The sequence below is a fragment of the Lepus europaeus genome, chromosome X (genome assembly GCF_033115175.1).
Source record: "Lepus europaeus isolate LE1 chromosome X, mLepTim1.pri, whole genome shotgun sequence".
In the NCBI taxonomy this organism is placed as follows: domain Eukaryota; kingdom Metazoa; phylum Chordata; class Mammalia; order Lagomorpha; family Leporidae; genus Lepus; species Lepus europaeus.
In genome coordinates this window covers 4,281,185-4,425,363 of record NC_084850.1, presented here as the reverse complement: position 1 = coordinate 4,425,363, position 144,179 = coordinate 4,281,185, and the positions used below count along the sequence as shown (strand labels likewise).

The 144,179-nt window shown below is 43.3% G+C and overlaps 2 protein-coding genes and 1 long non-coding RNA gene across 12 annotated transcripts; 2 read left to right on the top strand and 1 right to left on the bottom strand.

The window, feature by feature from the left end:
* Nucleotides 1-24,255: 24,255 nt before the first annotated feature.
* LOC133753694 (heat shock transcription factor, X-linked member 3-like) lies at nt 24,256-25,680 on the top strand. The gene is made up of 2 exons (XM_062184381.1): nt 24,256-24,744; nt 25,105-25,680. The coding sequence occupies exons 1-2, from the start codon at nt 24,256-24,258 to the stop codon at nt 25,678-25,680; spliced, it is 1,065 nt and encodes a 354-aa protein (XP_062040365.1).
* A 2,109-nt stretch (nt 25,681-27,789) lies between these two features.
* On the bottom strand, nt 27,790-34,153 carry EOLA2 (endothelium and lymphocyte associated ASCH domain 2). Of its 5 annotated transcripts, XM_062183224.1 has the most exons (4): nt 33,984-34,153; nt 32,843-32,913; nt 29,041-29,322; nt 27,790-28,324 (listed from the first exon to the last, which is right to left on the bottom strand). In XM_062183224.1, exons 3-4 carry the CDS (start codon nt 29,291-29,293, stop codon nt 28,029-28,031), a joined length of 549 nt encoding a protein of 182 aa, XP_062039208.1. In that variant the 5' UTR covers nt 29,294-29,322; nt 32,843-32,913; nt 33,984-34,153; the 3' UTR covers nt 27,790-28,028. The 5 variants fall into 5 exon arrangements, with proteins under 5 accessions (XP_062039208.1, XP_062039207.1, XP_062039210.1 ...); XM_062183223.1 differs by lacking the exon at nt 32,843-32,913; XM_062183226.1 differs by lacking the exon at nt 32,843-32,913 and having other exon boundaries at nt 34,012-34,153.
* Nucleotides 34,154-35,081: 928 nt separating this feature from the next.
* On the top strand, nt 35,082-101,872 carry LOC133752928 (uncharacterized). Of its 6 annotated transcripts, none has more exons than XR_009864997.1 (6): nt 35,181-35,399; nt 36,641-36,727; nt 37,322-37,409; nt 57,370-57,488; nt 63,777-63,917; nt 101,730-101,872. It is a non-coding gene; the product is annotated as an uncharacterized LOC133752928 (long non-coding RNA). The 6 variants fall into 6 exon arrangements; XR_009865000.1 differs by lacking the exons at nt 63,777-63,917; nt 101,730-101,872 and adding exons at nt 42,092-42,236; nt 58,154-60,328; XR_009864999.1 differs by lacking the exons at nt 35,181-35,399; nt 63,777-63,917; nt 101,730-101,872 and adding exons at nt 35,082-35,120; nt 58,154-60,328.
* Nucleotides 101,873-144,179: the final 42,307 nt, after the last annotated feature.

Below are 144,179 nucleotides of genomic sequence, written 5' to 3'. Positions count from 1 at the left end.
TCTACATATCATGGTTTGGTAGTGGCATACCCGTGAGTGCATATGTTCCATTATGTAGATGATGTGATGTCAACTGTGACTATCTAGCAGATTTGGAAGCAGCTATACCCATTGTACTGAGCCATTAAAGGCATGAAAGGTCATTGGCTGGGCAGTTAATGAGTCCAAAATGCAGGGACCAGGATTCTCTGTAGGAGTTGTCTGGTAGGGTAGGAGAAAGTTCATTTCTCAGGCTGTTAGAGTCAAACTTCAGTCCTTTTCCACCCCAATGACCATCAAGCAGTTGAAGGACTTTGTATAATTGCTGGGATACAGCAGCGAGTATTTATGCTTCTTCTGGCACACATTCTGAGGTACTTACACTGCTTGAAAAAAAGGCATGGGGCAGGTATGGGGAGAGCAGAAGGCAAGTATGCTTCAAAGGAGCCAAGCACAATGTACAGAACCTATAGACCTCCAGTGTGTTTTATCCGATCTCCCACCCCCAGCCCCCACCTTGTGAGCTTGACGTACATGCCACTGCAGAAGGGTTTGGTTGGGTCCTTTGGCGGTTTTGGATACAACCCCAAAAGCAAAATCTATACAAGCAAATCCAGTAAGTTGGATTTTACAAAAAAACATTTCTCAGTGCTTACATTCGGGTGCAGTAGGTTAAGCCACTGCTTTGTGACATGGCATCCCATCAGAGTCCTGGTTTGAGTCCTGGCTACTCTGATTCCAAACCAGAAAGGCAGCAGACAGTGGCCCAAATAATCTGGACCTTGCCAGCCACGTTGGGACCCAGATAGAGTTCCTGGCTCCTCATTCATCTTGGCATAGTCCTGACCAGTGCAGCCATTTGGCAAAGGAACCAGAGGATGGAAAATATTCTCTCTCTCTCTCTCTCTCTCTCTCTCTCTCTCTCTCTCTCCTATTTATTGTAGGAGTTTGTAAAGGATTGATGACAATTCTTTCATAAACATTTGGTGTATTTCAATAGTGAAGCCATTTGGACTTGAAAGTTTATTTTGGGGGGACAATTTAATCTGCAAGTTCAGTTTCATTAATGGTGGTAGGGTGATCTGGATGACGTATTTCTTCTGGTCTGAGCCTCAGTAGTTAATGTATTTCAGGGACTGATCCAGTTTATGTAAGTACTTCGAATTTATTGAACACAGCAGACATGGAGAGGGAGGTGATGGGCAAAGAACCACAAGCCCCCAGCATCACAATGGAGAGGAAGAGAAGGCTGCCTCAACCCAGGTACAGGTGCAAAAGGAAGATGAAACGCCCCCCTTATGCTCTGCCTCTTCTTCTCCTCGACTTTCTACAAAGACTCTTGCTTGGCCCTCACCTGACACAAACCTCCACTCATCCCAAACCTTTTCAGCGAAGTCCCTGCTCCCACCTCCCTCCATTCCCTATTTCATCAAATAAAGGCCGTTCTGTGATCTGTCTGCTGTCCTTCCAGAACCCTAAGAGACACAAGAAGTTAGATGGACCCCTGCAAGGAAGTTTGAGTAAAACAGCCCCTCCAAAAATCACCACCTCTTCCATGCAGTGGAAGAATGGGAGAGGGACAATGCCATTGGGTCCTTATCACTGACAGAATGAGAAATCCATAAAAGTGAGCCAGACCTGAGAAATTGTAGGGACCAATACAGATAGATCCTGCCTACTCCTTAGCCACCTCCCCTGCTTACAACAACTTACGAAACTCTAGTACAACAACAGTCAGGAAATTGACATTGGTACAGTCAGAAGACAGAACGGTTCCACCAGCACAAAGGTTCCTCATATTGTCCTGTTATAGGTATAGCCCATTTACTCTCACACCCACCTCCTCTTCAAACCAAAGCAATCTCTGATCTGGTTTACATTTGTATATTTGCTAAAAAATAAAGCTCTATACAGGGCTGGCGCTGTGGTGTGGCAGGTAAAGCTGTTGCCTGCATTGCTGACACCCCACATGGATGCCAGTTTGAGTCCCAGCTGCTCCACTTCCGATCCAGCTCTCTGCTTTGGATGGGAAATCAGGAGAAGATGTCTCAAGTCCTTGGGCCCCTGCACTCGCCTGGGAGACCCCGGAAGAAACTCCTGGCTCCTGGGTTTGGATCAGCGCAGCTCCAGCCTTTGTGGCCAACTGGGGAGTGAACTAGCAGAAGATTCTCTCTCTCTCTCTCTCTCTCTCTCTCTCTCTCTCTCTAGCTCTCCTTCCCTCTGTGTGTAACTCTGCCTTTCAAATAAATAAATAAATCTTTAAAAAATATAGCTGTAAGAACACTTGTGTACAGGATTCTTTGTGAGTACGAATTGCCTATTCTCTAGGATCAATGCTCTGGAGTGTGATTGCTGGGTTGTATGGCAGTTACAGGTATAGATTCTTAAGTTAATCGAGTTTACTACAAGAACATATCAGATGGAACAGAAATTGAGTAGCATATACAGAGTCTCCAAGTACTGAGTCTCTCTCCTGCAAAAACTCCCCATACTGTTAACATCTTGCATTATTGTGCTACACTTGTTGCACTGAATGAGCCGATAACAATACTGATCCATTGTTTTTAACTGAAACCCACACTTTACATTAAGAATCCACCCCCTCTTTGGTCTTGCGTGGTTCTATAGGTTTTATCACATGCATAATATTATGTATTCTCCAGTACATTATCACACGGCATGTTTTCCCTGCTCTTCATGTTTTCCCTGTGCTTCCCTCACCCATCCCTTCCTTGCCGTCCTCACAACTCTGGCAGCCACAGATCCTTTTACTGTCTCAACAGTTTTGAGATTTCAGGGTGTCTTCTAGTTGGAACCACACAGGTTGTAGCCCTTGCAACCCCTGGCTATATCTGGCCTGATATGGGCCCCTCCTCTGCCTTTTGTTTCTTGTCCGGGAGGGAACCTCTAGCTCTGAGACATTGTCTCAGGACATCCGAGGGATGTGGGCTCTGTCAGAAGAAACTGAGGATTGTAAGTGAGCACAGAGAGGAGCGTCCACACCAATGCAGCCGAAGCAAGATAGATTCTGGCTCACTCTCCAGTAAGATTCAGGGGCCTCGGGTGGTGCTTGCAATGTGAAGCCTCAGGCTCTCCTCAGTTCCTCTCACAGAAGCTCCAGAAACCGGTGGTGAACAGCTTGTCCTTGTGCTCTCAGGTCACAGAACACACAAGGCTCAGGCAGTGCCAAGAATCAAGGTAAGGTGCAGCACCCGAAAGTGGACACGGGAACATACCCACCCCGGAGAGGGAGGGCCCCCATGGCTCTGGGCCCTAACAACCCAGCTGTCATCCCTGAAGACTTTCACACTGCTGGCAGGCTGGCTGCACCCTGGAAAGATGTGTCTCACTGTTCCTCCTTTCACCTCTCAGGGGACAGTCCCACCAGCATGACCAGAGCCCCGTGAGGTGCTTTTTCGCCACCCTGGGAGAAGGCTGGTCAGTGAACTTCTGGCACAGCCCCCAAGGGTGCAATTCTCAGCTGCAATCACTCACACCCCCCTCTCTCCCCCAGGCCTGTGGGTCCCCATCACCCAGATGCTGCCCTTCTTCATGCCAGCTGCCCACAGGAAAGCCATGATGTCCCATGCTCAGAAGAGCCCACTCTCCAAGCTTGAGGGAGGCCTTCAGGCCAGAGAAGCTGCTCGGTTGCCCAAGGATGGGGAAGGGGAGGTCACTGCTGCCGGCCCCTCCTCCTCCTCTCCTCTGAGACCGGGTACCCATAGGAGGAACCAGTGTCTGGGGTACTGAGTCCACCGCAGGGTTCTCAGAGAGGCTCCTCAGCAATTGTAACTTCATCCTTTCCATGCAGCTGATCCGACTGCTGCTCCAGCAACCAGAAAGAAGAGGGCCCAAGCACTTGGCAGGCCTTGGCAAGTACAGAGTCCTTGCTACAATGTGCACTGGATGTGAAGATGGCTGACGTGGAGCAACTCTGCTCCTCATTATTGCAGGAAGGGGCCAGTCACCGTGGAAGAAATGCTGAACCACGTCACCATGTGCATTGGGTGTGAAGACGGCTGACTTGGTGCAACTCTGCGCCTCATTATTACATGAAGAAGCCGGTCAGCGTGGAAGAAATGCTGGACCACGTTACCAAAAATTATGAAGCCTATTTCCCTGGGATCTTCTGCAAAGATTTTGAGTGCATCCATCTCGTCTTTGGCATTGAGATAAACCAGCTGACCCCACTGGCCATTTTTTGTGTTCATGTCCCTGCATTGGGTCTCACCTGCCATGATCAGCTGGCTGATGAACTGACCCTGCTCAAAACCTGTCTCCTCATAGTCATTCTAGGCACAGTGTTGAGACAAGGCAAGTACATCCCAGAGGAGGAGGCGTAGGAACACTGAGTGCAGTGGAGTTGTGTGCTTGGAGGCAGCACTTTATCCATGGGGAGCCCAAGAAACTCATCACCAAAGATTGGGTGCAGGCAAACAAGGTACCTGGAATACCGGCAGGTGGCCCACACTGATCCTGCTCCGTTTGAGTTTCTGTGGGGTCCAAGGGCCCACGCTGAAACCAGTGAGATAAGAGTCCAGCAGTATTTGGCCAAATTCAGCAGCACTGGTCCCAGATTCCACCCATCAGTGAATACAAAGGCTGGGAGAGTTGAGGAAGAGAGCATCCAAGAAGCGAATGCAGCGAGGCCACTGGCAGCAGGGCTGGCAGGGTTGAGCCAGGGCCAGGGCCAGGACCAGTAGCTTCAGCTGACCCCTGTGGAGGCAGACCTGTTCTTTACTCTGTCCTGGAGGAGAGCATTGAGAATTCAGAGGAGGGGAGGGCCAGAGTGGATTTGTGGGAACACTGAGTATCACGGTTTTGTTCTCCATTTCTGTGCCAGTTACTGCAAAAGTACTCACTTTTCTCCTCTTGTGATGTTAAAGGTGGTTTTTTCCCCTACTCAGAAGAGTTTTAAATAGCCTCTGCATCAGTGTCGACTCAGGTCTATAGTCACTCACTTATTGCTGAACATGGAGTTCAGGAATGAAAGTTTTGCCAGGGTCTGTTACAAAGGGTGCTTACATACATTGTAAGTGTTTCACTCCTGGTGCCCAGGATGGCCAAATACGTGAGGCAACTGATGCTCCCTGGACAAAGGAAACCATACAGCACTAGCAAGATGTCACTCCTGTCTAACACCTTGGATGACAAAAGAGGTCCTCACTGACTGAGAGGGCCCAGGAAACTTTCCAGCCCATTTCAGATGATCTACAACCATCACTCCAGGGGAGCCTTGGGTCACACTAGTAGATGCAGGTAGTGCAATTGAGTTTCTGTAGACACTAAAGCCACCTACTCTGGCCTCACCAATGCTTTCAAACCCCTCTCCAACCACAACCTCATAGTCTTGGGGTTGAAAGTGAGCCGAGCGCAGGACAATTTACCTTCCCCCTGGCCTGCAAATCTGAGTCTCACCGTGAAACACACTCATTTCTCTATCTTCCTGAATGTCCTACTGAACTTCTGGGCACAATCCTATGGAGCAAATTCAGAGCCACTATCTCCATGGAAGGGGACTAGGTCCAGAACATACGTTAGTAAGCTACCCATCAGTCAATGCTTCTCCGTGCCTAGAGCCCAGCGCCTGCCAACGTTCCCCTGATTATATTAGAAGTCAAGTAGACTCATCTCTATGAGACTTTTCCATGCCAAGTCTATCCCAAAGCCGTACACTCTGTTGACTCAACTTGGTCAGTTATAGACCTGATACTCTGGTGCCCTGCATTTAAAGGAAGTATTTTTCATTCTTTTTGTTAATTTCCTTGCACCTATAGCTCTAATGTCTCTTTGCCTCTGCCCTTGAACGGAAAAATCAAGGTGCTCGGAAAGTCACACAATACACAAGCCTGGGCTCCCTTAGGGCTCCAGAGATAGCCCTCACATATTTGGAAATGCCTGAGCAAGAGAGGTGAGAGAACTTTCAGAGAAAATGTACCCACTTACAATATGTAGATGATCTGTTGCATGTCAACTCCTCTTGAAAGATTCCAGCTACAATACTATCAGGATTTACAATTCTCAGCTAGTACAACACCCTAGTCATTAAAGAGAAGGACCGAGGCAGCTATTGGCCTACTTGTGCCTCCAACTGAGTTCATAATAGGGCTAGTGGCCCCTTGGAGGATACCAAACTACCAAAAAGTGATCATCTGAAATTGAACCAAGTCTTTACATATTCTACCAACAGGTAATGGTCAAACCCTGAACACCTTGGAAGTATGGCTCAACTCCACGGCCACTGTACTTTTTTTAGACAGTTGCCTTGACCTAGCAGAATTTCTTGCTGAAGAGGGATGGGTCTGCGCAGTTACTGACATCTCTTGTTCTACCTGAGTGCATACTCTAGGAAGCTGAGAGGAATATCAAGAAAATTTTTCAATAGGCAAGATGGCTTTCTGATTTTGGACAACCAATGACGTGGGCCACCCTACCTGGAAAACTGCTGAAGAGACCATCCCTAGTTGTACTTAGTTCCTATCTGTCACAGAATTAGCTGTTCCTAATTCTTGGCTTCTATCTTTTCGTTCTTTTGGTAAATTTTGTTGTTTCTAGGCTTCATCAGCGCCACATCAAGGTAATGCTGGCCAAGAGCTTTCCACAGTTCTTCCTTCAGGAGAGCCAAGTCCTATCATACCTTTAGAACAGACAGAAACTCAAATGAGCTGAAGCCCAATTTTCCTTTGGGGGCTGCTCTAACGCGACTTAAGGTAACGGGTATGAACGTTAACAAATTTTGGTAATTTTCCCGGAAGACTTTAGCTAAGGATTCCTTTAAGTTCTGATTGTGTCTTTCAGCCTTTCTGGATGACTGGGGGCTCTGGGCAGCATGCAATCTCCAACTTACAACCCAGCCACCACCTTTACAATAGAAAAGGTGATCCATTATCACTTTGCACAGTCTGAGACAGACACGATCTTGGGACAATTCCTTTTATCAGGCTTTTAATGATTCCTACAAGCTCTGCCGTTATGCAGGGTAAGAAATCTACTCACCCAGTGAAGGAGTCAAATATTTGGAGGCATTTCAACACCCCGCACTAGGGCTGTAGGCATGACTGTGAAGTAGACCTGCCAATCTTCTCCAGACAGGGTATGCTGCATCTGCACAGCTTTGGTTTGCAAAGTTATGGGACGTGGGGCCTGGACCATCTTTTTAAGTCATTAAGTACATTGTTCTGTTTTTTTGTCAACCCATTCCTTCACCACTTGGGTTTTAATTACCTTAAGTAGGCAGTTATACATTGCCTCAACTATGATGGGTGCAATCATGGGCATGCTTACCCACCCAGCTGACTCTGGGGTGTCCACACATTTTCCCTTTTGTCTACTATCAACCCCTGAGACAGTGGTCCTCTAAACACGATCTCATTGGACACCCTGTGAGTCTGCCTGGGAATACATGGTCTGCAACATATAAAGGGGAAGGGAAGGTATCAGAAGTCACTGCAGTCTCCTCTCTCATGGTAGTCTGCTTTGGGATCGCATCACACAGTGCTTCCCTCTTGTTACTACAGCAGCCTGCTTTTGATGTCCTCTGCAGTGTGCAATGGCTGCTGCTTCTTTTTACAGCCTAAGAGCAGCCTGTAAACGTCTTTACCATGTTTAGTTTCTTCACTGTTGGCATTTAGGAGCACCTTTTCTTCTCAGATCTTCCTGTGAGCATGGGCCACCATGGAGGCATTCTCAGAGTCAGGAGAGACTGTTAACATCTTTCCTATCCCCTGTTCCAGAGCCCTAGTCAGGGATAACATTTCCACCTCTGGTGAAGGTGTCACTGGAGAGAGGCTGGTGGCTTCAACGGTACCATGTAAAGGTAAAATTGCATGTCCTGCTCTCTGTCGACCATTAGCTATTAAAGTGCTACTGTCGACAAACTTGTTTGTTCAGAGTCAGCAGAGGTTCACTTCTGAGAGCTTTCCTGCTTGGTACACCAGCTCTATCACTTCAGAGCAGTTATGCTCTAGGGTGTGCTGAGACATAGGCGGCAGCACAGCAGACTTCAGAGTCCGACATGTTTCAGAGTGATGTAGGAGAATCCAGCCGGAAGGCCTGATACCCAGCATTGCACCTCAGATAAACCTACTTCCGTCACTTGTTTTTCCTTGTAACAAGTTATAGAGGGGATTGGCTATTAGACCAAAACTTGGTATCCAAATCCATCAAAAAGCAAGCCATTCCCAAGAATCCAATCCCTGTCCTTGTTTCCTGGTCTTGGGCGGCACCAAGTCACAGAATGCTGATTTGTGGTCTTGGAGCAGGCTCCATGGTTCCTGCCATGTTATAAATAAGAGACACTACACGATTTCTTTAGAAATGTGTGCCTTTTCTTTTGGTACCGTGTACTCTCACTCTCTGCCAGATAATTCCAGGATTTAATGGTGATGTTATTACAAGCGTCCTCTAAGGGTTAGTGATAAGAATAGCATCCACCTACTATATGGCTGTTTCCTTCTTTAGTTATAGCTGTGTGAAGTCTCTTTGGAAAATTCCCCCAAAAATTATAAATTTAAATTTTTGTGGTAGAACATTCCAACAGCACTGTAATTCCTGGTGTGTCTGTGAATCATCCCACTCAAAGGTAAACCACTTTCGGGACTCTTGGTATAATGGAATGCAAAACATTACAGTTTGTAAGTCTAGCTCGGAACAATACTTATCATCCCCAGGTAGAGTGGCCAACAGAGCATATGATTGGCTACCAAAGGATGAATGTCTTGAATGGCATCTTTCATGGCACTCAAGTTCTGTAGAAACCTATATTCCTTAGGCCTGGGCATCTTAATAGGAAGTTTAGGATGTTACAAGGAGCCAATCCTCCTCAATCCTCGACTGTGGCCATGCTTAGATGGGTGAGATTCCTGTTGCTGCTTTGGGTGCTTAACTCTTGGCTAGTGACCAGACTGTTGCAGTATCTTCTCTACAGGTTGGACGTTGACAGTCCAACTCTCCTGACATTGGGCTCTTACTTCTCGTTCATCCTAAGCTAAAATACCTTCACAAATGATTTCAGGATCCTTAGATGCCTCATGGAGAAACGTCAGGACAGCTCTGGCCGCTGCGGCCATCTGGGGAGTGAACCAGCAGATGGAAGACCTCTCTCTGTCTTTACCTCTCTCTGCAAGTCTGTCTTTCAAATAAATAAAATAAATCTGAAAAAAAAAAGAAACATCCCTAGCTTTACAGCTACCGCTGTGCCAGGCAGTGCTGGTCATGCCACCAGGAGAGGGTGGATAGGGTTCTGGACAAGTCATCCCATAGACACAGGACTTTCCTTACAGATCTGAAGAGATCCTATTTCAAGCTAGGTTTCTTCCCTATGAAGGGGCTTCCAGGAGGACTGACATTTACCTCTCATTCAATTTGTCTCTTCACGATGCGACATACACAGAACTAGAGCATATGGGCACAGAAAACTGTACATCTCCCGCAAATGAGGACAGTACCCCACTGAGGAGTTTGCCAAAGCCCAGCAAGTACACCTATGTACTTGAGGGATGAAGGGTTTTGCCAGCTGGGCAGGAGTACGAAACGGGCAATGTCCACAAACCATTAGGGAACAAGGAAGCATAAAATCCCCAACAGAACACCAGCAAGCAATGCAGAGACAAAACAAGTCATCACAAATAAAGCGTGAAGTCCCCAGCGACTTCTACCTGTCCCCTGTAGAGATCTCTCATGCTCAGTGATATCACACCTGTGAACCAGGTAAGGACAGAGTTGAGCAGCCCAGGAATCCAGCTCAGAGATCCCTCAGTGCACAACTCCTTTATCCTCAGCCTCCCAGGGCAGACCCTGAGACGTATGTTCTGGCATCCCAGAAAAGCCTGTTCTTACCTAGTCCCTGATTCTTCCCTGATAGCTCACGTCCTGTCCTAGCATTCAGTTTTCTCTCACACATTTATGAGAGTGGGAATTCTAAACTACTCCCTTCTTGCTTCTGCCAGGCCCTGGACAGGAAGGGATTCGGGTGGCCATTTCACATCCTGGTCCCTGACTCAGCAACTCAGGACAGCCAGGCACCAAGGGAAACATTCCAGGCCAACAGGATGGACCATCCATTCCCTGAGAGTGAACGTCCACTGGCAATGTTGCCCTCTGGGTTTCCATCACCCGAATTCAAGGCTAGGGACCGTCCCATCTGGGCTCATCACACTTGCTCAAAGACCCAAGAGCTCCATCTGCTTAGGGTGTGGCTGAATAATCAGCGTCAAGCAGGAGTTGCTTAAAGGAAGCTTATTTTCATGTGTCTCTTATTTCACTAAGAGAAACAGTGGGAAAGTAGAATTTCACAAAGAATCTATCTGGAGGGGTCGGCGTAATGGCATGGGCGGTAAAGCCACCATGTATGAATCCCGCATCACATGTGGGCTCTGCCTTGTGTCCTTGCTGCTCCACTTCTGATGCAGCTCTGAGATAATGGCCTGAGAATAGCAGCAGCAGATGACCAAGTGTATGGGCCCTGCACACACGTGGGAGACCCAGATGAAGATGCTGGTCCTGGCTTTGTCCTAGCTAACTCTGGCCATCGCATCCATCTGGGGATCCATCCATCCATCTGAGCCAGTGGATGGAATATTCTCTCTCTCTCACCAATGAATATAACCTCCCCCTCTCCTCCCCCTCCCCCCACCCTCCCCCTCCCCCTCCCCCTCCCTCTCCCTCTCTAGCCTGAACTTGGAACTAAATACATAAACATTAAAAAAAGAATCTGCCTCAGGGCCTGGCATTGAGGGGGAGCTGGTTAAATGGCCACTTGTGATGCCAACATCCCATTTGACACCACTTCAAGTTCCAGACGTACAATTTGTGATCCAGCTTCCTGCTCACTCAACAGGGAAAGCAGTAGGAGATGGCCCATGTGCTTGGTCCCTTGCTACCCTTGTGGGAGCCTGAGGTGGAAATCCAGGGTTCTGTTTCAGCTGGCCTGTTGTGGCCATTTGGGGAATGAACCAGAAGATGAAGAGTTAAATTTACAGGAATAAGTGCCTACATCAAAAAAAAAAAAAAAAAAGGAGAATTATCAAATAAGTGATAAAGAAATGGAAATCTCAGGGGCCCAGAAAAACAAGAATAAACCAATCCCAAGTTAGTAGAAGGTATGAAATAATACAAATTAGAAAAGAAATAAAAAATACAGAAATCAAAATCCCTTTACAAAAGATCAGTGAAATGAAGAGCTGGTTTTTGAAAACATAAACACAATTGATAAACCAGTGACCCAACTAACCAAAAAAACGATAAGACCCACATTAATAAGAGATCAAAAATCATGTTACAACAGACACCACAGAAATACAAAGGATAATTAGGAATTACTGCAAACAGTCATATGCCAAGAAATTGGAAAATCTAGATGCAATGGATAGGTTTTGGGACATAACTAATTTACCAATACTGAAGCACAAAGGCATAGAAACTCTGAATAGACCAATAACCAAGACGGAGATTGAATCAGTAATAATGGGTCTCCCAAGAAAGCAAGCCTAGGACTGCATGGTTCCACTGACAAATTCCACCAAACGGTTAAAGAAGAACTAATACCAATTGCTCTTCAACTATTCAACATTGAAAGGGAGGGAACCCTTCTAAACCCATTCTACAAGGGCAGCCTTACTAGAATCTGCAAACCAAGGAAAGATAGAACAAAAAAGAGAACTACAGACCAATATAAACGCCGAACATTTACACAAAAATTCACATTTTCCACCCAAGTTTCCTGAAAACACACTGCAAGGACTTCAAACATCTCACACTTCAATGAACCAAGAATGGAAGAAAATATTTGCAAATCATGTATCTGAGAAGGCATAAATGTCCAGGATATTTGAAGCACACTTATGACTGAACAACACAACGTTGAATATCCTCTTTAAAAGCTGGTAAAGATATTACTCAAAGAAGATACACAAGCGGTCAATAAGCATGTGGGGAACCACAGGCCGGCCGCTCGTGACAACCATTCCCTGCGGCTGGAGGTCACGTAGCCTGGCTCACTTAAACCGAAACAACGGACTGAAGTACATCCTGTTTTTCATGCAGGACTCAAACTGAAACAATAGTTTGAGGAACCACATCCTGTTTTTCATGCCCATTTTTAGTAATCGGGCTGTGGACTATATAAGAGGGATGCCTGGGGAGAAAGGGGGAGGAAGGAGAGAAGCAACCAAGAAAAGCTGAAAAGCGCATGAAACGTGGTGGATTCTGCTTACTATACGGATCTCGGTCTTGTCGGGGACCCACTGATTTCCGACATAAGCACACTAAAAGATGCTCTGCATTGCTAATCATTAGGCAAATGCAAATCAAAACCATGATAATCATTAGGCAAATGCAAATCAAAACCATGATGAGATACCATGTCACATCCATTTGGATGGCTGCTATGAAAAACAGAGTGGCGTGTTGGAGAGCAGTTGGAGAAATTGGAGACCTGGTGTACTGTTAGCATATAAAACGGTACATTTGCCATGGAAGACAATATGGCAGATCAATCCTCAAAACACTTAAAAATAGAATTATGGTATGATCCAGAGTTCCATGTCGGGATACGTAGCCAAAAGAAGGAGAAGCAGTTTCAAAGAGATGACTGTATACTCACATTCATAGCACTATTATTCACAACAGCCAAAAGGTGAAAGCAAACCAAGGGCCTGTCCATGGGTGAATGGACACACCAATGTCTAATATCCGTAAAGTTGAATATTATTCAGCCAAAAGAAGGAATAAATTGCCTACCCACACTAGAGCATGGAAGAGGCCTGAGGACTTTATGCCAGGTGAAAAGGCCAGTCACTGAAGGACAAACACAGTATGAGTCCAACTATATGAGGTGCCCAGAGGGGTCACCTCCTTATAGACAGAGAGCAGAATGATGATTTTCAGGGGCTTGGTGAGGAACAGGTAGGGAGTGGGTGTTCAATGGGGACAACATTTCAGTTTGGGACGACAAAAACAATTCTGGAGGTGAGTAGAGGTGATACTGGTACACCAGTGTGAATATACTTCATACCACTGAACTGGACTTAGAAACGATCAGCAAGTTTTTGTTACGTATGTTTGACCAAATTAAAATTCCGGAAAAATGATACTTTTGGGGGAAAAAGATAATGTACAATTTGATGACTCTTTGGAGACCCATTGTATACAAACGTGTGTATGAACACCGACATTAACATAAATACAATTACATACAACCTATAGCTAGCGTTGTCTCCCATTACCTCACCGTGGGAAACCCAGAGAAGCAGGGGAAGACTGACTTCTCAGCAGTTTCACGTCTGACAAGCCACGGAGACAGGGCTTTGGTATAAGAAAGTTTACTTGCGTACTAGGGGCAGTCTCAGACCCTGACTTTTGTCAATATGGGGGCTAAGCAGGAGCCTCCCCCAGGAAATGTGGGCACGGTGCATTTGGCCACCTCTTGCTGTTTTCCCCCAGCTGGCCTGCCTAGGTGTGAGGCCCACATGTCATATTTTGGTCTCTCTGGAAGTTGAGATCCATCGCCTCAAGCCAGCTGAGGGCTAGAGTGCAGGCCCTGGTGGGACCATGCGGATCCTGATCGAGCAAAGAGGGGACGGAACCCCATAGCACAGTGGGGACATCACAGAGTCTGGCTCATCCTTCTGTCAGATCTGGGATTCCCAGAGCGTAGCTTGCAGTCTGCAGCCTGAGGGTCCCCACAATTCATCTTACAGGAGCTCCAAGAATGCACTGGTGAAAGCCTTGATGTAAGGCAGTGTCTTCAGGTCACAGAGAAGTCAAGGCCCAGCGAGTACCAAGAGTCAAGGTGAGGCACATCCCTTGAAGGTGGACCCAGGACAGAGGCGACCCCAAAGCACCCAACCCCAACTACCCAGCTGTCAACCTGAGCGACTTGGGCTCTGCTGTCTGGATGGCTGCACCCTCGGGAAGCCGTGTCTCTCACTTCCTCCTTCCACTTCTCAGGGCACAGTCCCGCCAGCAGGACAGAAGGCCTGTGAGGACCCTGCTCACCACCCAAAGAGAAGGCCTTTAAGTGGCCCTTCATTCATACCTTCCTTCTCTTTCCCAGACTTCTGGTCCCCATCGTCCAGCTGCTGCCCACCCTCGCGGCAGCTGCCGCTGGGAGAGAGAAGATGCAGCATGGTCAGAGCAGTCGGCTTTATAGGCTTGAGGGAGACCTCAAGGGCGAGGGTTCCTGTAGCTGGGAAACACTAGTCCACCGCCTCTTCCTTCCCTACACTGGCCTCCCACCCCCAAAGGGAGTTGCCTGCTGCTGTGGCTCTGATTCCTCCCCAGAGTTTTCCCTAGAGCTCGCATCTCGCTGGCATTGCGTTCACTGAAGGCAATGGATTCCATGAGGGCAAGATGCACCCTTGTGGGAGACCCAGAAGAAACTCCTGGTTCCTGGCTTTGGATAGGCTCAGCTCCAGCCCTGGCGGCCATCTGGGGAGCGATCCAGTGGATGGCAGACCTTTCTCTCCATCTCTCCCCTTCTCTGTAACTCTGTGTTTCAAGTAAATAAAATAACTCCCCACAACTCCACCAAAAAAAAAAAAATGCTGCAGAGACTGGACAGATTCCTTCTGAAAATGGCTTGGGTGGAGGGTGACGTGATCTATCTCAAGAGGTTGTGAGAGGACTAAGGTCGCTAGTTCAAAGCAGGCCCTGAGACCCAGGAAACACTCCAGAGAGCTTGCCCATTGGGATTCTTCTCGGAGTATCCAGTTATGCAACAATGTGGAGTGGGGGATGGAAGGACTGGATAGTTGTGTCAGCTTCCCCACTGCTGAGTAAGATGCACAGGGGCCGGCACTGTGGCGCAGCGGGTTAAAGCCCTGGCCTGAGGCGCCAGAATCCCATATAGGCGCCATTTCTAGACCCTGCTGCTCCTCTTCTGATCCAGCTTTCTGCTATGGCCTGGGAAAGCAGTAGAAGACGGTCCAAGTCCTTGGGCCCCTGCACCCATGTGGGAGACCTGGAAGAGGCTCCTGGCTCCTGGCTTTGGATTGGCGTAGCTCCGGCCATTGTGGCCATCTGGGGAGTGAACCAGTGGATGGAAGACCTCTCTCTGTCTCTCTCTCTCTCTGCCTCTCCTCTCTCTGTGTAACTGACTTTAGAGTATATATATATATGTGTGTGTGTGTGTGTGTGTATATATATATATATATATATATATATATATATATATATGAGAGAGAGAGAGAGATGCAGAAACCACTGAATCGGCTTCGGTAGTTCACTAAGAGAACTCACTGACTCACAATGTAGTCACATTCCTGGAGGGGTTATACAGCGAAAGGACACCGACCACACTCAGCAAAGGGAAAGGGAGCACTGGGAGAAATCCACGAATACAGCACACAAGTTTCAGAATCATCTCCCAGGAGGGGCACACAGGATGCACCTAATTCCCCCAGCAACCGGTGGATGGTTGCCAATAGTGGAGTTCCCGAAAGCCTCATGGCCCAGCATTCTTACTAGGGGCGGGACATGTAGGCAGGTCTGCATGGCAGGGATCAAAATTCCAGACTTCAGGAGGAAAGCAGGTGTTCAGCATATCATTTGCTATAACAGTCGAGGTATCATACGCTACTCTTGTCAGCTCTAAGAATGGTAGCTTCCACTCCTGAGCCCAAGTCCTAAGGAACCAGCCAAGGGCCCGACTGACGGCAGGCTCGCCTAACGCAAGCAGCAAGTCTGCTATGCAAATGCACTTCTGCATGGTGTACCCCTTTGACCAAGGAGTCATTACAGAAAAAGGCACGACAGGAGGACCTGGCTCAGCAGGGTGAAATGGGGCTGCAGCACTGGGCTCACTTATGCCCTTCAGGGGTGCTGGACTCCAGCAGTTAGTTACCACGCACCTCATTCGGCAAGAAGGGCTATCTTAGAAAATCCAATGGCTTTGTTCTTAAGGAACTCAAGATGAACCTCTCTTGACTTTGCCAGGGACATGATTCCAGGTAAAACACAACTCTGGCCAGTGAAAAAGAGCTGACCTGAAAACCTTCTAGGACATTATGCAGGTGCATAATGTCAGGGTACCCACAGCATGCACAACCCCCAAGGGTATACATGGCCTCCCCCTATAAACTCAGAGTGAACAGTAGTTTGAGCATCCCAAGAGGACATAGGAAAGTCAGGCAGCACAGGTTAACAGCACCCAACTGTGTCCTCCACCCCCACCCTGCCCTGGGTCACTCCAGGGTTTCCAGCACAGCCCAAGTCACACGCTTCAGCCCCTGGTTTCTGAGGAGCGGTCTAGCCTGAAGGCAGCCACTAGCAAACAGTTTGACTGTCCACACACAGTGTGGATGACACGTGGAGGTGCTTTGTGGGAACTGACAAGGGCTGGGCCACCCCATCTTTCTCCTAGTCAGTGCAGTTGGATATGGTCTTGGGCACAATCAGTTTGGATCCAGAGCACAGGCAGCCACTTGCAAAGGCAGCACAGGGAGTTTTCTCCAGCAAGAGGGAGAGCTTCTTGGAAGTGATCAGAAACACCAAGACCACAGGTATCCGCTCCTGGGTACTTCCCCTGGTGCCCAGGTGTGTTTCCCAGCACCCTTATAAAATCAGCACGGGCCGGCGCCACGGCTCACTAGGCTAATCCTCTGCCTTGCGGCGCCGGCACACCGGGTTCTAGTCCCGGTCGGGGCGCCGGATTCTGTCCCGGTTGCCCCTCTTCCAGGCCGGCTCTCTGCTCTGGCCTGGGAGCACAGTGGAGGATGGCCCAAGTGCTTGGGCCCTGCACCCCATGGGAGACCAGGATAAGCACCTGGCTCCTGCCTTCAGATCAGCGCAGTGCGCCGGCCACAGCACACCGGTCACAGCGGCCATTGGAGGGTGAACCAACGGCAAAGGAAGACCTTTCTCTCTGTCTCTCTCTCTCACTGTCCACTCTGCCTGTCAATAAATAAATAAATAAATAAAATCAGCACGACCATGCAGTAATGACAACTTCACGGTGCTCCAAACATACCTCACTCGCCCACGGACCTTCCATGTGGCAGAGGGGCAAAAACGTTTTTCCCACAAAACTCTGCCATACAACTAAACCAGAGAGACGTAGTGTACTTAGGGCAAAATCCTGCATTTTCAAAAATCTCCAAAGCAGGTGTACATAATCCGTTTCACACTGTCCATTTGTGTAGGGAGCAATGTAGAAAAGGCCAAGTCCTTTCTGGGTCCTGTGGCAGTTGCGAGGCGTGCTGTCTGGCAGGTGGGGTAGGAGGAAGCAGAGGAAGTAGGGGAAGGCTCAGCCCCTGGTGCAAATGGCAACTGGTGTGGACAGTCCGACTGAAGTCCCGGGCAGTGGGACGTCCCAGAGAGGACAGCCTGGACTGAGCTATTCCGAGTGGGTGGAGCTGCCCAGTCCCCGTGGCTTGTGCTCAGACGCCATGCAGCTGTCTGCACCCAGCATGTGTCAGCCGTTCGGCTCCTGTGAACCAGATATAGCGTCTGCGGGCTCCTCCGTTTCAGTTGGTCCCTGCAGACAAGCTCTTCATCAGAGCCATCTGCCAGAGATGTAGAGGGTCCAAGGCAGCACCCACATCTTGACAGCTTGAGACCCCAGAGAGGGACACCGTAAATGTGCAACAGTCCCTGAGACACACCTGCTTTCCAATACAGCTCGGCCGTGTCTGAAACAGACCAGGGCAGGTCGTTTCGGGTTTTCACTTCGGGTTTTCGCTTAGAGTGCAGTCCAGCCTATAGCTATGTGTGAATCCCTGATCCCAAAAAACATCAGCAGGTACTCTGCAGCAGCAGGAAAGCTGAGAAAATGCAAGGGCAGACAGCAGCAGCAGTCCGCATCCATGTGACATGCCCAGCTGGTGCATTCTCCTAAGCCCCTTTGGCCTTGTCAGGCTTAGAGTCTAAATAGATGCCCTCGAAAACAAGCACACCAGGTCCAACACCCACAGCCTCGAGTTTATGAGAGCTCATTATAAACTGTAGAGGGTTCCAAGGATTGGGGACTGCTCAAGAAACAAGGTATCACCAGCTAAGGCAGCAACTCACAGGTAGCTTCACTGGGTAGCACTCGGACCAGGAGACCACCCAGAGGCTCACGGATCAGGGGCCCACCGTCAGAAGGGGAGGAAGACGAGGGAACTGCTTGGAGATGAGAACCAGGCTCTTGGGTCTAGGTAATGTTGCCCAGTAGCAGAGTGGAGCGACTTGGAGGTCTCATAAAACTCCATAGATCTATTGTCAGCAGATGTGCAGTGAACCACAGGTGGGTATAAAAAGAGGCAGGCTCTATGACTGACAACCTGCTTGTCTGCACTGGTTTGAAACAGCTGGGTGAGTGAAAAATTCAACTTTGATGCTGTGGGCTCTTGGATCAGCAGGTCTCAGTGTGGTGAGGAAAAGCAGGAGAGAAAAGCCAGTGGTGCTGCAGGAATACTAAGGTGCTACAAGACAACAGCAATGTTCACACTTGACCTTAGCCAAAAGGCTGAGAAGCAGTAGCAGCAATGTTCAAATCCAAGTGGGAAAGCAAGATTTTCCTGCAACCTAGGGGCCAATAGGCCACCTTTGGCAGAGAGAGGTGGCGGAGGGGGTGGGGGCAGGGGGAAGGCTCTTACATCGGCTAGTTCACGTCCCAAATGGATGGCCACAAAGGCTGGAGCTGGGCTGATCTGAAGGCAGGGAGCCAGGAGCTTCTTCAGGGTCTCCACATGGGTGCAGAGGCCCGAGCACTTGGGCCTTTTTCTGCTGCTTTCCCAGGCACATTAGCAGGGCGCTGGATCAGATGTGGAGCAGCCAAGACTCAAATCAGCATGAATATGGCATGCCAGCTTACTTGCTACACCACAGTGCCAGCCCCGAGACTAATTTTAACACCGCACTTATCTTAGATACTGTAGGAAATAAAGCCAATGGAGGTCCCGAGCATTCTGAGGTCCTTGTCTACAGCAGGGACGGTGGCTGGCGATTAAGCAAAGTGTGCATGTGCCTCCTCTGGAAAGATACATTTCCCCAGTGGCTTCTGTTCAATAAGCTTTATGGGAGAGCAGTGGCTGATTTTGTTTGTAAAGATTTATTGATTTACTTACTTGAAACACACGAGAGAGAGAGAGAAAGAAAGAGAGACAAAGAGAAAGAGAGAGAGAGAGAGAGAGAGAGAGAGAGAGACTCCATTTGCTGGTTCTGCTCCAAATGCCTACAATAGCCAGGGCTAGGCCAGGTTGATGCCAGGAGCCTGGAACTCCATCCTAGTCTCCCACACAGGTGACAGGGGCCCACATACTAGCGCCATCTCCTGCTGCCTTCCCAGGCACATTACCAGGAAGCTGGATCAGCAGCAGAATAGCTGGGACACTCTGATATAGGATACCAGCGTTACGAGCAGTAGCTTCACCGGTACCGCAGTGCTGGTTCCCAGAGGCCACTCTTTTGGACCAGCCTCTGGCACTAGATCCCAGTGGACCAGACTAAACCAGAATAGAGTCACCTCTGCTAAGTGTCAAGTAATAAGAAAAGAACTTTGAAATGGGACAGTTCAAAAAATTGCAGGAGACTGCAGTCACCCCAATCCTGCTGGTGTAACCCTATAGGGAAAGTACTTAGAAACAACTAATCTGTGTTTTGTTCGGTTGCTGCTCTCTTCAGCCTTTTCCTGTCTATAACACCAGTATGGCTGGCTCAGCTCATTGGAATACCCACTGTATTTGACAGGAAGTGTTCTCCGATACTAGAATAGAAAATAAGACAATTAGGTCTTCAAGGCAAATGTGTTTTAACTTGGTCGTGGGACACCTCTGACCCACACTTAGCCCCTGAACACGAGCTTCCACGTTTCCGCTTTGCCTTGCACAGCCACACAATGAGACACCACCAGATGAGGAAGACCTCTCTCTTGCTGCTGCCCCTGCAGCATGCAGGGAGCTTCCCAGCGGGCAGGCAGGCAGGCAGGCAGAAGGTGCCTCAGACTCGCCTAGGGAGAGGCCGTGGGCCCCAGATCCCACTGTGGGGACCTGTTGGAGCTCCTCTGATTCCTCACTGTGGAACCTGGGCTCATCACTCAGCCCTTCGACGGCGTCAGTTGGCTCCTGTGCAAGGTAAGCAGCTCATTCACAACACCCACCCGAGGGACCACCCAGCTGAGGAACTGACACAGCCCCACACGGCATGTGGATCTCTAAGTCTAGAGCACCCCCTCGCTGCTCCTATCGTCCCTGTGATAATGCAGAGAGCCCTTTCCAAGGATGTGAAACCTCACCAGCTCCTGGTGAAACACCTTTCTGCATTCCACAATGGATGTAATGGGGACCACACATTCAGCGTGGTCTCAGCTGTCCACAGGGACCTCCTAGGCCCGAGAGGTGACAGCTCAGAATGTCCTGACTTCCCAGGAACCCATGCACATCTTGACTGGCTGTGGAGGGCTGTGCCAAGCCGACCCCAGGGAAGCAGCCTCGCAGGGTGACCTGGAACGTGAGGAGCCCGGTGTACCCGGCTCAGTGAGTGGCTTCTCGGACAGCCGGACCACGAACACTGTCACAGGCAGGGGAGTTGCCAGAAAGTTCAGAGGAGAGCACCAGGGACCGAGGGGTGCCCAGCAAGTGAAGGGGCTGAAGGGCGGCCAGTATGGCAGACACCTGAGACTGTGAGAACAAGGAGCACAGTGGTCACCACTGCTGGAAGGGGAATGCCCTGGACGTCAGGAGGAGTTGGCGCCGGCACAACTGCAGAGATCTGAGCCATGGTTTAGAAAGACCCCGAAGGCATGGGGTGAACCAACCACAGGGACGCAGGCCAGGGCCTAGGGGAGACCAGCGAGCAGGAAGCTCCTGCTAGTGAGGGAGTGCCCACGGAGCTGGTCCCACGTCAGACAACAGTGAGTCGTGCCCCATGGCCGGCCCCAGGCCTTGGCGGCACACAGCTGGGTGCTCGGCGCTGATCTGGATCACCGTGTGACCTTGCAGAAGCTGTAGCACGTCAGGACTGAACTCACTTTCCTCTGAGGTCACTGGTCCTCCTAACTGGCTCGGCTGTGCGCTGGTCAGGTCATCTGCTGATTTCATTCATCAGGTAGCAACACAGATGGGCCATCTCTGAGATCATGGTGGCAGAGGAGAGAAAACAAACCGTTTCTCGCAAAGGGCTTCTGCATGGCAGGTGCCTGTACTGACGGTCTCAGAGGCTGCCAGAGGTCCCAGAGTTGAACATGTGAGACTGACAAGGTTTAGCCCAGGGAAGCTGGCTTTCCCATGATGCCTTTCTAGGACTAGAGGGAGTTAGCGACGTGTATATTTCCTCTTCAGGGGAAAAGAGGCACCTGGTGTCTTGGACTCTTAACTCCAGTGGACATTCTGGGATCCCTAAAGCAAAGCAGGGTATTGGCTACAGAAGCCACACTGGATAAGTGCTTCTAAATTGAACTGAAGAAATACTGGCTCTTTGCCAAATGATGGGGATGTAGCTGCTGCAGTCACTTCTGGGACTACCGTTCCCTTCTCACCCAGCAGCTAAATCCCTTTATATCAGTAACCAGCAGACTTCATATGCTAGCAAAGGCCACAAGGCAATTTCCTTCCACCTTAAGAATTCCTTTGGGGGTCAGCGTTGTGGTGCAGCAGGTTAAGCCACCTGCAACACCTGCACCCCATGTAGTGCCAGTTTGCGTCCTGGCTGCTCTGCTTCTGATCCAGCTTCCTGCTAATGTGCAGCCTGGGAGGCAGAAGGTCCTTGCCACTCACACGGGAGACCCAGATTGAGTTCCAGGTTCCTGGCTTCGGCCTGACCCAATCCTGGCTGCTCTGGGCATTTGGGGAGTGAACCAGTAGATGGAGGAGCTCTCTTTCTCCCTCTCTCTCAGTAACTGCCTTTCACACGTAAATACATACATCTTACAAACAAACCAGAGAATGAACTTCTTTAACAAAAACAACTCTGGTATGTCAGTAGAGGATCCCGGTTCTTTAACTGAAAATTCTAGGGGCTTTCTTCGGAGAGCCACCAACAGCCTCCACTTCAGTCCTTGGCCTCTTAAGTGCATGTGCCTACAGGGTAAACTGGGTCCTTGAAGAAATACTTTGTAAACCTCTTAAAATCACGATGGGGGTGTGCATTTGGCATAGTGGTTAACCTGCCACTTGGGACACCCACAGCCCATAGCAGAATGCCAGAGTGCGAGTCCTGGCTCCACTCCTAATTCCAGCTTTGAGCTGCTGAGCAGGCAGCATGTGATTGTTGGGAGTCACTGTGCTGGTTTCCCTGTGTAGGCCTTTGTTTAGACTAACCTTCAGCTGTGTTCCTGTAAGGAGGAGTCACTAGAAAAGTCCATGTGTACAGCTCACTGATATGGTTAGCGCTTGGCCATCTGGCTTCAGTGCTCTCTTTCTTGTACTTGATAAGCACGTCTGGTAGCTGTAAGACCTCGCTGTAACTCCCTTTGTCAAATTGATACTGATTCCTGTGAAATTATTCCTTTAAACTATGTTCTAAGATGACCCCTGCTTACCCTCGACTGTTACAATCCTTGCCTTGTATTATATAAGCTGCCTCCTTCTCCAAGAAAGTGAGACCTTGATCAGAATACTGTCTTGGTCTCCCTTCTCGTGTCTGGTTTGTCTCTCCATTCAGGTCTGCCCTCCTCATGTCCTAGTTGATTACCCCGCGGGCCAGGGCAGTGATGGTTCAAGTATTTGGGTCCCTGCCACACACAGAGAGACTTAAATTGGGTTTCCCAGCTCCTACCTTTGGCCTGGCCCATCCCTGGCAATTGTAGGCACTTGGGGGAGCGAATAAGTGGAGGAGAGCTTGCTCTATCTCTTTTCTGCGTCTCACATCTACCCCATGGAAATGAATGAACGAACGCTCAAAGGTATTTTTACAAAAAACCATGATGACCGTGGAGTGAATCTGAATGTAAACACGGGGGCAGCATTAAGGGTTAGAAAGCCTCTAGACTGAAAGGCATCTAGGGAGACTCTTTCCAACCCTTTGCTCTCCCCTTTTAGAGACAAAGGTTGACACTCAGAAAAGCAAAAGGATGCTCCTTAGTGGGAGGAGGACCCGGGATCCTATCAGCCCTGGGGGGAAAGCCTTTCCGCTGGACCACTGCTATTTCCCTACAGAGTGGATATTCAGGACACAGGTGCCTACAATGCCTAGCTGTCGCCTGTCACCGAAACCCCTGTCTTATCCTATCATCTTTGGTGGAAAATGACTCTTGTTTTCTCCTCCACATCCACACAGTGTTTCTGATTTCAACACATATACATAACCCCTGTCTTATCCTATCATCTTTGGTGGAAAATGACTCTTGTTTTCTCCTCCACATCCACACACAGTGTTTCTGATTTCAACACATATACATGTGTTGTGTCGATTACTGCAGTCACGACTAGCTAATCAAGTAGGAATTTCTCCTCAGACAGTGCCTGAGTAAAACAGCCTCAAAGGGGGGCATGTCTTGGGCGATGAGAATGGCATCTATGAGAAGAAATGGGAACCAAAGGTTATCTTGCTGCGATCTGTAGAAGGGCGAGATTTGAGGGCAAGAGGAGCTCAACATGTGACTCCAAAGCACCGCTGAGGATGTGGCCATCGAATCACACAACAGTGCTTTGAGTGACACTGCAAGAGCAGTTAGGGCCACCAGGAGTGCTCCCACTGCACCCAGGCAGAGCCCTCCTCTGGGGACAACTTGAATGAGCGGCAATAGAACACACTCATGTAGGCCCATCCAAGCAGATGCAACCATCAGGAGTCGTTGGAAGATACCAAAGCAGAAAGCCGGGGGGTGGGGTGGGAGGGGAGGCTGAGGGAGGTTCAGCCAACCCACCTGGCAGGGACCACCATTTTCTGCGAGGGGCCCATCTGACCCAGGCAGTCTTGCTGATACCAAAATGAGAACTGAAGACTGGCCCTGAGAGGGGTCAGCAACAGGCCTCCCCTAGCTTTAGGAGTGTGAGCAGTGATGGTATCACAGTCTTTCTACTTACTCAGGGCCAGAACATATGAATTGATGTACCTGTCACTAGAGAGGAGACTTTGATGGCAACCAGAAAGATAAGTTTCTACATTTTGAGAGAACAGAGAAGTCAAGGGCCCGGTCACTTATCCCCTCCCCCACCCTCTGCGGCCTGGCTGTGCACCACCCTTGTGACATCACATGGCAAAGAGGAGGGTTTCAGCCACTGGTTGGCCCGCCACTCAGATTCTAGAATTTCGTGGAAAGATTATACTGGATAGCCTTTCTGAGACGAAAGCATTTTTGACTTGCTGGGAGAGTGATACCGGTCTTGGGTACAGTGTCCCCAATGCTGGTGTAGCTCCATGGCTAGTCATAGTAGTACAGAAAACTGTGAGGCCATGCTGGGACCCCCTGCCAGTGGAGAGGCAGCTATTGAGGTCCTGTCCAATTCTTCACCTGTTCCCAATGTGGATTCAGGGAAGGCTTTGGTTCAGCTCAGTGAAGAGGCAGTGAGCGAGGCTACTACTCGCAGGCTCCAGGTTCCAGGCTCCCAAGATCAAGTGGCAGTCAACATGCAAGGCACCGATATCCTTTGCGGGCTCTCCTTCCCCAGAAAGCTTTGGATGATAGTGGAGGATCCTGCATTTGAGTCTGTGTGCTGGAACGAAGATGGAGACACTGTGATCATCGAGAATGACCTCTTCCAGAGGGAAGTCCTTCTTCGGGAAGACGGAGACAGGATTTTTGAAACAGACAGCATAAAGACCTTCATCCGTCAGCTTAACCTCTATGGATTCAGTAAAATACGCTCCAAGAACTCTGCTCTCTCTCCAGGGAACAAGCAAATGATGGTAAAGTAGAAGGCTTTTCTGTTTCCTATTTCTCTGTTACCCAAACATCTTTGTGGAGCACCAAGATCAAGGATCTACCACACGTGTTTAATTTCCAAGAATTGCTTTTTTAGACGTGAGATGTTATTTACAGAAAGGTAAACGTATACACATGAGAGTACAGACTCTGACAGGACACCACCATCTGCTCAGAGAGGGTCTGCAGGTCGGGGCAAAGATTCTCAGAGGCCAGTGAACGTCATCGGACATACCCCTGCCTTACCCTATGAACCGTTTATCTTTAGTGAGCTGACGTTGTAGGGCACGTCCCAGAAACAAACTTCATTCCAGAAGGACTAAAATCTCCCATTTTTGTTTCAGATATATCGCAACGTCAATTTTCAGAGAGACAAGCCTGCCCTTCTCGCAAACATTCAAAGAAAAGGAGACCAGAGACGCTTCGGTCGGCAGTCCACCTGCGGAACGAGCCAGAAGAAAAGGAAGCTGGTAGCTACCAGACGATCCCCACGGACGCAGCCCAACAAGGAAGATGAGGAAGCTGAGAGGAGGGCCCAGAGGGAAGCTGCCAGTGCTCACCGCCCCATCAGCGGCCAGTCACTCATGTTCTCTGGCATCTGGTCTATGAGTAACATCACTGTGAGACCCCTGAGAATCTATGCCCCTGAGGAGCCGGGTGGCCCAAGTGGGGAGGGCACCTCTTCCAATGTCATGTTTGCACCTCCGGGTACAGCTGGAATGCAAGGTGCCGGGGAAGCAATCAGCAGCCCCGTAGCCTATCCCGATTATGATTCCATGATATCTTTGTACACCACCTGCTACTCCATCCTGTTAGCTGCCCTCTTCACCATGACTTCCAATCAGCCCCTGGAGCAGGAGGGTTCCTCCAATTCCAGGTGTGTCATCTGTGAACGGGTCAGGGAAAATCCACCTCCATAAACTCGCAGGGCACTGATAATTGATAAAGATCACCATTTCCTAACAACAAGCCTGTCTTGGTCTTCTTAGAATCACAAGTCTGTGTTCTTCCCAACTGTCCATACCGCATTAAACCGTTTTTCATGACCATAGTCAACCACCTGAGGCAGAATAACTTTATGCAGAGGTTTGCTTTGCTCACAGAGTTGGAGGTTCAAAGCCCAGGAATGAGTGGCCCCACCAATTGGGCCTCTGGTAGGAGTGGGGCGGGGGGCTGACGGCAGGTGGTATCACAGCGGGAGCTCATGCAGGAGCAAGAGCTCACATTGCACAGCAGGGAGCCAGAGAGACTGGAGTCCACCAGTCCCTTTGAAGGGCACATATCCAGGACCTCAGGACCTCTCCCAGGCTCCACTTTAGAGGTCCACCACTGGGGCTGCCGCTGTGGTGTGGCAGGTTAAGCTGCCACCGTCCTATATCGGCGCAGGTTTGAGTTTTGGCTGCTCCACTTCCGATCCGGCTCTCTGCTGATGCACCTGGGGAAGCAGTGGAAGACGGTCCAAATGCTTGGGCCCCTGAACCCATGTAGGAGACTCAGGTGAAGCTCCTGGTTCCTGGCTTCAGCCTGGCCTAGTCCTGGCCGTGGCAGGCATTTGGAGAGTGAACCAATGGATGGAAGGTGCATCTCTCTCTCCTCTCCCCCTACTCTAACTCCTTCAAATAAATAAATCTTTAAAAATATTAAAAAAGATACACCTCTGCCCATTTCTGCCACCCTTGGGAACCACAGTTCCAACACATGAAACTTTAGGGGACAAGTCACATCGAAACTGTGGACCAGTATATATATATATGTGTGTGTGTGTGTGTGTGTGTATTACATATGTATTTATATATATATTATATATATATATATCATTTCACTGACATAAACCTAAGGAAGCAGAAAATTCTGTCCAGGACATGCTTTGCTCCCTGCTGCCTTCTTTCTATTGATACAACATTTTCACATACTTAGCCAAGGATCTTGCCAGGAAGTGCTGAGGGGAAGCCCAAGGAGATCCAGTACCCTGGGACTTGCCTGCTGGTCAAGAGACAGAATAGTCTGGCTCCTGGCCTTCGGGGTATCACCTTAGACTATTCGGGGACCTTGAAATGAGATTCTTTCCTCAAGGCTCCCTGAATATTTCCAAGAAGTTTCAGATCGGCAGCTGAGCATACCTACCCAGCATCCAGGGCCCCACAAAGGGGCCCAGCTAAAGTCAGGGCCCACACCTGCCACTCCATTCAGTGACTGGGGAGGAGGGGCACAATCCTCACAGAGAACCCCCACTTAGAAATGGTGCTAAGAAATTTCTCTCTGGCCGGCGCCATGGCTTAACAGGCTAATCCTCCGCCTTGCGGCGCCGGCACGCCGGGTTCTAGTCCTGGTCGGGGCGCCGGATTCTATCCCGGTTGCCCGTCTTCCAGGCCAGCTCTCTGCTATGGCCCGGGAAGGCAGTGGAGGATGGCCCAAGTCCTTGGGCCCTGCACCCCCGCATGGGAGACCAGGAGAAGCACCTGGCTCCTGGCTTCGGATCAGCGCTATGCGCCGGCCGCAGTGGCCATTGGAGGGTGAACCAACGGCAAAAAGGAAGACCTTTCTCTCTGTCTCTCTCTCTCTATCCACTCTGCCTGTCCAAAAAAAAAAAAAAAAAAAAAAAGAAATTTCTCTCTCTCTTTCTCTCTCTCTCTCTCTCTCACACACACACACACACACACACAGGCTTGCTATAAAATGAACACCGCTCCATCACTTTTCAAAGTCGACCTCCCTCTATCAGGCCTGTATCTAAGGTCCTCTGCTTGACTAGGAAGCAGCTGTGTGACACGTACCACACATACTTCATGAATGCCGGATACTATGGCAACGGAGCGAGAGTGCTCTGAAAGGACAGACAGCTGCTCTGTGTCCGACTCCTCTTCACCCTGGATATCATGACTGGCCGGTCACTGCCAGGCAAACGTGCAGTGCCGGCCCCAGAGACCCCACGACATCCCCTGGATGCTGCTCAGACATCTGGTGAGTTTTATCTGGAACGAAGAGAAGGGAAAAACACATGATAGAGCTCCAAACACTAAACAGTTACCTTCAACGCGTTTATTCGTATGATTCAGAAAGTAGCAGGACCAAAATTAGCACCATGCCAAGGCATTTCCTTTTTCCTAAACGTCAGAGTGCTCGAGACATGGTCAATGAGCTCGGTGCATCACGTAAGGAAGAGTTCACCCCTCCTTCCCTTCATCCAAGCAAAGAAATCCACGTATGTGAACCTCCCTCGGTGTGTAGCAGCAGTCTTTGTGGCAATGGTAACTCCAGCTTGACCTGATTAATATAGATCTAGCTGCACATGATGGTGAGCTGAGGTGTCAGCTACGTTCCCCGCAGGGATGCATACTCTGCAGACCTCACGTTCCAGAGGGATCAGGTGCTCTGGGAGGTCTACCTGGAACACATCCTTTCCGCCTTGACAGGGCACAGGCTCCAGTAACCACCTGGGGTTTGAAATCACAGTCAGGTACTTCTGCTTCAGGTCGGTCAGAACGGCTTGACTTTCCAGTTCCACAATCTCCACGGGAGCCAAGTTTTCAGGGCACTGCCACGTTTCCCCAATGTCAATGAGCCCTGTGCACAAAGAGAAAAACACGCAATTGACTCCCTTCCAGGAGCCAGGGCCTGCTTGTGTAACATGGTTATTGGAAGCGACGAGCGCTGCAGCCTAAGATGATGTCACCACAAAGACACAAAGTGAGCTGAGACCTTCTTATTGAGCATGGATGACACACCCAACTCTGTCCGGGGAGTCCTGGCCGAGGCAGTCAGAAGGCTCCAGAAACGAAGAGGAGATGACTCGGTCTTCAGTGAAGGCACACAAGGAAAGCGTGCGTCCCAGCAACACCTCTGAGGCGCGGGACAGGGAGCCGACCCAGTAGCGGGACCCACCTGCTGACAGGGAGCCGGCAGGCAACAAGATGCCCAAGGAGGTCACTGGGGGACAGATGTCAATGTGAGACCTCAAGCATTGAGAAGTTAGTTAGAGGAATCGCCCATGATGCTGAGCGCAGTGGGGGCGGGACAGGCACATGACGCCAGGCAAGGAGCCTGCCTCTGGAGGTTGCCGGAGACGCTCTGTGCTAGGCTGCCTCCCGTGGCCTCTGCTACAGCACAAGCTCACACAGGCACAGGTGCCACACGCAGACACGGACCTAAGCCCGCCCGTCAGACCCCAAGGAGGAACCGAGGCCCCCGACTGCCCCTCTGAAGGCATGCTGCGTAAGGAATCTGCACAAACACACCCACTGGTTCCCAGGCAAACAGCTCCCGAGTAGCCGCTCACTTACCGGCTATCACTCCTCGCCCAAACTTTTCCCCTTCCAGAAGCAAGGCCTGAATCTGGGTGGGAGTCATCCCAAGCCTTTCCACCAGCAGCTCCTGCCAGGTGACGTCTTCCCAGTCCCGGCGAGCAATGTGGACGGCGATGGTATGGTTCTGGTGGCTGCTAAGCAGGGGACGCCAGCGCGTCTCCACAGTCTTGACTCCATTTAAGACAAAACCCGCATAAGGCTGCCGGAAGGAGAGGCAGCCAAACTTCATCTCCTGCCAGCTCCTCGGGCCTCGGCGGCCTGTGGAAACACAGAGGAATATCACACACTGGCCCTCCACGTTCACGGCCAGTGAGTCTCACCGCTCCTCAACGTCTCCCCGGTGCCCCGAAAGCCCACTGATCTCAACGGCTCGCTGCCTTCTACCAGGCACCACGTAGTCTCTGAGGGCCGGCACCACGGCTGGCGCCACAGAAGAGCCTCGGATGATGCAGCTCCACCAGATGGGGCCCCTGAGGAGCTCATGGGACAGGACAGGACAGCTAGAAAAAGACACAGGCGGGACAGCATCTGCCCAATGCTATGACCGAGGTCAGAGAGTCCTAGGGGACCACAGAGGAGGGAAGGCACCCTTGCTCACGTGAGAGTTGGGGCTGCACAGCCAACAGGCGCAGTTCTAGCCTCTTTCTGCAGAGGGACCACCCTGGGTTCTGCTTCTCTTCCTGCTCCCCACTGCACCCTCACCGATGCTTTCAGCTCCCAGGGCCTGCTGCCCCAACACATGGTAGGCCTGCTTCTGCTCAGCTCCCTCCCCACGGCTGCTGAGTGCAAATCCTTGGTAGCCAGCCCTGGACACCCCGGGATGCCAGACGGCCCCCACTAGGTGTGCCTCCTGACCCCTCCAACGCTCCCTCAAGTCCCTGCCCCCTCCCCATCTCAGAAAGAGTTCAGGAGAGGGAAAACAAAGGGCCCCAGTGTGCACACCCCTTCTACGGCTAGGTCCTGAGCCTGGGATCACCGAATGTAATGCTCACCTGACACAGCAGGGGCCGTGCTGCAGTGAGGACCCTCGTGGATGAGCAGTGACAGGCACAACACACGGGCCCTGACCTCACACACCCCCGTCTCGGCCCTTGCCTCTTCTGTGTGTCCCTCGGGAGAGCGGCGCCTGTCTCCCCCGCCCCCTCCCCCCCATAGAAGACAGCACCGCGCTGGGAGCAGCACAGCCCCTAGGTCCAGAGAGCCGTAGGCTGGAAGCCCAAACCTCAGCTCGGTCACGGTATCTTTTGCAGCCTCAGTTTCCACGTGGCTGGAAGGACAGGAGGCAAGGCACTGAAGGCACCCAGCCAGCACCTGGCCCCTGACCAGCCACACAAGGTGGCTACTCATCATCATCACTGCCATCTTCTTCTGCACTGGGCCGGAGGCCCCATCCCTGGCTCTGCACTCCACCCACGAGCCACCACCCTCCACTCTGGTTCCTGCCTCCCCGTCCTTTCTCTGAGGACACGCTCTTACCCATATGTGTGTCCTGTGGTTCTAAGAAAATAGACCCACCCTCAGGACACAAGGCCCTGTCGGGACGGAAGCTGCCTGGCATTCACACCCTTCCCCACAGGCTGCCCTGCCGGCCTCTCTGCCCCGTCATCCGCCTTCCTCCTGCTCCTCTGGGTGAGCTGCCCCAGACCCCGCCCCTCTGGCTCACTGCAGGCCTGGGTCCTGCCACTGCTCTCAACCTGCATCACTGCTTCCCACTCCCACGCGCGCACGCTTGTTTTCAGAGGACGATGCCTGCACACTCATCGATACAAGTCGACAGACGCCCCTGAGGCCACGTGTGCCTCCTGGTCCAACAGCCTTTCTCTAAACCACTGCACAGTGGAGACCTCTGAGTAGTGGTGGTCCACAGGCTCCCTCTGACTCCTGTCCCTCCTCTCCACCAGTAAGTGTGTCCGCACAGGCGCCAACGACTGGTCTCCGTTGGTTCTGCAGTCCCAACATGGCTTACTGTGCCACTTACCAGGCTCCCAGGCTTCCTGCTGGCTTGCTCTGCCTCCCTGGGCGCAGGACACACCTTTTCAGTCTCAGCCTTATGTGGCCAGGCCAGCACAGACTTGGGGCCCCACCCACCACCACCCCAAATCCACCACCTTCTACCTCTGTAAAAGAGGCGTCACCACCTACCAAGGGCTCCTGCCCCAAACCTAACAGCTCTCCAGCCTCCCTTTCCTTCCAGTACCCACTACCCACTACCCATGTCACGTGGCACTACCTCCAAAACCTACCCTGGATCCCATCCCTCTCCATCGACTCTCCATGCTCACAATCTCACTGCGTACCTCCACCACCGGGGCGGCCTTCTTGGTGTCCTGGCCTGTTGGCCCACTGCCTTGGCACTTTCCCACTGTACTCTACTGTCCAGGACCCAGGGAGAGGCCAGGGCACTGGGGCATTCAGATTCTGTCACTCCTCCGCTGGAACCTACAAAGGGCTTCGTGCACCAACTGGTACAGACGCTACCATTCCTCCCGGGGGCCCACGAGCTCCCTCGTGGTCTGGTTCCCTGCCCTGGCTTCCTGCACCCCTCTCCCCTTTATTCGCCACATGCCTCAGGTCCACCCCAGGGACATGGCAACTCTGCTCCTACCCTAGGGCCTGTATAGGTCATGATGGGTTCGCCTGCATCCCAGAAAACGCGTGGGTTGACGTGCCAACCCTGAGCACCTCAGAACGTGACCGCATACAGAAAGACAGGGTCTTTGCCGAGGCAGTCAAGCAAGAACGACATCATTCGCACGGACCCACACCCAATGCAATCGGTATCCCCAGAAACGGGCAACTGGAAGAGAAACACACACACAGGGAAGACGCCATGATGAGGTGAAGGCAGGGCCCAGGGAGATGCTTCTGTCAGCCGAGCAATGCCAGCGAGTGTCAGTCAAGCGCCAGTGGCTAAGAGACAGGGATAGGGCAGGTTCTCACCGCCCGCGGAAGAAGCAGACCCAGCCAACCCCTTGCTCTCGGGCTTCTGGTGCCCAGAACTGTGGCACAGCTCCCGCTGCTGCAAAGCCAGCCTGTTTTGTCCCGCCCCCTTGGCAAATCAACGCACAGGTTTGAGACGTTCCTTCCACATCACCTCAGGGCAGGGCACGGTTTATCCATTTAGCCACACATCAAGCACGTCCTCTGTGCATCTCCATTTCCCTTAGTTTTCACTGCCTGCGTCGTGTTATCCCCCTGCTTCCTCTCTCAGAATTCACCTGACTACTCCTCTACTGATGGAGACTGACTGACAAGCTGCGTCCCGTTTTCTGCCACAGGAAATGACATCACCCCTAACGTTCACTGAAGACCCGTTTCAGAGGTTGCCCGGGTGCAGGCACCCACATCTAGGACGCTACTACATGCCGGCAAACGGCCTTCCACAAAGCCTCAGCAGTGTGCACGCCAGCACCCAAGGGTGGCTCACACACAAGGGCTCCTCACACACTTGTCGGGCCTCAGCAACAGCACGCTGCCGGTAGGTGACAAAGGCTCACCCCGTTCCTTGATTCTGGATTACCTCCGAGGAGAGCTGAATGCAACCCAGGGGGCCTGGCCGTTTCTGCTACTTCTACTGAGATCCGTCACTAGAATGAGGATCTGTCCAGTTTCTCCCTCCCGGTTTTCTAACCAACCCCTTTCTCGGGATCGTCACAAAAATCGTAGCAATCAGACACGAACTGTGTGGGGGGAATCCTCGGTGAGAAGTGCCGCAACCTGAAAGGCACGAAGGGCGCGGAGGAGGTCCCCTTGCGCGGCCTGGTGCTGCAGACGGTACCTGCTTTGGCCCGAGGAGGGAGCACCCTTCTGCCTGCCTGCCTGCCTGCCTGCCTGCCTCGGCTTCTGCACCTGCAGAGAGAAAAGGAGAGGAGGGAAAAGGTCGTCAGAAGACAGAATGCAGGCTAGCAGCACACGCAGGCCTTGTACCCAGCACACACCGCAGACCAACCACAGGTAGCACAGGTAGCACGGCGGACTCGGGGACGACACCCGCCCCTGCGCATGGCACTCCTGGGCTGGTTCGGCTAACATGGCGAGGGAGAGCCCGCGTGGCTCAAGGACCACATGAAGCGCCAGCAGGCAGGCAGGCAGAAACCCGTTTTGGTGAGGGGGCCGCCGTTCTTAGGTCGAGCAAGCAGGACCTAAGAGAAGAAAAATGACACTGGTCCCCACAGAGTCACCGGGCAGAGGTCTGGGGGCCCAGGCCCCTCAGTCTAATTCCTGGGTAGGGCGGGCGGGGCACGGGGCCCCACAGGACCCACCGAGCTGGGCCCCTCACGGCCTCTGGGTCAAGGTGGGGCCTGGGTGTGTGGAGCAGTGCTCTGGCTCGCCACACCCAGAGGCACATCCCTGGGACACACGCGGAGAAGTAGCCAGGGTGCGAGATGCTGGCTGGAGAAGGAGACAGGCTCGGTGCCTTCGGGACGTCCCTCACGGGTGTCCGGCCCACAGGTACCATTCGCCCAAGTGCAGCCACCCAAGCCCTGGCGCATCACGTGCAGGCTCCCTCCGGCCGCTTCCGGGCTCACTGCCACCGGATCTACGGGGTCCTCCGAGTCCAAGGCCAGCTGGGCCGACTCCGGCCTTTGGCCACGCGCCAGGACAGCTCTATCTCCGCTGGGCTCGGCAAGGCCGCCAGCCCCAGGACCACTGGCTCCCGGGCCCGGCCGAGGAGACGACGCGGGCCACAGGGAGAGCAGAGAGCGCCCGGCCACAGTCCGGACGCCGCGGGGACCCTGGCGGACTACAGCGTGAGCCACTTCCACGGTCTCCGCCGGGCCCGCACCGGCCCTTTAAGGGGACGCACCTCCGCCCTTACGGACACGTCACGTACACGTCACGCACTACGCAACCCACGTACGTGCGTACTGGCACGCACTCAGCCGCTCAACCAGGCAGTTCCGTAGCCACGCACTTACGTGATCACGCACTGACGCACGCACTCACTGGGCACTAGGCGATGGGCCCTTTCGGGTCGTGAGGCGAGCACCCGGAGGTCGGGCGACGACGCGGGAGGGCTTGGCCTGACCCTAGGCCCAGAGAGGGGACGCGACTCGCACCAAGGGCCCCGGGGCAGGAAGCGGAAGGGGCGGGAAGAGGTCCGCCAGCGAGCCTGCTGGGGGTGGGGCTTAGCAGCGGAGGCGGAGCTGCCGGAGGGGGCCGTGCGCAGGTGCTGGGGTGGAGCTGGGGCTGGAGGGGGGCGGTGCTGTGGCCAGAGCAGGGCTCCGGTGCGGGAACCTGCTGCAGGAGGAGGTGTGGAGGCCACAGCCCAGGACCCCACTGGAGCAGGGCAGCGCTGGGAAGGAGCGGGCGGGGGCGAGGGGTGGGATGAGAGGCTGGCGAGAGCTTGGGGGCGGAGGTGTGGAGGGGCGGGGCGGGACTTGGGAAGGGGCGGGGCTGTGAGAACTGCGGGGGCGGAGTCGGAGGCGGGGCTAGGACTTGGGCCAGGCGGGCCGTGACTGGTCGCGGGCAGTGTCGAAGGCGGGTCTTAGGAGGGGAGGGGAGGGGCCTGGCTGGAGAACGTGCTGGTGAGGCATCAGGGGCGGGACTGTGGGAGGAGCAAGGGCGGAGCTACAGGAGATTCCGAGGAAGGGATTGGCAGAAGAGAAGGGCAGGAAAGGGGCAGGGCCCTGACAAGCATGATGGAGAGGGGTGGGGGCTTGGCTGTTGGAGGGGAAGGACGGACTAGTGAGACCGTGTGGGCGAGGGGTAGCGGGTAGGGCTGCGGGAGGAAAGGGAGGGTTGTGCAGAACTTCCGGGGAAGGAGTTGGGGCGGGGCCCCGAGAAGGTTCTGGGTCAGGGGCGGGGCTGAGGCGTGGGGGCGTGGCGGGAAACGTGCAAGGGCCTATCCGCGGGGCGGGACCATGCGGGACTTCCGGGGGCGCTCTTGGGGCGGAGTTGAGAGCGGGAGGGGCGGGGCTGAGACGTGTATGGGCGGTGCCGGGGTGGGGCTACGAGAGCCTGTGGGGGGAGGGATGGGGCGGAACTTGCGATGCCTGGGCGGGAATGAAGGGCAGGCTGCGGGTGGGGAAGCCGGAGCTGTGACTAGGTCCTGGGTAGGAGGCTGGGGCTAGGCTGGGGCTGGGGTGGGAGAGGGGAGAGGGGAGAGGGAGCAGGGCTCTGAGGAAGTGCTGGAGGAGTGGCTGTGGCCCTGGCTGCTGCTGATGTGAGCAGAGGTTTCTGAGAGTGCTGGCGGAGGAGGAGCTGAGCTAGAGCTGAAAGAGGTGGAGCTGTCGCCAGAGGACCTTGGCTAGGCTGTGGGGAAGAGCTCGCTCGCCAAGGAGCAGGAGTTGCAGCAGGCCAGAGGGGTAGGCAGCGCCTCACTGAGGAAGTAGGTCGGTGGCTCTGGGAGCAGAGGTGGAAGAGGGGCTTAGGCGGAGCCTTGGCGAAGAGTTGAGGGAGCTGCTGGGTGTGCAAGAGCCCTGTAAAGAGGAGCAGGGGCAGAGCTGCAGGAAGCCTCGGGGAGAAGCTGGGTGTACAAGAGGCGGAGCAGCTGCACGGGACTGTTGGAGGAGACTTGCAGGGGGCAGCGGGGCTGCGGGATGGAGCCCAGCAAGTGGGGAGCCAGCTGGGCAGGGACCGCCCAGCGTAGTACCCTGGAGGAGGAGCTGGGGCTGAAGTGCCCCGTGGAGGGAGGCATCCTTCACCCCCTGGAGGAGCAGGGGCCCAGCTGGGCAGCTGTGAGAAAGCTGGAGGCGGGGCAAGGAGGCTTGTGCACTCTGCCCCTAGGCAGGAGTCAACAGTGGCAGCCCGCGGGTCCTCAGGACAGAAGCCAGCTCTCACAGCTCTCAGTGTGTGTGCCAGAGGGTGTAGGCTGCGGCCAGAGGGGCAGGCAGCCTTGCCTGAGGTCTGTGAAGCTCTAGGCTGAGCTGTGCCCTCTCTCCCCGGGTGGGGGGTGGGGGTGCTGAGCATCCCTGCGGGGATCTCCTCTGTCTTAGCCCCTCTGGGGGCGGGTGGAGAGATCTGACTTTTTCCGGCCTGTGTTGCAAGTGAGGAGAAAAGTTTGCACCTTCGGTGGCCTCCCTCATTTACCTAGCCCTGGACGTTGGGTTGAGAGCCAAGGTCTCCATCCCTACCTCTGAAAGAGCTGTAGGGAGAATGCTGCACCTGCTGCTGCTCCCTGAGTTCAGGCCTGAGTGTCCCTACCTGTGCTGTTCGACCTGACACCCGACTGGCCTGGGGGCCCTGTGTCCTCCCTGCCTCCAGTCAGCCCTCCACACTCCGTCAGTTTCGCTTCTGAGTCACAAATCTGTCCCCCATCAGTCCCCTACTGAAACTCAGCCAAGCCTTCTGTTTCAGTCCAGGCACCCCAGGGAGTGGGCCCAAGGCCTTTGCACCCTTAGGGCCTAAGGCTTGTGGGGCTCACGCCATGCTGTGTGGCTGCTGGTCCTGGCCCAGCTGGCTCCACCGGGACTCCTTGCTTGGTTCTGCCGCCTCTTGTGCTGGCAATCCCAGTTCTGCTTCCAGACACAACTTTAAAGTCACCTTGGTTCAACCCCAAGCATTAGGTGTTTTTCCCTCTGAGTTCTGCTAGCGTTTTGACTCTTGTTCCTCCCTGCCTCCCTCCCTCCTTTAGGCTCTTGGAAGCCAGGCCTGTAATTGCTCTGAAGGGCCTGTTCCTGCCACTGTGCCTCGCAGGCAAAGCCGGTCCTGGCTCTTTTCCGTAAGTGTGCCTGGGACCATGGTAGCTGCTTGGTAGATGGGGAATCAACAAAACACTGCGCTCTCTCTTCTAGGGAGAGGCACCTGCTCTTCTGGAGGGAAGCTTGAGCAACAAGAATGCTGCAGGGGAGGGGAGGGCCACAGGGTACCTTCTTCCTGGAAGGTAGGCCTCAGGGCTGCAAGGGTCCTGAGAGGTCTCCAACCCCGATTGCCGGCCGTGCATGTCCACAGCCTTGGTTATTTGCCTTTCAGATCCCTCCTTCTCTCCAGCCCTTCTTTCCCCCTCCCCTCTCCTTCCCCTTCCCCCCTCCCCCGGGGCACTCCTTTCATCCTCTCTTTGCAGGGCTGCTTTGGATGTAATGTCCACACAGGTGCTCTGAATTGTAAGTAACCCTGAAGGTCCTGGAATGCCCCACTGTTGCTCCCTCTGCAGGCTGTGAAACCCATCCCCTGCCCCCTGGCTGGCCGGCCGGCGGCTGGCAGCCACAGACTCCTTGCACCTGGAAGGAGTGTTGCTTGGGGGTCACGTGTCCAGCACTCTGCCCTTTAGCTAGGGGGCCCTTCCTGACTCTCTTCCTTCATTCGTCGTTCACAGTTTAGCCTTCATTCGGTGCCTGGACTCATACAGTCTCTTGTGACACACAGGAAGCTGGGATGCCCGTGCAGCTGTGTGAAGACAGCAGGTTAGTCTTCTGCCCTGCCACTCCCCTTTTGTCCCCAGATCGGGAATCCAGCCAGTCGCCCAGACCCCCTCCTTCCCTCTCTCCTGGGCAGCTCGGGTGTGGTGCGGCCCTCTGGACACGGCCCACGGCATGTGGCACCACCCTGAGAATTGCAGTGACTTCCACTTCGGTCTCAGCACCACTCGAGTGGATGGGAAGGAGCTGCCCCCCATTAACTGTGGACCCAGGTGGGCCACTTGGGCTCCATGGGGTAGGTGTGGTGGCTGGCACACAGACTGCGAGGGGTGGGGCCCGAACCTTCTGAGTTCCTGTGAGCTTCTGGCGCCTGCCCTGCTCCCACTTGCATTCACCTTGTGGGCCAGTAGCTCAGTGCCGCTTTCAGGCTGGGGCCAGAACACGTTCCGGTCCACGTTTCCGTGGCTCCGAGCTCTTCGGTCGGCTTGCATTTTCTTCCTTCCTCCCGTACTTCCTCCCAGGTACTTCAGCCTTTGTGACCCACGTGCCAGGCCCTGTAAAGCTGGAGGGAGGGTTCCGAGCCCTGGGCCGCGGCCACATGAGCACGTGGTGCGGCTTTTTCTGTTCACCTGGTTGAGCTCAGGGGGCTAGAGGACAGGTTGCCAGCCTGTGCCCCTGGTTACGAGGCCTGAGTTGTCCTGGTCCCGTGCTCTGTGAGAAGGCCCGTTCGGCTGACTGCGATGCCCACACCTGCACTGTGGCAACCGTGCAAAGGATGGAAAAGTGTATGGGGATCAGGCACAGAGAGCTGTCTGAAGGCCATTTCCCAGAGGCCTGCATGCTTGTCGTTTGGTGTGTGTTCCCCAGTTCTTTGCCCATGCCTTTCTGACTGTCCTTTCAAGCTCGTGCTGTGTTACTGTGATGGTAAGTGCCAGTCCTTTGGGTATACCGTAAGTGTCCCGAAAGTTTCCTCGGAAAATTAATCCACTATCTCCTGGCTCTGCAGCTCACTGTGGAGTCTAGTGGATTCCAGCCTCTCCACTTGAGCCCCACACACAAATCCTCGTACTTTGAACCCAGGGGTATTTTTTGTCCTGCAGTGTGAGTGTGGGGCGTCTACCTGAAGCCACCCTTCCGGTGGGGTTGATTGGCCTCTGGTATCACTGCAAGCTAGGCACCGTCCGGCAGCCCTCGGACTGTTTGGGTATTCTCGTTTCCCCAGTGCTTAGTCACCCAGGACTAAGGCCGTAGGTCCCTTTGTGAAAGGTTGGGGGATCCTTTCATCTCCTGCTTGCCGAGGCGCTGTGGCATCCTTCCACCTGGGGCCCCAGCCACCACTCTGGTCACTGTGCTCTAGCTCTAGAAACTGGCACGGTGACAGACACTGGGCCGTGGATCCTGACTTGTTGGTTGTGGTGCCTGCCCTTAGCCTGCTGCGCACTCACCCTTGCTCTCTTTGTCCGTTTTGAGCTGTATCTGTGTGGGCTACACATTCACTGAAGGCCCTGCCCCCATCACTCTCGGGGGCATTCTCGGCCATGTGATCATCCTAGCCCCCTGCTTCTGGCCGCTTGGTCCTGCTTAGTGCTAACCCCTGAGCTCTGCTGCTGCTCCTGCTGCCAGGGAGGTGGAGGGGACAACCCATCAGGCCCTGTTCTCGGTGAGCCTCGCTCTGTGAAAGGCTCTCCTGTGATTGGACCTGGCCTGTGGAAGAGAGAGGAAAGAGCAGGAGCAGGAGGGAGGAGAGGGCAGGCAGGAGCAGCAGTGGCCCTTTCACAGGCCTTGTTCTCAGTGACCAAATCCTGTGACAGGCTCTCCTGAGGTCAGCCCCGATGGGCAGAGGAGCCCCTCCTCCCCCAGGCCCCAAGCTGCCCCATGGTGCCAGTGCCCTCTCTCCAGTCCATGCCTGTTGATGGCCTTGGAGCTCTCCGGAACAGAATTCTCCAGGGGTGGTTTTGCCTGCTCTTCCCTGTCCAGTCCCCCACAGGCCCACTTCTCTCAGGCTTCGAAGCCCTTCCGTTACCATCTGCCATGGTCATGGAAGCCTTTTAGGATCACTCAGCGAGGACCACGGCCGTTTCCAGGCTTCCAGGTCCCATGCCTACATGGAGAGTGCCCCCTCCCAGCATTAGGGGCCCTGCGGCCCACTAAGATCTGTTGCCCAGCGGGTAGCCTCCTGTCCTTCATGTTGTACCTCATCAGGTACCCCCGAGTCTCATCCTGCAGAGACACCGTGACACTGCTGGCTGCTGCAGGTGCGTGCTGCTCTCGTAGCTTCTCTGGGATGACCCTTCCTCTGTCACCAGGAGCTTCCCCTTCACAAACTGGCCATGCCAGCAAATTGTTCCAGCACCGAAGGCGTGGCTGCCGCCTCGTGCCTGGGGCTGTGTATACACCCCCTTTCCCCTGGGGTGGGCTCCACGTTACCAGATGAGCAGGTGCAGTCGGAGGATCCTGTACCAACGCCCATCTTTCCACCGGCTTTCCTGGACCCTCTGCAGCCAGCTGTCCCAGACTGGGCCCTTCAGGAGGCAGAGTGGGAGAGGACATGAGCGGACCCCAAGGCTTGCTGGGACTATCACGAGAGGGACAGGAAGGAAGCAGGCTTGGGAAGCAGGTTGGACCTGCCCTGGCATTCTCGACTGGCCCAACAGGGAGATGTGGAGCAAGGATTGTCCACTAGAGGGGCCTGCCTGGGGCACAGAGCCACAGGTCCTCTTAGTGCCTGGCACACGATAGGCCACGCAGCCCACGCTGGCTCACTAGATGAAGTAACGTCCAGAACGGAGGCCCCGGGGGGGACGTGTGCTGAGCAGCACGGGGAGGGACCCAGCGGCTGCCCTTGCAGAGGCAGAACTGTGTTCAGCCCTGCAGCCGGCTGCCTGGGTTGTGAAGGGATGTGCTTCCAGGGCACTTGCTATCAGGGCAGCTCGTCATCTGTCAGCAGTAGTGTAGGCAGCGCCTGATGGGAGAGGGCAGATCTGAGTACTAAGGTGGCACAAAGCAAAGCGAATGGAAGTTGGCAGACACCACTGCCGCAAGAGCCCCTCAGAGGCGCACGCTCCCTGCTCTGGTACTCGGGGGGCTGCTGGGGAGCACCTTCTGGGCAGGCCTCTGGACCATGGAGCAGGAGGAGGTGAGTCAGTGTGAAGAGGAGACTGCTAGCTGTGTGTGGGGTTGGGGAAGGCTTCACATAGGAGGGACCTTCCAGCTGTGTTGTGGTCAAAGGGCTTGTGTTTGGTGGGAAATGGGTGGGGGGCGGCGGGGGTGGGCAGCCTGAGAGGGTTAGAATGATTCTGAGATCTGAGAGAAAGTTCCTGGCCGGAGCAGAGCCCTTAGTGATACGAGATCACGGGAGAGGAGGCCAGGAAACTGGGTTGGGTCAGACTCCCCGGGAGTCTGGGCCACACCTCCCCTGGGTTCACGGTGAGCATTTGGAAAGGTAGGCTGTGGGTCCTCTTCCCAAGAAAAACCTCACTGATGGCCCATTTGTCTGGCCAGTGGCTTGACAAACCCTTATGTGCCTGTCTCGGGCCAGGAGTGTGCATGCCTTGGGGGCACCAGATGAGAAGATGCAGGTGTGTGTGGCTCAGGAGCAGCCTCCACCAAGTAACACTTGTCCCACTGAACTATGGCTCTTTGCCTTGAGACTCACCCGGAGGTCACTCGTTCTAGCTTGCAGTGAGGTTTCCGATTCTTGTTCCTGACTGAACAGTGGTGTTCGGAAAGATGGTATTAGGTCTCTGAGGTCTGAGGATTATTGTGGAGAGGGCATGGGAGAAGGGTGGTTTTTTTTTTTTTTTTTTTTTTTTTTGACAGGCAGAGTGGATAGTGAGAGAGTGAGACAGAGAGAAAAGTCTTCCTTTGCCGTTGGTTCACCCTCCAATGGCCGCTGCGGCCAGCGCACTGCGCTGATCCGATGGCAGGAGCCAGGTGCTTATCCTGGTCTCCCATGGGGTGCAGGACCCAAGTACTTGGGCCATCCTCCACTGTACTCCCTGGCCACAGCAAAGAGCTGGCCTGGAAGAGGGGCAACCGGGATAGAATCCGGTGCCCCGACTGGGACTAGAACCCGGTGTGCCGGCGCCGCTAGGCGGAGGATTAGCCTATTGAGCCGCGGCGCTGGCCGGGAGAAGGGTGTTGGGACCAGATCCCTCCAGGCCCCCACCTGAATGTCCACTTTTGCCCTATGTGCCATCCTCATCTGGGACACTGGAGAACAGTGGCTGATAATGACCCAGAGAAAGAAGGTGCAGTGTGGTTGGCCCATGTGCTCTCCTGAATATTTGAGCTATGGCAGCATCCAGGGAGAGGTACAGTTTTCAGTGTAGGCTTCTTGCCCACTGCTTTTGAACATGCTGTCTTTACTGGAGAGTGGGTAATGAAGACAAGACGATGAGAGAGCTCAGCTTTGGCAACTTGTTGTATTGAACTGGAATGTTCACAAATTATGTTTGAAGAAAGCTTTAACAAAGAGCCCCCACTTTTTATAAAGTATTTGTTCTAATGCCAGCCAATTCTTCATTGTGCCATATGGTTGCCAACTCCTTCAAGTTTATTTTCTTTTCATCTTTTTAAATTAAATTTTTTATGAATACCAAGAGAACAGATTTCAAGTAGTTCATGGATACAATTATAAGAATACAATGATACTTCCCTCCCTCCCTCTTCCTTCCTTCTTTTTTTCTTTCCTAATTTTTGTGATAACATTTCTGATTTATGATCAGAGGCTTAATGTTCTGCTAATTGAAGAGTTCAACATGCAAAAAGTAGAAAGACCACTGTTCAGAAGCAAGGTATGTTGTTGATAAGCAGAGGAATGATCAAGGAGCAGTTTCCATGGCGGAAAATCCCATGCAGTGCTTGAAGACTGTGAGTGTAAAATAAGATACTAAAACTAATAGTCAACACATTGTGAAATATTTTTTCCCTTTCTTTCTCTAAACATTCCTGCCTTCTCTGTATTTCTGACTTTTCCAAGGCATTATTTCACAGGATATTGGACACGTGATGATGGATATTAAAACAAATATAGATTCCTTATGTGTGTTACCATGAAAATGTAACAACATGGCCAGGGCTGCGGCTCACTTGGCTAATCCCCTGCCTGTGGCGCCAGCACCCTGGGTTCTAGACCTGGTTGGGGCGCCGGATTCTGTCCCGGTTGCTCCTTTTCCAGTCCAGCTCTCTGCTGTGACCGCGGAAAGCAGTGGAGGATGGCCCAAGTGCTTGGGCCCTGCACCCGCATGGGATACCAGGAGGAAGCACCTGGTTCCTGGCTTTGGATCGGCACAGCGTTCCAGGCTTAGCGGCCATTTGGGGAGTGAACCAACGGAAAAGGAAGACCTTTCTCCCTGTCTCTCTCTCTCACTGTCTAACTCTGCCTGTCAAAAAAAAAGACAATGTAACAACGCACTTTGCATTACATGGGAGCCTAATCTTTGTATTCGGTACATCTGCGTGGTTCATACACTGGACCAACATGGAGAGGGGATCGCTGGGTGGCTATTACCATGAGGGTGTTAGCTTTGGATTCTAGTGGAGCCTGTTTCAGTGTCAGTTCTTCCTCTTCCCGTGTGGCTTTGGTAGTTCTTCATTTCTCTGTGTCTTCATATCTTATAAACCAAGTGATAGAAATGCCACTCGCCTTATAGGTCTGTTGCCAGCACACACCCTTGCACTTTGTATTCTCTCCTTCTGGAACTCAGTTTCTCAATCTTTGCTTCTACTTTGTAGGTTTCAGATTATTCCAGTAATTTGGACTAAAGGTTTTTCTTGTATCCTAGGTTTGGAAATTTCAGGCATTTCCAACAATGTCCAAGGGACTGTGATGTGATCTTGGCTAAGTCCTGTGTGCTTTTTAGAAAATCTCAGTTGTGTTACTTAGAAAATAAGGTAATTATTCTTAGAACATGGTTGTCAAACCTTTGAGCCCATGCAGTGTCTTTGGCTGGGAAGTTCAGCATACCACACAGATCAGAGGAAGGCTGCTGCTCAGCTGAAGCAAGACCTGATTCCATCCCCCTCCTGTTTCCAGCTCAATATTGGACCATTCCTCACAGAACTCATAATGTACTGTCACAGATTACAGTTCGAAAACTGGTGGCCAGTGTCCATGATTCTCAAAAATCAGTGCACATTCAGATCTCTCAGTGATCATGTCAAATGCAGCTTCTGAATCAGAAGTTCTGAAGTGGGTCTGAGAGCCTACATTTCTAAGCAGGTCCCGGGAAATGCAAAGGTCTTCGGCAGCATGTTGACACCCAAGGGTCTGATTAGAGCACATTTTACCTCTCATATCCTTTTTTAAAACTTTTATTTAATTAATATAAATTTCCAAAGTACAGCTTATGGATTACAATGGCTTCCCCCTCCATAACTTCCCTCCCACCCACAACCCTCCCCTTTCCCACTCCCTCTCCCCTTCCATTCACATCAAGATTCATTTTCAATTCTCTTTATATACAGAAGATCAGTTTAGTATATATTAAGTAAAGATTTCAACAGTTTGCCCCCACATAGCAATACAAAGTGAAAAAATACTGTTGGAGTACTAGTTATAGCATTAAATAACAGTGTACAGAACATTAAAGACAGAGATCCTACATGATATTTTTTAAAAATTAATTAATTTTCTATGCCATTTACAATTTAACACCAGGTTTTTTTTTTCATTTTCCATTATCTTTATATACAGAAGATCGATTCCGTGTATACTAAGTAAAGATTTCATCAGTTTGCACCCACACAGAAACACAAAGTGTAAAAATACTGTTTTAGTACTAGGTATAGCATCACTTCACATTAGACAACACATTAAGGACAGATCCCACATGAGATGTAAGTACACAGTGACTCCTGTTGTTGTCTTAACAATTTGACACTCTTGTTTATGGCGTCAGTAATCTCCCTAGGCTCTAGTCATGAGTTGCCAAGGCTATGGAAGCCTTTAGGGTTCGCCGACTTTGATCTTATTCAGACAGGGTCATAGTCAAAGTGGAAGTTCTCTCCTCCCTTCAGAGAAAGGTACCTCCTTCTTTGATGGCCCCGTTCTTTCCACTGGGATCTCACTCACAGAGATCTTTCATTTAGGTCTTTTATTTTTCCCCAGGGTGTCTTGGTTTTCCATGCCTACAATACTCTCATGGGCTCTTCCGCCAGATCTGAATGCCTTAAGGGCTAATTCTGAGGCCAGAGTGCTATTTAGGACATCAGCCATTCTATGAGTCTGCTGTGTATCCCGCTTCCCATGTTGGATCGTTCTCTCCCCTTTTGATTCTATCAGTTAGTATTAGCAGACACTAGTCTTGTTTGTGTGATCCCTTTGACTCTTAGACCTATCAGAGTCATCAATTGTGAACTGAGATTGATCACTTGGACTAGTGAGATGGCATTGGTGCATGCCACCTTGATGGGATTTTATTGGAATCCCCTGGCACATTTCTAACTCCACCATTTGAGGCAAGTCCGATTGAGCATGCCCCAAATTGTACATCTCCTCTCTCTCCCTTTCCCACTCTTATATTTAACAGGGATCACTTTTCAGTTAAAATTTAAACACCTAAGAATAATTGTGTGTTAATTACAGAGTTCAACCACTAGTACTAGAACAACAACAACAACAACAATACTAAAAAGGATAAAGTATACATTGTACATCAACAGTCAGGACAAGAGCTGATCAGGTTATTGTTTCTTATAGTGTCCATTTCACTTCAATAGGTTTCCCCTTTCATGCTCAGTTAGTTGTCACAGATCAGGGAGAACAAATGATATTTGTCTCTTTGGGACTGACTGAATTCACTCAGCATGATGTTTTCCAGATTCCTCCATCTTGTTGCAAATGACTGGGTTTCATTGTTTTTGACTGCTGTATAGTATTCTATAGAGTACATGTCCCATCATTTCTTTATCCAGTCTACTGTTGATGGGCATTTGGGTTGGTTCCAGGTCTTAGCTATTGTGAATTGAGCTGCAATAAACATTAATGTGCAGATGGCTTTTTTTGTTTGCCAAATTAATTTCCTTTGGGTAAATTCCAATGAGTGGGATGGCTGGGTTGAATGGTAGGGTTATATTCGGGTTTCTGAGGAATCTCCAGACTGACTTCCATAGTGGCTTAACCAGTTTGCATTCCCACCAACAGTGGGTTAGTGTCCCTTTTTCCCCACATCCTCTCCAGCATCTGTTGTTGGTAGATTTCTGAATGTGAGCCATTCTCACCGGGGTGAGGTGAAATCTCATTGTGGTTTTGATTTGCATTTCTCTGATTGCTAGTGATCTTGAACATTTTTTCATGTGTCTGTTGGCCATTTTTATTTCCTCTTGAAAAATGTCTATTGAGGTCCTTGGCCCATCTCTTAAGTGGGTTGTTTGTTTCGTTGTTGTGGAGTTTCTTGATTTCTTTGTAGATTCTGGTTATCAACCCTTTATCTGTTGCATAGTTTGATTTTGAGTCCTTCACTTACAGATATTCAGCTTTTAGCATCCATTGGAAAATTGTGTAGAATGAATGTGTTTATTAAGGGAAAAAATCCTAAATTATACAGTCGTGGAAACTGGCCTTCTGGGATATGAAGAAGATATCAAGTACAGTTTATTTCCCAATTTTGAGCATATGAAGTATCTGTACAATATTTTTTTTTAAAATTGCAGTTACAGAGAAAGAGCTCTTCCATCTTCTGGTTCATTCCCCAGATTGCCACAATGTCCAGCACTGGGACAGGCTGAAGCCAGGAGCCAGGAGCTTCATTCAGGTCTGCCACATGGGAGGCAGGGGCCTTTATTCTGGGACTATCTTCCACTGCTTTTCCCAGGCACATTAACAGGGAGCTGGATCAGACATGGAGCAGCTGGGACTCAAGCCAGTGCCCATATAGGATACTGGCATTACAGCCAGTGGCTTTAGCTGCTACCCCACAGTATTGGCCCCATGTAAAGTATTTTGTAAAGAGCACACTTTGAGTTAAAAACTGTTGAATTTTCCTTGCAATTTGGGGAGAGTTGCACTTTGCTTGTAAAAAGAAAATCTAAATCTTAGAAGAGATCTAATTATGTAAGCTAATTAACTCCTCACAAAGGAAAGTCCTGGCAGATATGAAGGGCTAGAATGGTGGTAGTCAGTGTACTTTCTTCATCACTACAGTTGTATAGCATCAGGAATGAAGCCTCCATACTTTGTCTTTAATGCTAAGGTGAATACCTGAGTTCAGTGTTGATAAAGCATTCTGTTTTCTGCACTTTTTGCTGAGACTTCTCCTTTAAGTACTGAGTAGACCAGCTACTACTTTAAAAGATTATAGGGCTTTCGTAGCCAAGTGTTTTCAGTTTAGTAATGCCATGGCTAAATGGGGGTCCACTTTAGCAAGTGTGGCCAGTGTGTTTGGATTTAGTGTCATTTGGCTTATGTGGAATATAATAGAATAGCAGAATGCTCAGTCTGGCTTTGCCATAGACCCCTGTTCATAAGGATGAAATCTGTCTCCATGGAAGCGGAAGTGACATACACATCATCTATGGGAACACCAAGGATGTATGCAGAACTTTGCCCACATGTAGAAGCTGATAGTCTCATGACCAATACATCAATATCACTGGATCATTAACAGCAGTCATTCTTTGATTAATGCATCCTTTCACTTTCTGGCATTTAAGTACCTCCTCTCTGTCAGGCATTCGGTTTAGAAAAATGAAGAAAAGAAGTAACCTGCTCCCAGGCCACAGACAGGAAGTATGGGAGGGAGGGGCCTTAAGCATAGTGGAGCTGGTATTGTGGTATAGCAGATAAAGCTGCCGTCTGCAGTGCCAGCATCCCATATGGGCGCCATTTCATGTCCCAGCTGCTCCACTTCTGATCCAGCTCCCTGCTAATGCCCTGGGAAAGCAGCAGCAGATGGCTCAAGTACTTGGGCCCCTGCCACCCAGGTGGGAGACCTGAAGGAAGTCCCTGGCTCTTGGCTTCACCTGGCCCAACCCTGACTATTGTGGGCATTTGGGGAGTAAATCAGAGGATATAGGATGTCTCTCCATCTCTCTGTAACTCCAACATTCTGATAAATAAATCTTTTTTTTTTTTAAGCCATAGCACAAGAGATCTCGGGGAAGGAAAAAACTGCTGTCTCAGGACGATGAGGCTGGATTTGTGGACCCCAGCATAGGGGGAGGCCCAACAGCATATACTCAGTACTTCCCCCAAAATACGTAGTTCACTACAGGTACCTCTGGAGGGCTTGTTGGTCAGCCTTCCCTGTACAGTCTTACAAATCCCAAGAATCTGCTTAGTCACCACCCGGCTCCCCACAAACTACCCCTGGTACAAACTCAGCAGTGAGAAGCATGAGGGTACTTCGAAATTTTCATGGAATTAAAAATTACTTATGAGTTAAAAAATTGAAATCCACATAGTGTTTTCATAATATGCATGTACCATGACCCTTTTGAAGACTACTGATAGAGGGACTGCAGATCAGGTCTTTAAGGAAAAGAAGTCCTGCAAGAATATCCTGTTCTGCTATTTCCTAATCCCTTTAAAAGCTGGGGCCTTTGGTCACATGACACAGCCAGATTTCTAATGTGTCTTCTGCACTGTGATCCCTGCCATCCCAGTAGCGTAACCACATTTCCAACAGCACAACTTTGCCCAAGTGTTGCCCTAACTGCCTCTGCTTAGCATTCAAGTGCCTAAACCTCTTTGGCCTCAGTTTGCTCATCTGTCAAATAGAGACAATAAAAACCATCCTCAACTCATGTGATAACTGTTAGGACTAAATGGGTCCAAGTTCAGCCACTATTCTGGAAGTTTCTTAAAGTTGTATTTATAACATGGTCTGTATCGAAGCAGCCTTTCCCTCCCTCTTTGGTATAGTCATCTCCTCCACTCCAACAGCCTGGATGTTTCCTAGTTCCTGGCACTCCACATTGCTGTCTCATGGTGGATTCACCTTTTCAGTTCCTGCATCCTCATGAAGCATCCCTCAACAGTCTAACCTGGCTTCAAGGACTGGTCTTTGAACATTACAGCTTTCTGAAACCTGTCTAGTACTCTTTAAACAAAAAGAAAATATTTATTTATTTAAACAATGACAGACAACACTGAGTGTGCACTTCCATCTGCTGGTTCGCTCCCAAAACAGCTACAGTAGTGGGGGCTGAGCCAAGTTGGATCGAGAAGCCAGACACTTGTTCTAGGTCTCCCATATGCGAATCAGGAACTCAAGTTCTTGAACCATCATCTGTTGCTTCCCAAGCATATTAATAGGGACCTGGATCAGAATCAGAGTTGCTGAAACTAGAATCAGCACTCCAGTATGGAATGGATAGGTCCCAAGTAGCAGTTTGAAGCTGCTGTAGTACACACTCACGAACTATCTAGTACTCCTGTGCAAGGTTATCTTGAGTGTTTCTTCTTTGTGTATATTTGTGTACCCTGTTGCCCTGGATTGACTGGAGTCTTTCTGAGGTAAAGGACCTTACGTGATTCACTCTCATACTGTCCCCAGAGTGTGCCTCTGTCAGAGGAGATATTGACTGATAGCAGTAAATTGTTAAATTTGAGTCATTCGACATTCATGAAATGTGTACCATAAAACATACTGTACCATGCTGGACTTGTCAGATGAATGATACAGCCCCTGCCCTGGAGTTAGTTACATGCTGATTTGAGAGGAAATACATATTAGTAACTCTGGTTTGGGGCAGGACCAGATGCCATCCACAGAATTATCTGGGAAATGCTACAAGGGTTTAGGAGAGGTGGGGATGTATCTCATTGGGAGACTAGGAAGGCTCAGGAGGAGACTGAGCTGTGTGCTAAAAAAAATGAACTTGATTTTGTAGGTAGTGGTACAGGAGTCCAACCCAAATAAGTCAGTGCAACCCCAAGAAGTCATCTGTTAGCTTAGAAGACAAGAGATAAGTAGCAATAAGAATAGCTTGAGTTGGGGCTTGTGCTGTGGCATAGAGTTATGCCTGCACCTGCAGTGTCAGCATCCCACATGTGCCCCGGTTCAACTCCTGGCTGCTCCACTTTTTTTTTTTTTTAGCAAATTACATTTGATATTTTTTTAAGATTTATTTATCTGAAAGAGTTACAGAGAGGCAGAGAGAGAGAGAGAGAGAGAGAGAGAGAGAGAGAGAGAGAGAAGAGAGAGAGAGAGAGAGAAAGAAAGAAAAGTCTTCCATCCACAGGTTCACTCTCCAAATGGTGGCAGCAGCCAGAGCTGGACTGATCCAAAGCCAGGAGCTTCTTTCAGGTCTTGCACACGGATGCAGAGGCCCAAGCACTTGGGCCATCTTCTACTACTTTCCCAGGCCATACCAGAGAGCTGGATAGGAAGAGCAGCAGCCAGGCAGGACTCAAACCAGTGCCCATATGGGATGCTGGCACTGCAGGCTGTGGCTTTTACCTGCTACACCACGGCACCAGCCCTACTGCTCCAGTTCTGATTCAGCTCCCTGCTAATGCTCCTGGGAAAGAGTGGAAGATGGCTGAAGTACTTGGGCTCCTACACACATGCAGGAGACCCAGAAGTGGCTCTTGGCTTCAGATTAGCCCAGCTCCAGCCATTTTGGGAATGGACCAGCAGATGGAAGATCTGTCTCTTCCTCTCTCTAACTCTGACTTACAAATAAATAAATAAATCTTTAAGATATAGCTCAAGCAAAGGAAGGGGGAGTGGGTAATGCTTTCCAAATCTCATCTTGTGGCCTCTGACTCAGTGAGATAGGTGCTGTTATGTCCACTTGACCAATGAAGAAACTGAGAGCACAGAGGTCCAGGGGTTTAGCTAAGCTCTGGAGAGTGAATTATAATTTAAACTAAGGATTGGCCCACCCAGAGTCTGTGTGTCCACCAAGCATGTTGAGGACAAGCATGTGCATTCGGAGCCTCATGTAAAGAATCTCAACCTGTTGCTTTGAGTTAATGCTCATGAAATATGGACTGGTCCTGGGCCCTGGGTATATTCTTGGTCAATTCACTTTGCTATATATCTTGTTTCCCATCTGTTAAGCGAAGAACTCCACCACAGTGACCGCTTCAGCATCTTCCAGCTCCAGTACAATGTGATCCAGAGACCTTTGAATTGTTGCTTGCCCGTGAGCAAGTCAACATCGCCCTTCAGATTGTAGGAAGGACTGGTGCACTTTAATCAAAAGAGTGCACATTTCACAAAATAGATTCTATGATGACACCTGAAATGGTCAACTCAATTTATTCAATTGTGAGAGTAGAAGCCAAATTGGCCAGGATATTGCAGGCCTCCTGTGCTGAAAAACTGCTCAAAGGCACCATCCTTAACTACTCATCCCTGATAATTGTAGTTTGCTGCCAATTCCTTCCATATTCATCTTCCTACAAGGGTTGCAACAGGGGTTGGTGGTGAGGTGATTGGGATACAAGTATCATCTGCAAACATAGCAAATACTCTTTTCCTCTGATTTAGATATTTTGATGTTTGCTCATGTCTACTTTTTTCCCCCTTCAGAGCAAAACTATCAGAGTATTTCCTGTTTATAAGATGACTGTTAAGACCACTACTTTTTACTGATTATATGATGAGGAAAGAATCAATGAGAGCAGATGTTTCTGAGCACTCCAGCTGTGTGCAGAGACATAGTTGGACCTGGCTGCTGTGTTGTCTCTTCGGAGAGAAAGCAAAGCTAACATTACCATCAAGCAAAGCTTCTCTTTGTGGGTGGTCTGAGGAGCCCAACTTTAAAACTAGTTCCTCCTGTGCACCAAATGTCCATGGAACATCATGCTGTAACTCCCACTGTGGCTATGGAAAGAATGAAGACAGCTCTACTGTAGTTTGTGTCCTTATATTCTATTCCAGCTTATTAAGAATGACCATTTAGGCTGTCTTTCTTACTCAGGGTCACTTACTGCTCACTCAAAGGAATTTTGTATTGTCGTTATCTGGAATTTATCCTGATTCCTTTCTCATTGCTTATGGTTATGTACTCTACTCCATTCTGCCTCATTATCTGTATACATAGCCTTTTCTCGAGTTTAGTTTCTATAAGTTTCTGGACTAGATATAGATGTACAGGGAGGCAAATGAAGTTCAAGACTAAGCTACAGATTTCTCTAACTTGCACAGGCCTGGAAGGAGGCCTAGCATTATGGTCCTACAGATGTATGGTTTATGATATCTGCAGAAGATATTTTAAATTCATTTGGTTCAGGACACCTCTCTTTCTACTCTGCTTTCTCCACTCTTCCCCTTGTGTTGTGTAACAGTACAATGGCCATAGGCATATTGAGAATTCAACTAAGAGAACTAAGTTGGGATATGTTTAGTTTGGTTAAGAGAGTTACATCTCAGGGGTTCAAAACCAATTTCATGTTTTCAAGTTGTTGCTATCTTGTGTGAGAATAGCTTCTGCCTATATGCCAGTTTATCTAGTGACAGGACAAGAAGTGTGGGACTAGGTACATTGTGTTGTCACTGTGGCTTATAGAGGTTGGTGCCAGTTATGTTGGCAGTGGAAGACAGTCAAGGTTCATAATGTATGGAGCTGGAAGCTAGTTTGTGGAAAAATCTTCTGATGGCAATCAGACGTGTAATATTGTAAGTAGAAAAGTCTCTTCATTGAACAGTAAAAGTTCTCTCCTGTTAGGAATTCACTTAGTGCACAGTGTATGCCTCTGTAAACACAACATGCATTTTTTGCACTTTTGGTTGCAGGTTGTGTGAAATGGCATTTTTCAGAGTTCTGAGGTTGTGGAATATATACCTGGAGTAGGTCTAGAAACAGTGTGCAGAAAGGAGTTAATGGAATATGCTTGAGAGTGCTGTCCTTAGAAAAACATGCTTAAGAGCTTGGCCCTCTGCTGACATCTGGGAACTGTATGTCTCTAGTCAACAGTACGCCCAGATTGTACAAATGATAAGGTTTATACTGAACACCCTGTTTTCCTTCTGAGAGTCTGAAATTGACACATGCTAGGCACATGATGCCTATGTGACTGACCCCTACTATAAACTGTGGGCAATAAGTCTGGGCTCCCGTGGGCAGAACCATCCCACAAATGTCAGTACATTTTCATTGCTGAGGTAAAATTGTGCTTTGTGTGGACCCTCATGGGAGGGAGAGCACATTAGGGAAGCCTGCACATAAATTTCTCCAGATTCTGCTTTTCTCTTGTGATCAGGATATGTTGTTGTGATAATTCTTAGCTGTGAGTCAAGCTATATGCTGAGTCCTGCAAGTTTATAACTATAATGAACAACAAAAAAAATGAAGTAACGTATTACAGGGGTATATCAGGACCTTAGCAAAGATGTACTGCTATCAGTGTTACTTTTTTTTATTATTTTATTTTATTTTTATTTTTTTTGACAGGCAGAGTGGACAGTGAGAGAGAGAGAGAGAGACAGAGAGAAAGGTCTTCCTTTTGCCGTTGGTTCACCCTCCAATGGCCGCCGCGGCTGCTGCGCTGCGGCCGGCACACCGTGCTGATCCGATGGCAGGAGCCAGGTGTTTATCCTGGTCTCCCATGGAGTGCAGGGCCCAAGCACTTGGGCCATCCTCCACTGCCCTCCCTGGCCACAGCAGAGAGCTGGCCTGGAAGAGGGGCAACCGGGACAGAATCCGGCGCCCCAACCGGGACTAGAACCCGGTGTGCCAGCGCCGCAAGGTGGAGGATTAGCCTAGTGAGCTGCGGCACCTGCCAATCAGTGTTACTTTTTATTAAGTTTGAGATGTTTGTAACATTTGCCAAGTGTGTATTCTTTTGTATTTATTTTCTCATTTTAAATAAATATTTACCTTTGTTCTCAATTTTATATTGGTAATTTTGTATTCTTATATTTGAAAAGGGCCCCAAATGTTACAGACTTCGGGCCTACACAACCTCTCTGCCTTGGGTCCAAGACTTGCTAGTTCTTACTGGTTTTATTATTATCTCTTCATGTTTCACAGGTATGGAAACTAAAACTTAGAGGAAATCAAGCTTACTTGGAAAGAAACAGGACAGGAACTAGTTCTCCCAACACCCATTGAATGCTCTTTCCCCTGCATTTCATAAAATGTTCTGGTGATTTTTCTGTAAATGTTAGTCATGAGGTATTGTCCACTGGATGACATTCAGGAGATTGGAGTTCTAGTACCGTCCCTTTCAGCAGATGAGTAATCTTAAACTCGTTCTTTACCCTTCTGGGATGGGTTATACTTTTTCTAAAACAAAGAGGTTAGACTAGATGCTCTTTAGAGACCTTTCTGTCTTTGATGTTCTCTGAGATTTTCATTCCAGAGGTACTAAAATTTATTTTATTTATTTGAAAGTCAGAGTTAGAGAGAAGGAGAGACAGAGAGAGAGAGAGAGGTCTTCCATCCACTCTCCAATTGGCCGCAATGGACAGAGCTGCACTGATCTGAAACCAGGAGACAGGAGCTTCCTCTGGGTCCCCACACGGGTGTGGGGGTCCAAGGACTTGGTCCATCTTCTACTGCTTTCCCAGGCCATGCAGAGAGCTGGATTGGAAGAAGAGTAGCCGTGACTAGAACCGGTGCCCATATGGGATTCTGGCGCTTCAGGCCAGGGTTTTAACCTGCTGTGCCACAGCGCTGGCCCCCTAGAATTACACTATCATAGTTGAATTCAATCATCATCTTTGTCTTGGATTTACCTTATCTCTAAAATGGAAGTAAAATACAAATATCTTATGGGCATTGTGAAGCCCCTGGCTGCATTCTGTCTAATCAGGAACATTTCTGTGTATAGTTCTCACAACTGTACTAAAATGAGAACCTGAACGTCAAATATAAATTTTAAAATGAAAAGAAAATGAGTTATACATATACTAGTTTTCAAACATTTTTAATGGAAGTATAATTTTCAGACAGAGAAAAAAATTACACAAATGCTAAGTGAACTGGTTAATGAATATTTTCAAAGTTGACACTGCAATGTAACCAGCACTTAAATTAAGAAGTAGAATACTGCTAGGAACCCCTTATGATCTTCTCCAAGTCATTACTTCCAAATATAACCTCTATCTTGATGCAATATCTATGATTGCATGGAATCCTATTTTATGCACTTTTGTTATTGTCTAAAGTTTTATAGTTAATGTTGTTTCTGAGATTAATCTGAATTGTTGTGTGAGAAGTACTTCTTTTTTCCTCATTTGCATAAAATATTGCATTTTATTTAAATACCATGATTTATCCATTTTACTATTCATGAACATCTCCAGGTTTTTGCTATGATAAAGCTGTTATGAACATTCTTGTATTTGTTTTCTTTGGTGAATATCATGTATTTTTATTGTGTATGTGTTTTTATGTCTAGAGGTATAATTGATAACTTATAAGATACACATATGTTTAAGTTTAGTAGATATACCTGCTATGATTTGAACAAGACTTGGCCTCTAGAGTCATGCAGATATTTAAACCCCCAAATCATATGTTAATGTTACTAGGAGGATAGAAACTTAATCCAATTATGTTATTTAGCAGTTGGGAGGTTATTAGGCCATTGGAGGCAAGCCCTCATATGGTAGTTCTTGAAAGTATTGGTTCTAAAAACCTACTTGGACCTAGCTACTCTCTCTGCCTCCTGATTCACCAGGTGATACTTCATCTGCACATACTCTCTCTTGTCCTATAATGTTCTGTGCCACCTCAGGATTCTTCAAACAAGAACACTATCAACAGATGTATATCAGTGGGGCTGATTGATCTTAGACTGTGAACCTCCAAAACTGTGAGCTGAAATAAATCTTTCATAAGTAGTTTGTCTCAGGTATTTTGTTGAGGTAATAAAAAGCTGATTAGGATAATTGCCAAATTGTTTTCAAAAGGGATTGTATCAATTTACACTACCACTAGCAGTGTATGACTTCCATTTGCTTTCTGTGATTCAGATATGCCATTTACGTGAGTGGGCAAAATAATCTGATTTTGGTTATTTATTTCATAGATCAAACTTTTGTGGTATGCAATTTTATGACTTTAGACTGGTGTATAGAGCCATGTATGCATCAGCACAGTCAAATTACAAATAGTTTCATCACCACCCCAAATTCCCATTGCCACCTGTTTATATTTAGTTCCACCCTCATTCCCAAATCCTGGAAGGCTGTGATTTGATTTCCATCCCATAGTTTTGCTCTTTCTAGATTGTCAAATAAACAGAATCATATGATTTATAGTCATTTGGATCTAGCATTTTTTCTTGGCAAAAGGCCTTTGAGAATCATCCATGTTGTGTATATCAGTAGTCCATTCCTTTTTGTTGCTGTGTAGTATTCCATTGTCTGATGCATAATATTTTGTTTATCAATTCCTCAGTTGAGATGTGTTTGATTTGTTTCCACTATTTTCTGTTTTAAATAATAATTATTATAAATAATTATTTACAGGATTTTGTGGGAATATAGGTTTTTATTTCTCTTAAGTAAATATGCAGGTGTGGGATTGCTGTGTTGCATGCCAAATTGGTAGATTATAGGTTCTTTAAAAAAACTTGATGAACATTTGAAGGGTGACTATACCATTTTGCATTCCCACTACTAGGATGTGACAGTTCCAGTTGGTCCACATTCTTTTTTAAAAAGTTTTATTTTATTTATTTGAAAGAATTTGGAGCCAGCGCTGTGGCGCAGCGGGTTAACACCCTGGCCTGAAGTGCCGGCATCCTATATGGGCACTGGTTCTAGTTATTATTTGAAAGAGTTACAGAGAGAGGGATCTTCTGTATGTTGGTTCACTCCCCGAAAGGGCTGCGATGGCCAGGGCTGGGCCAGGCCAAAGACAGGAGCCAGGAGTTTCATCCAGGTCTCACACATGGGTATGTGGTAGAGGCCTTTGTCTTTTAATTAAGCTTGTTTATAACTGACATGATTAAAGTTATAGTAGAAGCATTCCCAAGGTCAGAAGAAGAAAAAGGGAGGAATCTGTCCTGGGAATGAAATATGGTTGTCTGCTTGCCTATGAATGCTTCAGTTGTTATTACTATCTGCTTTTATGTAACTATTTCAGATTCTGCTTGCTAGTACAGAGAAATGGTGTTAACCCTTGCCAGAGAACCTTGGGCTTAGTATGTGTGTGAAAAAAATCATTAGTATCTATGTATGCATGCACAGTATTGTATCAATTCCCGCGGCTACCAAGTAACATTAGAATATCCAATCAAATGTATGTGTGTAGCCATATAAAGGAGACAAAGAGGCTAAAGCCATATATAAGAAAATGCACCTCTTTGTTCTGGGATCAGGCTTTTGGATAAAAAAATTCTACCTGGGTCTTATGTTTCCATAAATAATGAAAGACTACTTCCTGTTTAAAGGCCTTGGTGTCTTGTCTCTGCACACGAATCCTGCTACAGGTACATTAGTCCAAGGACATGAGCCATCTTCCTCTGTCTTCCCAGGCACATTAAAAGTGGAACTGGATCCAAAGTGAAGCAGCCAGAACTTGAACTGGCACTCAATGGGATGCTGGCATTGCAAGCTGCAGCTTAACACTACAACTCCAGCCCCCAAAAGTTTTTTTTTTTTTATTAAGTATAAAATTCTAGTTTGAGAGTTATTCTTAGTTTTCTGATTAATGTAATTTCAGAACTCAGTAATTATTTTGAAGAAGAAACTGGCAGAATATCAGACTCAGTTCTTTCCTCCCTCACTTCTCATTGGGATTCTGGCTGCTCAGGTCTCTAATATCCCCAAGGGACTACCCAAAGTTCTGCTGGCTTCTCTTGTCTAAGTAAAATCCCTTAGTCACATCCCACCAGATGGCCAGAATCAACCAATGTAAAGTGTCATCATTGCTCTCTCCTAAAGTGTGGCTGCTTCACTATTGCTCTAGTGCTGTCAAATGGGTGTTTTAAATTTCCCCTGGGTTTTCTTGTTATTCTCAGTGGGAATATTAGTTTGCTACCTGCTTCTCCACCATGCTTATAAACACTGTACACTCATTGTTTACAAATTCAGTATCTTTTTCATGAACTTTGAAAATTGCTGGAAAAAGATATTTTATGGGAATTCCTTTTCAGATCAACTTAACCACTGCTGTTCAAGAAAACTCTCAAAGATGAAAAAATATGCTCATGACTGAGGAAAACCATTACATTATTGGATCATTTCTCTGACTTCTGCTTTTGGGTGAAAAAAGGTAAGGAATTATATAAATTAGTGCTAGATTGATTAGGATTGGTATTAGTTTCTCATAGACACAACAAAGATAGACATTAGTCATAACCTGTGTACTTTCAGAACTGAGTAAATGCATTACTACCCACTGGCTGTTATAAAGCCCACAGTAGTGTTGCCATTCAAAGTTATGGGGGTCCAGCATTATGGTGTAATAGGCTAAGTATCTGCCTGTGGTGCCAGCATCCCATATGAGCACTGCTCCTCTTCTGATCCAGCTCTCTGCTATAGCCTGGGAAAGCAGTAGAGGATGGCCCAAGTCCTTGGGCCCCTGCACTAGCATGGAGATCCAGAGGAAGCTCCTGGCTCCTGGCATTTGATCAGCACTGTTGCAGTCATTTAGGGAATGAACCAGTAGATGGAAGGCCTTTCTGTCTGCCCCTCTGTCTGTAACTCTTTCTCAAATAAATAAAATCTTGAAAAAATTATAAAAGTTATGCAATTTAATTGTTCTAGTAAAACACAAATAATTGTCATTTTTTCAAAGACTGAGGCACAGACACTGGCCATAAATCATAGGAGCAATGTCCCTTTTTGGAAGTAGAGAGCTCCATGCTGAGGAATCTACCAGGCTAGAAGTCCCTTGAGTAAAATTGACTTTACTAATTCTCATGCTTTCTACCACAGAGCCAAGGATACCCTGGACTGTATATTCCAGAAGCTGTACAGAAAGTTTTCAAGGAAAGATTATATTGTGTCCTCAAGTTCTGTGTCCTGGAGCTTTTTCAGAATGGATTATGCTATGGGATAACAGAACTATTGTCAGCCTTGTATTTCCATCAAAGGGACTGCTTACATCTTAGCTGTACTTCTCACCTACTGCATGACCTTGGGCTATTCTTTGTGCATTAATGTCTTCATCGCTGAAACCATCCTAACAACATTGACTTCATAATGCAGTTATGAAGATCAGCTGGTAAATTTCATAGTATAGCATACCAGTGAGGGATTGGTGCACTCATTATTTCATCTTCGTAATGCTCCTGGGCTCCCAGGAATATCAGGGTCTAATTCCACATTTCATCCGATTATGCATTAATATTCTTTTCAGTATTCTTACAGGTGACTTGTTAGCTTCTTAATGAAGAGCTCTTTCATTCATGAGAGAGCTTTCTCTTGTCCTTGTCTGCCAACCCCATACCCCAGGCTTTGAGAGATCTAAAACTTCTGAGCTCCTCTGGCAAAGTTCTGAGTTCCTGTGGCAAAGGAATAAGTATAATGAAGACTTCAGAAGCCTGTAGCTATGCTGGAGGTTTCACTTTGCCTAGCTTCTGATCTAGAAAACTTGCAGCCTTCTTTTGAGATGTCTAGTTAGCTATGAGAATGGGCTTGATTTAATCGAGCCCTCCATATATAATCACAGAGAAGTTCCAACAAGACACCGAGTGACAGTCCATTCCCTCAGAGTTCCCTTTGGGTCTTTTAAAGGATGATTTGTCCACTTGAAAAGTCAGTCATTTATGATTCTGGGTAATAGGTGAAGCACCTAGTAACCTATGCAGATGCTCAACAGGATGAAGACGAAGTACATGAGAAGCAGGAAGGGCTGTTTAGCACTTTTCACGCTGGCTAATGACTCTATTGACCTTTATAGTGCAAAAATAGTCATATGATTTTAGTAAGTTATTTAGTCATGTTATTTGAGATTGTATGATATATGTAGATTTTTTCAAACTAGTTATTTTCACCTTAGATTACAAAGTAATGTTTTTTTTTAATATTAGATCTGCAGAAAAGTACCATAATACCCTCGCTTTCTGCAAACAGCTATAACAAGTGATCTCTAGAGGACTTTTCTGACTTTTAGATCTTTAATTCATAGACTCTGCCTCAGACAGTTGGGATTGCTACTAACAAAGTAACATAAATAGGGTGGCTTATTATCTTAGTTCGCTGTCTGTTTCTGTAACAGAATATGATATGCTGGGTAATTACAAAGAAATGAAATGTATTTGGGTCATAATTATGGAGACACAGATCTTAAGGGCATAGCACTGGCATCTGGTATGCTGTGTCATAACATGGTGGAAGGTGAAAAAGCAAGAGCAAGTCAGCAAGACAGAGCAAAGTAAGCTTAATGTACTTTTCTAACAACCCACTCTTGTGACAGTGAACCCATTCCTGTGAGAATGGTAATAGATATATTCACATGGATGGAGTTCTCATGACCTAAACACTTCCCACTGGGCCCCTGCTTTCAATACCTTTACACTGGGAAATTGAGTTTTGAGCACATGATCTTTTTCCCAACACATGCAAACAACAGCACTTACAAATCAACAAAAATTTATTCCTTACAGTTCTGGCGCACATGATCTTTTTCCAACACATGCAAACAACAGCACTTACAAATCAACAAAAATTTATTCCTTACAGTTCTGGAGACGAAAAGGTCAAGGTACCAGAATGGTTGGATTCTGGTGAGGTGTTTTTTGAGGTTTACAGACTACTGTATTCTTTTTGTGCCCTCACATTGCACAAAGAGAGTAAGCAGTCTCTCTGGCCACCTCTTAGGAGGGTATGAGTCCAGAAGCTCTACCTTTGTCATCTAATTATTTCTCGATGTTCCCTGCCTCCTAATGCTATCACATTGGGAATCAGGATTTCAATATATGAATTTGGGGAGAACACAGATACCAAATCCGCAATAGATTTCTCCATGTGATGCTTTTAGAATGGCTTTGACCCTTCCCCAGTCCACATGGGATGGGCTTTGTGTTCGGTCTAGAGAAGAGTGGTAGCCTGCATCATCTGTCACCTTCCTTTTGCTCTGGATCTCTGGTGACTTGTAGAATTCCTATATACAGGTATAGTTTAATGTTAAGATTCTTCACAGACTCCTGCTCCAAGAAATTCTGTATCTTAGAGACAGTTGCAATAAAGGAATTCTATCAAAAAGAATTTGCGGAATTGTGATTGCAAACAAAATAGCCTTGCGGGACAAAATGTACTTCTGACAAGGGAGCCTTATGCTTGTTTTCCAGTCTCTCCTCCCAATGCTTCATTTCTTTTTTTTTTTTCTTTTTTCTTTTTTTTTTGACAGGCAGAGTGGATAATGAGAGAGAGAGAGACAGAGAGAAAGGTCTTCCTTTGCCATTGGTTCACCTTCCAATGGCTGCCGCGGCTGGCGCGCTGCAGCCGGTGCACCGCGCTGATCCGATGGAAGGAGCCAGGTGCTTATCCTGGTCTCCCATGGAGTGCAGGGCCCAAGCACTTGGGCCATCCTCCACTGCCCTCCCTGGCGACAGCAGAGAGCTGGCCTGGAAGAGGGGCAACCGGGACAGAATCCGGCGCCCCAACCAGGACAAGAACCCGGTGTGCTGGCGCCGCAAGGTGCAGGATTAGCCTAGTGAGCCGTGGCGCCGGCCCTCAATGCTTCATTTCTAATTTATCTGCAAAAAGAAACATTTCAACAGAGAACCAAATAGAAATCATGATATACTATCTTCTCAAAGTCCTGAACTCCCATCCCTACCTCAGAAAGAACCATTCAGTTTCAACAAGCTAAAGCTGGTCCTCAAAGCCATTCCTTCCCAGCAGCAATTCTGTTTGGGTGTTGGATCTATACTATCCCAAGCATTATGATCTCCAAAGGTAAGTTCAGTAGCATAAATGGTTTTCAGCCTGAAACAATTTTATTTCTCTGTTTTATCAAGTAATGTGATAGTATATCATATTTTTGTCAATAACATTTAGAACTTTCACTAGCTTAAGATGTTAGAGTTATGGTTGCTTTGCTTTATCTGTGATATATATGAATCCTTTATTATGGGAAGAGCAAAGTTCTTTATATACACTGTGTATATAATATCCTATAATAGCCTCATAATATTCTGGGAGACTTGAAAGAAAGTAGGAGCACCATTAGTTCCTGATGCAGAAAAAAACACATTTGCCAAGACAAGATTCTCAATGTCATTTTTGGGACATTCCAAGGTATTTCAAAGATTTCAAATTGCCTTATTATTTCTCTAAAATTTTCAAAGCCAACCTTATTTTAATTTTAATTATTTTGAAAATTTTCAACATTTTGGAACTAGGGTTAAGCAAATTTTACAAAACAACACAAAAAATGTTTTGAGTAGAACCGATAAAATGCCAAAACTCCATAAATATTTGGGAAATGCTGGCTTAGCAGTACCAGGAGAAGCACTAAGATCAGATGCCAACAGGTATAATATTTTGACTTGTCCTCCATGGTTCTGTATTTCCAAAGGTGATGTCATGTGTGATAGCACATTTGAGGACAGTTGTCTTCTGGATGGATATTTTAAGCACTTCAGAATGATCCTGATGACTCCTTTGGGTGACCTGATATTTTATTCACTACCAAAGAAGTTAAAAAAAATTGTTGTAGGAAGAATTTTCAAAAAGTTCATGGGAACATGTATTATGAAGTAACAATGCAAGGATTAAAATTTTTGCACCAAAATAAACATTTTAACTTCTATTTTCCCATTAATTGTTTGAAGTACCTTTGGTGTTTTTGAAAGGAAGACAGAGGGAGAGAAATAGAGACCGTTAGCTAGTTCACTCCCCAAATGCCTGCAACAGCCAGGGATGGGACAAGCCAAAGCCATGAGCCAGAAACTCAATTTAGGTTTCCTCTGTAGGTGGCCAGGAACCAACCACATGAGCCATCACCTGCTGCTTTCCAGGTTATGCATTAGTGGGAAACTGGTACCAGATACAGAGCAGGGACTTGAACCCTGGCACTGTGATATGGGATATAGATGTCCCAAGTCTGTCCCATAAAGTACCCTTATTCTTGAACAGTAAAAAAAATTAGTTTGGCTGAGGAACATGCTCATAATGGTAGAATTATGTCAAGTATGTTTGAAAAGGTAGATTGGGGAACACTTTTTGAGGACCTTGAATATTATAAAAGGTGTTTCAACCTTTTTTTTTTTTTTTTGACAGAGTGGATAGTGAGGGAGAGAGACAGAGAGAAAGGTCTTCCTTTTTGCCGTTGTTTCACCCTCCAATGGCCGCTGCGGCCGGCGCACCGCGCTGATCCGAAGCCAGGAGCCAGGTGCTTCTCCTGGTCTCCCATGCGGGTGCAGGGCCCAAGGACTTGGGCCATCCTCCACTGCCTTCCCGGGCCATAGCAGAGAGCTGGCCTGGAAGAGGGGCAACTGGGATAGAATCTGGCATCCCAACTGGGACTAGAACCCGGTGTGCCAGTGCCGCAAGGCGGAGGATTAGCCTATTGAGCCATGGCGCCGGCTCAACCTTTTTCAATAGTTGATATGGAGACATTGAAAGTTTTGGGGCAAGAATTAAGATGAAAAGCTTGAAGTGGCCGGAGTTATTCTCTAAGAATATTAATATGGCTAAAATGTGTAGGTTTATGGCAAATGAAGACAGATTAGCCGTAATGTTGAAACAGTTTATGAAGTCTATATGAAAGGTGCTCTGCTCTGATCTCAGAATCAGCCCTAACACATTTGCATCCAGCTGAGAAGGCCATGAAAGCATTTCAGGCATGGAAAGCCAAGACACTGTGGCAAAAAATGATCTGCATGAAGGATCTCTGTGGGTGAGATCCCAGTGGAAAGAAGAGGCCGTCAAAGGAGGATGTACTTTTCTCTGAAGGGAGGAGAGAACTTCCACTTTGATTATGGCCTTATCTAAAAAAGATCGGGGTTGGTGAACTCAAGAGGCTTCCATAGCCTTGGCAGCTCATGTGAAGAGCCTCGGTGATTACTGCCGTCATAAATAAGAGTGTGAATTGTTAAATCAACAACAGGAGTCACTGTGCACTTACTCCCCATGTAGAATCTCTGTCCTTAATGAGTTGTACTATGTGAACTAAAGGTAAAACTTGTTCTCAAACAGTATTTTATACTTTGTGTGTCTGTGTGGGTGCAAACTGTTGAAATCTTTACTTATTATAGAGTTGGTCTTCTGTATATAAAGATAATGAAAATGAATCTTAATGAATAATGGGATAGGAGAGGCAGTGGGAAGGGCAGGAGTTGGGGTGGGAGGGCAGGTATGGGGGGAAGAACTGCCGTATTCTCAAAGCTGTACCTATGAAATTTGTATTCATTAAATATAAGCCTCTTTTTTTTTTAAAAAAAAAAAAGGTGTTGTGAAGATTGTCCCACTCTATAGTGAACAGTCTGTTGCACAAGTGTTTTTAAAGTCAGTGAGGAGTTACTTCTTGAATCCTACAACCTTGCTAGTTATGCTGGCTGGGATCTCTCCTGAGACAACTAAAATAAATCCTTTGCCTTGCTTTCCAAAGGTAGTTTTTCAGAATGAGCTTCTCGAGATGCTCTTACATCATCAAGTCTGTGGGGGTCCATCAAGTTCTGAATGTGGAATGACTGTCTCCAGTTTGTCACATTGAAAGAAAGAACATCATTTCAAACAGAGCAAGACTGAGGTATTTAGCCCACACATGTTTTCAACTCTGCTAAGTGTAAGCTTGCACAGTGGAGTCTCATTCCACTCAGTTGTTAGAGAAAATGGAAGGCTTTTCCTGTGCTCTGTTAGAAAGCCACAATTTGGCACATATTTGAAGAGGAAAAGATTTGAGCTATTCCATTTTTACCTGCGTTTTTTCTGTCTGTAAAAGCTTTTTTCCTAAGAACATTATACAGAGCATTGGGACATCCAGAAAATATTTAAATAATTAGTTTTCTTTAGTGAGAAAACTTGACTTTTCAAACTTTTCATTATACAAGTATGAACCTTTAACAAAGGAGATTTCTCCCATTATATACTTCATATGATAGACTAATTCCATTATCTCCCCACTAAGAGAAATGATGCTGAAAATTGTGTAATAATTGAAAGTTATGAGATTGTCATAGAATCCACAGGAACTTTAAGTCCCTTGAACCTTTGCCCTCAGAATTAAATTGTGATTCCTTTACATGGGATGGCGTGGGATGTGTTCTTTAGTGTGAAACAAAGGAAAACTATTTCATTAAAGGTAAGTTTATATATTGATGCCATTTTTACATCATTAATGTCATATCCAAACACAGTTCTTTAGTCTTCACCATTCCAGTTATTGTGATATAGCGCGTGTGCTTGTGTGTCTGTGTGTAATTTCAAAGAGCTGTTTGAACCAGGTTTCATCTTTGACCTGCTTTCTTCACCGCTCGTGCCTACCGCATACCGCTAGGTGGCGTCCTTACCCGTGAGGCTACCAAATCCAGCAATGAGCATTTAAAGGAGCCAAGCTGTGGACTGGGCACTGAAATGCCGTTTCATTCTTGCCTACCTTATGAAGTTTCATAAATGTTCATTGAATACTTATTCTAGGCAAGGAACTGGGATAAGCACAGAAACAAGATCTGAGCTAAACCACAGGCCCTGCCCTCCAGGAGCTTACAGTTTAGTGTAACATTGCAGAGTGCATAATAGGTAGAGGAGAGGGCCATGGCAGTTAAGAGAATGCTTCAGATGGGAGATTCTGCATGACTGGGGTCTCTGAAGGTTTCTGGATCCAGGACTCTGGTTTGTGGGTCTCTTGACACAATATGAGGGGCTACCTGGCATGTAATGAATGGAGAGACCAGTATTGTTGAGTTATTTCACTGATAGTACCCAGATAATCAGTAGCTGAGGGGAAGCTGAGGTGGCCTTGAATGCTGCCTCCCATCCCAGGAACTCACTGGACTCTCTCATAGTCTCAGAGACAAAGGACCAAATGTGGCTGCACCACTCGAACAGCAAGGAGTGGAGATATTTATAACTCTGTCTTTCATTTGTTTATATTTGTTATTTTTTTGGAAAATAAAAACAATGGTAAGCCATACCCATGAAAGTAACTGTCACCTATGTCCCTACCAACAAGAATTAATCATTCTTAATCTCTTGTTAAATTGGTTTCCAGATTTTTCTGTTTATGCTTTTAAAACAATTGCTCAGACAACACATTAATACATTATCCTTTTTCTCATTTGTTTTAATCTATGCTCAGTCCCACTCTTACAGGACCAATTATTGAATTCAGTTATGAGCTGCAAACATGCTCTCACATAAGCATCTCACAGCATAACAGCAGTGGAGAAAACTATTATGTTTTTCTAGCTTTTCTCTGTCCTTGCTCCTCAAATGCAAACTCATTTTTTTCTGCAATTTAAGAGTATATTGTTGAAAATATGTAAAAATGCAGAAAGATGAAAATAAGTGAATCACTTAGAGCCCTACTGTTTGAAGAGAACCATAGTTATGCTCATTTTGATGTATCTCCATCCAGTCTTTTATCTACATAGCTTTTTAAAATTAGCTTTTTGTTTTAATATTTCATTATCTGCCTGTTTACTTAATTTTAGCTATCTTTATATGTTATTGTACCTCATCAGTATTAACCGTGGCCTAGAATTCCATCCTATGGCCAAAGATAAATGAGGGATCTTCAAAAAGTCCATAGAAAATGTGTATTATGAAGCCGGCGCCGTGGCTTAACAGGCTAATCCTCCGCCTTGTGGCGCCGGCACACCGGGTTCTAGTCCCGGTCGGGGCACCGATTCTGTCCCGGTTGCCCCTCTTCCAGGCCAGCTCTCTGCTGTGGCCAGGGAGTGCAGTGGAGGATGGCCCAAGTGCTTGGGCCCTGCACCCCATGGGAGACCAGGAGAAGCACCTGGCTCCTGCCATCGGATCAGCGCGGTGCGCCGGCTGCAGCACGCCTACCGCGGCGGCCATTGGAGGCATTGGAGGGTGAACCAACGGCAAAAGCAAGACCTTTCTCTCTGTCTCTCTCTCACTGTCCACTCTGCCTGTCAAAAATTTAAAAAAAAAAAGAAAATGTGTATTATGAAAAAAAATTATGGTGGATTTCAGTAGTTTTTACACTAAAATAAACTTATTTATTGATTCGATATTACCAGAAACTTTTTTTGTAATACATTATACTTTATAATTGGAATTGCTAGACATTAAGTTGGCTTCTCTTTTGCTATTACCCTGTGAATTTTTTTCTAAATATTAATTTTATTTACTTGAAAAGCAGGGTTAGGGAGAGAGAAGAGAGTGAGCATACTTCATCCACTGGTTCACTCCTCAAATGGCCGCAATGGCCAGAGCTTGGCCAAACCAAGGCCAAGAGCCAGGAGCTTTATACAGATCTCCCCCACCTGGGTGCAAGGGCCCACTCCTTTGCTGCCTTCCTAGGTGCATTAGCATAGACCTGGATAGGTAGTGAAGCAGCTGGCACTGGAACTGGCCCCTGCGTGGGATACCAGCATCATAGGTAGCAGCTTTACCTGCTAGGTCACAATGCCAGCCCAACAATGTATATTCTTAAACGTAAATCTTTACATGGATGTTTGGTTGTTCAGATAAATTTCTGGTGCTAGAGCTTTTTAGTTGAAGAGTATAAACATTAAAAGACACTCTTTATTGTGTTTTTCCTTAGCATATTAATATAGCATGTAGAAAACACAGCTATATTAAACAGCATAAAAGCTACCCATATTCTTCCCACTCAAAGGTTACTAATAATATGGTTATATTTCATATAACCATACAGTTTTCTTTTCTACATACTCTTTCATAAGCTTTTTACTTTATGTATTCTGAGCATACTTTTAAGTTCATTATCACACCTTCAGTGGTTGCATAGCATTTCATTGTATTAAAATACCACAGTTTATTTGACCAATCTGCTACTGTTGGATATTTAGGTTCCATTATTTTATTTTTAAAAGAATCTATCTACTTGAAAAGTAGAGTGATAGGGACGGAGGGAGGGAGAGCAAGAGAACGAGCAAGCGAGTGAGCGAGCTTCCATTTGCTGGTTCACTCTCCAAATGGAATCAATGGCTGAGGGTGGGCCAGGTGAAAACCAGGAACCAGGAACTCTATTGGTCTCCCATGTGGGTTGCATGGGCCCAAGTACTGGGGCTATTTAGGTAATTGTTTTTTCCTACTTTAAACAATGCATAGGTGAATATCCTATGGCTAAGACTTTGCAGAAGTTCTTGTATTGTTTCCTTTGAATAAATTCCTAGATGTATAATTAATGACCCCTTATGTATGCACGTTTAAGGTTTTTGATGGCTATCCCTAAGTGGTCCTTATCCTAATTCTTTTAGAGGCACAGTATGGGAATGCCTTTTTTAAATCCCGAATCCTTGATACCACTGAATATTTTGCTTATTTGACTATACAGAATTGATACCACATTTTAAAATGTACATTTATCTAATTATTAGTAAAACTGAACAATTTTCTTTTCACTTTTTCAAATTTTCTGGTTTTATGTATGTTTTTATTTCTTACTGATAGATTTTAAAGTAAATTTTACATAATTTCTTGTCATCCCTGCAGGTTTTCTTCTTCAACTACTTCTTATAGTGAATTCTCCTAATATCACATACCTCCTTGCTCATAGAGTCTTGTTGGATTTGGTTTGCTGACATTTCATTTAGGAATTTGCATCTGTGCTTGTGACGTTAATTCTCAGTTTTCTTTCCATGTGTGTTTGTGTGTGTGTTCATCAGTTTTTGTGGTCACCAAGATCTTAGTTTCACAAAATGAATGGGACTTTTCCTTTATACTGGGGTCTACCTGTAGAGCTTGAAAAATAGCTGTTCCTTAAAAATTAGAAATACCTTGCTCATAAAACTGCCTAGGCACTGTAACATTCACTAAAGGAGCTATCAAGCCACAGGAAGACCTGGAGGAAGTATATATGCTATTAGTTAGTGAAAGAAGACAGTCTGAAAAGACTAGATACTGCATGATTCAAATTATATAACATTCTGGAGGCTGGCGCCGTGGCTCAACAGGCTAATCCTCCACCTTGCGGCGCCGGCACACCAGGTTCTAGTCCCAGTCGGGGCTCCGGATTCTGTCCCGGTTGCCCCTCTTCCAGGCCAGCTCTCTGCTGTGGCCAGGGAGTGCAGTGGAGGATGGCCCAAGTACTTGGGCTCTGCACCCCATGGGAGATCAGGATAAGCACCTGGATCCTGCCATCGGATCAGTGCGGTGTGCTGGCCACAGCGCGCCAGCCGCGGCGGCCATTGGAGGGTGAACCAACGGCAAAAGGAAGATCTTTCTCTCTGTGTCTCTCTCTCACTTTCCACTCTGCCTGTCTAAAAAAAAAAATATAACATTCTGGAGAAGGCAAAACTATAGAAACAATAAAATGATGAGTGTTTGCTAAGAATTCAGAGAGAAGAGGGCAAAAAATCCTTTGTGCGTTACTTATTCATCAAAATAATTTCATATTATATTTCAATGGTGGATATTTGAGATTAGAATTTGTCAAAATTTGTATTTACCTAGTGATTCATGACATAGAACTTATTTTTATGTGCTTATTGGCCATTCATGTATCTTCTTTGCCTGCTTATTTCTGATATTACCATGCATGGAAATATCATGAATTCAACTAATATTTTTGTGCATTCTATTTCCAGTGCTTCCAACAGTGACCTTTATCCTGAGATTGTCTCAGTATTCCATCTGCTTACTAGATTGTAATGTCCTCATTATGTCTTGGAATCAGTGTATCCAAAATTAATCTCATCAGATTCCTTCCCAAGCTATTCTTCCTCTGTGCTCTCTACTTCTGTTAATTATATTACTATTATTCTTGTAATCACCCAAACTTTAAACTTGGTATTTTATCTGGTTATAACAGAAGGAGAATAAGAAAGAGTAATTTTTTTCTGAGTTTTTTAAAGATTTATTTATGTGTTAGAAAGAGAGAGAGAGAGAGAGATCTTCCATCTGTTGGTGCATCCCTCAAATGGCTGCAATGGCTGGGGCTGGGCCAGAACAGGGACAGGAGCCTAGAGCTACATCTGGTTCTTCCACGTGGGTAGCAGGAACCCAAGCATGTGGGCCATCCTCCATTGCCTTCCCAGGCACATTAGCAGGGAAATGGATCAGAAGTGTAGAAGCTAGGGCTTGAACACATGCTCTAATATGGGATGCCAGCATTCCAGGTGGCAGCTTAGCTATCTGTGCCACAATGCTGACCCCCAGTTTCTTTTTTTGTGCCAAGTTTTGAATTAACTTCATAGTACTCTGCATCTGTTCTTATTCTCTTCTCTTGTTTTTTCTCTGTCTCTTCTTTTCTGACTTTCTTAATATCTTACTCTTCTGTTTGTTCTGTTTCTCCTCTCTCTGACCATTTCATCTCAGATTATTTTTACCAGCCCCTTAATTTACCATCCTTTTTACATATATATATATATATATATATATCTTCTCTGAAAAGCCTTTTATGAGGCTTCTAGGCATAATATACTATATTCCCCAACTTTGAGATTCTTTTGTATTTTGTATAATGTCAAATTGCAAAGCTTTTGTTTTTATGTTTGTCTTCCTAATAGCCTATGGGCACTTTAGGGATATACTGGGACTGATTTTTTTTCTTTTTTCTTTTTTCTTTTTTTTTTTTTTGACAGAGTGGATAGTGAGAGAGAGAGACAGAGAGAAAGGTCTTCCTTTTTGCCGTTGGTTCACCCTCCAATGGCACTGCAGCCGGTGCATCTCGCTGATCCGAAGCCAGGAGCCAGGTTCTTTTCCTGGTCTCCCATGCGGGTACAGGGCCCAAGGACTTGGGCCATCCTCCACTGCCTTCCCGGGCCATAGCAGAGAGCTGGCCTGGAAGAGGGGCAACTGGGATAGAATCTGGCATCCCAACTGGGACTAGAACCCGGTGTGCCGGCGCCGCAAGGTGGAGGATTAGCCTGTTAAACTACGGCACCGGCCTGATTTTTTTCATCTCTACAGTAGGTGCTTGGTAAATAAATACTTATTTAGATAATGATGCAAGTGTCTCATGGGCTGAATTGTGATCATTGAAATCTAAATATTTGGCATTGGATGTGGAAATAATGTAATAACAGGTTTCTTTTCTCTCCTAATCAAAGAGCTCTAAACTTTGACATTTCCTGTAAGTAAGAATGTTCACATTGCTAGAATTCAGAAGGAACAATTGATAAGAAATGACTTCAATGAATATAGGTTTACATATATTCTGGGAGCTCTGTACATTAAAGAAATGTGTCTAGCCTTCCTTGCATGCCTTTTGGTATAGCTTCTGATAGATCCCCTGTTTGATAAGTCACTTCTGGCCCAATGAGGCATGAAATTCATTTGGGAGGGCTATGGATATGTGGTATCATTGCTTGATTTCTTTAGAGCTTCAGGTTCTGAGAAGCAATCTCTGGACGAGGTCCTACACCAAGAGAATGATAAACTGACAGAGTGGAACTAGAACAGACCCAAGAACCACCATTCGAAGACTCTGCAAAGTTTATGGTTCCCTCTTTGTCTTTAGGATACAAGCCCTGCAGGGACAATAGAGACTAGCCTAGAGCTGCTCTAGGCCCAAATTTTCCAGGGCTAGCAAATCAATTTGGTTTCACTTGGCTGTGTGAGACTGATATTTAATACTGCTTGCTGCCCCTAGAGGTGACATTCCTAGGAAGTTATCAGGAGACTACTTACCTAAGTGGATAGGCTTAAGGAAGACCTGGGTAAGCATTAGGAAGTCATGTTGTTGAACCCAGTTTAACCTGATGGACCAGGCTCTACAACCATTACCAATGAAATGCTAGCACAGTTAGGGGAGAAGATGGTGGAGGAGAAAGGATTGGGGCTCAGTAACTTTCCTTAGTGGTACTCAGTTGTGAAGCGAGTGTCCTTGGGGAATTAGCCCCCATCAGAGTGGATTTTTGCTAGATTATGCTTTCCACAATACACTTCCCATTGAACTAAGTGACCTTTCTAACTCAGATACTTTGGTTAGCCTGGTGGACTCTAAGATTCAGCAGACTTCGGGTTTATGTAATGTAATTGTTATTTCTGATTTGTGGAGACTAATCAGAAGGTAAAACTGCAGAAATACCTTTGTAATACTGTTTAACAGTTTACAATAATATATAATATATTTTATATATATATATATATATATATATATATATATATATATATAATATATTGGGTAACTGAACCAAGGCAGATGAATTGAGTTTCCTAAAATTCAAGTTTACAACTAGTGAAATATAGAGCCTGCACTTGAAATCAGACTCATTTCAGGTCAACATTCACAGGAACTCTTTTAAATGAAAGATACTCGCCAGCAATGAATAAACATATTATTTTATTTTTAACAGCTTATAGCCTTGTCAGACAATCAGACAAAAAAGCAAATAATTTCAATGCAATATTCTGAGTGTCATGCTATAGAATTATGTGCAATGCTATGTGGTCACAGATGAGGGGTGCTTAATCCATTCTTATGTGGTTACAAAAGGCTTACTGAAGAATTGGCACCTCATTTAATATTTGAAGATTCAGAAGAGATTGGCTAAGGATAGATACAGCATTCTACACTGAGAGGTCAGTCACAGTAGAAGCATAGAGGTAAGCGTTAGAATGGTAGAATTCTAATCCTAGGATTGCTGGAGTATTCCTTGTCAAGAGAAAGGTAGCAGAATGATGATTAGAGACATAGGTAGTATTCAGATCATCGAGGATGTAAACTTTGCTTTGTACTCCCTTAGTTCCCAAACATTACTGAATCATTCAAGTCATCTGAAGAACTTAAACATTTTATGCACTAGGTTTGAGAAACACACACAAAGGCAACAGGAAGCCATTGGAAGATTGGTAGCAGAGGTGGGACATAGATTGCCATTTTGGGTCATTCTGGTGGTGATCTACATGGAGGCAGGGAGACTTGACAGGAATGCTTTTGGAGGCAGATAGACCATTTAAGATGCTGTTGAATTTCTCTAAGTGAGATAAGATATACTGAATGAATCAGTGACAGTAAGGATAGGGTGGAAGCGATAGACACAAAGATATATCAAATGCTAAAATTCTTTTGAACCACTGTGGGGATAGTTGGTGAGAAGTGTCTTGGATATTTCTTCAGATTTCTGGCATGGCTACCTGAGTAGAGAGTAATATTTCTTTTTTTTAACTTTTATTTAATGAATATAAATTTCCAGTGTACAGCTTATGGATTACAATGGCTTCCCCCTCCCATAACTTCCCTCCCACCTGCAACCCTCCCCTCTCCCGCTCCCTCTCCCCTTCCATTCACATCAAGATTCATTTTCACTTATCTTTATATACAGAAGATTAATTTAGTATAAAGATTTCAACAGTTTGCACCCACATAGAAACACAAAGTGAAACATACTGTTTGAGTACTAGTTATAGCATTAAATCACAATGTACAGCACATTAAGGACAGAGATCCCACATGAGGAACAAGTGCACAGTGGCTCCTGTTGTTGACCCAACAAATTGACACTCTAGTTTATGGTGCCAGTAACCACCCTAGGCCCTCGTCATGAGTTGCCAAGCCTATGGAAGCCTTCCAAGTTTGCTGACTCTGATCATATTTAGACAAGGTCATAAAAGACAGAGTGAGGATAGTAACCAATGATCCTAAGAGTGTCATTAACCAGGTCTGAACAATTATAGAGCATTAAGTGGGGAAGAATACCATCAGTACACACAGGTTGGGAGTAGAGCCATTGGAGGTAGAGTAGAGGTTATGATTACAAAGGAATGAGGCCCAAGTGCGCTAGACAGGGTCTAGAACAAAGGACAGAGTCATTATTAGAGGAGCTAAGAAAGGTGCTGTCTAAGCTACAGTTAAGTTTTCTGATTGAGAGGCAAATAGAACCTGATAGAAGGGGCTTGATAATAATCTGTTGGGCTTTAGGACTTGTAAGTTCAGAGGCCCAGACCTATCTATCTCTTCCCATGGGGTATATCCTAATGGGAGAGTAATATTTCTAAACAAGATCATGAATGAAAGGTAGAAAGACAATGGAGAAAAATGGATAAATTCAGCTTGGAACCTGCTTAATTTGAGGTTCTGCGGGACTTCCAGATAGAAGACTGGCTATTTTGTTGCTATACTCAAGATAAGTTTCTGGCCTGAAAGTACAGATCTGGGCCCCTGTGTATAGGGGTTTTAACTTATATGAGTTCAGGGATAGTGTATAGAGTATGATTTTAAATATGCTACCTCTTCTTGCCTTCAAGGATTCGGTTCCTGGGGAAGCAGAAGTAACCTTTTCTTTTTTAAAAATAATATGTGAGGAGGCAAGCTGCGATAGTTCAAGCCCTGCCTATGTCACTATACTACTGAACAGTTACTAAGCCTTTCTCAGCTTCCAGGTCTTCATTTGTAAAACAAAGATAGTAAGAATATTTGTTTCATAGGATTATCGAGATGAATGAGAACATGTACATGGAAGGAGCCATATAAAGAACCATGGGAAAAATAGGGGATTTTTCTCCCTAAAAAGTTAGACCAATATGTAGGAATTACAGGGAAGCAGATTTTGGCCTAGCATAAAGAAAGCCTGTCTAATGCTTTGGCTGTTGGGTGATGGGGAGAGCTTTCAGAGGTGGTAAGCTCTGAGGCTCTGGGGGTCCTTATGCAAAAAATGAGTTCCTGGGCCTATGCTGGGGATTTTGTTGCCAGGTTTTGACTGTCCTACGTGAACACTGAACTGCCTTTCATGGATCAGATAACATTTGAGTTTCTAGAATACTTATTTACTCATTTTCTCAAACTAATTAGATTTTTAAAAGATTTATTTATTTATTTGAAAGTCAGAGTTACACAGAGAGAGGAGAGGCAGAGAGAGAGAGAGGTCTTCCATCCACTAGTTCACTCCCCAATTGACCACAACAGCTGGAGCTGCGCCAATCCAAAGTCAGGAGCCAGGAACTTCTGGGTTTCCCGTGCAAGTGCAGGGGCCCAAGGACTTGGGCCATCTTTCTTTTTTTTTTTAAATTTATTTATTTGAAAGAGTTACACAGAGAGAGGAGAGGCAGAGAGAGACAGAGACAGAGACAGAGAGAAAGGTCTTCCCTCCAATGGTTCACTCCCCAGATGGCCTCAATGGCTGGAGCTGTGCCTATCTGAAGCCAGGAGCCAGGAGCTTCTTCTAGGTCTCCCACGTGGGTGCAGGGGCCCAAGGACTTGGGCCATCTTCTACTGCTTTCCCAGGCCATAGCAAAGAGCTGGATCAGAAGTAGAGCAGCCAGGACTACAACTGGCACCCACATGGGATGCCAGTGCCTAAGGCCAGGGCATTAACTCATTGTGCCTCAGTGCTGTCCCTGGGCCATCTTCTGCTTCCTGAGGCCATAGCAGAGAGCTGGATCAGAAGTGGAGCAGCCGGAACTGGAACCAGTGCCCATATGAGATGCCGGCACTGCAGGTGGCGGCTTTACTTGCTACACCACAGCACCAGCCCCACTAATTATTATTATTATTATTATTTGACAGGCAGAGTGGACAGTGAGAGAGAGACAGAGAGAAAGGTCTTCCTTTGCCGTTGGTTCACCCTCCAATGCCTCCAATGGCCGCCGCGGTAGCACGCTGCGGCCGGCGCACCGCGCTGATCCGATGGCAGGAGCCAGGTGCTTCTCCTGGTCTCCCATGGGGTGCAGGGCCCAAGCACTTGGGCCATCCTCCACTGCACTCCCTGGCCACAGCAGAGAGCTGGCCTGGAAGAGGAGCAACCGGGACAGGATCGGTGCCCCGACCGGGACTAGAACCCGGTGTGCCGGCGCTGCTAGGCAGAGGATTAGCCTAGTGAGCCGCGGCGCCGGCCTATTTTTTTTATTAATTGTAATAGCAATACAGGTGCATAGGTTTTTTTGTTTGTTTGCTCTTGTTGTTCCTTTAAATACCCTGGACATTTTGGTTCCTAAATGGAGACTTCCTTTTTATACCCCTGGCAGTGCTGGAAACTGCTTCAGGTCTTACTGAATCTGGCATTGGCATTTGCAGACAGTTTCTAAATGTTCTTCAGTGAGGATTCAATGGATGCTGAAATGTGGACAGTCTGTACAATATAGTTAGGCCTCTCTAATACAGGATGATGGGAGAAACCAGCATTCTGATGTTGTGACAATGCTGAGTTATAGATTACTTTAAAATAATTTTCTTATTTTAAAGCAGCTAACAGAATATTGCGTGTTCTGCAATGAGTAGGAAACATCATTTCAAATCACACTAATTATCGATACACAAATGAATATTGGAGAGCCTGGAAACTTCTAAGATTTATTTTTATTTATTTTGAAAGGAGGCTGGCGCTGTGGTGCAGTGGGTTAATCCTCTGCCTGTGGCACCAGTATCTCATATGGGAGCCAGTTCTAGTCCTGGTTGCTCTACTTCCGATCCAGCTCTCTGCTGTGGCCTGGAAAGCATTAAAGGATGGCCCAAGCGCTTGGGCCCCTGCACTCATGTAGAAGACCCAGAGGGAGCTCCTGGCTTTGGATTGGCTCAGCTCCGGCCATTGCGGCCAACTGGGGAGTGAACTAGCAGATGGAGGACTTTTCTCTTTCTGTTCCCTCTCACTGTCTGTAACCCTACCTCTCAAATAAGTAAATAAAATCTTTTAAAAATCAAATGAAATAAAATAAAACCACCTTTCATTAACAAAAAAGTCATTTACAGAGAGGGAGAGACAGAGAGAGATCTCCCATCAACTGATTCACTCCCCAGATGGCCACATGGCCAGTGCTGGACCAGACTGAAGCCAGGAGCCAGGAACTTCTTCTGGGTCTCCCACATGGGTGGCAGGGGCCCAAACACTTGGGCCACTTTCCCCTGTTTTTCCCAGGCCATTAGCAGGGACTGGATCATAAGTGGAGCGACCAGGGCACAAACCAGCAGCCATATGGGATGCCTGCATTACAGGCTGCGGACTTACCTGCTAAGTTTGTTTTCTCAACTGGGTTAAACATCCCCTGAGAGTTTGTGATTATCCCAATTTATTCAGAACTCTGTTATTGCTTTAAAAAATAGAGGAAAGTTAAGATATCTCAACTCATATTTGAATAATACAGGCGTGTGGTATGGATTGAATTATATTTTTCTGTATTTTATTGCCAATTACTGGTATAATACATTTTCCTAAACAAGGCTTAATTTTCCTATTAACTTTCTCTATACAAGATTTTTTTCTCTAAATGAATGATCTGTACCCATGGCCTAATTATTTTTTATGATTGTTGAGGTGGCTTCCTGACTCTTAAAAACCTCACTAAAACATTTGCCCAAAATAACAGTAATTTTATAGCTAGAAAATACTAAGAAAAAATTACTATAAGGCATCTAGAGGTGAACAATTTTGCAAAACTGAGAATATAAGAAAATATATTTAGTTCTAATTGTGGCTGGAACCTAATTTCATCTTTCTGATGATTCAGAAGGCCCTTTAAGGTTTTTCCAAATTCCTCCCACCCCCTCCCCAATCAACTTCTGATCCCTTTTTTCATTGCATTGTAGTTATAACAGGAGTTGGTTGATGGAAACTTCTTGCTGATATTTTGAAAAGGTGAAAGTGTTTAAATACTCTTACCTCCTGTACTTTGCTCCTTATCTCTGATCCTTATCCATGCAAGAACTCTGATGGTCTTGGCCTTACTTTGAATCTTGGCATGACAGGAAGGGTGGGTCAGCAGCAGGGTGGAGGTTTCAAAGGCAGCAACCATGCAAGGATGGGATTTGGGAGTGAGAGAGAAGGAGTGATAACCTATGAATGAATCAAACACAGAAGCCAAGGAGTACTAGGCCTTGGGCCAAATCACAGGCAGTTGGGTAGGGGTTAGGGTTTACATGAATAAGAAACAAACCGTAGTCCAAATCTACACCAACCAAACCCTGCTTAGGCCATGATGTTCTACCTCTTTGGGGTCTCCTTATTGTCTCTCAATGCAGTACGTTTTTAATGCTCTGTCCGACCCCAAATGGAGGCTGAGAAACTCAATAAGACTTGTCCCATAAAAATCCCTCAAGTGTCTGATCACTTAGAACCCCATAAATCTCTCTTGTACCAGCAAATGCCTCCATACAGCTCACTGCCTGGATATCTTATAGCATCCTGACATTTAGGGTGTGATATTGTGTGCTAGAAAGAGCTCTTTCTGGGGTTAGGGGAAGAAAGAGGCTTGAGTTATCATGCTTTGCCACTAATTGGCCATGAAACCCTAGATCCTTAGTGTCTCCATATGTAAAATAAGGATTGAGCACAGAGGTATGTTGTGTTATAAGTTGTGAGTTCTAAAGAACAGAAAGTAATTCTGTGGCCTTTGATGTTTGGATTTTTTATCTTGAGAAAAAAATAAATGTCCATAGATACCACTTTTAAGTTGAACATGTGAATCCTGAGAGTCAAAATCAAACTACAAGTAGTCAAAGCCTTTCCCCAGCTTATTTGTCAGAGCCAGGGTTATTGAAGATAGTCAACATTTTAACCTTTGTGGAAATAGCAGGAAACAAATGGAATAGGATTGAATAACTGTGCTCCTTGCCTTCAGCAGACACAATAATTTACATCCTGGTATGAGACCAGAGGTCCACTATATTCCAGGGACTCTGAAAGGGCTGATAGACCTCTAGTGATGCACACACTGCTAATGAGCTGAAGACTTTTCATCCTTTGTCAGAACTATACATGCCTCCTTTACTGAGGACTGAGATCAGTTTAAATAACTCTTCTGAACAGACCACCTTGTTGGTCCTGCTAGTGTTGGACGAAAGATATAAGGGCTGCCTGTGAACTTTTAAAATGCCAATTTACGCACTAATCCACTGTTGGTGGGAATGCAAACTAGTAAAGCCACTATGGAAGACATTTTGGAGATACCTCAGAAATTTGAATATAGCCCTACCATATGACCCAGCCATCCCATTCCTCAGAATTTACCCAAGGGAAATTAAATTGGCAAATAAAAGAACTATTTGCATTTCAATATTTATTGCAGCTCAATTCACAATAACTAAGACATGGACTCAACTTAAATGACAGTCAACGGAAGACTGGATAAGGAAATTATAGGCTATGTAATCTATGGAATACTACACAGCGGTAAAAAAAATGAAATCCAGTCATTTGCAACAAAATTGAGGAATCTGAAAAACATCATGCTTAGTAAAATAAGCCAGTCTAAAAGGGACAAATAGTATATGTTCTTCCTGATCTATGACAACTAACTAAGCACCTAAAAGGAAACCTGTAGAAGTGAAACTGACACTATGAGAAGCAATGACTTGATCAGCCCTTGTCCTGACCATCAAGAAACAGCTTACTATTTTATTCTCTTTAGTATTTTCTTTTTCTACTTAACACCATTGGTTGAACTCTTTACTTAACACAGAATTATTCTCTTATTTTAAAAGATTTATTTATTTTATTTTAAAGAGTTACAGAGAGGAGAGGCAGAGAGAGAGAGAGAGAGAGGTCTTCCATCTGATGATTCACTCCCCAATTGGCCATAATGGCCCGAGCTGAGCTGATCTGAAGCCAGGGGCTTCTTCCAGGTCTCCCATGGAAGTGCAGGGGCCCAAGGACTTTGGCCATCTTATGCTGGTTTCCCAGGCCAGAGCAGAGAGCTGTATTGGAAGAGGAGCAACCAGGACTAGAATAGACACCCATATGGGATGCCAGTGCTTCAGGCCAGGGCATTTACCCACTGTGCCACAGCACCAGCCCAAAACAGAATTATTCTTAGGTGTTTAAATACAATTAAAAATTGATCCCTGTTAAAAATAAGAGTGGGACTAAGAGAGGGAGGAGATGTACAGTTCAGCATATGTTCCTTCGGACTTACCCCTAAGGGTAAAACTAAAAACTTGCCAAGGGATTTCAAATCCCATTACGTTGGCAGGTACCAATGCCATCTTACTAGTTAAGGTGATCAGTTTAAGTTCATAACTGATCATAAAGATAGGAATAAGTGTCAAGGAGATTACATAAATAAGACCAAGTGAGTGATAATAATAGTATTAAAAAGGAGAGAATGATCTAACATGGGAAGAAGGCCACACAGCAGAGTCATAGAATGACAAATGCCCTAAACAGCACTCTGGCCTCATAATCAGCCCTTAAGGCATTCAGATCTGGCTAAAAAGCCCATGAGAGCATTTCAGGCATGGAAATCCAAGACACTGTGGCAAAAAAAATGACCTACATAAAAGATCTCTGTGAGTGAGATCCTGGCGGATAGAACGGGCCATCAAAGAAGGAGGTACCTTTCATTGAAGGGAGGAGAGAACTTCCACTTTGACTATGTTCCTGCCTAAATGATGTCAGAGTTTGTGGACTCAAGAGGCTTCCACAGCCTTGGCAGCTCATGACAAGGGCCTCAGGTGATCACTGACGTCATAAATAAGTGTCAACTGTTAAGTCAACAACAGGAGTCACTGTGCACTTGCTCCCCATGTAGGACCTCTGTCCTTAATGTGTTGTACTATGAGAATTAACAGTAAAACTTGTCTTCAAACAGTACTTTATACTTTGTGTGTCTGTGTGGGTGCAAACTGTTGAAATCTTTACTTATTATAGAGTTGGTCTTCTGTATATAAAGATAATTAAAACTGAATCTTAATGAAGAATGGGATAGGAGAGGCAATAGGATTATTTGGGGGTTGGAGGGGGGGTATGGGTGGAAAAACTGCTATAATCCAAAAGTTGTACCTATATAATTTATATTAAATAAAAACTTTCTAAAAAATACAAAATGCTAATTTAAAGAAAACCTCTAATTATGAGAAAACAGCCTTAAATACGGCTTACCAAAGGCAGACCATGCATTTCTGAATAGTTTAACAAATGAGAAAATAAGTGAATAGTTTATAAGTGCTGGTGAGTTCATTTGCATGCTATCATACATCGTTTTCAGCCAAATTACAAGTACAACAAATTAACTTGATTTGTTAATTTCCTCTTTAATTGCACTACAAACAGGATTTTTTTTTGCCTTTGGCACTTTTTTTTATATAGAACCTTCATCTTAAAGCAGGAGGAGTTTAATATAGCTAAATATATGTCTGTTACAAATAAGGCTTGTTTTCATTTTCCTTACCAACCAACTAAGATTTATACACTAATTATTCAGCTGATGCATCTTAAACATCCTAGTTAAAATACACACTGCTGGCCAAGAATTGTTCAACCCCCTGCACCCTTGAGTTTGCCTGTAAGGAATAAGTACTTAGAACTGTAAATGGGTAAATTCAATCTTTCCATGCAGTGAGGTCAACAGAACTCATGGCGAACATACAAAGGATAGGGGACTAATTATTGTTGGGATTCAGGTAACTGATTTCTTAAACATTTTAGCTGTCATGCTGTGGAATAATTGCAAACCCGCCAGGAAGAAATTGCAAAACACAACCTACTTATCCTTTCCCCAATGGCTATATAGATTTTTTTTTCTATCTTGTAGTTTGTGCCAACTCTCTATTTAATCATTAAAACAATGTTATTTTAGGTATTGCTTCCTCAATAACAGTATTTGACTAAAACTCTACCAAATGATTTACTTTGCCCAGAGTATGGTTTCAATATGCTGTCAGGATTTGATGCAATCGGAGCTATTAGTGATGGAATGCAGAGCTCTGTAGCAATTTTATTTGAAGTTTTACTTAAGTTAATATTACATCTGGCTAATGTAACCATCTGTATCCAGCCCCATCAGTGACAACATAAAATTGTTGAATACCATTTCATAGGCATCAAGTGTTTTGGCTTTGGTGGTACTTTATTACTATCATTTAAATATCAGTAACTACAACAACAAATATCCTAGGCATATTGTAGAAACCAAGGTAGTGGGTCTCCCAGCTTTGTAAAAAAATTCTTCCTGCCTGTAGGGCATTACATGGTCAATTCCCTTGTCCAAGAATGGCCTTTGAATCTCCATTTAAAGGCCTTCCAGAGAGATCAGCCTCAACCTACCCCCTAGTATTCTTAATTGTTATATCCATTTGTTTTCTTCTATTTAAAATTGTAGCTCTTTTTTTTCTCATTGTCTCCCCTGCCAAACTACAAGCTATACTAAGGTAGAAACCATCTGTTTATTATTACTTTGATTCTTAATTGTAAATTAACAAATTACAGTTATATATATTTATGGGGTACAAAGTGGTAATATTATGATTTATGAATAAAATGTGGAATAACTAAGTCAAACGAATTAACATATACATCCCTTAATATACACCCACATATCTTTTCATCTAGCAAAATAATAAGGGATTCTAAATATTTCAGTAAGAACTCTTAAGTACTTTAATGAATAAATGAGGAAATGTGGTGGAATTATAAGGAGATGGGCCATATATACTGAGGAACTCCAGACTAATCTAGTGGTTGCATTTTTTGTAAGACATTTATTTATTTGAAAGCCAGAGTTACACAGAGAGAGTAGGAGAGGCAGGGAGAGAGAGGACTTCCATCTGTTGGTTCACTCCCCAATTGGCCAAAACGGCTGGAGCTGTGCAGATCCAAAGCCAGGAGCTTCTTCTGGGTCTCCCACACGGGTGCAAAGCCCCAAGGACTTGGGACATCTTCTGCTGCTTTTCCAAGCCATAATAGAGAGCTGGATTGGAAGTAGAGTAGCCAGGACTTGAACCAGCGCCATATGGGATGCCGGCACTGCAGGCAATGGCTTTACCCGCTACACCACAACACTGGCCCCTAATGGTTGCATTTGACATTGCTAGGCCTATGTAACTTTACACAGGTATATCAAAGCGTTTGCTAGATATTTCCACCTGATGATCCAATGACATCTCACAATAAACATTCCAACTTATAATTTATCATTTCCCCTCTCAAATCTCATTTTCTTCATCAGAGTCAAAGCTTCAATAATGACACTATCATACATGTCATCACTCAAGCAAGAATCTGAGCATTTATTTTCCTCCTCCTCCTTCCTAAAATCCAGCATAAATTCCTGTCAGTGTATCCTCCTGAATATCTTTTAGATCTATCCTTTCCATTCTTCTTCCATTGAAATTGCATTGTGTCAAGTCCTCATCATCTTTTACCTAGACTGTTGCAAATACTTCCTCCTCCTCCCTATGTCTCTGATTTTTGTCTTTAAAGACTACTGCTTGTCCAGTGCCGCGGCTCACTAGGCTAATCCTCTGCCTTGCGGCGCTGGCACACCGGGTTCTAGTCCTGGTCGCGGCGCCGGATTCTATCCCGGTTGCCCCTCTTCCAGGCCAGCTCTCTGCTATGGCCCGGGAAGGCAGTGGAGGATGGCCCAAGTGCTTGGGCCCTGCACCCCATGGGAGACCAGGATAAACACCTGGCTCCTGCCATCGGATCAGCGCAGTGCGCCGGCTGCAGCGCGCCAGCCGCCGCGGCCATTGGAGGGTAAACCAACGGCAAAGGAAGACCTTTCTCTCTGTCTCTCTCTCTCACTATCCACTCTGCCTGTGAAAGAAAGAAAGAAAGAAAGAGAGAGAGAGAGAGAGAGAGAGAGAGAGAGAGAGAGAGAGAGAAAGAAAGAAAGAAAGAAAAGACTACTGCTCTCCCACTGCAATAGGCAAATGTTTTTCTCTCTCCCTGGATCCAGAAATTAGTAAGGTTTGGCAATGTGAAGATGTAGCTGAAACCATACCGTATAAGAGATATACAAAGTTTGTGGATGTATTTCTTCAAGATTATTTTCCTTTTTTTGTTTTTTGTTTTTGTTATGCATCTAGTGGAATAAGTTATTATAATGCTTTGACTTTCTGAGTGAAAGCACAGAACCATGCCAGCAGGAACAACTTAAAGGTTTCCTTTCCTGATTTTCCTCTAGCATCTATCTGTGATGGATGGTGTGACCATGAACCTTTAATTAATTATGGAATCCTGAAGTATAATAAAACCCAAGACATCAGAGTTTCTTGAAAAGAGGCTGTCTGGATCCTATGTTTGAGACTCAGAAAAATAAAAGGTCTTATTTAACATCACAGAATGAGTTAGCTGCAGAATTAGGACTCAAATGCTGTTGTCTGTATTCCTCAAGTGCTAAGGTTTTTGTTTTATATATTACTAAAACAGTTGTCAGCTCTGTAACCCTCTGCCCAGACCACATGGCGTAGTTTCTTTCTTTCATCTGATCAATTTTTGCCTCTGTTGCGCCTGAGTGATAACCAATGAAATTAGTAGGAAAGTGTGATCTTAATAACGTGACAGTGTTGATTTTCAAATGTAGTACCTTAAAGCAAAAGGGATTTCTTAGAACTTTCTTGTGCTTGTGTGTATCCATTGTGTATATCCATTGCTGGGGTTACAAGCAGAGGCCACTGACCTACCAGCCCCTGTTTCAACCAAATGGCTGTGTTTTATCTGTTTTATATATCCTCACAGTATCATTAGATTTGAATAAATCATTCTAGTTTTGAAAACTACTGTGCTTCAGGAACATATTTGCCGATCTGCCTAAGTTGATATTTCCGATTAAATAATGTTTCTGTGGATTTTGTGTTTATTTTTACCATTACCTTTACAATGATAAAAAAAGGAAAAATTTAGGCTTATTCATGCGTTCTTGGGAATTTGAATATAAATTGTCAGTAACTTGTTAGAAGACCAGTGTTTAAGGCCACAGTTTTATAGACTCTTGGCTATATGTCATTCTGAGTGGGTCAAGTTGACAGAAGAAGTCCTACCTTCTCTATCTGGCATGGGAAGTAATGGTGAGAATTATATAAGGGCTTTGAAATAGGGACAAACTGTATCTCCCAGTTGTCATTTTCTTTTGTTGGCCAGAGATATTTTGCATGCTTCTGATATGTCTTCTTGACATGATGAAAGGTAAGATCATTCTAACTTTTCTGGCCAAGGGTAAGGGTGTAGAATATAGGCTCAATAAAGACTCCTCTCTGTCTTCAAACTTTTGGCTCTATCCCTTACTCCAACTGCCTTTCTATGTAATTTGGGGTCAACAGCCTTTTTCCTGAAGCCCAGAGTATCAGCATTGCCTCTGAACTTGTTAGCCTTTATTAGGCCTTTTCCTGGGATGGTAGACTCTCTACTTAGCTACCAGTTAGGGGTCCAATCTGAATAAAATACTCTGGAAACCTGGTGCTGCCACTGACCTGGTGTACCATGATCTTTTTTCTAACCGAACTGTCACCTAAAATAGCCACCTTGCATATACATAGCTTTTGTTTGTTTTTTAAAAAAATTTTATAACTTGAATGGTCAATCAGCTCCCTTAGGAACAACTATGTGGCCTTCTGAGTTCTGATTTTTCTTCATATTGACTCATTCTCCATTTTGTTCTCTCCTTGCATTGATGTCTTTTCAGTTCCCACTGTTGCAAAGAAAAGTTTTGCTACAGAGTATAAAAAATAGCCTACTTTATCCCATAGTCCAGTTACACATTCACAGAAAACTGTAGACATGTCATTATTCTCTTGGAATTGAACTCAAAGTTTCTGCTTCCCCTGTCCAGGAAGTACTAACCAAAGAAAGCGCAAGGGGATTTTCCAGTCTCCTATGAAATAAAATGATATACCAAATAGTTACTGTCCAAATTTATTAGCAGAAAGCTACTTTAGCTCTTTAAGATTCGTACACTTTACTCTCTAGTCCATTATGAAAGAGGCTTTCCGGGGCAAACTGTAATTGGGAGAAATTCAGAGTAGTCATATATCATACATACATGGCTGAGAAAAAAAACAACAAAAGGATTACTGCATTTTCCCAAAAAGCTATTGGGAAAGGTCATTAATTATTTTCCTTATACCTCCCAACTTCTTCACAGGATATCATGATCATTAAAGAGAAACTGCCAAGTACCTTTCAAAAACAGTTTTCTCCTTTTTATATATTTTTAAAGATTTATTTCATTTTATTTGAAAGGCAGAGACCTTCCATATACTGGTTTACTCCCCAAATAGCCACAATAGCTCGGGATGGGCTAGGCCGAAACCAGGAGCCTAGAGCTTCATCTGAGATTCCTGTGTGGGTAGCAAGGACCCAAGCACTTGGACCATTTTCCACTGCTTTTCCAGGCACATTAACAGGGCATTGGATCAGAAGTGTAGCAGCCTGATGAGAGTTGGTGTTCATATGGGATATCAGCCTCGCAAGCATCACCTTAACCCACTGCACCACAGTGCTGGCCCCTCCTTTTAGTTTCCTTAATATTAACTTTCCCCAGTCCCTCTTTAATGTTTCTTTCTTTACCCATAAGATTTGTTCTTGCCCTTCTAATAAGTGTACTTCAACTGCTAATGCTTCTATCAGCTAGCAGTTGGGTTTACTTTAAGGTCTTACATAAATCTGTGACTGCTGTCAACTCACTGACCCTCACTGCCATGCTTCTTTTTCTACCCCTGACTTCCATTATTTTCCATATATAATTGAAAGCATCATTCTTTCAGAATTCCAGGCTTTTTAACAAAAATCTTAGCTAAATGTACACGGCAATACACCCTTTGGAGGTTAAAATAGAGCAGCATTTGATCTATACCCTAACTAAGTCTCTCATATGTAGATAATCCACCGCATACCCAATTTAAAAATTCTTTTTTTTCTTTTCTGCCTCTTTTTCACATTTTTATTTTTGAAATTTTTAAATTTTGATCAATTTTTAACAGATTCAACATGCTTTGTAGATACAGTTCTAAGAACATAATGATATTCCCTTCCTCCCTCTGGCCACTCTTCTTTCTTCTCCTTTTTTTTTTTTTTGTTTTGTTTTTGTTTTTTGAGATAACATATTAAACTTCCACTACAGTAAAAAGTTTGAATACTTCTCCAGATAAGAAATTTAACAAGTAAAAAGCAAAAAGACCCTAGTTTAGTGGCAATATTGACAATGGCTATCAACAATAATTGAATGGAAAGATGACCATTTCACTCATGTACTGTAAATTTTAAAGTAAGCACAGATCATTAAAATTAGAGTAGTATAGCATTCTCAACCATTAGTTTCACAAAATTTTACCAAACAGTTTGCAGTAATATTGATACAGATAGACATTTCTTTTTTTTTCTTTTGTTTTTTGAATTTTAGCTACCACATATAAGGGAGAAAATGCAGTATTTATCTTTCTGGGTCTGGCTTAATTTTACTCAACATGATATCCTCCAGTTGTATCCATTTTTGCTGCAAATGGTAGAATTTTGTTCTTTGTTATAGCTGAAAATATTCCATTTTGTGTGTGTGTGTGTGTGTGTGTATCACATTTTCTTTGTCCATTCATCTGATGATTGACACTTTAGTTGATTCCAAATTTTGGCTATTGTGAACAGTACTGCTGTAAACATGATGGTGCAGGAATCTCATTGATAAATTATGTTAGAGTCTTTTGGGTGTATACCCAGTATTGTGATTGTGATAGCAAGTCTATTTCTAGTTTTTTAAGAAATCTCCACACTGTTTTCCACAGTGGATGCACTAATTTACATTCCTACCAACAATGTATAAGTGTTCCCCATTCTCTACATCCTTGCCAGCATTTGTTACTTTTTTTTTTGGATTTTACCCATTCTGATGGGGTGAGTTGATATTTCATTGTGCTTTTCATTTGCATCTTCCTGATGGCTAGTAATGCTGAACATTTTTCATATATTTGTTAGCCATTTGCATTTCTTATTTTGAAAACTGCTTATTAAAGTCCTTTGCCCATTTCTCTACTGGATTGATTGCTTTTTTGTTGCTGAGTTTTTAAAGTTGCTGATATATTTGGGATATTAATCCTTTCTCAGATGGGTGATTTGTAATATTTTTTCTTACTCTGTTGGATGTCTCTTAACTCTATTGATCATTTCCTTTTCTGTGAAAAATTTCTGAGTTTTATATAGTGCCCTTTATTTAGTTTTGCTTTTGTTGCCTTGCTTTGGGGGTCTTATCCAAGAAGTCATCTCCTACACCAGTTCCTTAGAGTGTTTCCCCTATGTTTTCTTCCAGAAACTTCATAGTCTCAGGTCTTAAATTTAAGTCTTTTATCCGTCTTGAGTTGATTTTTTAATGGTAAGAGGCATGGATCTAATTTCATTCTTCTACATATATAAATCCAGTTTTGACAGCACCATTCATTGAAGAGACTATCCTTATTCCACTGTATGGCCTGAGTACTTTTGTCAAAAATTAGTTGGCTAATCTGCACATTAATGTTTATTGCAGCTCAATTCACAATAGCTAAGACCTGGAACCAACCCAAATGCCCTTCAACAGTAGACTGGATAAAGAAACTATGGGACATGTACTCTATGGAATACTATACAGCAGTCAAAAACAATGAAACCCAGTCATTTGCAACAAAATGGAGCAATCTGGAAAGCATCATGCTAAGTGAATTAAGCCAGTCCCAAAGAAACAAATTTCATTTGTTTTCCCTAATCGGCGACAACTAACTGAGCACCAAAGGGTAACCTGTGGAAGTGTAATGGACACTATGAGAAATAGTGACTTGATCAGCTACGGTGCTGACTGTTGATGTACAATGTAACACTTTATCCATTTTAGTATTTTTTTGTAAACTCTATAATTAACACACAATTATTCTGAGGTGTCTAAATCTTAACTGAAAAGTGATCCCAGTTAAATATAAGAATGAGAAAGGGAGAGGGAGGAGATGTATAATAGGCGACATGCTCAATTGGATTTGCCCCAAATGATGAAGTTAGAAAAGTTCCAGGGGATTCCGATACAATCCCATCAAGGAGGCATGTACCAATTCCTTCTCACCAGCCCAGGTGATCAATTTCAGTTCACAACTGATCACACTGATAGGCCTAAGAGTCAAAGGAATCACACAAACAAGATTAATGTCTGCTAATACTAACTGATAAAAAAAGAAGGGAGAGAAGGATCCAACATGGGAAGCAGGATACACAGCAGACTCATAGAATGACAGATGTCCTAAATAGCACTCTGGCCTCAGAATCAGCCCTTAAGGCAGTTGGATCAGGCTGAAGAGCCTATGAGAGTATTTTAGGCATGGAAAGCCAGAACACGCTGGGGAAAAAAAAAAGATGAAGAAGAAGAAGAAGACCTAAATGAAGGATCTCAGTGAGTGTGATCCCAGTGGAAAGAATGGGGCCATGAAAGTAGGAGGTAACTTTCTCTGAAGGGAGGAGAGAACTTTCACTTTGACTATGGCCTGGTCAGAATAGGATCGAAGTCGGCGAACCCTAAAGGCTTCCATAGCCTCGGCAACTCATGGCTAGAGCCTAGGGAGATTACTGACTCCATAAACAAGAATGCTAAATTGTTAAATCAACATCCGGAGTCACTGTGTACTTACGTCCCATGTGGAATCTGTCCTTAATAGGTTGTCAAACGTGAAGTAATGATATAGCTAGTACTAAAACAGTATTTTTACACTTTGTGTTTCTATGTGGGTGCAAACTGATGAAATCTTTACTTAGTATACACGGAAGCGATCTTCTGTATATAAAGATAATTGAAAATGAAAAAAAAACAAACCCTTGATTTTTATTTGCAAATTACATAGAAAAATAATCAATCTTTTTTTAAAAAAAATATCTTGCAGAATCTTGGTCATTAATGTGATGTACACTGTTATTTAATGCTATAACTAGTACTCCAACAGTATTTTTTCACTTTGTGTTGCTATGGGAGGACAAACTGTTGAAATCTATATATATACTAAACTGATTTTCTATATATAAAGAGAATTGAAAATGAATCTTGATGGGAATGGAAGGAGAGAGCGTGTGGGAAAGGGGAGGGTTGCGGGTGGGGGGAAGTTGTGGTGGGGGGCAGCCTTTGTAATCCATAAGCTGTACTTTGGAAATTTATATTCACTAAATAAAAAAATTAAAAAAAATTAGTTGGTTATTTGCATATGGATTAATTTCTGGGCTCTCTATTCTATTCCATTGATCTGTGTATCAGTTTTTATGACAATACCATGCTGGTTTTTTTAAACTTTTTAATGAATATAAATTTCCAAAGTACAGCTTATAGATTACAATGGCTTCCCCCCATAACTTCCCTCCCACCCGCAACCCTCCCCTTTCCCGCTCCCTCTCCCCTTCCATTCACATCAAGATTCATTTTCAATTCTTTTTATATACAGAAGATCAGTTTAGTATATATTAAGTAAAGATTTCAACAGTTTGCACCCACATAGCAACACAAAGTGAAAAATACTGTTTGAGTACTAGTTATAGCATTAAATCACAATGTACAGCACATTAATGACAGAGATCCTACATGATATTTTTAAAAAATTGATTAATTTTCTATGCAATTTCCAATTTAAAACCAAGGTTTTTTTTTTTATAGGGATTGCATTGACTCTATAAATTGCTTTAGTTGGGGTTGGGTAGGGTCTCGAGATAGTAGTATATCAACAGAATGATCCGAGTCACGTGTGGCAAAATAGATAGTTGGAAAGAAGAGAGAATACACGCCAGAGATAGAGGCATGGGAAATTCACTTCAGGAAGCCCAAGAGACCAACAATGACTGGGCAGGTCCATGCTGAAGGAGTAAATAGGAAAGGGAAGCAGCAGAAGCATGGCAGAGGCATGGAAAGGGGAGGTTGGTGCCAGCAGCTGACAGACCAGTTAGATGGGAAATTGTGTGTCCATGGAGCTGCAGACAGCAGCGGGAGGGGATCTTGGTGAACTGCATTTGAAGTTCCACACAGGAAAAAGAGAATGTATAGGGGAACAGAGAGGTCGGCCACCTCCCTACACATCTACATCACTCCTTCCCCCCAACTGGACCTGCAGTCAACTGGGAGAAGCCATTTTTGTTTGTCTACACTTTTGAACATAAACAAGTGACTGCTACCTTTGCCTCCTGTGCACATGCCCATCTTGTGGGAGCCACCTCACCATACCCCCCCATCCAGGAACGAGGACCACAACACTTCACAGTAATTTCTTCCCCACAATGCAAGCTGTAAAACAATGAGAAGACCTTAATATCAAAAGCTCAAGCTCATTCCATCTACCAGAGAGAAGTGCGCCAGGCCCCAGTAGGCAGGGCTCTCTGCAGCAGAGCTCGTACCCACCCCCACCACAATTGAGAAGTGAGCTGGACTCCAGGAGGTGGAGCTACATGCTACCACTTGAAACACACAGACACATAGCAGTTCATATCAGAGGGAAACCTCAACACAAGCACAAAGACAGAAATTAAAGAGAAAAGCAACCAGACAAAAAAAGAAAAAATACATAAATGCCAAAAACAAAAGAAAAACCCTAAATAAGAATAAGGAAGACACTATGAACCCCCAAGGAATATTACAACTCTTCAGTAATAGACGTAAAGACGAAGATAATGAAGATATGCCAGAAATGGAATTCAAAAAATTAATCATCATATTACTTAGGAGCAATCAGAAGCAAATGTGTGATCTAAATAAAAGCACTACCAAGAAATTAAAATATTAAAGAGAAATCAGAATGAAATACTAGAAATGAAAAATTCAATAGATCCAATAAAAATGCAGTAGAAAGCCTTAACAACAGAATAGTTGAAAAAGAAGAAAGAATATCAGAACTAGAAGACAAATTTCTGGGAATACTACAGTCAGACCAAATGAAAGGAGAAATTAGAAAACTAAAAAACATGGTTGGAGATCTACAAGAATCTATCAAACGACCCAACATACAGATCCTAGGAATTCTGGAAGGCATGGAAAGAGAGAAAGGATTAGAAGACCTTCTTAATGAACTAATTACAGAAACCTTCCCCAATCTGGAGAAAGAGACATCCAAGTACAGGAAGTACACAGGACTACCAATAGACAAGACCAGAAAAGATCTTAACCATGACACATTGAAATAAAACTCCCCACAGTAAAATATAAGGAAAAGATCTTAAAATGTGCACAAGAGAAATGCCAAATCACATTCACAGGAAATTCAGTTACACTTACTGCAGAATTCTCATCACAAACTCTACAGGCAAGAAGAGAATGATGGATATATTCCAAGTCCTAAGAGAAAAAAAGCAGTCAACTCAGAATACTGTACCCTGCAAGCTTTCACTTATGAATGTAGAAGTAAAAATCTTCCACAACAAACAGAAATTGAAAGAATTTGTAACTACTTTTCCAACCTACAAAAGATGCTCAAGGATGTACTACACACAGAAACACAAAAACAGGAACATCACTATAATAGAAGATGAATGAATAAAATGACCCAGCAAGAGTACAAAGGAAACTCAAAATACAAAATTAGGACTTATTAATGAAACATGGCAAGGCAAAGTCAGTAATTAACAATAGTCACCATGAATGCAATTGGTCTCAACTATCCAGTTAAAAGACACAGACTGGCAGACTGCATTAAAAAAAAGAAAACCCATCTATTTGCTGCCTACAAGAAATACATCTTACTAACAAAGATGCATGCAGACTGAAGAAATACATCTTAGCAACAAAGATGCATGAGACTGAAAGTGAAAGGATGGAAAAAATTATTCCATGCTAACAGAAACAAACGAACAAAAAGCTGGTGTGGCCATCCTAATATCAGAAAAAATAGAATTTAACACAAAAACTATTAAAAGAGACAAAGCAGTACACTATATAATGATTAAAGTATCAATTCAACAGGAAGATGTGACTTTTATAAATGTATATGCACCTAATTGCAGGGCACCTAACTGTCTAAAAGAAATGTTACAGGATTTAAAGGGAGATATAGACTCAAATACAATAGTAATGGGAGACTTCAATACTCTGCTTTCAGCAATGGACAGATCAACCAGACAGAAAACCAACAAAGAAACCACAGAGTTAATAGACCCTAGAGACCAAATGGACCTAGCACATATCTACAGAGCCTTCCACTCAACAACCATAACATACACATTTTTCCCCCCGTGCATGGAAATTTCTCTAGGATTGACCATATGCTAGGTCATAAAGTGAATCTCAGAAAATTTAAAACATCAAAATCATATCATGCATCTTCACAGAACACAATGGAATGAAGCTGGAAATCATCAACTCAGGAATCTCCAGAATGTATGCAAATACATAGAGACTGAACAATGCCATCTTGAATGAACAGTGGGTCACAAGAGAAATCAAAATAGAAATCAAAAAGATTTCTGGAAAGAAAGATAACAATACAACATATCAAAAATTTAGGATACAGCAAAAGCAGTATTTAAGAGGAATATTTATATCAATTGGTGCCTACATCAAGAAAATGGAAAGACACAAAATAAAGGAAATATCAATGCACCTCAAGGATCTAGAAACAATGGCAAACCAAACCCAAAACTAGTAGGGGAAATGAAATAATTAAAATTGGAGAAGAAATCAACAAATTTGAAACAAAAAAGCTACAAAAGATTAGCAAAATGAAGAGCTGTTTTTTTGAAAAAATAAACAAAATTGACATACCGTTGGCCCAACTAACCAAAAAAAGGAGAGAGAAGGCCCCAGTCAATAAAATTAGAGATGAAAAAGGAAATATAACAATAGATACCACAGAAATAAAAAGAATCATCAGAAACTACTAGAAAGAACTGTATGCCAACAAACTGGGAAACGTAGAAGAAATGGATAGATTGCTGTACACATACAACTTACCTAAATTGAGCCATGAAGACAAAAAACCTAAACAGACCCATTACCAAGAAGGAAATTTAATCAGTAATAAAGACTCTCCCAACAAAGAAAAACATAGGACCAGATGGCTTCACCACTGAATTCTATCAGACATTAAAAAAGAACTAATTCCAGTTATTCTCAAGTCATTTAAAACAATTGAGAGGGAGGGGATCCTTCAAAATTCTTTCTATGAAGCCAGCATCATCTCAAGTACTAAACCTGGAAATGACACAACAGAGAAAGAGAACTACAGACAAATTTACTTGATGAACATAGATGCAGAAATTCTCAACAAAATTCAGGCTAATACAATCCAAAAATACATCAGAAAGTTCAATCACCTGTACCAAGTGGGATTTATCATTGGTATGCAGGGATGATTTAACATTTGGAAATTAATACATGTGATACATCACATTAACAAATGGAAGAACAAAAACCATATGATTATCTCAATAGATGCAGAAAAAGCATTTGACAAACTACTACACCCTTTCATGATGAAAACTGTGAGCAAATTGGGTATGGAAGGAACATTCCTCAACTCAATCAAGGAAATTTATGACAAACCCGTGGCCAGCAGAATGGCAGAAAGTTGGAAGCATTACCACTGAGATCCAAAATGAGAGAAGGATGCCACTGTCACCACTGCTAGTAAATATAGTCCTGGAAGTTTTAGCAACAGGCTTTATGCAAGAAAAAGAAATCAAAGGGATTCAAATATGAAAAGAGGATGTCAAAGTATCCTCATTTTCAGATGACATGATTCTATAAATAGGTGATCCAAAATACTCCACAAAAATGCTATTGGAACTCATAGAAGAGTTTCATAAAGTAGAAGGATCTAAAATCAATACACAAAAATTAACAGCCTCTATATATACAGGCAATGCCATGGCTGAGAAAGAACTTCCAAGATCAATCCCATTCACAATAGCTACAAAAAAATCAAATACCTTGTAATAAATTTAATCAAGGATGTCAAAGATCTCTATGATGAGAATTACAATATATTAAAGAAAGATATAGAAGAAGTCACAAAAAATGAAAAAAATTCCATGTTCATGGATTGGAAGGATCAATATCATCAAAATGTCCATGCTTCCAAAAGCAATTTACAGATTCAGTGCATTGACAATCAAAATACCAATGACATTTTTTTAAACTTTTATTTAGCAAATATAAATTTCCAAAGTACAGCTTATTCATTATAATGGCTTTTTCCCAGCCTTGACTTCCCTCCCGCCCGCAACCCTCCCATCTCCTGCTCCCTCTCCCATTCCATTCACATCAAGATTCATTTTCAATTACCTTTTGATACAGAAGATCAATTTAATATATATTAAGTAAAGATTTCAACAGTTTGCACCCACACAGAAACACAAAGTGTAAAATATTGTTTGAGTACTAGTTACAGCATTAATTCACATTGTACAACACATTAAGGAAAGAGATCCTACATGAGGAGTAAGTGCACAATGACTCCTGTTGTTGACTTAACAATTTGACACTCTTGTTTATGGAGTCAGTAATCTCCCTAGGCTCTTGTCATGAGTTGCCAAGGCTATGGAAGCCTTTTGAGTTCACCGATTTTGATCTTATTTAGACAAGGTCATAGTCAAAGTGGAAGTTCTCTCCTCCCTTCAGAGAAAGGTACCTCCTTCTTTGATGGCCTGTTCTTTCCACTGGGATCTCACTCACAGAGATCTTTCATTTAGGTCCTCTTTTTTTTGCCAGAGTGTCTTGGTTTTCCATGCCTAAAATACTCTCATGGGCCCAAAGACATTCTTTTAAGGTATAGAAAACATGATGCTGAAATTAATTTGTATACACAGGAGATCTCGAATATCCAAAGCAATCTTATACAACAAAAACAATGCCAGGGGAATCAAAATACCAGATTTAAGATATACTACAGAGAGCAGCAAGATGGTGGAATAGGAAGGGAGCACACTGGTAGTCCAGGAAGAGACAGTTTAATGAAAGTGGAGATACTGCAGGTTCAAGGAAGAGTAGGGGAAGAAATAGCAGAGGAAACTCTTCCAGAACTAGTGATTCACAGTGGACCTGCGTGGAGAGCGTGGGAGCCCACAATTCGGGACACCAGTGGCAGAATCAACAAACCAGCGCTGGAACGTGAGGTGAGCCGAACCTCAATAGCCCGAGACACCAGCGGGCAAGCAGAAAGAGGAGACTAGAGGGAACGAGGCTTGAAACTCCGTGGGGAAAAGTTCACCAGGCTAACTAGAAGAGAGGAAAAAAAAAAGTGGCTGATACAGACATGAGTTTCTCTCTCTCCGCTCACCACTCAAAGGCGAGCAAAAGAGCAGGCGGCATTTTGTACATTCGTCATAAGCAATGCGACCTCAGGTCTGCACCGGCCCTCAGCCAAGCAGAAAAACCTGACTTTGGGGGGAGGGAGTGAAATAACAGGAGATTGGGACCTAGTGAATGTGTGGTGCTAATGAACTGAGACTGTGAAAAAAGAGACGGTGGGGGAGAGAACTCACAGAATTCACGTGAGTACTCTCCAGAGATGCTACAATTTGGTAACCTTGGCAACCCAGTGGGAGACTGCAGGAGAATTGGAGCCCACACTGAGGGCAGCACAGATTCCCTGTGTGGTCCTTGGGAAAGAGCTTCCAATCTCTGGCTCCTGTGGGTATATCATTTGCCTGCTAACTACCTCCAATTTTGTTCAGCTGTGCAGAATTACTTCCCCTTTGAATCAAAAAAAAAAGAAAGAGAGAGAGATTTACCACACCTAACCTGGGAGTGTCACCTTTGACACACCCTTTACCCTTAGGAACCAAACAGAGCTCTCAGGCCACACCCATCTCAAGCCTCTAAGGCTCCATCAAAAGCAGACAGTCCACTTAACCTAGAGCCATAGTATAACAAGAAGAAACACCACAGCGAGGGAAGGAGAATCCAAAGAATATCTCTACAATGCCAAGCGACAAACGCAAAAACCGAGGAAACAAGAACAAGGAAGACATTATGATGCCTCCAAATGATCAAGGCACCCCAAGCCAAGATTATGAAAATGATGTGGAAGAAATGCAAAATACGGATTTCAAAAAATTTATGATAAGAACAATTAGAAGTTTTCAAAAACAAATGCTTGAGTTACGAAATTCCCTACTGGACAGGATAGAAAATCTCCTTCGAGAAAATGAAATCTTAAGGAGGAATCCATTTGGGCTATAGTGTCATTTAAATCTACTGTCTCCTTGTTGATCTTCTGTCCTGTTGAGAATTCATCTCAAGGATATAGAAAATCTGCAGCAAATCAGACCCAAATCTAGTAGGAGAAGAGAAGTAATTAAAATCAGAGAAGAAATCAACAGGATTGAATTAAAAAAATTACAAAAAATCAGCCAAATGAGGAACTGGTTTTTTGAAAAAATAAACAAAATTGACACCCCATTGGCCCAACTAACTAAAAAAAAATAAAAGACCCAAATCAATAAAATCAGAGATAAAAAAAGGAAACATAACAACAGACACCACAGAAATAAAAAGAATCATCAGAAATTACTACAAGGACTTGTATGCCAGCAAACAGGGAAATCTAGCAGAAATGGACAGATTCTTGGACACATACAACCTACCAAAATTGAGCCAGGAAGACATAGAAAACCTAAACAGACCCATAACTGACACAGAAATTGAAACAGTAATAAAGGCCCTCCCAACAAAGAAAAGCCCAGGACCAGTTGGATTCACTGCTGAATTCTACCAGACATTTAAAGAAGAACTAACTCCATTTCTTCTCAAACTATTCAGAACAATCGAAAAAGAGGGAATCCTCCCAAATTCTTTCTATGAAGCCAGCATCACCTTAATTCCTAAGCCGGAAAAAGATGCAGCATTGAAAGAGAATTACAGACCAATATCCCTGATGAACATAGATGCAAAAATCCTCAATAAAATTCTGGCCAATAGAATGCAACAAGGCATCAGAAAGATCATCCACCCAGACCAAGTGGGATTTATCCCTGGTATGCAGGGATGGTTCAATATTCGCAAAACAATCAACGTGTTTCTGTGTGGGTGCAAACTGATGAAATCTTTACTTAATATATACTTAATCGATCTTCTGTATATAAAGATAATTGAAAATGAATCTTGATGTGAATGGAATGGGAAAGGGAGCGGGAGATGGGGGGTGCGGGTGGGAGGGAAATTATGGGGGGGAAGCCATTGTAATCCATAAACTGTACTTTGGAAATTTATATTTACTAAATAAAAAAATAAAAAATAACCACTAGGGATGACAGTTTGTAAATACCTCACAAATCTGTATATAATCCTACCATATGACTGAATCATTCTACTCCTGGGAATTTTCTCAAGGGAAATGAAATCAACAAATAAGATTTATCTGCACCACCATGTTTATTGTAGCTCAGTTCACAATAGCCAAGACATGGAGTCAACCAAAGACTGGATAAAGAAATTATGGGATATGTACTCTATGGAATACTACACAGTAGTAAAAAAATGAAATCTGGTCATTTGCTACAAATTTTTTTTCTTATTTATTTATTTATTTATTTTTAAACTTTTATTTAATGAATACAAATTTCCAAAGTGCAGCTTATGGATTACAATGGCTCCCCCCCCCATAACTTCCCTCCCACCTGCAACCCTCCCCTTTCCTGCTCCCTCTCCCCTTCCATTCACATCAAGATTCATTTTCAATTCTCTTTATATACAGAAGATCAGTTTAGTATATATTAAGTAAAGATTTCAACAGTTTGCACCCACATAGCAACACAAAGTAGTAGGCTTAGAACACATGAGGAGCCCCAAACCATATATTGTATTTTTGCTTCAGAGTTGGAAGATTTTCATGTACTCCTCAAGCCTCTGGCCACAATAAGGCAGTGTTCTGAGAAGTGATGCTTTGTCATTTTTTAAGGATAGGATCGAAGAGAATCTCAGTTTAGTCCTTACCTCTCAGAATTTGAGAATTTAACTTATATATGAGGTATATATGCTTTGACGTTGGCCATTTGAAACATCATGCTGAGTTGGTGCATGTATTTGTTACTTTAAGAAGTCAGCAAATTGGAGTTGGTGTTTGGCACAGTCGCTAAGTTGCCACTTGTGATGCCTGGATCCCATATTGAAGTGCCTGTCCAAGTCCCAGCTACTTTTCTGCTGATCCAGCTTCCTGGTATTGTGCACCCTGAAAGAAAGATAGTAACTCATGTATTTTAGTCTCTGCCACCTGCATGGTTAACTCAGATTGAGTTTCTGGCTCTTGGTTTCAACTTGGCTCAGCCCTGTCTGTTGCAGGCATTTTGAAAATGAAACAGTAGATGAGATCTCTCTCTCTCTCTCTCTCTCTCTCTCTCTCTCTCTCTCTCTCTCTCTCCGGCCTTTCAAATAAATTTTAACTAAAAAAAGAAGAAATCAGCAGAGCTGGCACTGTGGTGCAGCAGGTTAAGCTGCCATTCGCAGTGTCAGCATCCAATTTGGGGGCTGGTTCAAGTCCTTTCTGCCCACTTCCAATCCAGCTACATACTAATGCACCTAGGAAATTAGAAGATGGCCTAAGTCCTTGGGTCCCTGCTACCCACATTGGAGACCTGGATGAAGTTCCTGGCTTCTGACTTTGGCTTGGTTGTTGTGGCTATTTGGGGAGTGAACCAGTGGATTGAAGATCTCTCCCTCTCTTTCTGTAATTATGACTTTCAAATAAAATAAGAGAAACCAGTAAATGGTTTATGGTGCCTTTTAAGATTTATTTAGCATATATTTATTATGTATCCCTTATAAGCTAGGTGCTTTGCTGGATGCTAGGTGAAAAATGCACAGTCCTATGCCTGACTTGTCTCACATTCTAATTAGAGAGAAAAACACACAAGCTACTATTTTTTTATTTTTTAAATTTTTAATTATTTTATTTAAATTATACAAGTTTTGTATATTTTCTTTATACCATTTTAGAAACATGGTGGCACCCCCCTACCCTTCCTCCCACCTATGCTCCAACCCTTCCTCCCCCTCCATCTCGGATTCCTATTCTTAATTTTACAATGATCTATTTGCAGTATGATTAATGATCAAATAATTAATCCTACCCTAAGTAAAACAGTTCAACATATAGTATGAAAAGAAAACAAACCAATACAAAACAAAACACTTTTCCTCAACAAAAGACAAGGGCTATAAACAGCCATTGATTCTCAAGATGTCTGTTTCACTCCAGCACATTACATTTCATGTATTCTATTAGTTACCTCAGATCAGGGAAAATATATATCTGTCTTTTTGGGACTAGCTTATTTCACTAGGATAATGATTTCCAGTTGTGACCAACTTGTTGCAAAATACAGGATTTCTTTGTTTTAGATTTATTTATTTATTTACTTGAAAGTCAGAGTTATACAGAGAGAGAAGGACAGGCAGAGAGAGAGGTCTTCCATGAACTGGTTCACTCCCCAAATGGCCATAACCGTTGGAGCTGTGCTGCTCTGAAGCCAGGAGCCAGGAGCTTTTTCTGGGTCTCCCACATGGGTGCAGTGGCCCAAGGATTTGGGCCATCTTCTACTGCTTTCCCAGGCCACAGCAGAGAGCTGGACTGGAAGTGGAGCTGCCGGGACTTGAACCAGTGCTTCCCTTTCAAGAAGCACAAATTCTTCCAAACATGAAAAGAAAAATTCTCTAAGAAAAGTCTCCAGAAGGAGATATCAGGGTTTATTTGAGTAGCTGTCTTATTGTAACAGAACTGTTCTTGAGACTTTGGAGAAAAAAGTTTTCTTAGGTTTATTGTGATGATTTTGCTTTTCTAATAATGCCACTTCCAAGTCCTTCTTATAGACTGCTTGTGAGTATCCCTGATTAATTAATATAAAAATTCTTTGTTCATCAATTTCTACTGTTTTTGTCACTTCTGTTTTTATCATTTTTAACATAATCCCCAATTATGATCCTGGAGGTAAAAGTTCTGCAAAATGTCTAGAGTTAATTTTTAAGCTAGAGGAACTTGTCTGAAAGGTCAAGTGATGATTGAGTTCTTCAATTGAAAACAATGGAGGGCCGGCGCCATGGCTTGGCTAATCCTCCGCCTGCGGTGCCAGCACCGCGGGTTCTAGTCCCGGTCGGGGTGCCAGATTCTGTCCCGGTTGCTCCTCTTCCAGTCCAGCTCTCTGCTGTGGCCTGTAAAGGCAGTGGAGGATGGCACATGTGCTTGGGCCCTGTGCCCATATGGGAGACCGGGAGGAAGTGCCTGGCTCCTGGCTTTGGATCAGTGCAGGGTGCTGGCTGTAGTGGCCATTTGGGGGGTGAACCAATGGAAGGAAGACCTTTTTCTCTGCCTTTCTCTCTCACTATCTAACTCTGCCTGTCAAAAAAAAGAAAGAAAACAATGGAGGCTAGACTCTGTTTTCTCCATTATGAATCTTGAGTATGGGTGAGGAAATTTATACAAAATAACCTGCTGCTACCAGTATTTTGTTCCTTATTCAGGATTCCTACTAGATTATGGCTTCAATTATTTGTGTCAGTGTAGTAGTGCAAACATTTTTTCAAAGCCAGCTTATATCATCATCAACAACAACAATCATTCCAACACTGCTCTCTCCCAATCCTATTCCTCTGGAGTAATCATTTCTTATGTATTTTAGCTATTGCTTTAACTAGTCACTTTCATATTTTGTAAAATATGTTTATACTGATGTTACTTGATACGTTATGTTAGGTGTTTGTTGACTTCCTGTGATGTTAGGTAAGAATTGAGCTGTTTCATAGCCTCTATGTGTTAGGCTTGGCTAGTTTATGTTGCATAACAAACAACTGCTAACTATCAGTAACTTTATATAACAAAAGTTTATTTCTTCCTCATGCCATACATTCAACACAAGTAGGCAGAGAGTCTGTGGCTCATGTTGAAGGACTGAGGGACTAAAGTTGATAGAAGTCCCATTTCAACTCCTTATACTGTGGTGTTAGAAATGAAGACAAATAATGGAGTGACTGTACACTAACACTCAATGCTTCAACAGAGATGTGATACAAGTGAGTTTTACTCAGATGTCAAAGTGAATAACAATTTGAAAGGAAACTGGGAAGTGCAAACCTATCATGTGCCTGGAGGAACATCCCTAATGACTGCTACATAACCCTTCATTTTACCCTCCTCCATTACTCAAATATACCTAAATCATGCACTTTTCAAAATCATTAATCAATATTTATATTATTAAAGCTTTGCAAATATTGTCCACTCTCATGTCAAGTAATTCATTATGCTTCATTTCTGCCTTTAAGTAATATTTTCCCCAGAGTCAGTAATTTTCTAATTTTTAAGCAATTTACTGGGGCCGGCATTGTGGCGTAGCCTAGAAAACCACCGCATGTGACATCAGCATCCAATATGGGCGCTAGTTCAAGTCCTGGGTGCTCTACTTCCCATCCAGCTCCCTGCTAATGAGCCTGGGAAAACAGGGGAAGACTCTTTCAGGCAGAGTTACAGAGAGAGAAAGGGTGAGGCAGACACACACAAACAGAGAGAGAGAGAGAGAGAGAGAGAGAGAGAGAGAGGCAGAGAAAGATCTTTCATCTGCTGGTTCACTCCTTAAATGGCCATAATGGCCAGGGCTGCACCAGGCCAAAGCCAGGAGCCAGATTTTTCTGGGTCTCCCACTTGGGTGCAAGTGCCAAGCACTTGGAGCAGCCAGGTCTTCAATTGATGTCCATATGGGATGCTGACATCGCAGGTGGAAGCTTTATTCACTATGCCACAATCCCAGCTCCAAAATAAATTTTTCTAAAAAATTTACCTAGTTTTCTTTGTATTTATTACTTTTTTCTCTATATGAGGCATCAGATTCATCAAATAATCCTCAATGTTATTTTCTAAATACAGTTGGCCCTCTGTATGTGGAGAATCTGCATTCATGGATTCAACTGACTATAAATTGAAACTATTTTAAAAAATGTGTACTGGAAAACATCATGCTGAGTGAATTAAGCCAGTCCCAAAGAGACAAATTTCATTTGATTTCCCTGATCGGCGACAACTGAGCACCAAAGGGGAAACCTGTTAAGTGAAATGGACACTATAAGAATCTATGACATGATCAGCTCTTCTCCTGGCTCTAGATGTACAATGTAATACTTTATCCTTTTTAGTATTTGTTGTTGTTGTTGTTGTTGTTCTAGTACTAGTGGTTGAACTCTGTAATTAACACACAATTATTCTTAGGTGTTTAAATTTTAACTGAAAAGTGATCCCTGTTAAATTTAAGAGTGGAAAAAGAGAGGGAGGAGATGTACAATTTGGGACATGCACAATCTGACTTGCCGCAAATGATGGAGTTAGAAATGTACCAGGGGATTCCAATACAATCCCATCAAGGTGGCATGTACCAATGCCATCTCACTAGTCCAAGTGATTAATTTTAGTTCACAACCGATGGCTCTGATAGGTCTAAGAGTCAAAGGGATCACACAAACAAGACAAGTGTTTGCTAATACTAACTGATAGAATCAAAAAGGGAGAGAAAGATCCAACATGGGAAGTAGGATACACAGCAGACTCATAGAATGGCAGACGTCCTAAAGAGCACTCTGGCCTCAGAATCAGCCCTTAAGGCATTCAGATCTGGCTGAAGAGCCCATGAGAGTATTGTAGGCATGGAAAGCCAAGACACCATGGAAAAGAAAAAAAAAGAAGACCTAAATGAAAGATCTCTGTGAGTGAGATCCCAGTGGAAAGAACGGGGCCATCAAAAAAGGAAGTGCCTTTCTCTGAAGGGAGGAGAGAACTTCCACTTTGACTATGACCCTATCGGAATAAGAACAAAGGCAGCGAACTCTAAAGGCTTCCATAGCCCTGGCAACTCATGACTAGAGCCTAGGGAGATTACTGACGCCATGAACAGGAGTGTCAAATTGTTAAGTCAGCAACAGGAGTCACTGTGTACTTACATCCCATGTGGGATCTGTCCTTAATGTGTTATCTAATGTGCAGTGATGCTATAACTAGTACTGAAACAGTATTTTTACACTTTGTGTTTCTGCGTGGGTACAAACTGATGTGATCTTTACTAATTATATACTGAATCGATCTTCTGTATATAAAGATAATTGGAAATGAAAAAAAAAAAAAACCCTGGTGTTAAATTGGAAATGGCATAGAAAATTAATTAATTTTTTTAAAAAAAATATTATGTAGGATCTCTGTCTTTAATGTGCTGTACACTCTTATTTAATGCTATAACTAGTACTCCAACAGTATTTTTTTTTCACTATATGTTGCTATATGGCGGCAAACTGTTGAAATCGTTACCTAATATATACTAAACTGATCTTCTGTATATAAAGAGAATTGAAAATGAATCATGATGTGATTGGAAGGGGAGAGGGAGCGGGAAAGGGGAGGGTTGTGGGTGGGAGGGAAGTTTTGGGAGGGGGAAGCCATTGTAACCCATAAGCTGTACTTTGGAAATTTATATTCATTAAATAAAAGTTTAATTTTAAAAAAAATGTGTACTGAACATATACATTTTTCTTGTAATTCACTATATAACAACTATTTACATAACATTTACATTCTTTTCATTACTATAAGTGATTTAGAGATAATTTAAAGTATATGTGAGGATTGCCAATTACATGCAAATATTACTCTGTTTCATAAAGCGGACTTTCATATCCAGGGGAAAATATAAAATTGATAGATTATCTATTTGAGCACAATCGTTCATTTGTATCTCCGGACTTCTACTTTAGTCTTTGTCAATTGCTTTGTAGACCTGTTGCAGAGGTGTCATGCTAGGAACTCCTTTTGCAACTTTCTTATGTTAGGACTCTACTTTTCTGGGCCCTGTGTCTCCCTCTCTTTCGGTTAACTCACTGGTTTTGCTGGAGCACATACACTAATAGTTTCCTAAATAAAAGGTGTATTAGCAGTGTTATTGGTCAGCTTTATAGTAGGTTATTTTGTGGTTATAAACTCCAATAGGTTTTACAAGATTTCTTTCACACAAATGTGCTATGTCCCTAATAGATCAGCTGTAGTTCTACCCAGATGTTGTTCATCTAAGACACTGAATAAATGAGCAACCTCAGTATGAGAAAAACAGTTCTCCTGGTAGAGGAAAATGAGCACTGATAGAATCAGTGATGGCTCTCAAAGTTTCTGCTCAGCAATGAACCACATCACTTTTGTTCACATTTCATTGACAAAATCAAGTCCTATTAACCAAAGTTGACATCAATGAACATGGAAGAATGATCCTCCTACAGGCGAAATACATAGCTTGTCATAGGAAATATATAGCTGCCCTGTATAGAAAACTATAAGGGGTATTTTTGCCGGAATCTTGAAAGCATTGCTCTATTGTCTTCTAGCTTTCAGTATTATTATTTAAAAGTCTGATACCAATCTGACTCCTCTGTATAAGATATCCCCCCCAAACATTGCTCAAAATATTTTTAAGATCTTCTTTTAATTCTTACCATACAGACATTTTATGATGGAGTGACTTGGCATAGATCATTATGCATTCATTCTACTGATCCTTCCCCAGAGGTTTTTTTTTAAACTTTTATTTAGTAAATATAAATTTACAAAGTACAGTTTATGGATTACAATGGCTTTTTCCCACCCATAACTTCCCTCCCACCCGCAACCCTCCCATCTCCTGCTCCCTCTCCCATTCCATTCACATCAAGATTCATTTTCAATTATCTTTATATACAGAAGATTGATTTAGTATATATTAAGTAAAGACTTCATCAGTTTGCACCCACACAGAACATAAAGTGTAAAATACTGTTTGAGTACTAATTATAGCATTAATTCACATTGGACAACACATTAAAGAAAGAGATCCTACATGAGGAGTAAGTGCACAGTGACTCCTGTTGTTGACTTAACAAATTGACACCCTTATTTATGGAGTCAGTAATCTCCCTAGGCTCTTGTCATGAGTTGTCAAGGCTATGGAAGCCTTTTGAGTTCACCAACTCTGATCATATTTAGACAAGGTCATAGTCAAAGTGGAAGTTCTCTCCTCCCTTCAGAGAAAGGTACCTCCTTCTTTGATGGCCCCATTCTTTCTACTGGGATCTCACTCGCAGAGATCTTTCATTTAGGTCCTCTTTTTTTGCCAGAGTGTCTTGGCTTTCCATGCCTAAAATACTCTCATGGGCTCTTCAGCCAGATCTGAATGCCTTAAGGGCTGATTCTGAGGCCAGAGTGCTCTTTAGGACATCAGCCGCTCTATGAGTCTGCTGTGTATCCTACTTCCCATGTTGGATCTTTCTCTCCCTTTTTGATTCTATCAGTTAGTATTAGCAGGCACTAGTCTTGTTTGTGTGATCCCTTTGACTCTTAGACCTATCAGTGTGATCAATTGTGAACTGAAATTGATCACTTGGACTAGTGAGATGGCATTGGTACATGCCACCTTGATGGGATTTTATTGGAATCCCCTGGCACATTTCTAACTCCATCATTTGGGGCAAGTCCCAAACTGTACATCCCCTCCCTCTCTTATTCCCACTCTTATATTTAACAGGGATAACTTTTCAGTTAAATTTAAACACCTAAGAGTAATTGTGTGTTAATTACAGAGTTCAACCAATAGTATTAAGTAGAACAAAAAAATACTAAAAGTGATAAAGTATTACATTGCTCATCAACAATCAGGACAAGGGCTGACCAAGTCACTGTTTCTCATAGTGTCCATTTCACTTAACAGGTTTCCCCTTTGGTGCTCGGTAAGTTATCACCATTAAGGGAGAACATATAATATTTGTCCTTTTGGGATTGGCTTAATTCACTCAGCATGATGTTTTTCAGATTCTTCCATTTTGTTGCAAATGACCAGATTTCATTGTTTTTTTTTAATGCTGTGTAGTATTCTATAGAGTACATTTCTCATAATTTCTTTATCCAGTCTACTGTTGATGGGCATTTGGGTTGGTTCCAGCTCTTAGCTATTGTGAATTGAGCTGCAATAAACATTAATGTGAAGATGGCTTTTTTGTTTGCAATTTAATTTCCTTTGGGTACATTCCAAGGAGTGGGATGGCTGGGTTGTATGGTAGGGTTATGTTCAGGTTTTGAGGAATCTCCAGACTGACTTCCATAGTGGCTTAACCAGTTTTCTCTCCCACCAACAGTGGGTTAGTGTCCCTTTCCCCCCACATCCTCTCCAGCATCTATTGTTGGTAGATTTCTGAATGTGAGCCATTCTCACTGGGGTGAGGTGAAACCTCATTGTGGTTTTGATTTGCATTTCCCTGATTGCTAGTGATCTTGAACATTTTTTCATGTGTCTGTTGGCTATTTGGATTTCCTCTTTTGAAAACTATCTTTTGAGGTCCTTGGCCCATCTCTTAAGTGGGTTGTTTGTTTTGATGTTGTGGAGTTTCTTTATTTCTTTGTAGATTCTGGTTATCAACCCTTTATCTGTTGCATACTTTGCAAATATTTTTTCCCATTCTGTCGGTTGCCTCTACATTTTCCTGACTGTTTCTTTTGAAGTACAGAAACTTCTCAATTTGATGCAATCCCAAATGTTAATTTTGGCTTTCACTGCATGTGCATCCGAGGACTTTTCCAAGAAGTCTTTACAGGTACCTATATCTTGCAGGGTTTCTCCAATGTTCTCTAATAATTTTATGGTATCAGGTCATAGCTTTAGGTCTTTAATCCATGTTGAGTGGATTTTTGTGTAAGGTGTACGGTAGGGGTCTTGCTTCATGCTTCTGCATGTGGAAATCCAGATTTCCCAGCACCATTTATTGAATAGACTGTCCTTACTCTAGGGATTGGTTTTGGATCCTTGATCAAATATAAGTTGGCTGTGGATGGTTGGGTTGATTTCTGGTGTTTCTATTCTGTTCCATTGGTCTATCCATCTGTTTCTGTACCAGTACCATGCTGTTTTGATTACAACTGCCTGTAGTATGTCCTGAAATCTGGTATTGTGATGCCTCCAGCTTTGTTTCTGTTGTACAAGATTGCTTTAGCTATTCGAGGTCTCCTGTGTCTCCATATGAATTTCAGCATCATTTTTTACAGATCTGCCAATAACGTCTTTGGTATTTTGATTGGCATTGCATGGAATCTGTATATTGCTTTTGGGAGAATGGACATTTTGATGATATTGATTCTTGCAATACTTGAGCATGGAAGATTTTTTTCCATTTTTTGGTATCCTCTTCTATTTCTTTCTTTAATGTTTTTTAATTTTCATCGTAGAGATCTTTAATGTCCTTGGTTAAGTTTATTCCATGGTATTTAATTGTTTTGTGGGTATTGTGAATGGGTTACATCTTCCTGTTGAATTGATCCCTTAATCATTAAATAGTGCCCCTCTTTGTCTCTCCTAACAGTTTTTGTGGTAAAGTTTATGTTGTCCGATATTAAGATGGCTATGCCTGCTCTTTTTTCATTTCTGTTGGCATGGTATATCTTTTTACAGCCTTTCACTTTCAGTCTGCATGCATCTTTGTTGGAAAGATGTGTTTCTTGTAAGCAGCAAATAGATGGGTTTTGTTCCTTAACCCATTCAGCTAATCTGTGCCTTTTAACTGGACAGTTCAGGCCATTAACGTTCAGTGTGACTATTGATAAGTAGTAACTTTGCCCTGCCATTTTCCCAAAGATATTTTCTAATATATGCTTTGAACTTCTTGTGATCTTTTGATTTGAGGTTTCCTTTCTTTACCTTCTTTCATAATGATGGCCGTGTTTCTGTGTTTCTGTATGTAACACATCTTTAAGCATTGTTTTGCAGGGCTGTATGAGTGGTGACAAATTCTTTCAATTTCTGTTTGCTGTGAAAGGTCTTTATTTCACCTTCATTCACAAATGAGAGCTTTGCAGGATATAATATTCTGGGCTGGCAGTTTTTCTCTCTTAGTACCTGGACTATATCTCGCAATTCCCTCCATGCATGTAGGGTTTCTGATGAGAAGTCAGCTGTGAGTCTAATTGGAGATCCTCTGAGAGTAATCTGATGTTTCTCTGTTGCACACTTTAGAATTTTTTCTTTATGTTTCACTGTGGTGAGTTTGATTACGACGTGTCGTGGTGAGGATCTCTTTTGGTCATGTTTACTAGGGGTTCTATGAGCTTCCTGTACTAGGATGTCTCTGTCCTTCTCCAAACCCGAGAAGTTCTCTGCTCCCCAGAGGTTTTAAATATGGAAATCCGTGTCATCTTCTGGGAAACTTTCTTTTTTCTCTTTTTTCTTTCTGAAATTTCAATTGTTTTATGTTGGACTCCCAGGATTGTCTCTTTACTTTTAATCTTCTTCTTTCTTGGTCTTTATGTTCTAATTTTTGGGAATCTTACTTACTGTAATCTTCCTATTCTCCTTTTTTGCCTATTAATTATCATATTTTCAGTATCTATCAATTTTCTTGTTCTGTCTTCTTTGCCTTCTTTTTCATAGTTTCCTAGTCATGCTTATGGACAGATTGTGAGAATATTTTGATTTTTAAGATTTCTTATATTCTTATGTTGTGTCTGTTTCCTTTAAATTCCATTTTCCAAGTTGTTTATCCTAGCTTCTCTTAAGTTGGAGAATTTCTTTATGTGTATTTTGACCCTTTGCTGTCTATTCATATTTAAGAGTGTAACCTCAAAAGCTAAATGCAGAGCTTGTCAAATACTGGATTTCACTGTGCAGTGATTGGACGGCAAATGCCTTTTTTCACAGGGCTTTGAAATGCCATTACATGCAGAACTTTTTGAGACCTTCACTTATTCAAGAATAGAATATTCTAGTCTTCCTACTGATATTTTTGTAGTAGGGTTCATTTGGCAGAAGTTCTGCCATTCCACTGTAGTCTTTTACTTAATCCCTCCCTTTTCTGTCATTTTCCTTATTCTACCCACCACTGTATCTGCTGTTCCTACTGTCCCGAGTATATCTTATACAGCGTCTTCAGAGAACACATGTCTTGTTTCCTGGGGGCAAAAGAAGTAGATAAAATTTTACCTGGCTAGCTTCACAAGGTGAAGGAGATATGGGAGTGCATTGCTTCATATATATACCTTCTTTTTTTTAATTAAACTTTTATTTAATGAATATAAATTTCCAAAGTACAGCTTATGGGTTACAATGGCTTCCCCGCTCCCAAAACTTCCCTCCCACCCACAACCCTCCCCTTTCCCGCTCCCTCTCCCCTTCCAATCACATCATGATTCATTTTCAATTCTCTTTATATACAGAAGATTAGTTTAGTATATATTAGGTAATGATTTCAACCGTTTGCCCCCATATAACAACACAAAGTTAAAAAAAAATACTGTTGGAGTACTAGTTATAGCATTAAATAAGAGTGTACAGCACATTAAAGACAGAGATCCTACATAATATTTTTAATTAATTAATTGTCTATGCCATTTCCAATTTAACACCAGGTTTTTTTTTTTTCATTTCCAATTATCTTTATATACAGAAGATCGATTCAGTATATAATTAGTAAAGATCACATCAGTTTGTACCCACACAGAAACACAAAGTGTAAAAATACTGTTTCAGTACTAGCTATAGCATCACTGCACATTAGACAACACATTAAGGACAGATCCCACATGGGATGTAAGTACACAGTGACTCCTGTTGCTGACTTAACAATTTGATACTCCTGTTCATGGCGTCAGTAATCTCCCTAGGCTCTAGTCATGAGTTGCCAGGGCTATGGAAGCCTTTAGAGTTCTCTGCCTTTGTTCTTATTCCGATAGGGTCATAGTCAAAGTGGAAGTTCTCTCCTCCCTTCAAAGAAAGGTACCTCCTTCTTTGATGGCCCCGTTCTTTCCACTGGGATCTCACTCACAGAGATCTTTCATTTAGGTCTTCTTTTTTTTTCTTTTCCTTGGTATCTTGGCTTTCCATGCCTACAATACTCTCATGGGCTCTTTGAGCCAGATCCGAATGCCTTAAGGGCTGATTCTGAGGCCAGAGTGCTCTTTAGGGCGTCTGCCATTCTATGAGTCTGCTGTGTATCCCACTTCCCATGTTGGATCTTTCTCTCCCTTTTTGATTCTATCAGTTAGTATTAGCAAACACTTGTCTTGTTTGTGTGATCCCTTTGACTCTTAGACCTATCAGAGCCATCGGTTGTGAACTAAAATTAATCACTTGGACTAGTGAGATGGCATTGGTACATGCCACCTTGATGGGATTGTATTGGAATCCCCTGGTACATTTCTAACTCCATCATTTGCAGCAAGTCAGATTGTGCATGTCCCAAATTGTACATCTCCTCCCTCTCTTTTTCCACTCTTAAATTTAACAGGGATCACTTTTCAGTTAAAATTTAAACACCTAAGAATAATTGTGTGTTAATTACAGAGTTCAACCACTAGTACTATAACAACAACAACAAATACTAAAAAGGATAAAGTATTACATTGTACATCTAGAGTCAGGACAAAAGCTGATCAGGTCATTGTTTCTTATAGTGTCCATTTCACTTAACAGGTTTCCCCTTTGGTGCTCAGTTGTCGCCGATCAGGGAAAAAAAATGAAATTTGTCTCTTTGGGACTGGCTTAATTCACTCAGCATGATGTTTTACAGATTCCTCCATCTTGTTGCAAATGACTGGGTTTCATTGTTCCTTACTGCTGTATAGTATTCTATGGAGTACATTTCTCATAATTTCTTTATCCAGTCTACTGTTGATGGGCATTTGGGTTGGTTCCAGGTCTTAGCTATTGTGAATTGAGCTGCAATAAACATTAATGTGAAGATGGCTGTTTTATTAGCCAAATTAATTTCCTTTGTGTAAATTCCAAGGAGTGGGATGGCTGGGTTGTATGGTAGGGTTATGTTCAGGTTTCTGAGGAATCTCCAGACTGACTTCCATAGTGGCTTTACCAGTTTTCTCTCCCACCAACAGTGGGTTAGTGTCCCTTTCCCCCCACATCCTCTCCAGCATCTATTGTTGGTAGATTTCTGAATGTGAGCCATTCTGACTGGGGTGAGGTGAAACCTCATTGTGGTTTTGATTTGCATTTCTCTTATTGCTAGTGATCTTGAACATTTTTTCATGTGTCTGTTGGCCATTTGTATTTCCTCTTTTGAAAAATGTCTATTGAGGTCCTTGGCCCATCTCTTAAGTGGGTTCTTTGTTTTGTTGTTGTGGATTTTCTTGATTTCTTTGTATATTCTGGTTATCAACCCTTTATCTGTAGTATAGTTTGCAAATATTTTTTCCCATTCTGTCGGTTGCCTCTTCACTTTCCTGACTGTTTCTTTTGAAGTACAGAAACTTCTCAATTTGATGCAATCCCAAATGTTAATTTTGGTTTTGACTGCCTGTGCCTCTGGGGTCTTTTCCAAGAAGTCTTTGCCTGTACCTATATCTTGCAGGGTTTCTCCAATGCTCTCTAATAATTTGATGGCTTTGGTTCGTAGATTTAAGTCTTTAATCCATGTTGAGTGAATTTTTGTGTAAGGTGAAAGGTATGGGTCTTGCTTCAAGCTTCTGCACATGGAAATCCAATTTTCCCAGCACCATTTATTGAATAGACTGTCCTTATTCCAGGGATTAGTTTTGGATCTTTGATCAAATATAAGTTGGCTGTAGATGTTTGGATTGATTTCTGGTGTTTCTATTCTGTTCCATTGGTCTATCCATCTGTTTCTGTACCAGTACCATGCTGTTTTGATGACAACTGCCCTGTAGTATGTCCTGAAATCTGGTATTGTGATGCCTCCGGCTTTGTTTTTGTTGTACAAGATTGCTTTGGCTATTCGAGGTCTCCTGTGTCTCCATATGAATTTCAGCATTATTTTTTCCAGATCTGAGAAGAATGTCTTCGGTATCTTGATTGGTATTGCATTGAATGTATAAATTGCTCTTGGGAGAATAGACATTTTGATGATATTGATTCTTCCAATCCATGAGCATGGAAGATTTCTCCATTTTTTGGTATCCTCTTCTATTTCTTTCTTTAAGGTTTTGTAGTTTTCATCGTAGAGATCTTTAACGTCCTTGGTTAAGTTCATTCCAAGGTATTTGATTGTTTTTGTAGCTATTGTGAATGGGATTGATCTTAGAAGTTCTTTCTCAGCCGTGGCATTGCCTGTGTATACAAAGGCTGTTGACTTTTGTGCATTGATTTTATATCCTGCTACTTTGCCAAACTCTTCGATGAGTTCCAATAGTCTCTTAGTAGAGTTCTTTGGGTCCCCTAAATAAAGAATCATATCATCTGCAAAGAGGGATAGTTTGAGTTCTTCCTTCCCGATTTGTATCCCTTTAATTTCTTTTTCTTGCCTAATAGCTCTGGCTAAAACTTCCAGAACTATATTGAATAGCAGTGGTGAGAGTGGGCATCCCTGTCTGGTTCCAGATCTCAGCGGAAATGCTTCCAACTTTTCCCCATTCAATAGGATGTTGGCCGTTGGTTTTTCATATATTGCTTTGATTGTATTGAGGAATGTTCCTTCCATACCCAGTTTGCTTAGAGTTTTCATCATGAAAGGGTGTTGTATTTTATCAAATGCTTTCTCTGCGTCTATTGAGAGAATCATATGGTTTTTCTTCTGCAGTCTGTTAATGTAGTGTATTACGTTGATTGTTTTGCAGACGTTGAACCATCCTTGCATACCAGGGATAAATCCCACTTGGTCTGGGTGGATGATCTTTCTGATGTGTTGTTGCATTCTATTGGCCAGAATTTTATTGAGGATTTTTGCGTCTATGTTCATCAGGGATATTGGTCTGTAATTCTCTTTCAATGCTGCATCTTTCTCCGGCTTAGGAATTAAGGTGATGCTGGCTTCATAGAAAGAATTTGGGAGGATTCCCTCTTTTTCGATTGTTCTGAATAGTTTGAGAAGAATTGGAGTTAGTTCTTCTCTAAATGTCTGGTAGAACTCAGCAGTGAATCCATCTGGTCCTGGGCTTTTATTTGATGGGAGGGCCTTTATTACTGTTTCAATTTCTGTGTCAGTTATGGGTCTGTTTAGGTTTTCTATGTCTTCCTGGCTCAATTTAGGTAGGTTGTATGTGTCCAAGAATCTGTCCATTTCTGCTAGATTTCCCTGTTTGCTGGCATACAAGTCCTTGTAGTAATTTCTGATGATTCTTTTTATTTCTGTGGTGTCTGTTGTTATGTTTCCTTTTTCATCTCTGATCCTATTGATTTGGGTCTTTTCTCTTCTTTTTTTAGTTAGTTGGGCCAATGGGGTGTCAATTTTGTTTATTTTTTCAAAAAACCAGCTCCTTGTTTGGCTGATTTTTTGTAATTTTTTTTTTGAATTCAATCCTGTTGATTTCTTCTTTGATTTTAATTATTTCTCTTCTCCTACTGGATTTGGGTTTGGTTTGCTGCAGATTTTCTGGATCCTTGAGATGACTTGAAAGCTCATCTATTTGGTGCCTCTCCAATTTCTTGATGTAGGCACCTATTGATATAAACTTTCCTCTTAACACTGCTTTTGTTGTATCCCATAGGCTGTGGTATGTTGTGCTTTTATCCTCATTTACTTCCAGAAAATTTTTGTTTTCTCTTTTAATTTCTTCTATGACCCATTGTTCATTCAGGAGCATGTTGTTCAATCTCCATGTGTTTGAACGTGCTCTGGGGATTCCCGAGTTGCTAATTTCCAATTTCATTCCTTTGTGGTCTGAGAAGCTGCATGGTATGATTCTAATTCTCTTGAATTTGGTGAGACTTGCTTTATGGCCTAGTATGTGGTCAATCCTAGAGAAGGTTCCATGTACTGCTGAGAAGAATGTAAAGTCCTTAGATGTAGGATGAAATGTCCTGTAGATATCTGTTAGATCCATTTGGGCTATAGTGTCATTTAAATCTGCTGTCTCCTTGTTGATCTTCTGTCCTGTTGATCTGTCTATCTCTGAGAGTGGAGTATTGACGTCCCCCAGTACTATTGTATTGGGGTCTAAGTCTCCCTTTAAGTCCCTTAACAAGTCTTTTAAATAAGCTGGTGCCCTGTGATTAGGTGCATATACATTGATAATCGTTATATCTTCCTGTTGAATGGATCCCTTAATCATTAAATAGTGCCCCTCTTTGTCTCTCCTGACAGTTTTTGTGGTAAAGTTTATGTTGTCTGATATTAAGATGGCTACGCCCGCTCTTTTTTCATTTCTGTTGGCATGGTATATCTTTTTCCAGCCTTTCACTTTCAGTCTGTATGGATCATTGTTGGAAAGATGAGTTTCTTGTAAGCAGCAAAAAGATGGGTTTTGTTCCTTAACCCAGTCAGCCAATCGGTGTCTTTTAACTGGACAGTTCAAGCCATTAACATTCAATGTGACTATTGAGAAGGAGTAACTTTGCCCTGCCATTTGCCAAAGATATTTTCTAATATCTGGTTTGAGATTCCTGTGATCTTTTGCTGTGGGGTTTCCTTCCTTTACCTTCTTTCATATTGGTGTCCGTGTTTCTGTGTTTCTGTATGTAACACATCTTTAAGCCTCTTTTGCAGGGCTGGACGAGTGGCGACAAATTCTTTCAATTTCTGTTTGCTGTGAAAGGTCTTTATTTCACCTTCATTCACAAATGAGAACTTTGCAGGATATAATATTCTGGGCTGGCAGTTTTTCTCTCTTACTACCTGGGCTATATCTCGCCATTCTCTCCTAGCTTGTAGGGTTTCTGTTGAGAAGTCAGCTGTGAGTCTAATTGGAGATCCTCTGAGAGTAATCTGGCGTTTCTCTCTTGCACATTTTAGGATCTTTTCTTTGTGTTTCACTGTGGTGAGTTTGATTACGACGTGTCGTGGTGAGGATCTCTTTTGGTCATGTTTATTAGGGGTTCTATGAGCTTCTTGTACTAGGATGTCTCTGTCCTTCTCCAACCCTGGGAAATTTTCTGCTAGTATCTCACTGAAAATGCCTTCTAATCCTTTCTCCCTCTCCATGCCTTCAGGAGCTCCTAGAACCTGAATGTTGGTTTTTTTAAGAGTATCCTGTAGATTCCTGACAGTATTTTTTAGATTTCTGATTTCTTCTTCTTTTCTTTGATTTGACTGTTTCCTTTCCTGTTCTCTGTCTTCTAATTCCGATATTCTCTCTTCTGCTTCACCCATTCTGTTTGTAAGGCTTTCTAATGTGTTTGTCATTTGATCTATTGAGTTCTTCATTTCATTGTAGGTTTTTGTTACTATCACAGTTTCATGTTCTACTAGTTGTTTCATTTCATTTTGATTCCTCCTTGATATTTCATTTTCATGAGAGAGATTTTCTATCTTGTCCATTAAGGATTTCTGTAGTTCAAGAATTTGTTTTTGAGAACTTCTTACTGTTCTTATCAATTTTTTGAGATCTGCTTCTTGCATTTCCTCTATCTCTTCATCTTCATAATCTTGGATAGGGGTGTCTTGTTCACTTGGGGGCATCATGGTGTCTTCCTTGCTCTTGTTACCTCGGTTTCTGTGTTTTTTGTTTGGCATGTTGGAGATAATTTATGTTTTTTTTTTGTTTGTTTGTTTTTTTTTTTTGCTGTGGTGTTTTTTTCTCGTTATACTATGCCTCTAAGTGGGCTGTCTGCTTTGATGGATCCTTAGAGTCTGTGATGGGTGTGGCCAGAGAGCTCTGCTTGATTCTTCAGGTTTAAGGCTGTGCAAAAAGCGACTCACCCAGATTGTTCTGTCCCTTGCTCCTTGCTGGATTGCTCGCTCTCTTTTTTCTTTTTTTGACTCAGTTGGGAAGTTATTCGGCACAGGTGAGTGGAATTGAGTGTAGTTGAAATCTGGCCTCTGTGAGTATTCGTTTGATCTACCCCTGGGACCACACAAAGAGTTTATGCAACCCTCAGTGTGTTCTCAAGTTTCACCAAAGTTCCAAGTTACTGAGTTTGTGAACTCCTTGGCGGCCCTTTAAATATGTAAAATGGCCTGCTCTTTGTTTTGCTTGGGGAGTGAATAGAGAGGCCTCTGCTTTTCACCCCCAATGTCTCGGGTTTCTGACGCCTTTGTCTTACCTCCTGCTAGTTCCCGCACTGGCGAGATTCTGTGGCTGGTCTCCCGCGGTTGGGTTTCCACGCGGTGGGCTCCCTGTAGGTCCTCTGTGTCACATCCACTAGATCTGGAAGCGTTTCCTCTGCAGTTTTTTTCTTGAATCTTTTCCTGAGGTTGCCATGGAAAGTCCTGGGAGCCCCTCCCCCTGCTTCAGGACACTCAGGGAGCAAAGCAGAGAGTGTGGGGCAGAAGAAGTCCTAGGCATGTGGGACCCACAGGCGGCAATGAAGAGGCACAGAAGCAGTGGGTGGCCAGCTCAGGGTGTCTCCGCAGACTTCCTGGGATTGTATGTGCAGAGCAAGAGCCGCAGCAAATGCGGGAGAAGGAGCAGCATGGCCTCTCAGGCTGACTTCGATCCGTGAATGAACTTCCTCTGTTCTCAACTCTGTGCCAGAGGGCAGGCACTGACATGCGCAAATGCAGGCACAGGTACCCATATATATACTTTCTCTTGCTGTTTTCCCATGCTTACTCCTAACTTTTTTGGTACCTAGTATTGCTTTTTTAAAAAAATATTCTTTTTGCTTATTAGAAAGGCAGAGTGACACACAGAGAGAGAGATAAAGAGGTCTTCCATCCACTAGCTCACCCCATGGCCAGGTCTGGGTCTGGCCAATGCCAGGAGCCAAGAACTCTAGGTGAATCTTCACATGGGTAGAAGAGGCCCAGGCACTTGGGTCTTCATTCACTAATGATTCCTTTCAAATATTCTTAGTCTATTCGGACCTCCTCAGACACTGTCTCTATATGTCTGACTGTCTCTGTCTTTCTCTGTATTGCATGTCCTCCTCAAATCTTTTTCCCTTCAGGGCTTGGTTACATGCTAACCCTCCGTCTTCCTGGAACTGGCTTCATCCTCAACTTCTCCCCTTAGAACACACACACACACACACACACGTGCGCATGCACACACACTTTTTAAAAAATATGTGTTGTCTCAAATCCTTTAATGAGTCTTCAGGAGAGAGAGAAAAACATGAATGATCAGATGTGGTCAACCTTTCATATTTAACCAAAATAAAGTTGTGGGAGAAATTTTTAAATATATTTTTATTTATCTCATGTTGAACTGAACATAACCTTAAAATCTATGCCTGGTCTTCTACATAAAAATAGTAGGTTACTTGGATAGATGACATGATTTCACTACCAAATTTTAAAGACAAAACTTGAATGTCGACAGAAATTAAAATATGCTTAGCACTTCCTGACACTAACCATGATAAATTAATGAATCAGTGAAAACATTTGAGAGATACCATAATAAATACTCTAAGTGTATAATTCCAACTATAGTGGTTACCCTTCTCTACTCTACTCTGGGTCCCTGGAAGCTGATTTCTGTGTGATTCATCACTCGGGCTCCCTTGTCCTCTGGCTCCCAGTTAGGGAGATATCTGTGAGGCCCTGAGATAAGAGGTTTGGGATGAAAGAGAGGACTGGATTTTTTTTCCAGTTCTTTCTCTGCAAGGCCACATTTGACAGTAATTGTGTTCCTTTATTTTGTGCCACATGTTCTGTTAGTTTGTCCCTCTTTCATAAGTTCAACTTTTACCAGGTTCTGGCAACCACTGCTTTATGCCTTGGGATCACAAGAGCTGCTTCTTACTGCTGGTCTAGCACCATATCTTCTTGCCCATACCTTCCATTATACCTTTTAAATGTTTCGCTGTTTACGTCTAGGACCCTGATTGATACAAAGGCTATGGTGTTGCTATCTCATTATCATCTGTGTGCTTTGAGAAAAGTGCTTCACTTTATTGATCTCAGTCTCTACATCAGAAAAGTGCTGACATGGCAATGAATGGTGTAATCTCTCATCTGAGAACGCTTTCTGATTCTGACATCTGCAGTTATATAAGATGCAGCAGTAGTTAAGAGCCAGTACTAGCTCCAGTTCTGTTGTTTTGACCCTGTGAGCCATTGTAAATAATCCTGTTTGGTGAATGATCACCAAACAGTTTATTTATGCTTTTGGAAGGAAGTTTGCTGGAGTGAAAAGAAATACAGATTCTGAGGTCAGATGATAGTTCAAATTCACACTCTGGTACTTTCTTATTATATGGCATTGAATATGTTACTAAACCTTTTGAGTTTCAGGGTCTTCATCCTAATATGAGCATATGTGATGGCTATTGTTAGTTGCCTATCCAATAGCCATTTCCTTTTGTTTGTTTTTTTTTAATAAAAGAATGCTAATTTCCAATGGGTATGGAGCTGAACATTTAGTTGAATGTTTTGTTACTTCCAGTTTGTAGTAGGCACTACTAGTGTTTGCAAGAATCTCATTCTCTTCTGGGAAAATTAAAGATAAGCTTCTAAACCTTATGTGGTTAGGTGGTGCTATGCTATTAGGTCTGACCAATGAGCTAAGAGGGAATATGATCTGTGTCACTTCTGGACTGAAGCAAGAAAAGCAGTTGTGTAAACTTCATGTACTCTGTTACCCCTGCCAGGGCAACTGACAGCAGTCTCCATTGTGGAACCTCCATCAGTCCCATAAGTGACAACATGAACAGAGACCCACATCAACTTGCAGTGAACATGTAACATTAGTTATAAGTAAACCACTGTTGTTTTAAGCCAATGGGATTTTGAGGTTAACTTGCCAGCTAATCACTGCTGAAAACATCCCTACAGTTATGGGACATTATCTTTCTTTCTGGAGTTGTTGGTATCAGATTTCTGAATTCTATTATTGGTTTGTTATTGATTAACCTGTACAACATTAGTCAAGTTACTTAAGCTTTTTATGCCTTGGTTTCCTCATCTGTAGCTTAGAGTTAATAATAATTCCTCTCTTATGAAGTTGGTGTGAATATTATAGAAATTGATATACAGGAAGCACTTAGACCTGGGACTGGTAGATGAGAAGTGCTGTGCAATATTTGCTGTTAGAGATAAAATATATCAGTCCAAATTAGTGTCTGGTTCTCATCAACAACTTATTGTATTATTACCTTTATTGCTGTCGTAAGGATTGCAATAACCCATGTAGAATCTTTCTCCATAGTGGACATGAGATCCCTATAATGTAGTAATTGTGCCTTTGTACTTAATTCAGAATATATGCCCCTCAGCTGTTAATTCTCTGAGAATGATGTAAGCATTACCATCTAAGATTTCTTTCACAACATGGGAGGTAGTTAAATGTGTGGATTTTTAAGGTTGTTTCTGAATACAATTAAAGAAACATTGAAATGGCAGTAAAGCCTTAGTTAACCAGGGAAGTAATTAATCAGTAGCAGAGCTCTCTGCAAATTTGAAGGTAGAACAACCCACAGAATAGCCATACTTGTAATAATTAGCCTTGAATAATGAATATTTAGTTGTATTTATACCTAGAGTGCTAAAATGCTGTCTGCCCATGCTCTTCCCTTTACAGATGAGGAACTTAACCTCAGAAAAGGGAAGGGGCTAGTTTAGGGTAACCTACTCAGTTAATAGGAAAAGCAGGACTAGAGTCCAGGTTTTTTATTCTAAGTACACTGCTGCTTGATTTGTATTTGTATCTGCATTTTGGACATGTGAATCTATATAACTTTGTTTTAATGATTTGAATAAGAAGGCCATTGACCTTTCATTTCAAAATTCTCAAAAGCTTAGCAAAAACTCAAGAGAAGTGGTTTGGGAGGAACCAGAGGAATCCAGATGAGCAACATAAGACAGAAAATTTCAGATTTTTTTAAACATTTGTGCCGTTTGAAAACTATCACTGATGTTCCAAAACCCAGGACTTGATGAGAAGTTAAAGTAAATCTGCTTTAATGCTCTGTCTTTTGCACAGCACATCATCTGTTTTGTTGGTATTGGTTAGTATGTGCTTTTGGATACACCAAAAGTGGCTTGATTTTTCTCTTTCTTTGCTGTCTATTCATTGGCTGTAAGAGTGTCCTGTCTGTTCCAGAGTTTGGATGGGCAACCCAGAATCACCATGGACTTTACTTCTTAGCCAACTAGAGGAAGGCAGAAATGAAATGGGCTTGCCAGTGTGTTTTCTTTGTGTGAGTTTCCTTGGACACAAACACAGGAGTGGTTTCTATGGAGCAGCTGGTCTCCCCATTTTGAATTTTGCTGAGGTAGGTAGTTGAACTCTTTGAGGGAGTCTGGATTTTCTCTGTCTCGGGAAATTACTGATAACATCAGAGCCAGAAGGAGGTGAATAAAATGGAAAAGAAAATTCCTAAGAGTCATGCCAAGATTCAGATTTCCAGCCGCACCCAGTGCTTCCCCAGCTCTCCTTTCAGCTGCAACTTGCTTCCCAGGAAGCAGAAAACAATAGGCTACTGATTGAATTTAGGTCTAAACTTCAGGCAATTAAAGGTAAAGGGAAGTAAAATGTAGTTACACTTAGAATCCAAGTTCACATAATTCCATGAGGTAACATAGTCTGTGTGTAAACTTTGCAAGATGTGTCTAGTTCTGAAACCAAACTTGGAAACACTTTCATTTTGGTAATTACTCTCTTGTTCAGAATTTCTAGCTTGCCTTTTTGAAGTTAATCCCTTCCAGGAAAATGCGAAGGTATTATAGTGAAAAGAAAGAAAAGCATACTAATTGTAGCTGGATTGGGTCCATATCATAAGAGCTTGAAAACCTTTGAGATATTGGAATAAAGGGACAGCTAATGGAGAGCTAGAATTTATGATTAGGAACATAGCATAAAGTAGTCAGTTGTTCCTTTCCAGCCTTCTCTAGGAAAATTTAAGTGTCTAGTTATCTTTCCAGAGTAGTTACCATCTTTTTAGAAAATTCTACTCAATTTTCTGACATTCAACTGCCACTTGTAAGTCATCTTTATCTTTCTCTGATAGTCCTTTTTCCTGCCCTTCTCTTCAGCACCCATTACTTCAGTCAAGGAATTGTTACTGAAAGGTGACGATGTGCCAGACACAATGTCAGCACCGTTTTTCCAGTAGTGACTAAGACCGTTTTCTATAGTCATGCAATAAACTGCCCTCAAATCTTAGCGGCTCAATGCAACAACCCCACAATTACCCCACCATACCCCACAATTCAGGAATTCAGTCAGGGCTCAGCTGGGTAATTCTTGACAGATCACTCAGCAATAATCAGCTGACTGATGGGCTGATGTTGAGCGTCCACCACAGCTTTATGTCCATATCTGGCACCCTGACAAGGATAGCTGGAAGGCCAGGTTAAGCTGGCTTTGTCAACCAGAGCACCTACACACAGCCTCACCAGCATAGTGGTATCAGAGTGGTTGGACTTCTCACATAACAGCACAGGGCTCCAAGAGTTGGTGTTCCAGTGACCCCGATGGAAGATGCACAGTCTCTGAAGGTCCAGAGGACCACCTCTATGCATTCTCTTGGTCAAGCATGTCACTGAGGATCAATCCAGATTCAAATGGAGGATACTTAAATTCTACCTCTCAATTAAAAAAGTATTAAAGACTTGGTAGCCTTTTTAATGTCTCACAGACAGCCAGCACTGCTGTCTTTAAGGACATTATACTAGTAGAACAAGGATTAGACTAGTTAACAAATAAGCCAAGAGCCCAGGCCATTATGAAGAAATTACTTGAAAGCCTACTATATAGTATAATTAATATGCTTTCATGACTTAGTTACAGAGGATCTGGACTTGTTCCCTTCTTCTGTTCTGGAGGTTTCCCATGATTCCTTCACCTTCTACCCAGCATTATATGTCATATCAGAAAACAATCAATTTCACTGGAAAACACACATGTACAGAGAATAGTACATAGCTCTGTGTCCACACTCACCTGCCTCTATCATTCTGATTAACTTACCATTCTGAGTGACTGGATGGTTGCTAAGTGAATACTAATTTTTTAGGCTAGTTCACTCAGAACTAGCAGTTGTCATTGTTTTTTTTTTTTAACTTTTATTTAATGCATATAAATTTCCAAAGTACAGCTTATGGGTTACAATGGCTTCCCCCTCCCATAACTTCCCTCCCACCTACAACCCTCCCCTTTCCCACTCCCTCTCCCCTTCCATTCACATCAAGATTCATTTTCAATTCTCTTTATATACAGAAGATCAGTTTAGTATATATTATGTAAAGATTTCAACAGTTTGCACCCACATAGAAACACAAAGTGAAAAATACTGTGGGAGTACTACTTATAGCATTAAATCACAATGTACAGCACATTAAGGACAGAGATCCTATGTGGGGAGTAAGTGCACAGTGACTCCTGTTGTTGACTTAACAAATTGACATTCTTGTTTATGACATCAGTAATCACCCTAGGCTCTTGTCATGAGTTGCCAAAGATATGGAAGCCTTTTGAGTTCACCAACTCTGATCATATTTAGACAAGGTCATAGTCAAAGTGGAAGTTCTCTCCTCCTTTCAGAGAAAGGTACCTCCTTCTTTAATGACCTGTTCTTTCCACTGGGATGTCACTTGCAGAGATCTTCCATTTAGGTCCACTTTTTTTTTTTTTGCCAGAGTGTCCTGGCTTTCCATGCCTGAAATGCTCTCATGGGCTTTTCAGCCAGATCTGAATGCCTTAAGGGCTGATTCTGAGGCCAGAGTGCTGTTTAGGACATCTGCCGTTCTATGAGTCTGCTGTGTATCTTGATTCCCATGTTGGATCCTTCTCTCCCTTTTTTGTTCTATTGGTTAGTATTTTCAGACACTAGTCTTGTTTATGTGATCCCTTTGGTTCTTAGTCCTATCATTATGATCAATTGTGAACAGAAATTGATCAAATGGACTAGTGAGATGGTATTGATACATGCCACATTGATGGGATTGAATAGGAATCCCCTGGTATGTTTCTAACTCTACCATTTGGGTCAAGTCAGCTTGAGCATGTCCCAAATTGTACATCTCTTCCCTCTCTTATTCCCACTCTTATATTTAACAGGGATCACTTTTTAGTTAAGTTTCAACAGTTAAGAATAACTGTGTATTAATTACAGAATTCAACCAATAGTATTAAGTAGAACAGAGTTGTTATTGTTGTTCCATGTGCTAGGACTGTTGTCCATTCTTCTTCCTTTTGCTGACTCCTATTCACTATTTTGAATTTAGTATGTGTAGCCCCTTCTTTCTAGAGAACTTTTCTTTACCATACTTATCTTAATTGGATTTCAATTCAATTTAGATGTTCTTCTGGATTCTCTTTACCCCTTCTCCCCTTGGTTTTATTCCATCATAATACATTTTAATAATTTTATTGTAATCCTTGATTTACTTGACTTTGCAGCTGCCTCCCCCAAGGTGTGTGTTGTTAACCCAGCATATATGTATAGAATGGACATGTTAGCTATATACTAGGTTCTCTGTCAGGGAGCTACTGGTGCTGGAGTGATTGGTATATATGCAGCACTCCCTACACATATGGATTGGATCCCCCAGCCTGATGTTGAAGGCAGATATTTAAAGTTTCATTGCAAATTCATTGAGCATTCCAATAAATGCCTGACTCAGTTGTGAATGTAGTGATAGGGACCATGCTACCTTTTCTGTTGTTGCAAAGGTACCTAGCATATAATAGCACCTCAGTAAATATTAAATGCACATGTGAATGTTTTACATTCATTGAACATATGACTAAAGTTATATCATCAGAAAGTCATTTATCTCATAGTTCGAGCCTCCTTAAGATTTTATCAGGCTACATCATGATATCTTCCATTAAACAGAGAGGGCAGAGGCAACACGTAGGCCCAGTTGATCTCCTTTGCTGCCAGAAAGATTATGTTAGCCTGTGTCATTCCTGGGCCACCCTAATGACAGAGCTGCATGGTGATGCCTCACATATCAAAGTTTGATCTTCTCTCTTTTAACATTTGACTTCAGTTATCATTGTCCTATTGGTAGATGAGCTTTACTTGCCTGCTTTGTGAGCCAGATTTCTCCTGAGCAGACATGCTTTGCCCTCTACCATGTTCCAGTGCACCTGAAAGGTTCCTTTTAGGTTTTCCTTCAAGTATTGACTTCCCTGAATACTATTTCTAAATACCAGGTTTGTAAGTGCAAAAAGTATAATATTAGATATAAGTGATTTTGAAGGCACTTCTTCTACTTGATGGTTTCTCTCTCTAAGCCAAATTTTTCATCTTTAAAGTAGCAGTTAATACTATGACTTTGTAAAGTTATCTTAAGTATATTGCTCAGCATGTAAATGCTGATAAATGATAGTTCGTTCCATATTCCATCACAGTATATTGACTTTTGTCTTCAAAATAGACATTATTGATTTCTTTCCCTCCACTATATCATCTACTTTAGGATATTTTCCTAGATGAGGATGGTGGCTTGCTTCCAGGGCTGGCCTTGATCATACCATTATCAGAGCTTCTGGACTCTGGTCATATGTATACCTGGCTCCCTCATCTGGATAGTTCAGGTCCAGTGACCTCTGGGCACAATTACTCCACTGTAGCTGTAATCCTGTCTTCCTGCAATCCTGGCTAGGTGCCAGGATAGAAGTAAAATGCAAAGAATTGAGACAGTATTTCAGAGGATAGGCTTTTTAGCAGAAACCATACCTTAGCTGTCCTGGGTAGTGCTATGCAAACAAGTTCCCTCATACTCCACTGGGTCTCACCTCTATCTCTCACCCTCATTCATGGTTCTTTGATCTAAGGGATTAGAATTCTGTATCTGGTTGCCATATGGCATGACAATATCTTGTCCTTTGATCTTCCATCCCACTTAAGCATTTGTTGTCTGTACATTACATTATTTGTATTATTATATTATTCTGTATATACATTTGGTGTATAATTCAAGAATGCCAATTATAAATCATTCAAAATAAGACCAAACTCTTTGATGACAGGGCATATGAATGAATAGCCCAATTCCTGGACACAACTATGTTTTCTCCACAAGGTCAAATGAATAGTGATGTTGGAACCCAGCTGTGTTCTCATCAGTGCCAAGAAAAACAAGATTAACTCTCTCTTGATGCATGCCCTCAAATTTAATAGGCATTAGAATCTATAATTCTGGACCCCACTCATACAGATTCTTTTTGAATATGTGAGATCTGGAGCTCTGCATTTTACAAGTAGCACAGGTGATTGGGATTGTATTGTTCCCAAAAGAAACATTGGGATCTCCTGAATACAAAATAGTTCAAGGTTGCATCCATAGTTTGCCAGCCCTATTATGCCTTTGTGGTCAGCTAAAGTCTCCAAGTCACAAAATCAGAGACCAGAAGGGGCCTTTAGAGGGTTGATCTAACAATGCTAGTGGCACTATTGCCATTTTATATTCTTTGTTGTAGGGGATTGATTGTTCTGTGCAGAAGTGTACACTCTTGGTTCCCACCAACTAGATTTTAGTAGCAACCCTCACTCATTCTAATAAGGAACAAAATTTCTACTCCATGTATTTCTTCGTGCCTACTAAAGGGCCAGTATCATCCCCGATGAGAACCACTGCTTTCATTTGACCTAGGAGAGAAATGGATCTCAGAGCAGGTAACAGAGTTCTTCGAATACTTTCTTTTTTTATTAAAGATTTATTCATTTTATTTGAAAGAGTTACACAGAGAAAGGAGAGGCGGAGAGAGAGAGAGAGGTCTTCCATCAGATGGTTCACTCCCAGATGACTGCAATGTCCAGAGCTGTGCCAATCTGAAGCCAGGAGACAGGAGCTTCTTCCAGGTCTCCCACATGGGTGCAGAGGCCCAAGGACTTGGGCCATCTTCTACTGCTTTCCCAGGCCACAGCAGAGAGCTGGATCAGAAGTGGAGCGGCCGGGACTAGAACCGGCACCCATATGGGATGCTGGCGCTTCGGGCCAGGGCTTTAACCCACTGCACCACAGCGCCAGCCCCTCAAATACTTTCATGAACTCTTTTTGAAGTAATATACTCACAGAACAGATCTCCTCCATCCTACATTTCTGTAACTGCATTTGAGAACTTTAAATATAGCCCCTCTGGCTTTATTAGAAAAGACAGAGCCCAGCTTACTAAGTCCCCATTTTCTTTGACAGCCTGAAATGCAGTGCTGGCTACACAACAGGCATCTCCCAGATATTCATTGAACTGAATTGAACCATAAAACTCTCTCTGTCGGGTATCTTGAAGATGTGCAGGATTCAGAACCCCTCATGAACAGCAAGCCTTCTTTCAGGAGAGGTTGGATTGTTTGTTTAGACTCTACCTTGAGAAGAAATATTAGCTCATTAACATATTTTTGATACACCAAGAACATTTGTCTGGACTCAGCTCTACCCGAGTGTACATACCTAGAAGGCAGGACACTTTAACTTTATTCATTGCTTGTCTTCAGCTCCTAAAATGGTACCTGGTGCATAGGTATACATTCAGCAAATATTTGTGAATGAAGGAATGACTGCAACTTATAAATAAAAGATGTTTACTTTTTCAGACAATTGTAAGAGTCAAGTGTTTGCAAATATGTTGTCCCCTTAGTAAAAAGTAGCAAGTAAATATGAGTTAAAGGATACCTTGTATTCTCATTTTTAAAAGATTTATATATTTATTTATTTAAAAGGCAGAGTAAGAGAGAGAATGAGAGACAGAGAGAAAGCTTCCTTCCACTGGTTCACTCCCAGAATGGTTGCAACAGCTGGGGCAGGGCAGACTGGAGCCAGGAGCTTTACATGGGTTTCCCACATGGATGGCAGGGTCTGAAGTACTTGGGCCATCTTCTAGTGCTTTCCCCGGTACATTAGCAGACAACTGGATCAGAAGTGAAACAGCTGAGACACGACCCAGTACCCACATGGGATGCTGGCATCACAGGCAACAGCTTAACCCACTATGCTACAATGCCAGCTCAGATAATTTGTGTTTTCAAATAATATTTCTTTATAGTACTCAAAAGCTTTTGTTGTCTGTTAAGGAAATGATAGACAAATGTGCCCTTTTTGAACCTACAGTGACCAGTGCTAATGGGTTAACTAATGTCCTCAGAGAAAATCTTCTGTTGATGTTGCTCTTCATACTGTCCCTTTCTCTGTCCATGGAAAGACTGTTGATGATTTGTGATGAGAGTCACACATGATAGAGAGGTGGGCAGCCAAATGAAGATATGATATCTAATTCATTGGTTCTAAGACAGCAACATCAAACTGAACCTAAGAGGATGAATGTAGCAAGAAAAAAAACCTGTGGTTTCCAAATTCCAAAGAACTGTACAAGGATGATCTACTTTAATAACAGCTTTTAAGATTTCAATTGATGGAAAGACCAAAAGTATCCAACAGGTTGACATTGCTACTCCACAGGACTCATGTGACATCACACTGCCTTATTGAAGTTTACTGCTACAGTACAGGGGATTTGAATCATACCTATACATACCTCTTCTGTTTATTTCTTATATCTGTTCACATTATACCTTACAAGGTACCTAGACAAACCAAATCCCATTCAGAAAGTGACTAGGATATGGAAGGCTTTGTACCTCCACTATATAGGGAACAATGGAGATAATTTGCTTAAGTAAGAGGAGTCTGGGCACTATTATGGCAAGTTGCAAAGACTTGAGGAGTTGAAATATAGGACAAGGACAACCTGGTTCTATACATCTCCTGAAAACAGAATCAGGAACAATGGATTAAAATACATACATGTTATATTATTGGCTCAACACAAGGAAAACTTTCTAATGACTCTATGCTACCCAGCATTGGGATGGGCTGCTTCATTAGGTAGTAAGTTCCTTGTCACCTGAAGAACTCAAGTAGTAGCCAATTGTTCAACTGGCAGGGAGGCCATAGAGGGGATTTGAATATTTTATAGTATTGAACTTCGCGACTTTTAAGGTCTGAATCAACCCTGAATACAACTATTTGGGTTTTGGATTTTTAAGGTGATAAGTCACCTGTGATTTGGGCAGCACTGCTCTCAGAGTCAGAGTCAAGGTCAGGGGTCTTACCTTGTTCAGTAGTCTGTATTCTGCCTTATTAGCTTAGATCAGGGTATCTTTGCTTGTTTTCTGGCCCTGAGTATCTTGTGTTGATCCTTCAGTATTGATCCTTCAATTCACAGTTGCTAACTTGTCTTCTTTTGATTTGCTCTTTTAATTTTGGTGATACTTGCTTGATAAAATATAAATAAAACACATTGTATTCAGTAAAATGTAAGCTCCTCTCTCCTAGCTGATCCTGTTTCCCCTAGTGCCCTCATCTAGAAGCAACTGCTCTGACTACATTCTTATGAATCCTTCCAGATATAGAGTGAGCCTATATATGCATAAGCATAAATGTAGATATTTGTATGCTGTTAAGGCCTCTCATCTGGCTCTTATCCTCTCCCTATCCTCTACTCCTTTTCCATATACTCTTTTTTTATTAAACTTTTATTTAATGAATATAAATTTCCAAAGTACAGCTTATGGGTTACAATGGCTTCCCCCTCCCAAAACTTCCCTCCCACCCACAACCCTCCCCTTTCCAGCTCCCTCTCCCCTTCCAATCACATCATGATTCATTTTCAATTCTCTTTATATACAGAAGATTAGTTTAGTATATATTAGGTAACGATTTCAACAGTTTGACCCCATGTAGCAACACAAAGTGAAAAAAAAAATACTGTTGGAGTACTAGTTGTAGCATTAAATAAGAGTGTACAGCACATTAAAGACAGAGATCCTACATAATATATTTTTTAAATTAATTGACTTTCTATGCCATTTCCAATTTAACAACAGGTTTTTTTTTCATTTCCAATTATCTTTATATACAGAAGATCGATTCAGTATATAATTAGTAAAGATCTCATCAGTTTGTACCCACACAAAGTGTAAAAATACTGTTTCAGTACTAGTTATAGCATCACTGTACATTAGACAACATATTAAGTACAGATCCCACATGGGATGTAAGTACACAGTGACTCCTGTTGCTGACTTAACAATTTGACACTCTTGTTTATGGCGTCAGTAATCTCCCTAGGCTCTAGTCATGAGTTGCCAGGGCTATGGAAGCCTTTAGAGTTCGCTGCCTTTGTTCTTATTCCGATAGGGTCATAGTCAAAGTGGAAGTTCTCTCCTCCCTTCAGAGAAAGGCACTTCCTTCTTTGATGGCCCCGTTCTTTCCACTGGGATCTCACTCACAGAGATCTTTCATTTAGGTCTTCTTTTTTTTTCTTTTCCATGGTGTCTTGGCTTTCCATGCCTACAATACTCTCATGGGCTCTTGAGCCAGATCCGAATGCCTTAAGGGCTGATTCTGAGGCCAGAGTGTTGTTTAGGACATCTGCCATTCTATGAGTCTGCTGTGTATCCCACTTCCCATGTTGGATCTTTCTCTCCCTTTTTGATTCTATCAGTTAGTATTAGCAGCCACTTGTCTTGTTTGTGTGATCCCTTTGATTCTTAGACCTATCAGAGCCATCGATTGTGGACTGAAATTGATCATTTGGACTAGTGAGATGGCATTGGTACATGCCACCTTGATGGGATTGTATTGGAATCCCCTGGCACATTTCTAACACCATCATTTGGGGCAAGTCTGATTGTGCATGTCCCAAATTCAGAGTGGACAGTGAGAGAGAGAGAGACAGAGAGAAAGGTCTTCCTTTTGCCATTGGTTCACACTCCAATGGCCGCTGCGGCCGGCGCATCTCGCTGATCGGAAGCCACGAGCCAGGTGCTTCTCCTGGTCTCCCATGGGGTGCAGGGCCCAAGCACTTGGGCCATCCTCCACTGCCCTCCCGGGCCACAGCAGAGAGTTGGCCTGGAAGAGGGGCAACTGGTACAGAATCCAGCGCCCCGCTGGGACTAGAATCTGGTGTGCCGGCGCCACAAGGCGGAGGATTGGCCTAGTGAGCTGCAGCGCCGGCTTCCATATACTCTTATCCTATAGTTCAATTCTCTGGAGTCAATCCTCTCTGCTACCTTGTCCTAGAGTCATCATTTTCTACTTCTCATCTACTCTCAACCTGACACCCTGACCTGTTAAGGCCTTAATCTGAGACAGGAAGAATTAGAAGCCATCATTTAATAATGAGAGGAAAGTATTTCTAGTTTCTATTTCCTTTCTATATGTTCTAACCTGTGAAATTAAATTATGCCTGTTCATCTGCTGCTGACTGTATTTTTTGAGCAAGAGATTTGCATTTTTTTCACATCAAAATCTTTTTCCCTAGGAAGCTATGGCAACTAATCAAGGTAAAAAAAAAGGTTCTCAGAAAAAAGTGATAAAATCTTTCCATCCTAAGCATCTAAAAATTGAACTGAAACCAAAGGATAGAGAAGTGTTATTAAAGAAGCCAAATCATTTACAAACTCACCAATATCATGTTAAAGATTAAACACTTGTAAGTTAGGAATTCATTTAGGGTATACTTGCATTTTGTGTTTCCAGACATGGCCACATACACAGTTCACCTAATCCATTACCATGAATACAATGAGTCAAGGTATTTAGCATCACACAGATAAGGAAGAAATTAGTTCTATCTGGTATGTTGATAAAAGGGAGGAAAGGTAGAAATGAGCCTATTTTTAGAATCGGAGGGGCCTCAAATATTAGTCATCCTAACCAAAGTACATTTGACTGCATCCCTACCAACTGGTTGTCTTCCCTCTTCTTTGCATAACTTCACCAATAGGGTCTTTATTACTTATGTTATTTTTAAGGTTCTCTATTATGAAGTTTTTCTTTAGGCTACACTACAACCCTTCGACTAGTTTCTTCTACTCTTTGGTCTTAGATTAAACTCCTTGAGGCCACACAGGCCACATCAAATCCTCCACCGTGTGAAAGCTCTTCATATACTTAAAAGCAGTTCTCATTTACTGCCGTATCTACACTTGTCTAGAGTAAGCAATTGAAGTTCCTTCAGTGATCATCAAATGCCATTGCTTCCCACCTACCTATCATCATGAGGGCACAAAAGGCTTCCTATGGAGTAAAGTGTGTCAGTTTCTTCTTTGTTGCCTTGCTGTTCCTCTACATATGTTCAAGGAGATAAAGGAAAGAAACTTCAAGTTAAAATCAACTTGAAAAGGAATCAAATATGGAAGTATTTGAGAATGAGATAATGAAGGTCAGTCTGGTAACACAACTTCAGGAGCTTACATTTTGAATCAGTTAATCTGATAGTGATGCCATGAGCATGGACTTCAAAAACTTGGGGTGATCCTCACCATGATTTTCAGGATGAAAATGTCAGGATACCACAGACTCTGGGAAAATTGAGATTTGAAGAGGCATGCCCAGTGTTCCCCAGCAATGCAAAGACTAATCCAAGTTTTTTGTTTCACAATTCAGTGATTTTCTACCTGTATTTCTTTACCTTGAGGTGCAAACAACAAACAGTTAATGAGGGAATCTTGTTTTACCAACTTCTCTGTAGTCATTGTCAACATATTTCAGTCTGAAATACATTTCAAAAGCTATGGAATTATATGAGAAAGTACCTAAGGTTTTTGAAATGGTTTCCAAAGAATCCTGCAACATTCACCAAAGATTTAGCAATTCATATAGTTTTGAGTTTGAATTGATGTGAACATCAGTGAGGATAAGTCCCCATTATTATAAGGGTTTGTGCAGTGAGTATCTTAATAACTTGAATATAACATGGGGATGTTAAGATATTTGGGAATAAGAAGCGAGTTATTGGCTGGTAATTCATATTACTGTATGATAAAACACTGATGTTATTCAATCATATTACTGAAACAGTCTGAATAGAAATTGAAAATATCAAAATTTCTACTGGTGTGAGTACAGTGTACATGAGTTTTCAAGTGTTGGAAGTGGGGAGCTGTTGCTAGGTTTCTGAGGTATTGGAAATATAATGTAAAGGCATACAGTGGAAATTTTGTATTTCAAAAATAAATACAGTGTCTATATTCAATTTTCACATTTGTTTAGTCTCCCTAAAGTTCACAGTAATACATCTTCCAAGAGTCTAGGTCCTTCTCAGCTGAAAGCTTCCAAATAGAAACCACACTGATTGAAATGAGCCCCTGACATTGTGTGTTGATGACACTTACATAAGCTTTATTCTGTCTTTCTGAAGGACTTCCAGAGCAATGCATGTGAGGAATCTATAGTGTGAGTAGATAAGAATCTTGACACGTAAAGGCAGAGTCACTAATTACAGTATGTCTGCCATCTCAACCTGAGGGTAACAGGGAACATAAGTTCTACATTTCACCAGAGCCAGTGCATATTGGGCAATCACAGGAGCATCACACTCCTGAACAATCAAAGAAACTAGAGTCCTTGTGGAGAATAAGCTTCTGTTAGTGCTATCATCTGCTCTAAGAACTTCTTTACATTAATGGAACAACCTCAGCAGGTATATATGAATGATTTTTTGAAACTTCATTTAAACTCATACATAGATCTTATTTTTCAGAAAGTATGTACCCATAAAACACTGCAAATCTGATGAAAAAATTAACATTTGAGAGAAAGGACCATAGAGAACCTGATAAAGTGCCCTTTAAAAATGGGTATGGATCTCCTTACCAATCCTGTAAGACAGAATGTTATTACAAACCCATGCCATAATTTATACTATATTGATTGTATTTCCGGAACTTTGGAAATTCTGTCATGTTTATTTATTATAAGCCATAAATTTTAAAATAACATTTAGAGACCATGTTACTATTCAAGGAAACAGAGGGTTGTGTAACGGAAATAAAGAAATCTACCTAAGACAACTTCTGAAAACCAAGTAAAAGGAACCCTTAAATAAAAGGAGTTCAACATCAAAATTCAAAACTAGAAAGCTATATTGCCCAAAGTGATGACTTGATTTAAAAGCCTATATTTTTCCCTATTCAAGAATCCTCAAATGGTGTGTTTGTAAAATGAATTGACACACAAGCATGCAGCTATTCTAGGCGTCAAGATTCTGGTTGATCAGATGACAGGTTTGTTACACTAGCACATCATGAACATATAACTCCCAGTTATAGGTCTTGTGCTGATTGTATCATCAAGTCAATACCTTGGGACTTAGGGCTCTAACTGTGTCAGTGTCAGAAAAGGAGTCAATATGTTACGTAACCTGGACATTTTCCTCCTCCTGCATTAGGAACCAAGCACAAAATTGGCTTGAATCACAGTTAACATTGCCCATAGCTGCTGAATTCTGATTTAGCCAGATGACAAACAATAGCAACTGGGAAATATGGGGATTTTGAGAGTGAAATGCTAATAAAATTTACTAAATATACCACACTTTGTGGTGCATTGTAGGTATTTCCTTTATTCAAATGACAAAGTAAATATAGTTTTGAATGGAAAGTTAATTTATTATATATGGTGGTTACTGAAGTCTTCCTGCCCCCTTGATCTATATCTATAAATGTATATTTTTTAAACCAAATGAGATAAATCAGCTTGATTGTCCAAGAAATAGATGGAAATTGGACTGACATGAAGCCATCTTCAGACTCTGTTGGTGTTGAAACATTCATCTTTGGGATTTGGTGGAAAGAACCTTGGGTGAGAGTCAGGAAACCTAAGACTTTATGATTAAATCATTATGTGATCTTGCATGAGTCTCATGTTTCTCGTTTTCATATGTCAGGGGTTTAACTCTTCAGTTCTTCCAATCTAAGATTTTGGACTAGTTAGGGTTATGTTTTCCCCATCTGTTACTCTGGAGAGTACCTGCTCACACACTGTAGAATAATAAAATGAGATTCGCACCCATGGATCCCTGGATAAGAGTGGTGGGTGATGTGAAAATGAACTAAGGTTTCTTTCTAGGCTTTCCTTTGTTTATAGAAGTGCTCTATACTCCTCAAAACCTTTAATGGATCTATTGACTTCATGTTTTCTCAGTCCTCATTTCCCTACAGCTAAGTGACCCCTAGAATTAGGCTCAGAACACCATTCCAGCCCACCCAGCAAGGCTCTGAGCTCCATCATGTTTGTAGTCAAGAGAAATTTAAAGGGTCAGTGTCCTAGAGGTAACTGATGTAGTGTAATTGAAAGTTCACAGCACACTGCAAAGAAATCTTAAATATATGAAGTGGTGGATGCTAATTATCCTAATTTGATCATTAAAATGTATACACATATCAAAATATCACATTGTACCCTGTAAATATACACAATTATTGTGTGCCAATAAAAACAAATAATCTAATAAAAATAAAAAACAATAATAAGAGAAAATCATAAATCTATGACTTTTATTTTTTTATTAAACTTTTATTTAATGAATATAAATTTCCAAAGTATAGCTTATGGGTTACAATGGCTTCCCCCCTCCCATAACTTCCCTCCCGCCCGCAACCCTCCCCTTTCCCGCTCCCTTTCCCCTTCCATTCATGTAAAGATTCATTTTCAATTCTCTTTGTATACAGAAGATCAGTTTAGTATATATTAGGTAAAGATTTCAACATTTTGCCCATATAGCAACATCAAGTGAAAAAACTACCATTGGATTACTAATTATAGCATTAAATAGCAATGTACAGCACATTAAAGACAGAGATCCTACATAATTTTTTTTTCAAATTAATTAATTTTCTATGCCATTTCCATTTTAACACCAGGTTGTTTTTTTTTTTTCATTTCCAATTCTCTTTATATACAGAAGATCACTTCAGTATATAATTAGTAAAGACCTCATCAGTTTGTGCCCACACAGAAACGCAAAGTATAAAAATACTGTTTCAGTACTAGTTATAGCATCACTTGGCTTTAGACGACACATTAGGGACAGATCCCACATGGGGTGTAAGTACACAGTGACTCCTGTTGCTGATTTAACAATTTGACACTCCTGTTCATGGCGTCAGTAATCTCCCTAGGCTCTAGTCATGAGTTGCCAGGGCTATGGAAGCCTTTAGAGTTCGCTGACTTTGATCTTATTCCGATAGGGTCATAGTCAAAGTGGAAGTTCTCTCCTCCCTTCGGAGAAGGGTACCTCCTTCTTTGATGGCCCCGTTCTTTCCACTGGGATCTCACTCACAGAGATCATTCATTTAGGTCTTTTTTTTTCCCATGATATCTTGGCTTTCCATGCCTGCTATACTCTCATGGGTTCTTCAGCCAGATCCGAATGCCTTAAGGGCTGATTCTGAGGCCAGAGTGTTGTTTAGGACATCTGCCATCCTATGAGTCTGCTGTGTATCCCACTTCCCATGTTGGATCTTTCTCTCCCTTTTTGATTCTATCAGTTAGTATTAGCAGATACTTGTCTTGTTTGTGTGATCTCTTTGACTCTTAGACCTATCAGAGCTATCAATTGTGAGCTGAAATTGATCACTTGGACTAGTGCGATGGCATTGGTACATGCCACCTTGATGGGATTGTGTTGGAATCCCCTGGCACATTTCTAACTCCACCATTTGCGGCCAGTCCGATTGAGCATGTTCCAAATCTATGACTTTTAAAGCTGCAAATCAAATCCTGCAAATTCTTACCTAAAACACTTGCATAACTTCTATTCTTCTTGGCATAAAGACAAAAGTTTTTATTAAGGCATTTCTCTCCTTATCAGACTTATTCCATACCACCTGCTACCTCAGCCCATCCTCTTCAGTTATATTGCCTTTTTACAGTTCCTATAGAACACCAAGTTCTCTTCCAACACAAGGCCTTCTTTTCCTGAAGTTCCACAGAGTTGGAAGGCATACTTTCATAAGCCCACTCTCCTGCCACATTCTTCTTTGTTAACTATTACCTCTTTGTCTTCAATTCTCATATCACTCTCTAAAGACTCTCACAATTCAGCAATGTAAGTGTGATCTTTCTTTGCCCCCTTTCATGGCAATCTGTACTTGTACTTCAACTTGATCATCCAAGTTGTAAATGTGTAGTTGTTATGATTTTTAATTAATGTCAATTTTGACCCACTCCAACTATAAATGACGGCAGAAACTTTAAAAAAAGGAAGTTTCCAGACTCTGCTTCACTCCTATTAGATTCTTTCTGCCTCCCTATTACCAACCCCTAACTTCTTTTCCTTATCCCAAATCTCATTATCTGTTTGTAACCCACTGTCTTTTCCCAGAGAGCCTTGGAATCAAGGTCCCTGCCTTGATTTCATATCATAATTGCATACTTGATGCCTTTGTCTAGTAGCATTCTGTTGTTCTTTTCAGTCTTCAGACTTTGCCATTGCTAGAATTTTCTGGAATTGGTTGTATTCCTGTCTGCAGAAATATCTATCTATGTCTTATGCTTAAGACTCCACTATGCCCCATAGCCCACCAGTCAGAACAGCCCTTGATTGCTTACCATGTGTTCTCCCTGAAGCTGCTGCCTTCTGTGCCTGGACTTCTGCCTATTGCTTATTACTAATTCCTCTTAAGGTCTGTTCCATCTGCTCTGTGGGGACATTGTACGGTGTCATTCACTTACAGGCCTTCCTGACACAGCTTACTAGCCCATTTTTCTCAGATCTGATTGGGTAATGGATGTGAAAATCTTTCAAGAACTGTAACACATTCTACAGGTTATCTAGTGTTCCTTCTCAGAGGGTTGGCGTTGACAGATGTAGAACCTCTTGCACAGTGTCGATGACAGCAAATATTGAGGCCAGTGTTCTGAGAGTATAGCAGGTCAGAATGAGGCCAAGCAGCCTGACATGCAGCTACATGGGACAAAGGAGGCAGTACAGAAAGCCAAATGCTTTGGGGAGCCAACAGAGATGATGCATAAGGAAGTTTGAAGAAGAGGAATTTCCTGAGTGGAGAGGAATTTCCTGAATTAGAGTGCAGAGCCTTCTGGCTTTTTTTGTTTGGTGTCTGCTGTTTCTGGTCTAGCAACTTAGACTTAAAGTATTCTGGAAGCAGTTAAAGGGTATAAGAAGAGCCGATCAAATTTGAGGGACTAGTCTTCTAGGATCTGGCAGGATATAAAGACCAAGAAAAGGGTACAAAGCTAGTATAAACTCAGTTCAAAGGAAAATAGTAAGTGGCCTAGATGAACAACAACTTCTGCAGTAGTTAATTTTATATGTCAACTTGGCTAGGCTGTTGTGCCAAATTGTTTGGTCAAACACTAATGCAGCATAGATTTACTGTGAAGGTATTTTTAGATGAGATTAACATTTACATTCAGTAAGATGAAGGCATTAAGATCAAAGACTGAGATTTCCCAAAGAAGAAAGAATTCAACCTCAAGACTGTAACATAGGAGCTGGCACTGTGGCGTAGAAGGGTGAACCTCCAGCTACAATGTTGTTATCCCGTATGGGCACCAGTTTGAGTCCTGGCTGCTCGACTTCCAATCCAGCTCTCTGCTAATGCACCTGGGAAAGCAGTGGAAGATGGCCAAAGTGCCTGGGTCCCTGCACCCATGTGGAAGACCTGGAAGACGCTTCAGACTTCAGACTGGCCCAGCCCTGGTGATTCATTCATTCTCTCTCTCTCTATCTCTCTGATCATTCAGCTCATTAAATTTTCAATGAGGTTGTAATGCTTTTTAAAAATGTAAATTAAAAAAACAAACTGACAGTTTAGCTTGTGCCCAGAGGTAACGGAGCATGTCAACCCTGTTTGAAAAGTGCAGTGGGGTGGTTCCATGTGGGACACCATGGAGCCAGTGGTACCAAACCCTAGAGGAGGTGTTCATTGAAGATTAGGTGCCTCCTGGCACTCATGCCCAGCATATCCAGTGTGGCCTGCAGAGCTGGCATGCGGCATTGGCCGTGGGTGGTTGCAAGGAAACTACACTAAAGGTGGCCCAGATTTCTCAACCCTTGATATTTTTGCTGCATTGTGTGGATCCTAGCAGATGTTTAATCAAAGAGGTAGATCATGTGGCAGAAGGAAAACGTGGATGCCTCCAATTGACAAGTTGAAAAATATATTTAATTATGGTTCTAAAAATTACATTCAAATATGATTTTTGTAGGAAACACTTTGGGAACTATATGGGTATATTATGACTTTTGACTTGTTTTTGCTCAGCATAAAGTTTTATATATTGCATTTTGCTAATTTCATATTAATTGTATTTTAATACAAAATACCTTAGATTATAGAACATGTGAAATGAAAGGGTGCCTAAAAATGACCTAAATGAAAGGTCTGTGAGTGAGATCCCAGTGGAAAGAACGGGCCATCAAAGAAGGAGGTAGTTTTCTCTGAAGGCAGGAGAGAACTTCAACTTTGATTATGGTATTGTGTAAATAAGATCAGGGTTTGTGAACTCAAGAGGCTTCCATAGCCTTGGCAGCTCATGACAAGAGCCTTGGGTGATTACTGACATCATAAATAAGAGTGTCAATTGTTAAATCAACAACAGGAGTCACTGTGCACTTACTCCCCATGTAGGATCTCTGTCCTTAATGTGTTGTACTATGCAAATTAACAGTAAAACTAGTCTTCAAACTTTATGTTTGTGTGTTTCTGTCTGTGTGCAATCTCTTGAAATATTTACTTAGTATATAGTAAGTTGATCTTTTGTATATAAAGATAATCAAAAATGAATCTTAATGAATAATGGGATGGGATGGGAGAGGGAGTAGGGGATGGGATGGTATGTGGGTGGGAGGGTGGTTAAGGGGGAAAGAACTGCTATAATCCAAAAGTTGTACTTTCGAAATTTATATTTACTAACTAAAAGTTTTCTAAAAAAATGAAAGGGTGCCTTCAAAGTAAATTATTTTGATAAGTGTTACACAGGAATAATGTTCAACAAACTTTTCTAAATAGGAATTATGTACCCTTTTGTCAAAGTATATTAACTCATGCAGGAAATTATAGTACTGAAAACATTTTAAGGCAGGAAAAAAATCCACCAAATATTTGAGTAAGTTTTAAGAGTTAATGAGAATTTATTCACTAGTATACTATTCTTAGATAGATTATATCAAGAAATTAAAAATAATGTAAAGATATACCAGCGGAAGTGGGTTAAAAAAGAGAAGCATCTAAGTATGTATAATTATTTGGCAGGTCCTTTGTCAGTGGAGAAAGCATATTAAGATTGTTGATTATTGGTGGTATCATTTTGACTTTCATTAATCCAGACATATAGCAGGGAATCAATGGAATTTTATTTCAGCCTTTTTAATTCCTAAAAAATTATTTTCTAAAAAAAATCTCAAATGCACAAAAAACATACAATCATTAAATTATGTAGTTTTTTTTCTTCCTGAACCATTTGTGAATAAGTTGAGGACATGTTGTCACATCACCTCTGAATAATCTAGTGTGCATTTGCTTCAGAGAAGGACATTATCTTACATTACTGTAATGCAACCATTAAAATCAAGAAGTCTGATATTTAATTAGATTTAACATATGCATTCTTGGCAGTTGTTAAAGAAGTGACCATTAATCCATTGTATCCTATAGTGGATTAATAATTTGAATTTATCTCACTTCCAATGGTAGTATTTAGATCACAGATTAAGGTAGTATCTGTCAGACTTCTTTGTAAAGTTCCTTTTTATGTTTATAGTTATTTTATGAGCAAATAATTTCAAAATATTACCTTGTTTCACATCAGAATTTTAGTCTATACCTCTGTAGATTCATGATTTTCTATTTTATTCTATGGGTTAAAAGTCTATTCTTATTACTTTGATGCTCATAATTGTTACACATTTATACTATTCTAAGTGGCTTCTATGTCCTTTTATGATGTTCCTTCTTTGTGCAATTTCTTATTTTCTGGCAAGATATCCCATTTTTTTCTCTGCTGCAGCCCAAGAATCAGTCATTTTTTTTCCAAAGAATCTGGGTTCTCTTTAGAAAATTATGATATTTGAAAGCCAAGATCTGGATATCAGTGTGTAATTGCTGTTGGTGTACATTAATGATGCATATATTTATGTCTATATTTCTATATAAGTGTCTATCGAAAACTGAGTTCACAGTTAGACTTGCATTTCTTTTTTGTTTAAAGATTTATTTATTTTACTTGAAAGTCAGAGTTACACAGAGAGAGGAGAGTCAGAGAGAAACAGAGAGAGAGGTCTCCCATCTGCTGGTTCACTCCCCAGTTGGCCACAATGGCCAGAGCTGCGCCAATCTGAAGCTGGGAGCCAGGTCTCCCATGTGGGTGCAGGGGCCCAAGTACCTGGGCCATCTTCCACTGCTTTCCCAGGCCATAGCAGAGAACTGGATAGGAAGTGGAGCAGCCTGGCCTGCAACCGGTGCCCATATGGGATGCCGGCATTGCAGGTGGCTGCTTTACCCGCTATGCCACAGAGCCAGCCCCATAGACTTTCAGTTCTAACTCTAGGAGATTGATTTTTGTTTTCTTCCTGTCCATATTTATAACTTCCTTCAAAAGTAGTGAAAAACCTGATTCCTATTCTTGATATAACTCTGCAATGTAGGTCATCTTATCATCTTCCCAGGGAAATGAATGCCTTCCTTACTCTGTGAGACTCCAACGTCCTATGTCAAACAGGACTATGTTCTGCTTACCCTGTTTGGTTCTTAAACACATGATTTTGTGCCTCTCAATATATTCCATCTACTCTGTCATACTTATGCCCATCTTGCTCATTTCATACAATAATTTTGGGAATAAGTTGTTTAGAAATAATTTTTTTACTTTAAATTGGCTTATCTTTTGGACATTTTAGAAATATATTTTGAATACATACATACATTGAAATTAGCATCATGGTGAATACTTTAGTGAATTTTAGCATAGGTGTGTATATAAGTATATAAATATATATGTATATATACATATATATATATATATAAACACTTTCATGTTCAGGATATTGAACAGTTCAATCACCCTAAAAATGCCTTTCTGTTATCTCTTTGAAGTCACCCTACTTCTAGCCCATAAAACCTTGGAAACCATTATCTAGTCTTTATAGGTTTGTCTTTTCAACAATATAAATGGAATCATATAATCTTAAAAACAGCCTCATTGGAACATAATTCATGTACATTTATACATTTACAATATATAATATATATTTATATACTATATGCAATCACCGATTTTATCTTAAATAGAAACTTTATACCTTTTAGCTACTATCCCACCTTTTCCCCCAAATCCCTTGCCAACCAAACAACCACTAAGCTACTTTCTGTCTCAGAGTTCCCTGTTATGGATGTTTCATATACGTGGAATTATATGTGGTCTTTGGTGACTTGCTTTCACTTATTGTGTCAGAGGTCCAACCATGTTCTAGCATGTAATACTTAGTCTAATACTACATTGCATGGCTGTTATCACATTTGTATATTCATTTGTTAGTTGATGGACATTTAGGGTATTTCCTTCTTTTGAGTATGCTGAATAATGCTGCTATAAACATTTGTGTGCAAGTTTAAAAAAAGTACACTGACAATTCATAGCTATATTGGAGGTGTCAAGGTACGTTAGTAAAGGTGATTGTCCTTTGCTTTCAGTATCACTGATTTGTGCCTGTGTTTCCCATTTAGGATTCATCAGTGTAAATTCTCCTTCTACATCATTGAAAGTATTTGGATTTATATGGAATTAAAGCCATATTAGGATTTTTATGGAGTTAAATCCATTCTAGGAGAGAGAGGATGACCTAGTGGAGTTTCCTACCTTTAATTTCTGCTGTTCTTTGTGGAAAACTATTTTATAACAAACTGTCATATTTGAGAAAACAGTAGTCTACAAACAGCATAAATTATTACCCATGTGGGATGTCTCACTGCCTTTTCCATAGAGTCCCTGGGCTCCTCACTGAGATGCAGCCTCGTGGTAAAGCAGCTTTTATGGCTAGGAGCAGAATATTAATCTCGGTTCTGCACCTTCCATGTTTGGAGTACAGCAAGCTCTGATCAGCTCTTTAAAGAGCTTTTTGAAGCTGGCACTGTGGTGTAACGGGTAAAGCTACATGCAGTGCCAGCCTCCCATATGGGTGCTGGTTCGAGTCCCAGCTGTTCCAATTCCAATCCAGCTCTCTGCTATGGCCTGGGAAAGCAGTAGAAGATGGCTCAAGTCCTTGGGCCCCTGCACCTGCGGGGGAGACCCGGAAGAAGCTCCTGGATCCTGGCTTCGGATTGGCGCAGCTCCAGCTGTTGTGGCCAATAGGGGAGTGAACCAGCGGATGGAATATCGATCTCTCTCTTTCTCTCTCTCTCTCTCTTTCTGCCTCTCCTTCTCTCTGTGTGTAACTCTGACTTTCAAATAAATAAATAAATAAATCTTTTAAAAAATAAAGAGCTTTCTGTTTACATTCTCTTCTGGATCTGCAGACAATATTTATAAATCACACTGTAATCTTTGACAACAGGCATCCTTGAGGTGGGGATGATATTCGTAAGCTTTTTCCTTTGCTGACTTTTCTTCCATTTTTCTCTCTTGGGATGGAGTGAAAAGTGCTACAGGTTGCTTTTGCAATCCTACTCTTATCCCCCTTCATTTTTCTCATATTTTTATATCCTTTCTCTATTCCCATATGCTAACTAGTGGGGCGATTGAGTGACTTTCATCCATTCATTCAAGTATTTACCAAGTTCTAGTTTGTGCAAAGCACTGTACACTGAGTCTTTAGAGTCATTCTTTTCTGCTGTTGTTTCTTTTTAATTCATAAAGGTAATATATACTTATGGTAAAAAATGCAAGCTGTACAAAAGGATATCAAATTAAAAGAACATATCCTATTTCAAGCCCCTAGTCTCATACTTAAGAGGTAGCATCAGTAACAATTTTAGTGTATCCTTTGAGATATTTTCTAAGTGTATATAAATGTATAAGTATGTATACATTATAATATATATTCATATATATATATATATATATATACACACACACACATACTTTTTAGGAAATACAGATTGGGGCATGGTAAGCACAGTTTTGTACGTTCATTTCCATGGATATATTGGTATATATTCCAGTCAGCACATTACCATAAAGCTTGCATGGTTGAAATGTAACTTTAGGAAAACTGTTGAGATTTCAATAATTTTTCCAGAGAGAACACTAAAGACGACCAGTTTTGAATGTATAAACTCAATGTTCATTCACTGTCCACAGATTTCTTTAATTTTTTTCTCCATATTAAGGTCACTACCCAGTTACGCATTCAGTGATTTCAGTTACTGGCAAATGCTCCAGGGAGATCAAAATTAACTTCTTTGGATTCCCTTCCTAAGCATCATGTGGCTATCTGGCTTCAACCACTTTCAAGGTAGCTTCCAAACTAGTCTCCAGTGTTTGTCCCAATGCTTGATAATTCCCTTTCTCCTTTTTGTAAAGAACCATCTCCTGCAGATTCAGCCTATATTTTCTGGTGTTATCTTAAGTAGAATTCTTGCTTATTTTTGATGTGTTCTAGTTTTCATTTTGACCATATACAATGTGACTCTTCCCTCAAAGAACTACTAATTTTAGCTCATCCTTCTTTGGGCATCTATCAGACTTCTGTACATCATTTCTTTTTAATACTCACCACAAACCCATGAGGGAGGTTGTAATAATTATCTCCAAATAACAGATGAGGCACAGGATGATTAAGAACATTGTCCAAGATTCCATAGTAGAGGAAAATAAACTGGAATTTGAACTTAGGTTTATCTGACCCTAAAAGCTGTGCTCTTAATCAATACCTGTGCTGCCTCCATTAAACCAGCAAGTATACCTTGGTTAGTCAGTTGTACAGAGAAGCTCTAGTTTTTCTGTGAGCCTGTGACTTTCTTTCTTTTTTTGAGAATTATTTTTATTTATTTGAAAGACAGTTACAGAGAGAGGTAGAGACAGAGAGAGAGAGAGGTCTTCCATCTGCTGGTTCACTCCCCAGATGGCCGCAATGGCCAGAGCTGTGCTGATCCGAAGCCAGGAGCCAGGAGCTTCTTCCAGGTCTCCCATTGGGTGCAGGGGCCCAAGGACTTGAGCCATCTTCCACTGCTTTTCCAGGCCATAGCTGGATCGAGCCTGTGACTTTCAAATGGCAAGCAATAACAATGGCCACTCCCTGAGCATGCACTGTGTGCCAGGGTCTGTGCTAGGGGTGGGCTAAATTCTCTCATTTTGAAATAGCACTTTCTTACAAGCTAAGCCATGAGAGCAAACATGGATGAGAAGAAGTTCTTCCTGCTTATAAGTTTATAATTCAACCTGAAAAGGGGTTCTCATAGTCTTTTCTGTGTAATGCCATTGTGAAGACCTAAGACAGAATTGATAATTATTAGGCATTTTTGTTTTAATACCTTCATGCACAAAATCAGTTATGGATGTAGACTTGTAACCTCTATTTTGATCCAAAACATGAATATACAGCAAGAAAAGGATATTTTATCTTCCTAATCAGAGTTTTCCAGTTTCCCTATCCGTTCTCCCCATCATGAGTGTTGCCTCTTTGAATTCAGATTTGTCTTAATGAGGCATCCAAGGGAAGCTACGTGGTAACTGAAAGTTTCTGTCTGTATCTCCTTCTGGTAGCCTCCATTCCTGATGCTGTAGCTGCCATTTCTGCATACTTTGGAGATTCAGAAAGAATATATGATCATGACCCAGTCACTGA

Bases quoted from the DNA above. Each gene is read 5' to 3' on its own strand.
- LOC133753694 (XM_062184381.1), top strand. From the start codon at position 24,256: ATGGCTAGTCATAGTAGTACAGAAAACTGTGAGGCCATGCTGGGACCC. The intron at 24,745-25,104 runs GTAAAGTAGAAG...TTTTTGTTTCAG, and splicing joins CAGGGAACAAGCAAATGATG to ATATATCGCAACGTCAATTT.
- EOLA2 (XM_062183224.1), bottom strand. From the start codon at position 29,293: ATGAAGTTTGGCTGCCTCTCCTTCCGGCAGCCTTATGCGGGTTTTGTC. The intron at 28,325-29,040 runs GTAAGTGAGCGG...CTTTGTGCACAG, and splicing joins TGGGCGAGGAGTGATAGCCG to GGCTCATTGACATTGGGGAA.